The following is a 116,826-nucleotide window of genomic DNA, read 5'->3' on the forward strand; positions in this document are numbered from 1 at the left end:
AAAGAGAGCACTGGTGAGCTCAGTAATCACAAATAGTCCTGTTTGAATTGAACTAATAGTACAGCCCATGCCAATCAATGCAGTCACTGGCATACTGGCCACTTCACAATGCATGTAAAAATTTTAAAAAAATGTTGCAGCCCAAGCAGCACACTTTTTTCTTCTCAGGGTGCTTTTGCCCACAGGCTGACAGTGCCCCGTCTATGCCAGTCTGTCCTCCTTTCCCTGCTGCTGCAGCTTTTCATTGTCATTTCATTATGCATTTTTCCTGAATAGACACATTGCATTTGGTTTGATTTACTGTATTTCTATCAAGCCATATTGTTTAAAGTGAATTGATGGCAAAGGTAACTGAACCATAGTAATGCAAAATATTTCCACAATATTTTCCTTGCACAATGTTGGGGATTTACATATTGCTCTGTCAAAGAAAAGTAATGGGGTCAGGCAAAGATCCTGACAGACTCTGACCAAGGAAAAGAGAATCAGAAGTTACAGGATTATGGAGTACTGTGCCACAGACAATAAAAAGTAAACAGAATAAGCACCCAGTTGTCCAGTTATATCACATTTATTAGGGCTGCTCTGGGAGCATTTCCCCTGTACCAAATGGCCAGAATGCACCACCTATGACAATATACAGCCTCTTCACATGGAGCCTATTACGGTAATATCATCAGACAAGAGAACTTGACATCCAAGAGTACTGGTGGAAATGTACCACTAGATGTCAGTACTGAACATGTTTTCAGTAGTAACTGTCTTCCAGCTGAAGCAAATTAGCTCCTCCCTATTTCAGTGCTTGCGACTTCTGCACCCATCGGATGCACTGATGAAGGTCTAAATAAGACTGAAACTCATTTCATACTACAAACTATTTCAGTCAGCTGAATTGCAACCTGGAAGTCTCAGATAGTTTAGTTCTGTATGTAACCCATTTATGACCTCTGAATAATCCTGGGTGACCTTGAACCTAGAACCTTGAAACCTGAACTGCATTTCACCATGGAGCAGTATTGAAAGAAGATGAAGCGTTTTACTCTAATTCCAGAATACAACTTCATTTGTCATCAGAACCTGTGAAAAACAAGAGAAGTGTTATGGCTTGTCAGCAAAAACTATTAAAACATACATACAAGATATGTTATAAGAATGACAAGGGGCTTTGAAGTAAATTGTGCCTTTATTAATATTAAGAGATGCAAAACATGATGACAGTAAAAAGAGCATACCCATATCTCACCAATTTTTGTTGTAGTAATATACAATATGTGATTACATACATAGCGCCTTATTTTTCATTTTAAAGTAATTACATTCAAGTTTCATTACTCACATATACCCTCATTCATTTTCAGCTACTACTGTCCAAAATATACCTACCCATTGGCTGATGTTACATTGCATTATATTTGGCAGTCACTTTTATCCAAAGTGACATAAAATAATTGCATACCGAAGGTCATTGGACAACTACAAAATACAGGTCCGATGAGGTACAGTACTCATTATATAACAATTATCCATAGCCATGAACATCAAGCCCAGTTCACACAGTAAGCCTGGGCTAGGTCAGAAAGTCATGACAAGTCAAACTAGAATGAGGCATGACAACAAGGTATGACAGAGCTACAACATCAAGATAATGATACAAGTGCAATATAAGTGCTGAATGAAGATACAAGTGTAACATGAAAATGCTAGAAGATAAAGATAGAAGGATAGCCTATACATGTGATAAGAGCGATCCTAGATTGAGAGTACCCTGTAGAGTAGTGATAGAGTTAATTCAGGTGCGTCTTCAGACCACAGTGGAAAATGGACAGGGACTAAGTGGTTTGTAGAGGATGTAGAGATCTCTGGAACTCTGTCCCAATAGCTGTCCCGTAAACAAAACACTGTGTGGTTAGATGTAGCCAATATGGGAATACCTAGACTGCACTGCATAATTCAAAACTAAGCCACAATTTTAAAAACAGCAACTTTCTTAGCCTATTTTGAACACACCGGCTTGACCAGGGCTCCCAAACCATCTAACTGCAATGCCTTGCTGATAAGTGAGATCTACTGAGATCCCCTCCTTATTAAAATGCAGCCTAGCATACATTATAATAACTGTAAACATTTCTCAGTAATATCAGTATCTATAAACTGACCAGCGCAGTGTTTCGGTTTATTAGTGTGAACTTCCATGGAAAGGGAATAATCGTACAGCACATGGCATACATTACGCCGTCTCACATTATTTGGGAACCACTGGACTTGATGGTCACTTCTCCAGACAGAATGGCTTGGATAAGGTTGCATTTTTGGACAGCCATCCTCTATGTTATGCAGCCAGTAGTCACAGTGACTGAGAGAGCAGGCCAACACAGCCTTGCATGCGCATACAAATACAAAACTGCCAAGCATCAATCAATCACCATTTCTGGAGAGCTCTGTGGTGGCGTATCCAGCTAAAGCACCGATTCTCAGTTCAGGAAGTGCCTAACAGGCTGTAATTGAACCATGACCCTGCCGGTGCCAGCTGTTACTAAGAGTTTGCTACATTCGTCACAACAGTATTGCCTAGGAAGGGGGGATTTCAGACAACAGGGCTTTCTCTACCCCATTCCACAAAAATAAATCTTATAGTCAGTCGAGTGCCTGCAGCCTGCCTGTTGCAGGTATGTAGGTTGTGCAGGTATCTGGTGCAAATGGCCTTACTTTTTTGTAGATGTAATATCATATTGAACTGAAACAATTTTTAAAATGCTTTCACCAATGTCTGGTTGGGACTGAACAGTGCTTGGAGCAGAGGCTTGGTTCTCGACAAAAAAACGGTCATAGATTTCTGGCAAGATTAGGCTGCGATCAGGAATGTTAATGATAGTATAATGACATCGGTGCTACTGGACATTTGTGGCACATTCTTGTCCTGCTGTCGCTTCCTGCTTGCTCTTGTTAACATACATGTCAACATATATGTTTAAAGCTTATTCAATCCCCCCCCCCCCCCCACACACACACACACATACACACACACATGCGCACAGAGGAATAGACACATACTGTGTAGGCACAGGCACACACAAACAAGACTTTGGTCTTCCACACTCCACTGCTCACCCCTAGCTACTCCTCTCACCCCACCCCATGATCTATGACTGCTCAGACCCACCTTTCACCCCAGAATTTATTAAATAAAATACACTTCTACAGTACTTTTTTTTTTTTTTTTTACAGTAGGCTCGTTTTTTTTTTTGGAGGGGGGTGACTGTCTGAATTTATATACAGTCCATAAGAATCACAAAATAAAATAGAGTGTGTCAATCATCTCACTACCTTTCATTTGTTTATATTTGAGTGTAATAAAAAATACCATGACAAATGGACCCTCACAAATAGTGAATATACAGTAGGGTACAGTATACAACTCTGGAATTACTCTCCCTCCCCCCTTCTCTGGGACACTTATTCTGCTGAGTGTTAGAATAGAGGTGTGTCCAACTGTTGATTAAGGCACAGCCTTTAATGCAGTCTGCCAATTATTTCGTATTCTGCAGGATCTGGTCCATGGTGGGATTGATGAAGGAGAAGCCAGCGAAGGCTTTCGGGTCCATTGAATCAATGAAGAGCTTATCGTTGTAAGAGAGGCGGGGCTTCTCACTCAGGAACTCCCGGTCAAAGTTGCTGCAGTCATTGGGAGATTTCTGTGAGGAGACAGTTCATGGTAGAACAGCCAGTCAGGAGACAGACAGAAGACAGGGGCAAAGGTGACAGTAGGAAATTGTATCATTAGAAAGGCCCTGGAACTCACACTCTTGCAAGTACATCGATTTCAGTGTTCTTCAGGGGGGAAGATAGATACAGAACTATGCATATCTATCACTATTTCTACAGCCACATTGTAGAGAAAGATTATGTGTTATGGAGTGTGCCAGAGCTCACTGTTCAGCCCTGTTAGACATGACTAAACAGAAACTGTACTATCAACAGCTCTCTTGTGTTCAAGTGACGCCTGAACATGTAGGACTGGTCCACTGATCATACCACTTTAGGCTTGAAGGGGGGTTTTATCTCCCTTCTTTCAAGGGCTGGCCAGTTGATGCTCTTGAAGAAGGGGTGTATGCGGATGTTTCCGACAACACCAAGCCTCTGGTTCGGTTCCCTCACGAACAGCTGGGGGGAGGGGGTTTAAAAGGAGATGGGGACATAGACATTGAGTAACAGAGTTTACAGTGGCAGTAAAACAAAATGGACAAACTGGTGAACAGACTCATCCAACTCCTTCTGCAGGTTAAATATTATAATACAAAAAAGCAATAATACTACCTAAAATCATTATAACATTTCATTCTGATAGCACACATAGGTAGATAGCTCCCACATAAAGGAGAGAGGGAGATATTGTCAGATTAGCCGAACATGTCATCACATAAGTTGAACATGCTTGTAGTATAAAGTTAGTTTACTTTGTTAAACAGTTAAAATGAACAATTCTGTTTAGACTGTAACTGACTCTGAATGTTTTCTATTGTATTGTAGTTCATATTTAACTTATTTGAATATTTATGTAAACTACACAAATACTGCATGAATGTGTTTAACTGCTTAATGAATGTAATTTAATGTAATGTCAGGACACTCAGACCTTCTCTAGCAGGTCCTTGGACTCCCTGGTGAGCCAGATGGGGTAGCGTGGGGTGTCCGTGCGAATGGACCGAAAAAGCTCATCTTCATCATCTCCATGGAAGGGCGACTGGCCAACCAGCATCTCGAAAACCAGAACCCCAAATGACCACCAGTCCACTGAAAAGGTGTATGGTTTGCCCAGGAGGATCTGAGGGCAGAAAGAGATGTATAACTAATTACATCAGCACATTGAGGCACAAAGTGCAGGCTAATTATATCAACATCAAAGAGGGACACAATGTCCAAGGCACCGACATGCTGATTGATTCAATGACATTATCACAGAACAAGCACACCCTGCTCATTGCTAGACTGTGGATAGTTACCTCTGGCGCAATGTAGTCAGGAGTTCCACAGAATGTTGTTGCAAAATTCTGGCCAATATTTTCCTTGCACATCCCAAAATCAGCAATCTTAATGTGTCCCTCACTGTCCAGCATCACATTGTCCAGTTTCAGGTCCCTTTGCAACAGAGAAGAGCATAAGAGGACAGGTTTGCTTTGTAGTTTTCTGGGTAAGCTGTAGTACCAGAGTCCATGAAGTGCACATTCTCATCTGTACCAATGAGATTGCAATTGTATTCCTTAATAATAAAAACAGTTAAAGAAACTGACTGTGCATCTGTTAAGTAAAGTTTCTTTGTGTCCTATCTGCAAATACATTGTCCAGTTTGACATCAATGCTTTTATTTGTATATGTAGATATTTCAAGAGAATCATATAAATCCACTGCAACATCACAGCTTTATGAATCAAAACCCGATGATGTAACTAGCACCCTGCAGCCTTTTACCTGTAGACTATTCCTTTGGAGTGCAGAAACTGGAGCCCACAGATTATTTCAGCAGCGTAGAACCTGTGAGGGAAGGTGGAGAAGGGAGAGTTTTTAAGCCAGAAAGGGAAAAAAAGAAAGTACAATGCACTGGCGACTGTTTGGCCATGTATCAATTTCTTTTGCATGGAAAAGGCTAAATTCTTTGTGCCGGTAAGTAGACTGAGACCCATGCCAGGTTAATGACAACTTAATGCACACAGGAGACAGGTATCACCTCAGACAGGCACATTTCAGGAAGCAGGTCAGTGTGTACAGTCATCCTTCATCCTTCCAGACTTTATGATCTCACAAATAGCTTTAACTGAGTCTTTAACTTTAACTTCCCCCATCCATTGCTCTTCCAGACCCTGAAACAATAGGGACGCTGATACTAACGTGGATCTTGGCACGTCAAAGCGCTCCTTGTTCTGTATGTGGAACATCAGGTCCCCTCCATTCAGGTATTCCATAACAAAGAACAGGTGTTCCTGAGGAAAGAAATGCACACAGAGTACTGAGTACTGTCACTCCTCACTGGATTATATACCTGTGGGGGTTAACCTGAGCTGAAAGTTGGAGGAAAGATGGAGAGGGAGTGGAGGCTGCTACTTTAGTCTGAAAGGTACACTGCAGGTGGGTAAGGAAATGAGATGTCATTTCTTAGCCAGTGGAGTACAGGTGTGTGAGAAAGGGAGAGGGGTGGAAGGTGCTGTACAGTTCAGTTGTGTGATGAATGTGGAGGGGAGTTACCTTTGTCTGGAACGTAGAGTATAGGTTTGTTAGGAAGGGGTATTCCCAGGCCAGTGACAGCACTCTCTTCTCCACCATGGTACACTCCACATCATCATCCATCAGTACCACATCCTTTTTCAAAGCCTTTACTGCAAAGAACTGACCATGCCCTTTCAATTCTGCCAGTAGAACCTGAGAGGAGGGGAGGAGAGAAAAGTAAGGGAAAAGACAAGGGCAAGAGTAGAGGACAGGTATAGGAGTTCAAGAGTGTTCTCATAGCACGGGGATTTATGAAGACCGTGTACGTCTTGATGTGTGGACAGTTAATGAGTGAAGCAGACCCTACCTTCCCGAAGCTCCCCTTTCCAAGCACCTTGTGGAACACAAAGTTCTCTATCCCCAAGTGGGTCTTCTGCAGGGTGTGGCTCGGGGTAGGTGTGGGGGCAGGCCCAGGACTGATGCTAGGGCTGATACCCTCCCACAGCTTCCCATATGGAGGGCTATCTGCTGAAACCACACACACACACACACACACACATGCGGTCAGATAGACACAAGTGCACACACAGTTAATAGTTTAAAAATGTGTTTATTCTAATTATAGCTATGTGGTTGTGAGTTTGTGGTTGAGAGAGCCATTTGGTGACAAGGTTAAAATGTAGCAAGTGTAGTGGATAGATCTGTTTATGTTTAGATCAGCTTCAGACTGTTTTGTAATGCTGCTGGATGATACTTAAATTTCTCGTCATGGGGATTAATAAAGTACCTCTATCTTCATCCATCTAAATCATTAATCAATATACTAGGATATAGATAAGATTTACAAGAGATGGGAGATGGGAAGGGGGCCCACAGAGAGAGAATTTGTGGAATTTCATGCTAAACCCCTGTCTAGCTGCAATGACATCTCACCAGGGCCGTCACCCTCTTGACTCATGCTGAAGTCCTGATAGATCCCAGAGGAAAATGGGTCGGGGTCAGGCTTCTGGCTGGATTTCTAAAGGAATAGTTAGGAGAAAATCAATTATGGAACAAAAGATTAAATGAGTGAGGCAAGAAGCTTTATGAGAAGCAAGCTAAATTCCATCAAATCAGACTGATATTTCTCATGAGACTTCAATGACGAGTTAAGAAAATGTGTATGATTTTCATTGATTTTGTGTATGCCCAAAAACGTACTACAGAATTTACCTCCATTAAAGAGGACAGATATACTTTTTGAGATAACTTTTAAAAGCTAGATAAGTGGCAACTAGCTAACAAACTGAAATATGACAAGAATTTTTCTTTAACTGTATTTCTAGATGAATTCAAATTTTAAATTTGATATTGGACACTCAACCTCTTTCACTGGCTCCTCCATCACAGAGCACATACTAAACAACAGGTTTGGTGATCAGTTTGCCAGCTTACCGACCAGTCCCATGCACAAAGTACTGCAGGCCAGCGCTGACATGAATGATATATCTGGGATGTCTATATGCCTGTGTGCGGATGGGCTGCCTTTTGCTCACCTTGCCAACTTGATTAAGTGCCTCAGCAAGGAGCTTCTGGTTAATCCCACACATGTTGGCCACTTTGGACTGGCACTTCTGATGGACGTTCATTGCGCACTCTGTGGAGGGGTCAGAGTGAGAACAGAGTCCGTGAATGAAGAGCAGGGCATCAGAGAGAGGTCAGACTCTCTGTGTGAGGCGAGCACTGCCCACTGCAGTTTTTTCTGCCCCTCTAGTGCACCATGCTAACTGAAATACAACACTATGACCATTTATTTTAAATGTAAGGCTTTGTGTACAGAGGAGGCTGCCTCTCAGCTGACAGTGAGTGCAGAAGGGAGCAGCGACACAGACTAGGCCTGCCGACCTTCACACTTGAGGCCTTGCTTGACCAGGCCCCACAGCAGGCTGCCACAGTGGTCGCAGAAGGTGGGGCTCATGTAGTTGTTAATCTTGAAGCGGTGGGGCATATCGATCTTGAAGCGCTCCTTCTGGAACTGCGGACACACACACAAGGCTTGTCACCCCTGATTTGAATCAGTCAGTAGTGACTCAGTCAGATAATCAGAGCTCTGTACCATGCCCCACTGGAGTTTAATACACCCCATCAGCACCTCCCACATCTCAGATCACAGACACAACAGTGATTAACAGGAAAGCTCTTACCATGGTGTCCCGACTGTCGGTTGCTGTTCCTGTGCATCTTCCTATTATTTTGTCAATGCACTTCTTGTGTATGGCAGCATTGCATTCTGGGGTAAAGACAATCTGAGTCAGGGCAAGCTGACTTTGGAATGGTGTGCGATTTTTAAAATTTTAATTTTATTGTCATTTATTTTTATGAATGTCTGTAAAACTAAATGTCAATTAGAATGAGATGTATGTGTTTTACAAATAGAGTGCAAACACTTGAAATAAGGATTTTTCTTTAGCTCTCTGCTTTAAATGAGTTAAATGAATCAATGGGAGGGATTTATATGTTAAAACGTCCACTTACGTCTACACTTGTAGCCTTGTTTATTGAGTCCCCTGCAGTGGCAGAAGAAGGCAGATATCAGAGGTCTCCTTTACTGGATTTCGCTTGATTTGGTTTTTGTAATACTTGGATAAGACAATCCATAACTGTATCTGAAGTAACTGTAAGCTTTGGGATGTGCTGTACCAACATGAGCTTTCAAACTGCTCAGCAAAACATAAGATTAGATTCAGTTGCAAGACCTCACCAAACTGACCAGTCATACTCATGTCCAGCCACTAGGAGGCAACATCGCATTTTGAAGTCGATGCTCGCATGCTTACTAAACCAGGGGTCCGAAACCCTGATCCTGAAGTTTTGGTTTTCATCAGCATCCGATTCAGAAGTGACCAGGTGAAGTGAGTTATCTGCGCAGAATAACAACCAAAACCTGCAGCTCCAGCTGCTCTCCAGGATCAGGATTGCAGACCGCTTGTTCTAAACACATCCTCTCATGCCACTTAGCTCCACACAACTCTCAATGGTTATTTCTGTTATGCACTGCAAGTTCCAAAGCACAGCAAGTCACAAGTCTTCCAAATAAATAAATATAGAAATAAAACGCTAATACGTTTCCCTACTGGACCATCTCACACTGAGCTCAAACTAATTCAGATGTTACGTCTGCCATCTACCATTTAGCAGTAATAATAACAGCAAGGGCCCTTATAGGACCACCCCTGAGCTATACAGAAATCTCTGAGGGTAGCTCACCAGACAAACTCCCGGCACACAGAGCAGAAGGTAAACTGCTTGAAGAAGGTTATGATGAACTCGTGCTTCTTGATGTAGTGGATCTTGGCCTGCTTGATGGCACCTCGTCGCCGGTTCAGTGTTGCTATGTCCACAGCCCCCTCCATCCCTGGCTGCTTTATAGACCCTGAGGACACATCAGATGGTATTCTTACATTCACCATTCCTAGCAATTTCACAGTGGTTTGCAAAATATCATTACACATGTTCTGCAAACCCCTTGATACAGTGGAAGTGTCACCAGAGTGGTTATGTTCCATAGCTTCTTATGCCCCCAGTGGCCATGTTAATTAGACGCCAGTGTCTAATAATAACAGTACGCAGGGACATATGGTAAATGGTAAATGGACTGCATTTATATAGCGCTTTTATCCAAAGCGCTTTACAACATCAACTCATTGCAGTAAATTCCCCCCCCCAAAAAAGCCTTTACAACATTGCCGGTCTGTCTCAGGGCTATGGTGGTGAGTACACTTAGCAGAAGCAAAAAACCTAAAACTGTAGGTCATATTTGCCAAGGTACACAGTGAGAATGGCCTACTGGGAGATTTGAGGAAAGCTGGGCGATTAAGGGTGGCTAGGATAAAGGCCACAAATGAAACATGGGAGAAGACAGAAGCAGGTTGGGTTTTGAGGGGCACAGGACTGTAGGAAAGATGCTTAACACAACACACATGACTGGGACTGACAGGGAGGAAGGATCTCATTTGGTGTCCTTGTGCTAATGGACTGATTTAAAAGCCCTGATAAAGCAAGCACTGCCAAATAAAAAAAATCTGAGGTATAAGAGTCTCAACCACAGAGGGTTTGTTCAAACATGTTTTCCTAAAAATATTTCCGTACCTCCCTCTTAGAGATAGGCATCAACCAGGGGCACACCCACAGACAAGCCCCAAAGACAACGCTTGCCAACAGGGTGTAAAGACAGAATGTATGACAGCAAGCACAGACAGGTAGTAGAGACAAGGTATAGAAACAGGGATTAGAGACAAGGTCCACAGCCCGCACACAAACCTAGATCTTGATACAATTCTGAATTCACACTGTAAAGTGGGTGGATCTGGTGAATTTAGATGACAAACCACAGTCACAGAGACACATGTATTTAGCTATGGATTCTTGTGACATAAGTTCACTTCAGTGCGATTTCAATATGCCTGCAGCACAAAGTAAACTTTCATTACCTTATAATTAAAATAAGAATACAAACATGAAACAATATAATAGACAAAGAGTAAATATAAAGAGTTAGTAGATTTAGAAGATTAGAAGATTTATTTGTTCTGAAAAAAAAAATGAATTAGAATGTATTTTGGTCCTGAGACATTTAAGATGCCTTTTGTGTGTATGGGCATTTGAGCAAGTATGTGTGCTTTGTGTGCGTGTGTCATTCTCCAGTGAATACTCTTATCAGATGCTAAATTCTTCACTGTGCAACAGGATGTTTGGTTCTGCAAGTCTCCATCATGCAAATATGTGGCTGGGATCTATTATTTTCATTTTCTTTGATCAAAGAGAAAGAGAATCTGAAGGGAGTTAAGGAATTAACTAATGGGAGTAAGGATATGAGATCAGAAAAATGGTAACAAGAGAGCGACAGACAGACCAGAGAGAGAGAGAGAGAGAGAGAGAGAGAAAGAGAGAGAGAGAGAGAGAGAGAGAGAGAGATTCAAGAAATTCAAACAGTATGGAGAAATGCATTTTTGTAAAGCCATACTAGGATCTTTTTAAGAACTGGTGTTTTAGGAACACACCAAACATGGATAAGCCCTGTAAATAAGGCATACACAACAGGTAAATATAACAAAATGTCAAACCACAGGAATCAAAAACTGTTGAACCACAGGTGGTCACTAATCTCTCTCACACACATACACCCGCACACGCACACACACATACATTTGCACGACACCTGCATTTGAAATATTCTCTTCTGAGGCAGAGAGGCTGCCCATTCCTCTTGGGAGGGTGGAAGAGACGTATGTGTGTTTGTGTCCGTGTGTGTATGAGTGGTGTGCTGTGTGTGAGAGAGCCAGAAAGAGAGAGAGCGAGAGAGAAAGGGTATAAAAGTCATTTCCGTCAGGAGCTCAGAGGCCTGAGAAAAACAGACAACTGTTTGAATGTTGCATGAAGAGAACTGGATTGTCTTTAAATTTCAAAATATATTTTTTTCAGGTATGCCAACTAAGAACTCAATCCTCTTTTGCGGCAGAATGGGGAATCAAAGTGGGTGGGAATGTAAGGGATCGTGGGAACCGATATAGGGAGTGATTACAGTAGGTGGCCAAAAGTAGAGGACCTTTTTTGTGGGAATTTGGCCAGGACACCATGGTAAACACTCCTACAGGACCTCTGTTTAACAACTCATCAGAAGGGTGGCACCATCTACTGCACAGTGCCCCCTTTACTAACTAGTTTATCCTATCTTATATTATCTATGGGTGATTTACACATCAAGGCAATATTTTGGCAGCTTGCCTAATTTTATACCCAAGGTACATTTCAACATTCAGCGTGTGTGTGAGTGTGTGTGTTTGAGATTGTTTCTCAAACTAACCAGCATCAGAATCCTCCATGAAGAACTGAACTGCCATCATCACCTTCCCTGTGGGCTGCATGTCCACCTGCACACAGGAAAAAATAAAGCATTTCACACAAATACATACAAGTTACAAACAACATATCAGGCCAGGCTACATATCAAGTTAAAACCCATGAGCTACAGGACAAACATGCACACATACAGTATACAAACACATATGCACGCCCTCACAAACAAACACACCTACACACACACACACACTCACCCAGAACTCAGCATGGCCATTGTCCTTTTTGCAGCGCTCCACAAGCACAGACACACCCACAGTGACCTCTGACAGTGACTCCTCAGCCGTCTTCATCAGCAGCACCTGAAGGACACGCCCCTCATGGATGTGGGCGTCAAATGTGGACCTCCAAGGTGGGTACATGGTGGGTTTCTTCTGCACTAGGGTCTTCCCTCGCTCTGCAGAGAGAGAGAGAGAGAGAGAGAGAGAGAGAGACAGAGAGAAATTCAGGAAATTCAGGAAACTAAAGAAATCCATTTTTTTGGAGAATGACCTATGCAGACCTATGGCACAATGACCATCAGTTTCATAGAGTGACTGTGATAGCCTCTGTGTAATATGTATGGGTGTGTATATGTGTATTTCAGAATGGGCATATGTATGTGTGTTTGTGTATCAGAAGGTATAGTTATGTGTGTCTGTATATAGGTCAGAAAGTATGTGAGTGAAATAATGTGTCAGAATATGTGTGTGTGGGTGTGTGTGTGCGCGTGCGTGTCTGTGTATATGTGTATGTGTATGTGTGTGTGTGTGTGTGTGTGTGTATATGTGTGCGAGAGAGTGTTTGACAGACCTGTGTTCAGGGACTCTTTCATCTTTATGGCACAGAAGGGCTGTTCAGGTGGTGGGGGCAGGGCACCCAGGTCAAAGGCGTTGAAGGCAATCCTTAAGAAGGGAGCCATGGTGATCTGTCATCCACCCACCTGAACACACAGAAACATTGTATTGTCCAATCTTATACATGTCTTTCACAATACATTTGCAGAAAATATGTATAAACATGCGCAATATTGCAGCTGATCAATAATGAGTTCAACTGAACCCACAGCCACAACTCACTCATAAATCACAACTCACACAAATAAACACAGACTGTACATAAAACGCATTGCACAAACCCAGCGTACATTTCCAAGAGCATATATATATTCACAACACAGGAATATCTGTAGCCATAGCAGACCAGGATTAAAAGAACGGTACAGCAGCACATGGGTGCCATTGTGTTTGGTACTTGCGTAGCTGTAGTGGTTATGGTTGGAGAGAAGGGAGGGAAACTGAGAGAGAAATATCCACTGATTAAATTCACATGGCAGTAGTCCCACAGAGGACCGTCTAAATCTAGCTCCTGTGACTAAAAGTGTCTCCTCTACTGGATGGGTTTGTTTTTCTGTGCCATTTAAAAGAGGGGGAAGGCCAGCCTACGCAGGACCACAGAGACACCAGCCAGAGTCTCAAGCAGATCACTGGCACACTGATGCTAAACTGTGGCTTCCCACGGGGTGACTGAGTAACCAAAAGTCTCACGTGGACAATCCATTGCAATCAACCAGTGGACCACGGGGCATTTAACCAGCAACTGTACCAAAATGCCATTGATACCATAAACCTTATCACTGGATATTATGCATTACAGCCATGTATGAAAGCAATACATACAGATTAAGTACTGAGAAATATAGGACACTTGTGCAATTTGTGTATTAACTCATACAAAGCAGAAGATGGAAACATAACATTAATGAACTACTATCTTATGAAGACTCAGTAAAGGATATATGCTCTCATTCACAAATCCAGCTCCCAGTGGGAAACAGGACACCTTCCTTCTAGTTAGGCATCATAAGTGCCACAGCTACTATTATCAGTTGTTCTGCTTTATTTCTTTTTTCAGTTTTTGTTCCCTTCCAGGAATCGACAGCTGTGCCTCTCTAGCTCTTGCTGTGCCACATAGATACTGCACATGGAGCACTGCAGCTGAAGCCCATGCAGTCCTCTAAAGCAGGAGCTCATGTGCAGAAACTACTTCATACTCTGCAGGCCTCATAATAGAGGATGCTACAAACAATGCTGTCATCTTCAATAACATCAGAGCACTACTGTACATACTGCAGCAATACACAGCACTGCATGAAACTGAAACTACATTTCTACATATTAGGATTAAGCAAAAACCTGATACGTTGATGGTATGCTGGTAAATAAATATTATCAGGTAATCCCGAGGAGGCAGCAGCCACTTTTACCCAGATCCCCCTGCTGTAGATCTGATACACAGTGTTTTTAAAAATCTTTAATGAAATCTTAATTCATTAAAGACTTATTTGCAAGATCCTTGGGTGCTTTTACTCCAATCTCTCATGTTTCTCTCCACATTTCTGTATCCACTGGGATTAACAAAGCAATGAACAAATTCAGAAGACAAACCACCACCACTCATCAACTCCACAAGAATGAGAAGGAGGGGGCTGGGTAGGGGTTTGGTGTAGTGACAACCAATTTGTCAAGCACAGTAGTTAAGGTTGCCATGTGACATCTCGGCTTAGCCAGATATTTTTTATACATATTTTTAATTCACCACGTTCCTTTCAAATCAGGATATCTCAGGCCTTTTCTGGCACCTACAAGGAAATGGTTAATCCTTCAAACAAAGGGGTAACAGTTTTATCTGTTTATCTGTAAAATATAACATCACAACATGAAAGCCTTAAAAATGTGGGGCAAGCAGACTACGATCTATGCTGGGACAAGACTGTGCTCTGAAATGAAACTCACTAACAGCTGGGGTGACAGACAGTAGACCGATATCCCAGCAAGCCCTGAGGGTGGCTGGTAGTGAGCACGGTTCTGAGTGCTTTCTTCTTCACACAGTTGCTCATCAGCCACTTTATGTGGGGCACCCAAACTACCAGGAGACTTCCAGCTCTGTGAAGGTGACTTCCAGCCCCTAAAGAGAACTGGTTTTCCAGGGTGTGCAATACTTACGGTGTTCACCTGGAATGACGCCCTTATACCCCTGCAGTGACTTATATTTTTTCTTCGCAATTTCATTCAAAAATGTTTTAGCAGGAAATCTGGATTTAAGACACATATTTCAGTTGATTAATCAGATTAAGCATTTAAAAATAACACATTCATTGACATACTTATTGTACTCAATTTAGATTTAGGCTGATTTTCTTTAGCATTCCCATAATATAGGCTATAAATTCCAGTGTGTTGTGATGGAAATTTGTTTAAAAAAAAAAACAAGCTATATTCTACAAGATCCAAATGTTAATTTACTAAACTATTTGCAGTAAGACTGGCAGCGGCACCATTTACTACTAATACTTGAATTGATACTATTACGGTCTCTACTGCTACAATGATTTTTTGCATGTGTGACTATATATAGATCTTTAAAAAAATACTGATACCATGACAGGCATAAGATGCAGAGGAATGTAAACCCTGAGATAAAAGATGCAGACATTTTGTTACTGGAAAAGCAATTAGAGAGGAAAAATGCAGTAAATCCAGGTGCTGTCCGGGCATTAATCTAAACACACACACACACACACACACATGCACGCACGCACGCACGTACACACACACGCAAACGCACCCACACACACACACACACACATACAAACACACACAAAAACCAGAAGCAGGAATACTATAAAGACTTACATTCCATCAGGGCTGATAAAATGAAACTTGGCATCTAAGGTTTGAGACACAAAACAATTAAGATGGTGATCTTTTACTGGACAAGCTAAACAAAAAGGAATTCTTTGATCAAGATGATTGAAGTCATTGAACTTTAGCCTGATTTCTAATGACAAATTTCCAAGACTCCAAAAGAACATGAAGACCAAACAGGCTTAACCTTCAGACACCATTTGCTGTAAATGGAGTTGATTTTAACTACCTCTCTTCTGATTCCTCTCTATCAGGGCCTGGTGCTCATCTGCAAGCCATGGTTCATTTAACAGTACAGCTGGCCCACTGGCCCACTGCCCCTGGAGATACCCCCAAACCCTCAGCATGTATAGCCATCTGCAACTACATTAGCATACAAAAGGACAGATGTATTTAAGAGCTCCATCATATAAACCACTCCCAACATTGCTGTCCATAACTGGGGACCATGTGTGGAAGCACTTGGTGGATACTGGATAAAGCATACTAACTTATGCCATCAAGGAAATGCTCTAGGCCAATTAAGACTCAACAGGATAAAGTGCAGTCACGGGATCTTGAGCAATAAAATCGCCAGGTGCTATATTTCTGAGAATGGGCAGTATGCAATGTTTTGCTTTTGGGTAGTGGGGGATTTGGGTCATCTGGTTCTGTTGGTTGTGTGTATGTCCAGAAAACAGTACTGAGAACAGGAAAGGAGAGAGAGAGCTAAAACCCCCTTCAGGAGAGAATTCTTCATACATACAATTTTGCATGTGCAGTACTGAGAACTTGGAATGCATTCAGGCAGGTAAAACCAAATGCGGTGCTTAGTCTGCAAAGCACTCAGAATGGTATCAATTTCTGCACTGTCAACAGAATACACAGGCCTGTGAACCTGAGCTGCCACCACAAAAGTCATGGATACCGCAAGTGAGAGAAGGACGATCAGGGTCAGCAGTAGAGAGAGTTAGAAACAATGACCGGGCATTCCCATTTACCGTGTTAATCCATAACCAAATTAATCTCCCACTGGAATTATCCTGGTTATGGATTAACAAGGTATACCCAGCAGTGTTAATGAAATGCTCCATGTTACTGTGATTGAAGAAACCCGAGTGGCTTCTGTGGGTGTGCATAAGAACTAATACTTTAAAAGAAGCTTACCGTACCAGTGCTCCTGATGGAAAGTACAGTACACACAGGGTTTGGTTCCAGTGAAACATTCCTGGTATGCTTACGTCTGTGTTTGCTTGTATAGTACATACGTGTATGCTTGCTGGTGCAACATCCACACACCAACCCCACACACTCATGTATACTATGAGTGTGTGCTTGTACAACACTTCAGTCTACTCCAAATATGTAACAGTGGCAAGATTCTGGTTCAGGACACAGCACAAACACAATTCAACATTAAACCTGGGGACGATGGCACCACAGCTGCAACACTACAGTTAACTTCACTGTATAGCAGTCACTGCAATTCTTTTAGAGTTGACTAGCAACCGGATCAAGTTATGTCTTACAGTTTGACAGCAAATTTGGTCTTACCAAAGGCAGACTCAAATGTCCAAAACTGTTCAAACAATCAACTCTGAGCAAGTTTATATTTTTTACTTTTGGATAAACATAATTCAAAGGCGAACTACCAGCAGGAAACTCAGCTGTCAAAGGGATTTAACTCAGGTTTACTGGTCCACTTTGCTGATATGATTTAAGAGAACCTTAAATGAAGTTGCCTACCGCCACCACCTTCAACCCTACTATTAACATGCAACATCATTCAGCTGACTGACATGGTCTCTCTCTTTCTCTTTCTCTTTCTCTCTCTCTCTCTCTCTGTCACACACACACACACACACTAAAACATATGCATAATGCATAATGGACACAACACTCTTATAATTCTGTAATAAATATACCTATTCACATTAACAAGTACATAGCGAGGATCTGATCTCGTAACTAAGCGAAATGTTTGTTAATAAAGGGGGCGAAATGCAGCTTTAACACTTAATAAAAATTAAGGACATACACCAACAACTACAGTGTATAATCAGACTTGTATAGAATTCAGCCCCCAATACTGACCACAGTTATTCTAAACTTTTCGAATATTTTGTCGGATTTGTTAAAATGACCACACAGCACTGTCAACGCTATCACACTTTTAAAAACTGTTCCACCAATTTTAATGTAGACATAGCAAAGCACTTGCATGACAGCTTTCTTCTGCAAAAACAAGGTTCATTAACACTAAAGCTTTACAAACACATTCCAGAAACTTGCTTCAGGATTGAACATGTTTTAAAGGACTAATTCCCTGTACATAAATGGAAGCAAAATAAGAAATCACTGCCAAACCTACACACCCACTGCCACAGTGCATGATTGTGACTTGCGGTTTCATAACTGCAATGAAACCCCAGGCACCAGCATGACATAAGATGACGTGTGGGAATTTCCTGGAATTAACTTTCGTAGAGCACTTTTGTCTGTTTTCTCAGTAAGGTGGAATTCTGACATGTATTCTGTCACCACACCAACCCCTGGACACCAGAGTGTACCAAGAAGAGACATTTGAGACATTTCTTTAGTACATTTTCAAATCAGAAAGAAGTCTTCCTTTCTTTTAAAAAATTTTTCAACAAAAAAAAATCCATGCAGAATGAGAAAGGGCACCAAAAAACAAACAAACAAACAAACAAACAAACAAAAAAAAAAAAACAATGCTCCCGAGTCCCATATAACACCTTTACTAATTACATTGTGCAGTCGCATGATAGAGAGGTAGACAACGAACAGGAATGAACAGCGCCACTTTACAGAGCACTCAAGGCAAACTGTCAGGTGGCTGAAAGATGGCCTATATGCATATACTGATTGGACATTTATGGAAACAAGACTGAATTATCCATCCTGAGCACTATCCAAAGGAGAGAACATGAACTAAGAGGACTCTGTGGTTGATGCTGTAGTCTTATTCTGATGCTTGCCTCCTCTCTCTTCTATCTGTTCATGTTTTGGATTTAATTTATGTATTAATTGTTTCAAGGAACAACACAATTCAGACTCTGTGGATTTTGTCTACTAATATGACACAAGCTGGATGTCCAGTCCGTTTTAGACAGAAAAGTTTTTACAGTAAGTACTATCTCCGGAATTACCACTCTTACAGATTATCAGTGTGGCACAGTGGAGAACTAAACCCTACAACCAGCAGGTTTTCAGTTTCATGTAGTGTTTCTGCAGTTGCACTACCGTTACACAAGGTGCATTTTTACTTGCATCAGTTTTTCTAAATTGCTTGAAAGCATTTTCTGAGAAAACGTTAGTGAAAATGTGAAATGACAGACACAAAACACTAGCACATAGGTAATTGTAATTACTCCATTCTGGTAAGGACATGTTGCGCTAAATGAACACTGTCTGTAACTAGAAAGAAGAAAACGTGTTAATCATGATGAGTGTCACAGTTTAGAGGAGCTGAATCTATTAATTAGGTCTTTACACAGTTAAACGTTTATGTTCAAATGGAAACATCGCACAGAACGGAGCGCAAAGGACATTAAATTTAGTCGAATGCGTGCCAACGTTCAAGCCGCAAGAATCCCACATGCACACGCAGCGCGTGATTAAATCTATTTCAAGATTGCTGGACAGTAGCCTATCTGATATTCACACGAATAACCATGACTTGGAACATGTGGCAAGAAGGACTTTCTAAATATCCATCCGAGTTAAACCCGCGAAAGTGAGAAATAATATTCTTCTAATTACTTAAACTGTATTTGCCAAACTTGCACTTGAACTGTACCTACCATACCGCTGTAATTTCAATTTTTGGCAACAAAAACGGTGCGTAAAGTTACATCTCCTAAAATAATATGAAGAAAATCTATTAGTTTTAAACTTTACATTACATTACTTGGAAAGCAAGAACATATTCCACTAACCACCTGATTGAAAAAAAAACCCTCAGATTTTGATTACGAATCAAAGGAACGCATGGTTTTACGTGGTTTCTATACAACCATGTAAAACATGGTTTCACTTAGCCTAGCTGGCGCTATTAATGTAATGACTGTGAACTCACCTCTCATGAAACCGCCTCTCTAAAACATCCAAGAAAATTGTCACAATTGATTGTTTTTGTATGTTGATTGTTTTTGTATGTTTCTTCAAAACTGCTCAAAACAATGAGTCTAGTTGCCGAGGCTATACAAACAAGCCAAGTCAGTTTTAACACATCTTCTAATTGCACTAGAACAAGCTCACGCCGGGGATAGGCGGGTAACAGCATATTTCTGCTGTTAGGCTACGGATGATGTTTACAATAATTTATTTGGCAGAGTAAATTGTGCTCACTTTGCATTTCCGTGGCAAATATAAACAAAAATATTTAAAAAAAAGAAAAGAAAACTTACCTCCTCGTAGCTTGTTTATATATTTTCTCTGTTTATCGTCTTCAACCCCTTCGCTGTAGTAGTTGTTGAAGGAAGTGCTGACAGCAGCCTTTGCGTCTTGTCAGTAAAGAAAAGAGGAGTGGTGACGTACCCGTCAATCAGGTGTAGCTCCACACACACACACACACACACACACACATTACGAGACAAATGGTTTTCATACTCGTGTCCTAGATCTGTAACATATTTTTATCTTACTGTTTTGGGGTTGGGGACTCTTGGTCCTTCTCGGTCCATAATGTACAGCAATGGCATCAATCTTCAGCTATATTTTTCATCTAAATTATCAGTTATATTTTGTGAAAACCAACTCAGCCTGATAAACTGGATTTTTGTCATCACGGTGTTCTGGTTTAGCACTGTCATTGTTAGTAACACGTATCCCTTATCTGCATTCTTGTGCAAGGGTGACGATGACGTCTTAACCTGGCTGTAATTGCGGTTGAGTGTCATCCAAATGTCACTGGTTTGGTTGAGAAATATTTCCCCCCAACCCTAAAAGCCCTCAGTGTAACTGTACATACATATGTATATTAATTTATTTATTAGCATAGCCGGACAGTTGTGATACAAAGCAAACACAACTGTACACATTTACAAAGCATCATTTGTGATTCGAAAACCTGCACTAACACCCACACCAACTTTCTCCAGGATCCCCCCACTGACTTACACCAGCTTAAGTTAGAGGTGTCCAGGCCAGGTGACTTTCATTAGATGCATGGCTGAGATTTGTAAGACATTGTTGTCCCAGAGAACAGCTAATTCCCAGAAACATGTAGTGAAACCAGTCTGGTTTGTTCCCAGTTTCATGGTACTCATGGTAGCATAGAATAGCACAGAAGCTTCCTGTCTTTACCGGAGATTCCCATAATCAGATATACAGAATGGGGCCGGTCTACTCCGGCAGCTAGTCTGCCATCAAAGTGCTTATACTATATTTCAGAATGGTAAATTTCAACACAATACAAACATAATTACACAGAACTAAGAGGTCTTCAGGGAGATGGAAATCATCAAAGGAGTGTTGACTGATCCTCTGGGATTGTGAGGTCATTGAAAAGATGTGTGTGTTTCCCTGTTAGGTAATTAATGAGGCAAAATGTAAATTAATTTGCATGTTTTGAGTTCTCTTATAAAAACAAGGTTGCTTGATTCCTCCCTTCTAAAACATATTACCTTCACTGGCTGACATACCACTATAAACACACTGTGCATGTGCATACATACATATCAAGATACAATGGGAAAATGTTGGGTATTTCATGTATTCTACTTGTCTCATTGTCTTTCTACATTGCCATTTCTCTTATCTCCCTCACAATGTTTAAAATAACTTTGAATGTTTTATGTCTGAAAAGAATGGGTGAAATGAAGAATTAGGACCAGTATTCTAAGCAAAGGGTTCTTCTGCTCAGCTCCACAATGGGCAGTTCTGGTCAGTTCTCAACTCTACATCCCAGCATGGCATTACATTGCTATACCCCCTCACTTTTAGCCTTTTCCATTTAGAGCAAACAAACCATAAAGAAGCAGAATACTGACCATTAGTTATCCTATAGATTTCCAAATTAAATGTGTTTGTGTCTTTCAGACTAAATATTAGCAGAGCTGGAAACTATGATGACAGTCAGATGGTGCACTAAATCCCCACAGGACACTACCTGCCAGGTGAAACGCTCCCTCTGATCTGAAAAGAGCTACCCTGAATCCTGCCGGAAGTGAAGGAGCAGGCCATGGATGTCATGTGACTCTGACTTTGGGTTGGTCCTGCCTCTTGATCAGGCTCTCTTGAAAAAAGTTAGGATCTAAATGAGAGGGCATTTCCAGTGACTTGTAATCATACATTGAACAAAATCTTTAATATGCATTCTGGTCCTAGACAGAAGTTTTTTCTCCTGCTTTCCATCCTCATTTTGTGTACATGGTGCACATGCTAATATAATGGCTATAAGGAAAACTGGTGTTCAGGATAGAAGATAAAGCGGGAACAAGTCCATGGTGTAATATATTTTCAAGGATTTCCCGATTGCTGCAGAGGATGACTGGTGACATTCGGTTTGACCTTCACTGTGGTGTCAGGGTAAATTGGGTAAACTGGGACACAGCCCACTGGAGTACGGGCCTGAATTCTGTTCCTCTCCTTCTACCCGCCTCTTGTTCTCCATCTATATATTTTTCTCTTATCTTTACTGGCTCATTCTCTTTCTCTCCTTCCCTGCCCTTCTGTCCTTTCTACTCTTTCAAGAAGCTTCATTGCCAAAACTGACTGATTTTTTACAGTGCAAGACATAGTCACACAATTCACATACAATGCAAATAATCTCATAAAGAATTATAGTCAATAATCATTATAGTACAAGGTTTAGCCCAAAATAAGTAAAAATAAATCCTTCTACTATATATTAATGATAATCTTTCTCTCCCAGGTTTACTTATATTGTCTTTTGTGACAATATCTTTGTCTATTATTGTGACTTAATTCATTTAGTTCATGTGGCCATTCATGTATTTCTGTACGGCCTTCCATACTTGGAAAGGATGCAAGGAAAGAAAGCAAGGACAGATAAAATAAGTGATTGGAATGAGCTCCAGGACTGCAGCTTCTCTGTGAAAATAATGACATCATAAACCTGCAACCTCGAAAGACTGCTGTAATGTTAGAAGAAGAAGCTCCCTAAAAATCCTATAACTCCAATGGAGGTTTTCCATATGGAAAGTGGGTAACTATCATTCACATTACATACTATATCAAGTTATTTTGAGAATATGAGGAATAATTTTATACATCAAAATGTCCAGGATGATTTGTGAATCGTGATGATTTTGCGTTCTGACCTCGATGCTGCAATTTAACTAATTGTACAATGCAGCTGCTACAAGGAGTACATCTTTTGTATCACAAATTGGAGACTTGGAGCCTATGAAATCTTGTGTGCTCCCAGCACCCATTGCACGAGAGGCCGATCAGTGATACAATCAGCTCTTTGACACGGTGTAAACTTTAAAAGTAAGTCTTACATTTGTTTCATGCTTCTCTGTCCAAAAGTAAAGTGAAAAGTCTCCAGAGTCATTGGTTAGAGAAGACATTCAACCTCTGACCCTGAGATGAAGTATTTCCTGTATGCGCAGCTGGCAGGGCCTCAGGGAAGCAGTGTGACCTTGTCACAGTGAAAACTCTTCAGACTGAAAGAGAGGCCACTAAAGAGATGCTGTGTAATTAAAGACTGACTCAATTAACTGTAACCTTCCTCTTCTTTCTCAGCCTCTCCCAAACCTGGGTCCATGCTGATTATTCTGTTCACTGAACAAGTCTTTTTTAAATCAATCTGCCTGCTGTGATAACTCTCAATAATTAAAAAAATGTAAACTCAAATCATCAACAGTCTACCTGTTCACTGAAGCCAGAATGTATTCCACTGCGAATGATATTTGGTGCTTCAGAATTTCGGCCAAAGCCTTTCCTATTTTCCTAGTGGTGCAGTAACTGACGATACCACTGAAAGTGTGCTCTGTGACCCTGTGGTTCTGTGGGTGTGGGAAGATATTTTAATTATTTCCCTGTTGCAGTATTTATGCCATAGCAGGAAAGAGACCAATATCCCCATGACAACTTATCCAGTGCAAATTGGAATAAGGTGTCATCAACTTTCAGGTAATTCAGACAACCACTTGTTCCTCCTTTCAATCATCTTCCTTCCCTTGCTCTCCCTTCAATACTGGGTCAGAGAAACTCCAGGGACAATGAAAAATAGAACACCCCTCACCCTTTGCTATCTCTCACCCTCTCTCTTTATTTTTATTCTTTTTTCCTGTTGCTCTGTTTGCATGTGTATGTGTCTGTGAGTGGATTCTTGTGATAATGTGGTAGACATATATAATAAGTCCCATCTCATTTGATGTATTTTTGTCCTGAGCAATAAACCCACATGTCAAAAGTCAAAAGACTCACCCTTCACTCAAATATAGAGGTATACTGCAAAATAACAAATTTCACTCTACTATTTCTATACTTCTGGAGGGAATTGTGTAACAGATTCTGAGCATCTTTGCAAAGTGGTGTGTTTTTTAAAATCTTTATCAACCCACTGGTTACTTCAGCAAATAATTTCATTTGTGCTGAAAATGCCACGAGAGCATCACATTGCCTAAGGTGATGAAGGGTCTGATGCAATTTGTTTTTATTTTCTTCATCCTTTATTTCTCCGGTTACTTCAGATGTTTTGACCGGTACTTTTAGTTTTTACATCAGAATATTGTTATGAATCACTGTACTGAATAAATTCTCACATTGTTTGACAAATTAACATCAACATTAACATCAACATTAACATTTGGGTCTGCTGAAGAACAGGCCAGTGGAACGAATTGAAAGAGTAGTAGTAGTAGTAGTAGTAGTAGTAGTAGTAATAATAATAATAATAATAATAATAATAATAATAATAATCATCATCATCATCATCATCATAATAATGATCATAATACATTCCCTCTATGTGTTTTTTTCAGTGCAAACAAAGCATACGTTATATACACTCAGTGGCCACTTCATTTTCTTTATTAAAGCAAATCGACTCCTCTGGCTCCTCTGAACAGTGAATCAATTCCATCCAACACCTTTCAGATCAATTGGAAAGCCAACTGCGAGCCAGGCCTAATTGCCCAATCGGTGCCCAACCTCACTAATGCTCTTCTGCCTGAATGGAAGCAAATCCCTGCAGCAATGCTTCAACATCTAGAATAAAGCCTTCACAGAAGAGGAGGTTGGTATAGCAGCAAAGAATGGACCAACTCCACATTCATGGCCGTAATTTTAAATGAGATGTTGATGTCAGGTGCCCATATACTTTTGGCCATGTAGTGTACATACATAAACACACACAAATGCCAGGTGTACAATAGTTAACAATGAAAGGCATCTATAGAAAAACAGTTTTACTCTCCATGACTGGAATCTGTGCTTTTTAACGTAATCGGTCACTCTTAAATAATCGTCTCTGGTTAAGTGAATGATATCTCAAAAAATATCCCCGGGCAGTTTCCACGTTGGGTTAAGCAAAGCTGCTGTCTGGAAATACTAGCTTGAACAAAGACTTGAGAGTGTGATTAAACAAGCCAAGCATGAAAAAGTCATGCACTTGCTCACAGTTCCCCTTTAAACATAACAAAATATTTTCATGAGTACTATAGGAATTTTCCCAGTCTAAATGATCTTTATGCTATATTTCTCAATGGCTGAGAAAATCCATGTCTTCAATAATATTAGATCAAATAAATAAACCAAAATAAATAAATAAAAATAAACAAACAAGGTTTTTGTGAGGTGAAATCTTTTTCTTTCACTAAAATCTTCCATTAAAACCATCTCCAAAGATGGCAAAAACGGAGTATCCCTATGTTCTGAAACCATAGTTTTAACATCAATTTACAAATCCTAAGATATAACAAAAAAGTAAGCTGTGCAGTGGCACAAAAGAAATAGCAATGGTCTGACTGATCACATGATCCCCGTGTCAGCTGAGCTTTACTGACTGATTGTGGCTCTCACGCTCATACCGATTGATCAAATTACATGCACATTCCCATCTTTCAACTCCAGCTGACCTTCCAGTTGCGTCACCAGGGATTTTGGGCAACAACAAAAAAATCTCACATTGGGCCCCCCCCCCCCCACTCCAGGCCATCCCTGTACAAACCCCCTCCCCCCCCCCCCTCAACACTAAGGATTTATATGTAAAACCTAGAGTCTGTGTGGATGCTGATGTAGGTGGAGCTATCATATGCTTTCAGTGGCTCCCTGATGTGAATGAAATCATAGCATTGTGCCACAGAGAGCTTAAGATTTTAACTGGTTCATACAGGTGAATGACAGGCAGCAAATGGGAGCAATATCTATCATGAGATTCACAGAACCTGACTCTCCCATAACAAGTGATATGGGTGAATGACACTAGAGTTGGGAAATAAAATAAAATAACAGAAGCAAAACACTTGGCTTTGAATCAAATAAATTTATACTGAGAGTGAAACATGTACATTCATCCTTGACTGGCAGTGCATTGACCACAGTTAGTATAATTTTTCATTGTTTTCTGACTCCACACAATGGCATGCAGTATACATAGCATCAGTTGGTGAAGAGCATGATGACAGTGCTGACTGCACTGGGAATTTCAGCAGGGTAAAAGAGGCAAAGGGGAGTGTCTCTGCTATTCTGTGGGGAACCAAGTAAACAGAGAAGTGAGGAGCCACTCTGAAACAGGGGAAGATTTTAGCAGATCAGCTGCCATGACTAAGAAAGGAGAAACGTATAGTCTGCCAAGACATTCAGAAGGTAAAGAAACTTGGCAAAGACACAGTCTGAGCCATATAGCCAAGAATTCACAGCCGAGCCTGGGCTATGCAATTAGCTGACTGTTATAAGAGTTTGCATTGTCTTCATTTACTAGGGGTAGAGTGGGTTGAGTTAGCCAGGCTTCCTCAAGTTATTGCCACATTTGCTTCTACAAATACACCAATTGTCATTAGTAAGAGTTACCCTTCTCCTACAATTAGCAGTAGCTCTTGTGTTGTTCTGCGGAAAATAGGCACTGTCTTGCAGATGAGTGCAGTGGAAGAGCCCATGTGTGCAGCTGGCAGAGAATATTCAAGAGGCACAATTGGTAATTTCAAATTTAGGGGAAAAAACGGTAAGCAAAAAAAAAACAAAAAACAAAACAAAAAAACAGAAAAATGTGGCTGTGTTACCTTTGTAAGTGCTGAGTGTGTGAATGCCAAAGGCTGATCCTCACAGCAGGAGGCTCTCTGACTCACAAAAAGGCAAGGACAGCATCCAAACTAATATGTGCAACACTGTCCTCTGTTGGACATTTCTCATAATTACGCACAACAAAAACAATATGCCACTCGACCACATTCATTTCTATAGATACACATTACAGTAATAAATATCTATGATGCTCTGATTTCTGGAGTTCAGCAGTTCCATCCATAGCCTAGTATAATTATACACAATTATTTTAAAGAATAGTCTTCACTGTTATTTTGTACTGGCCACAAGTAATACAGAGGTGGACCAATGTAATGGCTATGGGATGCACCTTGTCCACAAAGTGAAAGACAAACTAAAGCCCAAAAAGTTGTGACTAAGCTGCACTGGCATAGATGTTCCCATTTATAAATGGGAATTCCTTGTGACAATGTGTTTTCAAGTAGAAATAAAATTTGTGTTCTAGCCCCTTCCAACAGCGTAGATAACTAGACACACACTCGGTACTGGGACAGAGTGAGTACAGAGCATTACACACAGCTAAATGGCTCACTAGCATGCCTATTATGAATTGTATTCCTTTCTGGAAGAGCTGAGAATCACCTGTTGAATTAGTCTGATGATACACAGGGTTTGTTTGACATCAGCATTGGCAATGATTGCTGTAAACACAGAAGATATCCCACTTCAGAATTGTGTGATCCAGCCTAAAGAAAGATGCCTTCACAAAATAACAAAGTGTATGGTTTCCTCTGCCTCCCAATGAAGCCTCTTTTACTCTGAAATCTTTCACTGGTCATTGACACCCAGCTTCCAGCACAGAGTACAAGGGTATTGTTTTTTTTACATTCAGCCATTCTGATGGAAAAGGATATGTAACAGAGGGCAGCAGCCAGTCGGCCAGTGCTCAGTGATAAAGGATAGGTTCAGGTGCATTCGCCATGCAGTGTAGATGCTATAAAACAGTGGCCTCTTCTATGGCGTTGACCCACCTGTGAAACAAAAACACATTTCCCCATGTAAGAAAATTCCACTTCAGATAGGAAACTGTTTAAATGTGTCATTCTGCCACTTGTTATGAGGATGTAAGCTTTGAAGGGAGACAGCAGTAAACATATTTCAGTTGATATTTTAAAAAGAAAGGGAACGCTGTCAGAGTTAGTTTTCCTACAGACATAAAAGACTTTTGGTCCTAAAGGACCTCAGAATACATTTATTGTTCCCATAGACACAGGGTTCTGTGTCTGGCTGACCTGAGTGCAGTGCTTGTGTCCTCGGCTCGAAAGGTATAAAAAAGGGTCTTCTTATGGTAAAGCTGGAAGATATTGGCAGTCTCCTCTCCTTCCACCTTCTCTGGCAGTTTCACAGTGAAGCCAAGCAGAGGCAAGCTCTCAGACGCTACTTTATCCTGAGGGAGGAAGAGGTAGAGAGAGAAAGTGAGAGAGAATAACTCATTCCAAATGCACAAAACAGCTCAGAATGAACAAAACAGGCCATCACAAAGAGAAGTGAAACAATAAACTCACCACTCTACAGAAACACACATATCGGTAATCAAAACACCACTCCAAGAGCAGACAAAGCAACGTCCTGGGCACACCACTTCACAGTTGACAATAGACAACTAACATAATGCTAAACAAAGCACACAGCACACCTACCACATAAGTAACACTGGACCAAACATATAGATACAAACACGTCCCACACAGAGTAAAAACTACTAATATTACAGAACATCAATGGAATATAACACAAGACACTCATGGAGTCAATGTGAGTGAGAGAAAGAGAGCACAGTAATTCTCCTGCAAGGAAGACCTGCCAGACTAGCTGAGCTTCTATTCAGTGTAGTATAATGGCTAAGGAGTTGGTCTTGTAACCTAAAGGTTGCAGGTTTGATTCCCCGGTAGGACACTACTGTTGTACCCTTGAGCATGGTACTTAACCTGTATTGCTTCAGTATATATCCAGCTGTATAAATGGATATAATGTAAAATGCCATGTAAAAAAATGAATAAAAATGCTGTGTAAAAGGTTGTGTAAGTCGTTCTGGACAAGAGCGTCTGCTAAATGCCTGTAATGTAATGTAATGTAATAAAGGTGAGGGAAGTGTGAAAATTTTGAGAGAAAATAGGGGGTATATATAAGATAGCAGGATTCCCTGTATATAGAGGAGTTCTTCATGTGGGATGGGGGGTGGTGTCTGATAAGACAGAGGTTCTCTGTGTCAGAATGGGATTACATTTTAGGACAGCAGGGGCACTGAATGTAGGATGTGGGTTTGTGTACGGGATTTAGTTAACATTGAAACTATAACGGGGGTCCATGGTATGCAAAGATTTTACAATGTTAGGGATGGGGAGGCCACAGTATTAGGAATCATATGGTGGTACAATCTTTAAGATATATACAGTGTCTATGACAGAGGTACAGTGTTCAGGATAGATACAGTGTCTGGGACAGGAGGTACAGTGTTTAGGATAGATAGTGTCTGGGACAGGGTACAGTGTTTAGGATAGATACAGTGTCTGGGACAGGATACAGTGTTTATGATAGATACAGTGTCTGGGACAGGAGGTACAGTGTTTAGAATAGTTACAGTGTCTGGGACAGGAGGTACAGTGTTTATGATAGATACAGTGTCTGGGACAGGAGGTACAGTGTTTAGAATAGTTACAGTGTCTGGGACAGGAGGTATAGTGTTTAGGATAGATACAGTGTCTGGGACAGGAGGTACAGTGTTTAGAATAGATACAGTGTCTGAGACAGGATGTACAGTGTTTAGGATAGATACAGTGTCTGGGGCAGGGTATAGTGTTTAGGATTGTTACAGTGTCTGGGACAGGAGGTACAGTGTTTAGAATAGTTACAGTGTCTGGGACAGAGGTACAGTGTTTAGGATAGATAGAGTGTCTGGGACAGGAGGTACAGTGTTTAGAATAGATACAGTGTCTGGGACAGGAGGTACAGTGTTTAGGATAGATACAGTGTCTGGGACAGGAGGTACAGTGTTTAGGATAGATACAGTGTCTGGGACAGGGTATAGTGTTTAGGATAGATACAGCGTCTGGGACAGGAGGTACAGTGTTTAGGATAGATACAGTGTCTGGGACAGGAGGTACAGTGTTTAGGATAGATACAGTGTCTGGGACAGGAGGTACAGTGTTTAGGATAGATACAGTGTCTGGGACAGGAGGTACAGTGTTTAGGATAGATACAGTGTCTGGGACAGGAGGTACAGTGTTTAGGATAGATACAGTGTCTGGGACAGGGTATAGTGTTTAGGATAGATACAGCGTCTGGGACAGGAAGTACAGTGTTTAGGATAGATACAGTGTCTGGGACAGGGTATAGTGTTTAGGATAGATACAGCGTCTGGGACAGGAAGTACAGTGTTTAGGATAGATACAGCGTCTGGGACAGGAAGTACAGTGTTTAGGATAGATACAGTGTCTGGGACAGGGTATAGTGTTTAGGATAGATACAGCGTCTGGGACAGGAGGTACAGTGTTTAGGATAGATACAGCGTCTGGGACAGGGAGAGTCTGTGCCCTCTCACCTCGCGTGTTGTGAAGGTGTAAAGCACCTTGTCTTTGATGAGGAACCACAGTTTCTTCCAGTTTTTCTTGCTCCTCTTGCAGCGATGCAGGCTGCCACTCATGGTGCAACCCTCAGCCGACGCCGGCACCTGCGCCAAGCAGAAACAACAAAAACACACAGGGGAGCTGTCACCTGACTGAGGCAGGACACGGGCGAGAGGAGGAGCAGCACGCGGGCGAGAGGAGGAGCAGCACGCGGGCGAGAGGAGCAGCAGCACGCGGGCGAGAGGAGGAGCAGCACGCGGGCGAGAGGAGGAGCAGCACGCGGGCGAGAGGAGGAGCAGCACGCGGGCGAGAGGAGGAGCAGCGCGCGGGCGAGAGGAGGAGCAGCGCGCGGGCGAGAGGAGGAGCAGCCCCGCGGGCGAAGAGGAGGGCAGCACCGGGCGAGAGAGGAGCAGGCCAGAAGACAGCACGCGGGCGAGAGGAGGCAGCAGCGGGCGAGAGGAGGAGCAGCGCGCGGGCGAGAGGAGGAGCAGCACGCGGGCGTGGCTGCGGTACCTGGCTCAGAGCGGAGGTGCTCTTCCGGTGCTTCCACAGGCTGGGCGGGTGGATGCTCTGGAAGACAGCAGAAAGCGGTCGACTGGACCGGTTGGGTCGAGGACTGCCGTCACCGGCCACCCCAGTGACGGCTCCCCCTGCAAAAACAGGAACAGAAGAACACTGATGTGCAGTATAAGTGGGTTCTGATGGTTAAGAAACCCAGCTTTGCTGTGTTAATAAAACTGTCCTCCATGCCCATGTAAATATGAGGCAGGGTTCCATAGAGGACAGGAGGCTTGTTTTGGGATGGGGCTGTACCTCTCTTCTTCAGCTCAGCGTAGCAGCGGTCACACACCTTGGCCACCCTGTCTTTCAGGTACTTGAGAGGGTACTTGTTCCTGGAGCAGCTTCGGCAGACGATCTGCAGAGGAGGCAGCATTATGGGAGAGGAACAGGACACATTGAGAGGGGGTGCCATGCAGAGGGGGGGTGGTGCATGGGAGGGGGGACACATGTGGCTCCACCCACCTTCCCACAGGCGTGGCAGTGGTGGCGCCGGAGGGTGAGAGAGAAGTCGGAGGTGCAGTTCATGCACATCATCACATGAGAAACGGGCACCAGGGTGGGAGCTTTCTCCCCCAGACACATCCACAGCTTCTCCCGGGCCTGACAGTGGGAGAAACACATTACCAAGATAACACTGATGCAGGATACCCTGTGACACAACATCAACACATATCAATGTGTGACATCACAGGGGCGTGACATAAGACAGTGGAAATACGGCTTTAACACAGGGAAGAAAGCCAGCTAAAGACTGGTTCTTCTGGTAGAGACGAGTCAAGCAACTTTAGCAAAATAACACGCGCTAAAAAGAAAAGATGGATTTAATGTAGAAAATGCGTTCAGCTCCCCCAGAAGAGGCGAGCAAAGCGAAACGGAACCCTCACCTCACTGCTGTAGCTGCTGAAAGACCCAGGTGGTCTTGCGTGGTCCGCCACGGTCCGAATGAGCGTGTGAAACCAGTCCTCTCTCTCCCCGTATGAGCTGCAGGGCCAAGGGGTAGGGGGGGAATCAGGGGAGGGGGGGTAACTTCACACAAATATTCCATCAAAACTACCAAATCAGCACAAGGCATATTGCCTTATGCTAGGGTCTTTGACATGTTGATTGGCTCCACAAGAGTAACGGGTTTGTTCCACAGTGGTAGCGGCCTTTGGTAACAGAGATGCCAGGACAGACACGCACCTGGCAGAGAGCGTGATGGAGATATCATTCACCTCGATCTTCAGAGCGTTCTGCACATTCTCTACAGAGGGCTTGCTGACCTGAGAGAAGGGACGGCAGAGCATCAGCAGAACAGTGGACGCAACACAGTATGGCCAATCTGCACAGTTCACTCAGCTATTTCAGTGTTTGATGAAATTAAATTATATTTCTTATCGATTGTTCTAATTCATTTGTCATTCTGTTATTCTATTTTAATGAATACATATTTAATTTGCATTATTTGAAACAGTTTAATCCAATGAACTGGATGGTAAATTTTTATTGTGAAACAAACACTTATGACTGCTTTGCTTCATGGACACTCATGTTATCGTTTTGCTCCACACCATACTGTACACCCTATCCCAAGCATGCATATGCAGTATATTTATGGAATGGCAGAGTAACTCCTTGTAGTTTGCACATGCTTTTGATTGACTCTTACTAGCTGAACCTGGAACAGCAGGAGCATTATTCTACTGTTATCGAGAAAATGCAGCACCACTCCATTACATATGAATAATAAGGAACAGTGACAAGGGAGAAGGTAAGAGAGAGGATGAGAATTAGAGGGGGAGTGAGATAGGAAAGGAAGGAGGGAAAGAGAGAGATGGTGAGTCCCACCTTCATTCCAGTCAGAGAGAGGGTGTTCTTCAGCCTGTATTTGCCGTCCTGCTGTGGAAACGTGTACAGCATCACGTCATTCATCTACGAGAGGAAACCAAACAGAGCAGCTCTTCAGTGCCTGACCCCTTTCCCCAGCCTGGTGTCCAACATGCCGTGGACACACTGCACTTATGACTTATTACATATGCTGCTTCCTTCCATAAAGGCAGCTGAGAACAGGGTTTCAGTCCATCTCCCAAAGCCTTTCAGGGTCCTTTAGAAGGAAGAGAGGAAGGAAGAGTTCTGCTCCCACTGACTTGAAATGAATGCAAATAAATAAGCAGTATGAAATTTGTCCACAAGAGGGCAATGTGAGAATGAAAATACCTCTCCCTCAGAGGTGTTTCCACACATTTGTTTTACTTTATTCTTCCTTTCATCTTGGCACATTTTGGTATTTCTTTGAAGACATGGTTCATTTACGAGTAAAACCAAGCTTTATTTACAAAAATAAAAATAAACAAAAACTATTGCATTGCGTCACTTGTTGCACCAGTGATTGATTTAAAATAAGCAGTGCTCTGCTTTTTAGAACAGTAGAACACATGGCAGCTCCACACACAATGGAGTACACGAATCCTCACTTTCCCAGCACAGATACAACATGTTAGTACTTAAGTAGCTTACCAAATTAATGTTGGTCTCATACACAGTGTACAAAATGTAAAACAACGCGCATTTACAGTGTAAAAAGTACATAACAGGTAATTAAAATTGTGTGGCCCTGTGGCGGAGCTCACTAGCATGAGCAAGCACCTTAACACCCTCATCAGCAGGTGGGAAACCCCCTACAGCTAGAATATGAGTGTGATTAGCTTTCCTCACAAGTCAGCCAAATATTTAGCTGAGCCAAAAAAAAAAAAAAACATACCTTAACTGTACCGTGTCAGCAATGAGGTTCATATATCTAAGCCTGCACAATTGTGGTGGCAGCAAAACACTGGTGTGCTTGGTTTTAAGAAACATGCAGTTTAGTCCTGGTTAAATTACTCTTTAAATATCACTGTGTCTCATTGGGAAAATAGTGAGTCTTTCCCAAATGAATCTATTAAACTTCACACACATTGAAGATTACACCCAGTGAAAAACACAGAACAAAAACACTTATTTTCCTGGCAACTTATTCCTTTTATGCTGTTTCCTCCTTTTTTTTTTACCGCGTTCAAAGTTAAGAATCAGCACTTTCTGACAGACCGAAATAGATTTCCATGAGAATTTTCTTGTGCTAAGCTTCTTTTATTTTTTGCTTACAGGGCGAACTTATCGTAAGTCAAGTACATGCTTCAGACTATTTTGTCCCAATGACTGGATTCAGAGTCAAACAAAAGGGAGTGACATCATCCCACACAAATGCATACACCAAACATCCGCCGCTCCGACCGCAGCATCCAGGAATTCTCCTGCACAATTCAGCTGCTCTCGGGAATTCCTTGGTGGAGGCAGTGAACATGCAACACAGGACAGTCACACACAAACAACACACTCTCCTGCCATCTGATTCACAACACCTCTCTCCCTTTTACTCTGTCCCCACCTAAAGTTAAAATTCTAATTGCCATCAGCTTTATTACATTACAAATGCTAAGTGTTTTTATCAATAAGGAGAATTACAGTTATCACTGTTATCACCCGTTTTTATTTTCTTCTCATCTTCCCAAATTCACCCCTTGCTCCCTCATTTGCAGTACCCTGTATCTTTCTACCTTTCATCTTCTCTTTCACAGTACTTCTTCCAGCTTGCTTGACTTCTCATGGGAAACTCATCTTCCCCTCTCACCCTCTCAGTCTCTCTGCTCTGCTCCTTTACTCACCACAGTTCTGTCTCTCCTCCTCCCTCACTCCTGAGTGGGATTCATTTACCTGCTGGTAACTCCTTCAGTGGGAAATTTCCTGGCTTGTTAAAGCGGCCTGTAGGAAGGACCCACCTAAGCCTCCATAAGGCACGATGGTCCTCTGGTGTGTTTTCTCATTTATTCACTGATCGCTCCATAAATGAGAGCTTCCCACCGGATAGATTACTCCAAGCAGAGCCACTGTCAGACTCTGAGCAGAGCCAGACTCACAGCCTGCATTAGGATTTCAGTCCCCAATGCTTCAGTGGCATCTCCCTGGATGGGTGCATCCATCACACAAACCAATCATAGCAAAGACCCTTTCCCCTCACCTCCAGGGGTGAGAACAGTAGGTGCTCCAGCAGGTTCTCCTAGATCTGTGCATACAGTCTCCACAGTCATTGAAACAAACACTGTTTGGATTGTGGGAAGGGATGGCTGGTGAAACTGAGAGAGTAGGTAGGGGGTAGTTGGCTCCGAGATGCCATAAAATCGCTGTACCAAAAATATAGCATCTGTCAATATTCAGGACAGATTTCAAACTCCAGTTTTGGGAATGCATTTAAGTTGCTCAACCTAAATTGTTTAGCTTGCACCAGTTGGTCCAACAGAATGGGTATAATGAATCTGACACACATGGTGTGCATAAGATGCATTGGGGAAATTCAAGCTAATTGAAGCTGCTTATAATATTAATCACTATTTCTGGTTGTGTAACATTAATTAACTCATGCACTGCTGAAATGGTTCAATCCATGACACAAGGCCACCGCCCACATAGCAGCAGGTTTTAAAGCAAGGCTTTCCTGCTCTTCCTGGCATTCTACAGAACGTCCTTTTGCAGTCCCTGTAAATAGAGGCCCTGGACGGGAAGCTGCCCTGGCCACAAACTGACCCCAAACATCCTGTGGGGACTCTGGGCTTCAGTAGCAGTGCGGGCTGGAGAAGGCTGGACTTGGATTGGACAGCCTCGTGTCCTTGCTTCCCTGAAAACATGATAAAGACACAAAACCCCTCCCTGTTGTTCCATTCCTGCCTATGTACAGGAAGAGCATCCTTGTTGTCTACTGGTCATTTTGCTGTCTACTGTTCATTTTGCATTTTGCAACCCTGCAAAAGCCTACTGTAACACATTGTCCTGGAGGCTCTGATACGATGATTCCTTTCCATGTTTTTCTTTGTTGAAGTTTCTCTCAGCAAAGTGAAAAGGTTAATAAAAAGGGATGACTCCAGAGAGAAGGTGAAGCCAGGTATGGGGGTGCACACACACCATTTAGTTTAAAAATAAAACTGCTAGGACCAAATGACAGCAACAGCAGAGCTATTAACTACTAGAGGAGCTGCCATTATGCATCTTTATGCTTGCTCTGTTCCACTCAAGATGAGCACATGTATACCATTTATGGACCCCAGAGGAGAGAAAGCCAATGCTCTGAGATTAAATGTAATATAACAACATAATTTACTATGGAAGAACAATTCAAAAACTAATACACAGAGGAAGCGGTTTAAAGGGAAAAACATAAGCATATTAAAGTCTTAGGTCTTTAAGGTCTTTATGATAGCAACACAAACAAAAACTTATAATAAATAAATAAATATCGAACTCATAAACGTGTAAATGTCAAAAGCAGTCAGAAATAAAGAGTTACCAGAAATAGGTGGCGTGGCTGTCTGCTTTTCCTGGAAACTTTCATCAAAGTGCCCTCTTTAACAAATACCTGCAAGAACACACAAGGAAATAAAAAAAATAAAATAAATAAAATATATATATATGTGTATATATATATATATATATATATATATATATATATACAGAGAGAGAGATATGAAAGATGTACAGTACTTTCTAAGTAAGACTTTCCTTGTTGATTCATAATTCAATATCGATGCAAGATTAAATTTCCAATAACGCGCTCCTAATAATATAAGGCCTGTCTGCACTCCTTTCTAAATTACTTTATGAATGTAAATATAGTTTACAAACACTGAGACAATAAATAAAAAACAGACCATTATTATCTAAATGTAGAAATGACAGCGATCGCAGTAAGCGCAGTGAAGAGGGCAGTTACTGGCTGATTTCTACCCTCTGTCTCTCTCAGTTCAATTGAATATAATCAAATTCCTACATTGCTGGCAGAAAAAAACAAAGCACAGCAGCCAAAGTAGTCATTCATGATGAGTGTTACTATAAATAAAACAATAGCTTAAATAGAATGTAGGCATACATGTGCATGGATATGTATAATCACAGTAACTTTCAGTCAGTGGTTCTCACTAACACCCACAATTTTAGGTGCAAGGTTATGGAGTCACAGAGAGATTTTTTCTTCTTCTTCATGTTCATTACAGAATCCATTTCACCAGCCATCAACCACGACATTTCCACAGCTGGCTTTGAGAAATGAAGCGTAAATGAAAACTGCCTGTCAGCGATTCCCCATTACTGCATATGACAGAAGACACAGAGCTAAGCAGAGCAGGACAGTGTCCTGATCAATGGCATGCTTTAATTCTCCACACGAGAGCCCTTGAAAAAGATTCTGTGAGGGGACTGAGGGCCAGAGGAGTCCCGGAAATTGCATGGGAAAGTACAGTGTTTACGGTCCAAATTTCAGCAAAAACAATGCCCTTATCAGTTGGAACATAGCTTACCCTTCCTGGTTGGAGCACGTCTCTCTGACCCCTTATGCTGTATTCAATATGGACTAAGCGCAGCAAATTCTCCTGAGGGACAGTGAGAGAAAGAGAGAGGGGGGGAGAGAGGGAGAGAGAGACAGAGAGACAGAGAGACAGAGAGAGAGAGAGAGAGAGAACAAATACATCTGTAAAACAAATACGAAAATGAAAACCCACAGCCAGTCAAAGTAAAAATTGCAGTGACCAGTGATACCCCAAAAACGCATTCCACTTCCAATTCCAACATCACTTGACTTTTCAAGTTAATCACTTAATTTTATACCACTTCATTTGTTTATTATATTTAATTTTTAGTTTTTATAAATACAGTGAATTATTACTATTATAATTATTTTATTTAACTTTTATTTAACCAGTAAAACCCCATTGAGTAATATATTTTATTATTATTGTTGTTATTATTGTTACTGCATCATTTTCAGGCCAATAAAGTAACAACACTAAGACAGGGAGGACTAATAGGAGAGGGAGGGAGAGGGAAGAGGAAGAGACAGATAAGATAGAGGGTGCCTGTGTTGGAGGGGGATAGAGTGAGAGCTTGGGGATTCACTAGGGGGAAGGGGGAGAGAGCAATAGGCTAGAATGGGGGATTCACTAGGGGGAAGGGGGAGAGAGCGATAGTATAGAAAGGGGGATTCACTAGGGGGAAGGGGGAGACAGCGATAAGCTAGCATGGGAGATTCGCTAGGGGGAAGGGAGCCCCCTGACACTGCACTCTTTGTTATTAAAACACCTGGAGATTTTTAATGAAACCACTCCCACGTGCTGGTGTGCTTATCTACAGATCGCACAGGCAAGGCAGGGCTCAGTGTGAAGCTCAGCACTCACCCTGCCACCACTGCTGGCAGGGACAAGGACAAGCAGCCCAGAATGGAAGACAGAGTGTGTCATTTCAAAAATGATAATACACATACATGTATCAATACATGTAAAATAAAAATACATAAGTCATTAAATCAGCACACACACCCACTTATTAAGTATGCTATTTTACTAGTTTACGAAACTTGCTAGTTTTGTATATATGAAAATAAGATATATTATATAATAACATCAATAGTATTGTGGGTGTACTAGAGTGGATCATAACCCTATGACACGAATAATCATCTTCAAACACAAGCAGACAGGAGACTTGTTCGTCGATGTCCACAAACGCCCACAGAGAAGACACTCACCCCTTGTTTCAGGTTGTCATTAGCCTGGTCTGAAACATCTGAGACGATCACCAAGGCAGCTAGAAACAAGAAAAAAATAAAAAATCACAGAAAACTCAAACAACTCCACGTGTAGTGTACCAGTACACCTATACTTTGCTGAAGATCACAGACAGGACAGACATGAAGAGCATTAGACTATGTAGACATACAGAAAAGAGTACGAGGAGTAACGAATGAACACGAACGCAGAGAAACCGAGACTGACAGACTGACAAACTAACAGACAGACAGACTGTGAGACAGCCCCACTCCATGAGGCCAATCATGCCTATATGCCTCTATGCTATAACAAAGGACCGATATGTCAGAAGAGCATCTCGCTGCTGTCTTCATTTCTGTGTTCCTGCGAGAGTTCAGTCTGTGTTTGCCTGACTGACAGCACAATGCTGGTGGGATGAACACTGGAGACATAATGCTTTGATTCAAGGGGAAGATAGGAGCACACAGTGGTTCCACACTGTGTCCAATGTAGAATGAGCAGTACCTTGCGTATCTTCATATTCTGCTGAATCTGGGGAGAGGTTGTTCAGGTAATCTGAGAGCGGAAAAAAAGAAACACAGACTGAAGCTAACACTTCAGGAATGTCCAAAGCGGATAAAAAACAAAGTGATATAAGCCTTTCCCCATCAGTAAAGTTCAGATTCATATTTAGTCTGATACTAAGTTTATGTGGCACACATTATATCAGCTGATCCTCAGAATTCCCCTATGCCCTGCCCAAAGCCATGCCCACGGCCATACCCTCACCCCAGGTGATTGTACCTGTAAGCAGCATGCGGTACTGGAGCACACGGACAACAACCTGCAGCAGCTGGTGTTTCAGGGGGACATTTACACCTGCCAGCTTCTCCTGCAGCACAGGTCAAATGGAGAAAAAAAAATCAATATGTCTGAAGGAATCTCATATTGTAATACATTATTCTCCTCCCTCCATTCAATAAGGCGCTCTCCTTAATTCCTTCATCCACTCTGAGAAACCACCTCAAGCAGTAACCTTCTCTGATCAACGCTGCTGCCTTTTCAAGGCCAGAGAGGTCAACAGCAGGAGCTGCAACGTACAGTAAACCTGCTCAGAAAGCAGACCCACCCACCCAAAACCCACTCACAACCACAAGCAGCCCCAATCCAGATCCTAGATAGAGAGACAGAAAGTAGGAAAATCAAGGAATGAAGAAATAAGGATGGGAGAAAAATCAATCAATCAGGCCCTAACAGAATCAGACGCGTTTTCATTTATGGCGAAGTGCACAGATCCGTGGTCCCGAGCGCTGAGATAATTGCATCAGCGCTAAGGGCCTATCTGACCATAATCTCTCTAATCTGATAGAATGGCGCTTCATATTCATCTTCATAGACAGTTATGTAGCACAGAATCGCTCCCTGCAGTGCAGATCCACTCAGCCGTTTGCATCAGGTTCTTCTGGAGCATCCCGTGGGCTTTGAAGATAATTATGATCTGGTATATGAAAGAGGGACCCCAGTGTCCCATCAGTCACCAATGGCCTTGAGGCTGCTGAATTAAAACCAATCACAAATAATCACTGACCACTGACTCTGCGCTTTGTAAACGATGATGCTGAAGTGAAAAAAAGAGCATAAGGCCATGAATTATAATAGAGGGCTTTGCTAGGCAATCTGAGACAGAGAACTCATATCTGTGTTAACAAATTGCTTTCTTATTGTGGTCTCCATTTTCAAAAATATTGGAATCTACAAATTATAATGAAATTTAAAGGTCAACTGATGGTTATACATATATATACTGGTAGTATTATTTCATTCAGTTTCAACTGGTTCTCTGTGATAGGCAGGAATCCTTCATAGCATATGATCAAAAAGAGTAAAAACGTTTTATGATGAGCCAAGGTCATGATGTTGGAAGAGTGTTGAGCACATAGCAGCTTAGGAGAGGGAAATATCTGTAACTCAACATAAAAGAACGGCTCCACAAAACAATGGCACACCATGCAAAAATTCCTTGGCATACCAGGCTCTTTGCGATTACTGAGCACACCAGAATCAAGACTAGATACTGAAAGCTCTCTTACACCTGCACCAAAGGAGCAATTGAACACACCTGACTAATCAGAAACACCTGTGAAGCCATTTGTCCCAAACATTATGGCAGCTTGAAATTGGGGGGCTATGTATAAAAATTGTTGTTATTTCTGCAATATTAAACCAAAATGTATTGAAATACACTTCAATAAAAGCTGAGAATCTGCACTTAAACCATATTTGAATTGTTTGATTACATATCTAAAATTATGGAGTGCAGAGCCAAATTAGGAAAAACATAGCTTTCACCAAACATTATGGAACTCACTGTATTTCTCTCTCTTTCTCCCTTTCTGTCACACACCCTCCCCTCAACACACACACACAGTGTTGGTGGTGGGACAACACATGTATAATGTGTGGGTTAAACACAACAGTGGTTGTGGGCTTGAATCGTATCAGGCTTCTGCAGTGACACAGTATCAACCCCAGTGGACTGTTCATCACTGTCATCACCATCTCTACAATGGAGTTACATTCCTGAGAGATAGCAACAGAATAAGTGACTGCCTCATGCCATGCCAGGAAAGGTCAACTTAAAATGGATATATGCAACATCCACTGCCAATATTCAATATTATATTTTTAAATTCCAAATTTTACACTCTGTTCTTTACAAAATTATGGCAGTAAAATATGTAAACGCTGACATAATAATTCATATTATGAATAAAAAAATGCTTGTGAACAAATTTTTCTTCAGCCAAGTGACCTTATGTGTTATGTTACATCTGATGATAGTATTTCACATTATGTGCATTGTCATGCTTTATAAAGAGCAGAATTTTGAGTGATTTAAAGATGTTATGGCATGGAAGGCTCTGTGCACAAATGCCTTTTTAATTAACATTGCTCAAGTTCAATACATACATTTTATACTGGGGGCTGTCCGTAAGGTGCAGAGAAGAGAATCACTACTGAAACACAATAGAAGACAGCTATGCAATATGGTGATCCTCATGGGAACTGCTCTCCAAACTCTGATATTTATTTATTATGAACTGAACAATACTACTACTACTACTGTTACTACTGCTACTACTACTACTACTACTACTAATAATAATAATAATGTAAGCATCATCATCATCATCATCATCCAGCAATATTGTTTTAGTGGTTAAATGTCAATGTTTACAGAAGCAGAGGGAAACAGCAACCCATTCAGGAGTCAGCAATACACCCCAAGCTTGATTTTTAAACCACAGAAAAAGTCCTGTTACCTTCCTTGTTTGAAATGTAATATTCATATATATTTCTTAAAACTATTATTGAATATTGTCTTCTAAAATTACATCAGGTATTATGGACTCTTTCCATGAAGGTTTTATTTTGCCATTCTCTGATATCCCAGAATGCACAACCAAGGGATTCTCTTCTCTGGAGATGCAGCCATCACACTGACCTTTCCAAGGCACACCCCCTCCACCTACCACCCGGTTTTCCTCACAACTCTATACACTGGAGCAGAAATTATATACTGCTGACAATATAATATCCACAATGCATTGCAGTCACATTCATTGCACAGATATGGATCTTGTGATCTTTTCACAATCAAATGCCAAATCTTCACTGTTTGTCTGACGATGTTACTGCAGTACTGTACAGCTGTAAGAATATTTAATCCATCAGTCCATTTTACTCAAAAGTGGTTCTCCAACCTTTTAAAACTGAGGATAAATAAATAAATCAACCAGGGAAATCATGTGCACCACTATAAATCATGTTGGCCATCATAACATTCATCAAATGTGCCCAAAGTTTACTGTGAGAGTGTGAGAGATTATACATATAGATCCAATACACACCTCAAACTGCTTGACAACAGTGGCAAAGGTGGGTGAGTTTTGGCAGGATTCATCCAGCAAGGCCATGCTCCGGTCATACTCTGAGATGTAGGTGGTGAAAATAGTGAACTCTGTTCGTCGTGACAAGATCACGTCTGCTATCTTCTGGCTCTCTTCCCTGCCAGATGACAGAAAATTGGGAACAGTTTGGTTCATTGGTGAAATAGCTCCCTGATGGATCAGACAAACAAATGAATTGCTTTTGGAATAGACACTTGATGTACAAGACACATTAGAACAGTGCAGTCTGTCTGTGCGATGATTTATCATAGAAAAATTGGGACAGCGTGGTTCGTTTGATAATAGATGACAATCCCCCACCCCTCGGCTCAGACATGCCAAGTGCACATTCTACAAGTCAATAATCACTCAAAGGGAATGACACTTTCCAATACAAATGCTCCTATTCTGCTGCCGGCATTTGACATTCAGATGAGTTTAACAGATGCATTTTATAAGAGTAGGAGAAACCTATGAATTATTGAATCTGCAGCTGATGATTAAACCAAATCATAAACTTACAGGCCTGGAACTTGGAAAATTAATACCAATATCAGAAACTGCAGTAGATGTATCTGCAGGTTACATGCAATGAATGTGTACTGGCGACGTTGGTCCACATGTGCATGAGCTTGTGTGTGTTTATGTGTGTACATGCATATAATAGCATCAGTGCATGTATGTGTGTGCGTGTATGTTCACATTCTGTGATAACACATTAAGCTGTATATATCTGTGCATGATTATGTACATACAGTTGTCTTACTGCATGTGTGTGCACACGTGTGTGCACGTAAGCATTTTTGCATGTCTGAGTCTGTGCATGTGAGTGTGTGTGTGCTGTATGTGTGTGTGGGTGCGTTGCGCGTGTGTGTGTTCATTTGTGTGAATGTTGTGTGTGCATCTGTGTGTGTGTGCCCATGTGTGCGTGTGTGTTGTGTGTGCATGCATTCACCGCACGCGTGACTCACCACTGTCTCAGGCGGGTCTCCAGGTCTGTCAGGATGTGGCAGTGCAGCTTATACACCTCCGGCAGGTGGCTGAAGATCTCTTCCAGCCTGCCCGGCTCCAGAACAGGACCCCCCTCCTCCCCCACAGCTGCCCCCACCGCAGCCCTAAAATCCTGCAGGGGAGAGAGGAGGGTCAGGGCTGCTCATGAGGTGTACCCAGGAGTTTAACACAGCAAGCAGCCTTTGAATGGGGTACCCCACATCCCCACATGCATGCAGTTTTTGACACCTGTTCAAACTGTGCATTAGCATATTTTACTGAATAAATGTACGTGGGGCCTCGGAAACAAAAGTGGCTTGAGACACCATATGTTTGTGAGCCGCTGCTCTAAGGACGGGATTGTGGACACACCTTTATTAATCTAATTTACATATCTGCAACACCACCTGATGCATGCACATGGAGTAGAAGACTGGCTGGGCACTGCAGGATAAGCTTCAGCAAAGTACCATAGCTCCAGTGTTCCAGTAACAAATCTGCATGTCTGAAGTACCAACAGGTAAAACTGAAATGCCCTCAACATAAGACATAAACATAAACGATCATAAATTACAGTTGTAGAGCAACTCTTCAAACAAATGCTGACATGATGTGATAGGATTGTGACACTGCACAATAGAATATCACTTTTATTGTATTCTGCTGGCTTTCTCTAAGTTACCATATTTTACTCTCTTGTGAATTATTTTATCAACTCACATAGTATAATAAACTTTTATATATAATATATTCTTACTGGGCTTATATGTTTGGGTGATGTCATTATACACTTCACAATAAACCCCAGAAATCTGAAAAGATTGCTCTGACTGCCTCTGAGACAAAAAATTTAGCGATGACTTTCGTTGTTTCTTGGAAAATACTATTATTCTTGAGAAATTCTGAGCATGGCTGAGGCATATGTTTGCTGATAGACTGAGCTGATATACTGTTTTCTGGGCTAAGTTACTTAGAACTGGGGAGCGACAGCATTCATTCTGTCTCTGTCTGTATCAACTGAACACAGATAAGATTTCATCGTCCAAAAGAGTTACTGCTCAAAATATTTTGTTTTTTGTACGTTATTTTTGAAATTGAATGTCTTTAATTGGGTTAATTAAGTCGACTTTACATTGGCAGCAACCACACTTCACAATTTCTGCAGGAATTGTCTAGTTTAGAATAATATCTCAACAGGATTTCAGGTTGAAGAACTTGTATACAACCCTCCTAATACATGGCTTTGTTGAATGCTCAATTCTGATCGGTAACTTCAGGCGTTCTACAGTCGGATACTTCTGAATGACCACTGCTATGGGTAACAAACTACTTTAACTTAGCATGCTTTTAATACCACACCGTAGAAAGAATTGTGGTTAATTTTCAAATTTGTGACACCTGGTTTCAAAAAGACGCTATTCCGCCATTAATGTGCCACATATCTTGCTCCAATACCCCTGCATAGGCCTATATTATCTATGAGAACACAATGGAAAATTTGTTTCATATGAATTTCAATTTATTTTGACTAATAAAATCACCTTAAAGAAATAATTTGTGTCAAATTATTGATTGATTTCTTCTGTAAGGTAATTAACCTTGTCATAAGTGGGACAATCCACTTCAAGGTGTTCTGCTACTGACAACTAATGGCCTCTTCACCATGGTCATTACTTTTCAATAACAGACCACCTCATTGTGAATTATCCTGTACATATTCTGTGTTTCATATACAATTTCATGCTATTATTTTATTTGCAACTGAAAGAAGCAGTGCTAGACATACTGACTAAGTTTCTCCCCCTGCAGTGATACAAACCGACCAAAAAATGACTGCACCCCTGAACAGAACCTCTGAAATTGTTCTCTGAAGTTGAAACCATTCAACCCCCAACAAACACCCTGAAAGCAGCTGCCTTTAACTGACCAATTGTCAAGCAATTTACTCAGTGATGGCAAATCAGACGACCGCGGCACTCCGTGTCAAATCTACTTTTTTGAGAAAAACCGACTGAAAAGTGCAGTTTCATTTTCCATTCGGGATTGAGTCTGGAAAGTCTCAGCATTTTGTTATTGCTCATTAAACAATAGAACAATGGCTGGTGTGTTTTTCCCTGAACCTCTCCCAGTGGTGGGCTCTCACAGCTGCAGACACTGCAGAGCGAATGAGTGTTCAACCTGGAATCTGCACATCAGCCCTGACCGAGACAACTCATCCTCAGTGACCTTGCTCAGCTTCTCTGACATTGACTGCATTATCTGTTCAAGGTGGACCACTGCTGTTGTGCCCTCATTGAAACTACAATACCTTCACTATCACTATTTTTCATGAAAAATGTTACTGAATGATTGGAGAAAAAATCAATATGTAAGCTGTCTAAACTGTAAGTGCCGGATAAGGGGAAATACAGCAAAGATGTACTGTCCTGAATACTGCTCAACACTTCTGCCCTCAACACAACTCCACACTGTTCAACACTTCACACTGCTGCCTTGATCACTATCTCACTTTGTTGCAGTAAATACTCGTGCACTATTTTCTTGTATTTAGCACTTCCTTTTAGTTTATGTGGCACCCATTAAGTCAATGAAAGACATGAGTCCATTGCATTGCTCCTGTGGGTAAAGCCCATCTTTCACAGTGTACTCTCAAACCGAGTGCCTGGTTTTGACAGTCAGCTAATGAAAAAGAATGAGCTCCTTTGTGATGCAGGGCATCCATAAGACCTGGGCCTCTCTTCACAAATCTCCTCACCATCTCACTTCAACGCTTCACACACAGCTGAGACCCTGCCTGAACTCCCTGATTTATGATGCTCTCTTACGCTATGTCGAAACGGTCCAAAAACACATGTTTGGAATCGGGACTTAAAAGGGCCAGACATTAGCAGTGGCTGTGAGAGACGGGAAAAGCCTGAGGCATTGTCCAAGTTTTGGTATGATTATACACCTGGACCCCAGCATCAAGTTATAATTCTGGGCTGTCAGGGGTTCACAATGCGGTTTACTCCTCATGGGCCCAAGAAGCCTTCCTAAACCTGCAGGAGTTGATCTCTTCCGTTCCTCCCACACCCCTCATCTATCTCTAGCTATAACTGGCCAGCTGCCCACCATGAACAAACAATGCACAGCCTTGTGCTCTGTGATGTTTGCACAAGCAAAGGGTATTTCCATATAACACTCCCTCAAAGACACATGCCATTGAGATATGGCTAGAGGAAGACCAGGAGCAGGATGGTTTATTTCAAAGACACCAGGAACGGCTCTCTGAAAATGAGCAAATTACACCAAGAGAAGGGTTTTAATAATAGCCATAAAATTTTAAATGAACAATCAAAATATATTTTATAAACCAATATACACGGCTACACCAAGGAATACAAATTATATAATTAAGGGCGAAGACAAGTAGATGACAAAAGCAGGCATGAATCAATTTTCAAAAATTAAATAGAAGACAAATAAAGGATACAAAATTTACAATACAATAAAGCAACATGATGTAAAAATGATCCATACATGACAGCAGAGATTATGTTGGAAGTATCAAGCTTTCTTAAATTACCTATGTGAGGCCCATATAACTGAAGACTGCAAAGGGTTAAGTGCTCACTATACTAATACAAATTCATAAATGATTTGACATTAAACCATACATGATATTGTGGCAGATGAATGTATGCGTCATATCATGTTAGACCAACTGCGCTGGGCTTTGCTTGACCTTTCATGCACTTTGTCCCGTGGCACCCTCCTGACCGTGGGCATCAGACTGGCCTTACAAGGGCCACGCAGACAAACGTATGCCGAAGTAAAGGTTACTGAAACAAAGGGCTGCGGAGTACATTTGCCGTCACCGTCTCACAAACGCTTTCAAATCAGCTTCATCATGGTGGGGAAGGCCACAGCGCTGGAACAACACTGATAAACCGGGCAGGGCCTCTTGCCCACAAAGAGAAAAAAACTAAAACAGAGCCATGGGGCTGCCAAGGAGACATGGCTTATTACTGGCACACAGGAAGTGATGTCATGAGTGATATTAGTGTACTCACAAACTATTATTGGAGTACAAACTATTTTAGCTCCATTCAATAGATGAAGTGTGCATGTGTGTGTGTAAGAGTGGGGGGACGAGGGGTGGTAAATCACCTGGAGGTCAGATCCTAAGTCAGATGCTAATTTTAATAAGATTTTTTAAAATAAATAAATTGATATACAAAAGGCTTTATTCAAAAATAGGTGTGTTTGTATCACCAGGTCAGTACAATGTTCCCATCTCTCAGAGTTCCCATCTGCTGAGATTGTACTAAGAGCACCAAACTTTTCTTCACAGTCATCCACTCTCTATATCAGTCTGTATTATAACCAAGACCCTGGTACAGCCCCCAACCACCCTCCTCCACAGCATTCCCTGCCCTCCCTGATGCAAACAGAGCAAAGAGTACAAATAGATTGTAAAACAAAGATTGTAAAACAGCTGGCTTTATCAGAGTTACAGAAGAGGGGTTGGCTTGTCTGAGTGGATAGGGTTGGTTTCTGGAGCATGGCTACTCCAAATACATCTGAGGCCTGCATGCAAAGAGACTTCTCTCTACTGCACTGGTAGCTCGGTTCCACGATGCTCGTCTTATGGATACCATTTACAGAGGGCCACTGGGTGTCAGGGAATTATGGCATTATGGGAAAATACCAGCTTTAAAACAGCTAAAAGCAGTAAATTAACCAGCCTGACAAAAGGTCACAAACAAGGCTTATTTAGCAAAAAGAAAAAAAAAAACCTTTTTGCCTCCTTCCACATACTAGGAATAGCACTGGATGAGAAGAGCTTGATATACAAAGCAATACAATATTTTCTGTATTAATGAGCTTGTGTTCCCTACCTCATGTAGCATCTTGAGACCTTTTACATGCCTGTAAAAAAAGACCCCAGTCAAAACATATATGTATATATTTTTTAACATATTATTAGGTGGAAGAATAAGGCATTATAACTGCAGAAAGCGAAATATAAAATTCACATCAAATGCAGGTATATACTGTATAGCACTTCAAGATACATATGTGTTGCATATATTTGAGTGGCATAGATGACTTTTGTTTTTGCAAAATCTGAAGAAAGAGCTGTAGGAGCAATAATTGGCTTTTTCTGTGTGATCTGAATGAAAACATATGTCACTAGGGCTACTTACTGTTTCTCTGAATCCATCAGACCTTTGGCAATGTAGAATGCTCTGGATCGCCCATCGATCTAAGTGGAAAATTAAAAAAAAAATAATAGTCATAGAGCATAAGGTTTAATTAATACTAAATATACGAATGTGATGTTTTTGATTGGTTAATTTGGAGAGCTCAAAAAAATAAAAATAAAAATCAATCTGCCCTCAGTGTTGATTGCACCAATGCTGATCACACATTTGGATTTTATAAACCTGATATTTCGTAAATCAAGGGTGGATTTCTTTGAGTATTTATTTCATATTTGTATTAGTTTTTTTAATCTTTAATGGGTATGGAGCTCTCATATAATAATAGTGTTCATATTTACCTCTTACAAAAATGAAAAACATATTACATTGGTATACTGTTTGTAGAACCCATACGTGCATTTTTATTTTAGTGTGATTTAGAGGTTAAAGGAACTTTCCTTTCTGTTTTCACCTTCTTATATTGACAAAATAAAACAAAACACATAATGTGTTCCCTATTGCCTCGAGTAAAGGTATTCTTCCCTTGTTTAATAAAAACACACAAAAAAAGTAAAAAAAAAAAAAAACTAGGTCACATGACCAACACTGGAATGTTTTTTCTGAGTTGGAGAATGGACAGGTTCTTCCCCCACCTTGTGATTCTTCAAAAAAACTCATCAACGTGAAAAACATGCATGACAATCCACTCCTTTAGGTCACTTGGGATCAAGGGCCAGAGAATGACTTGCTGTCAATGTTTCTCTGCATTTAAGGCTCTCAGTTGTAGAAAAAAGTATCTGCTCAGTTGGTCCTGTGTAAAGCAACAGGTTGTGTGCTCACTCAGGGCCAGATTAACTAAAAGATTGCAACTGCTTTTCCGATGCAAAAGCACTTGCTACAAGGTTTCAATATCTACTCTGAATTTACTGAACGGACGCAACAGGTAAAAATCGCTATCAGACCTGTGTCTTTTGCCATCGTTCTTTTTGTATGCCTAACAAACAGGCATTACTCACCTGTTTGTCATAATTGTATTCTGCACAGCCATCTTCTTCCTCCGAGGTCCGGCCTTGGTCTTCCTCACCTACTGACTCACCCGCAGCCTCGCCCGAGGGCCTGGGTGCCACAGGACACGCCCTGTAGGGCTCCGTATAGGTACTGCAGAGACCAGCACAGAGGACAGGACCAACACAATCAGTACCAGAGAAACAGTGGGGACATATCCATACAAAAACAGAGTCATCTTTTACTTTTACATATGATGCATTCATGTAGCTATAGATACAGGAGGGAAATTCAGGTCATAGCCATTCAACCCTTTGATCAAAAGCCAGCGCTCTGCTCTTCTATCTGATGGAGTGGTCAATGCAACTAGATTTCACACACGTATGAACGTAAACAAGCATGTAAGCGAGTACACACATACACACACACATGCTAATCCATACACACATGTCCTATGCATGCTTATGACATGACAGGGATTGAGACTCTAGACTTCTACTGTGCCCTGTCCCCAACTTTCTTCTTCTCATCCCTTTCCCCTCACCTACAGCTTCTCTCCATTCTGTTCTCTCCTCTCCTTTCCTCATGATGTTTTAAACGGATGACTGGGCCCAGATTGTGGAGATGTTAACAGTATGAATGGAGGCTATCGTCTTGATGACTTTACCAGGTCCCTCCACCCACAGGGTGGGGTGGGAGGGGGGTAGGCGGGCTCCCCTGCATCCTCAAAAGGTTAAAAGTGTTCCCAGCCGATTGTCATGTCATCAAAGACACAAACACAATCTTCTCTCAAGTGTACCCGCTGCAGCATCTCCAACGCGGATTCCATTATGAAGGGCTCGAGGGGGACCACTGCCTCATTACTCTGCTTGGAAGTATTTCAACATGGTGACACACTGCCATTCCCTGCTAGATTTCATTTCACATGTCCCTAGTGGTGCCCTGTGGCAGAATGGCCCTTTGACCCCTCTTGCCCCGGTGGCTGATGTGTGGGATATTTCAAAATGTACCACGACTGGTTTTTGTCAGTCATATAACCTCAACTGTCACTTCATCCCTGAGAAAGAGTGAGAGTTGGGGAGTGTTGCATTCCATATATCAGGGGTGTAGTGTACCCAAGACTTTTGAATGGGCACAGAATCAAACAAACAAAACGAGTATGGTTTATGTCCACAATACAAATATTTTTTTCTTCAATCATTTATTTCCCCTCTTTTATTACTAAGAGTGACAGCACTACACTTCCAACAGTAACAACACACAACCTAAAATGCACTAAATATTCCAACAGCAAATTGTGCTAGATGGTGGTATGTACTGTGTGTGTGTGTGAGTGAAAAAGAGAGAGAGAACCAAAGGTGGTTTAAGGGAAGTAGGTGCCTACTTTAACTCTGCATGCCACCAAAAGGCATCCCCTCCATTCTCTCTCAGTTCACTGACCTGTCTGCCTTAATTAGAATGACCATAAGGTCAGAAATTAGCCGCACGTTGTGATATTGTGTATCACAGGTATTGTAATTCCTATATGATGTCTACTCCAAAGATTCTGTCACATGGTAGAACTGCATAATCTAGATACAATGGCGTAGCAGGCACAAACCACACAGTAGAAGCATAGGCTAATACATAAATAAAGAGTGACATTTTCAAGGGGAATTATTACACAACCCTGTATCCAATGGGCATCCACCCAGACCTATAAAATGAGGTTTTAACTGCGTGGCTTGGGACAGTTAAATGACTTCAACCATAGAAATCTAATAAAAGGTGGGACCCTGTAACATGAGATCTAAATCTAATCTTTGTCTCTTCTTTCTTTCCCACCAGCTCTCTATCCCTCTCAGTTTTACATAAGCTTAGTGGATTATTGGGTCCACAGTTAAACTCTGTGTAAAACAGAAGGTGACCTTTCAAAGGAGTCGAGTGATTTTTCACTTGCAAAACGGTTGGGGTTCCCAAAGATAAATGTCTACAACTTAAGATCTCTTGGGAATTAAATACTGTAATTTGGAAGAGAAATGAGTTGTAAACTGATTTTGAAACATCAGGCCAAACACTGTTATTACATGTGCAATGTAAAAAATAGTGTTCACTTTCCCTCATTCTACAGTATTTGCATAGTGTATGCTTTGTTTTCTCAGGATGTATTGAAATGTAAAAGTTTTTGGAATGTAGAATAATGCATAGATAAGTCCACAATAATTCACCTCCAATCACACCAAGGTTTTTCAGGAATGATACCCAGTATATCTCACATTCACATTTCTTTCATTGCCTACATTTGCATTAAACTTCCACAGTATACATAATTTCTCTACCAGTGATAGTAATTCACATAACAAAGTTGAAACATTTCCCATTAACACAATGCAATTACCATATAGCACCCCATTTTATTGCACCCCTGAGCTAAATTTGCTGTTGCAAATTACAAAGAAAATTAGAGGATTTTTTGCAAACTTACTTGTTTCTATTTTTACAGACTTTGGAAAGCTTTTATTTCACAATTCCATTAAGACAAACACTGAGCATTAAAACACCTATTACTGAGCAAATTTCCTTAATAACTGCATGGAGGCACCCAACAATAGAAACAGTAGAAATTACTCATTAACAAAATAAAAATAAAAAGTTTTATCACAAAATAAAAAATAAAAAAAAATCTCAGCAAGCGCAGGTTCAAATTATAAATCAAAATTGGATGTGCTAACTTGGCCAACAGTCCAGTGGTTATGAACATGGTTCTGGTGGCTATAGGCCTTATTGTCACAAAACCTTAATTAAAAGTGCACATATCATTTTTATTTAATTTTGCTTTTTCAGCCAATGTGCAAAATTTATATATGCAATAGCAGGCAAGTTAGCTGCTTCAGACCTGTTTTCTTTTTTCTTCCTCAATTTATTGCTTCTTCTGGACAGCAAATCCAGAAGGAAATTTCCTTTTAGCCATTTGGCTAGCCTAGGTAGGGAGTGATGGAAATGGCAGGTAGAGTGGAGAGAGATTGGGGGGGAACTGAATGTGCTGTGGCCACTGCAGGTGGCTCTAAGAGACTGGGTGAAGCAATCCCTACTGTTTACCCACCCTGTTCCTGTACAGGATGTCCCACTGTACCTCACCCTGTCCAGCCCACCTCTGGGTATGTTTCCAGAATATGTATGTGTGTCTGTGTGGTATAATGTTATGGAACTGGTCTTGTAATTCACTAAAGGATGTGGGTTTGATTTACAGCTGGGGTACTGCTGTTGTACTCTTGTGCAATTTATTTAACTTGAATTTCTAAAATTAAATCCATATGTATAAACTGACTATGTTTATAGGACTACAGTACCCACGTACATGGTTGATGTTATATCTCAGTGATAATGATCGATGTGTTTTACAAAAAATTAAAAACATTTTATAAAAACTTTCCACAATATTAGAAGTCATGTTATTCATATTAATATTATTTGTAATGATCATTTAGGTGCTTTTTAAAAGGTTAAGGTGGAGATCAGAAATGACTGGGATGGAAGCTGAGGAGGCTTGGCTTCTGGTGACTGGGTCACTCAGAAGACAAGAGGACCCTGGGCTGAGAATGATAATAGCAATGTTTGGTGTTTTTTTTTTAGATCGGACAGGACAATGCTTTCTGGGCCAAGGGAATTGGGGGGGTTGCCACACTGCAGAGGAGTGTGGGGAAATTCACATTCTGCACACCCTCAGTGCCCTGCCCATACACCCCCCTTTTGGAGTTGCCCTCTTGTCTAGCATTTCCTGTAAACAGTAAAGTGGAAGCTCATAGGCAGGACACTTCCTCCCTGGGGATAACCTGGCAATGACCTCAGTGTGGCTGCCGCTCTGCCTACCCTACGCCCAGGTCCACTGGCGGCCAACACCTCCAGCCCTCACCACTACAGCCTGGTACTACCACATTTATCGCTCACAACACTACAGCTTGCTACTGTTTACCGCTCACTACTACAGCCTGCTACTGTTTACTGCTCACTACTACAGCCTGGTACTGTTTACTGCTCACTATTACAGCCTGCTATTGTTTACCGCTCACTACTACAGCCTGGTACTGTTTAGTGCTCAATACTACAGCCTGCTACTGTTTAACACTCACTACTACAGCCTGGTACTGTTTACCACTCACTACTACAGCCTGCTACTGTTTACCGCTCACTACTACAGCCTGCTACTGTTTACCGCTCACTACTACAGCCTGCTACTGTTTGCCGCTCACTACTACAGCCTGGTACTGTTTACCACTCACTACTACAGCTTGGTACTGTTTATCGCTCACTACTACAGCCTGCTACTGTTTACCGCTCACTACTACAGCCTGCTACTGTTTGCCGCTCACTACTACAGCCTGGTACTGTTTACCGCTCACTACTACAGCCTGCTACTGTTTACCGCTCACTACTACAGCCTGCTACTGTTTGCCGCTCACTACTACAGCCTGGTACTGTTTGCCGCTCACTACTACAGCCTGGTATTGTTTAGCACTCAATACTACAGCCTGGTACCGTTTACTGCTCACTACTACAGCCTGGTACTGTTTACCGCTCACTACTACAGCCTGGTACTGTTTAATTCACTAGTACAGCCCAACACTGAGCATGTGGCGGGCGTTCTGTGTATTCCAGAACACTTAGGCAAGGTCTCCCTCCACCCCCTGCCTCATCAACAAACAGGATAAGTTTGTGGAGCCCCCTCCCCTGCCTAACTTCCTGTCTGAAAGAGTGTGAACACACCTCACATTGCTCTCTGCTGCCATGATCATTCCTAATCCCACATATGCAATTCACAAGAAGGCTGGAGGCTGTGGAAATGTGAGAGGAACTACTTAAAGTAGTAAGTAAGTGCATACAATACATATTACGAGTTTAGTACATTAAACAGAAGCAATTGACATTATATTCTTTCATCAACAACCAGCACAATGAAAACATATCTGGAAAAATTCCTCCATTCAGAAAGTACCAAGACATTTCCTGAACAAAATACAATTACACCAAGAAATAAAAACTGCAATGGGACAGTGGAACAAAATACCCTTATCTTCACTGTATAAGAAATGATACACTGCAACAAACACAAATCTTAAACCCTCATTACAGTGCAAATGATAATAACACAGAACATTTGTAATATCTCAAACCAGAGGGGTAACTATAAAATGGCTCATATAATGAGAACAACGGCTCCAGTATCTACAACAGTCTGTTTCTTGAGAGTAATAATGGAACATGAATATGTCAAATGTAGTAGAGAGTTGTGTGTACACAGCACAATGTTGACAGCATTTTATAACAATATGTAAAAATCATATGGAGTTTTACCATAAACTGAAATCTGTCCTAATGTAGTCAACACCCCAAAAATGTATTTTGTGCATATCTAAGGATATTTATATATTATTTTGTCAAAATGGCCATTGGTCCACTTTTCTATACTGACAGACAATGCCAAGCTCAAATTATTGAATTTACATTATTGTGGTGCATTGGATAGACATCACATTAACAACATACTGTAATGGCAGTGATAGAACCTTACAGGACCACCTTACAGTACCATTGTAGAACTTTGTCACTTTTTCACCATGAAACATACCAGATCAGGATTATACAGAATACATGCTGTAGGATGTATGTATTGTAGATAGTCTGTGCTTGCTGTATTGCTGAAAATCCAGGATCCAGCACTAATTGGTTCTTATAAACAAAGCCGTGAACTCAGCAGTCCTATCTGACAGCATGCTAAAATCAAGGGGAATAATATATTGTGCCTCCCCCTTGTTTTCAGATACCAATTAACAAGCCACATTGAATTAAACAGCTAATTAAGTGCACCATTGCCACTCCAGTACAAGGACAGCAATTAAGGGCTTGCATTAAAAATACTGAGCAAAGCAAAACTGATGATCCTCAAAGGAAGAGAAGCAAAAAACTTTACAAAGATGAGCATGCCCAGCACTATAGTGATGGGACTGAGATTTCATAAGGCCGTAAGAATTCAGAGCAAAGCATCCCCATTGCTGTAGCTGGTATACATCTCATCATCCATATCCGATTTTCCAACTCTCCAGGACCTATAGATTAAGTACTACAGATATACATTACGTAGACTACGTTCAGACTGCGGACATCAATGCTAATTTTCAAGAATTTCAATTTTTACTCAGATCCTTTTTTATGCTGACTGTTCACATTCATTTTTGAAAGTGACCGCACAGAACTGCCAATGCAGAATTCTGATGACACTGTAGCACAGAGAGTGATGTAAAAATCACGGCAGTGGTTTACCTAAATTTGGGCAGGGAATACCCTTCTGTACCAGTCTTGTCTTTGATTAAGGGCATACTCCACCCAACTGGGATACATAAATGTTCTAACTGCATGCATGGACACAACAATTCCAATTTTAACATCTACACAGCAGTCTCATGCAAGTCATACATCTGATTAATTTTCACATACAGATGGAACTGAAAAGATGCAACTCCATGTGGTTTGTTACTATTCACACTGTTCTGGAAATATCCAAACTGTGTCACATATGAGGGAATTGGGCCAAGTTTAGCTCCAGCCTGAATGTAGCCGTAGATGCTCGGCTGATTATGGGGTTTTGCTCTCGCATCACTTTCACAAAGCGCTGACTGGGACTGTGGACTGCACAGTGAAATATTCCGTGTTAAATCAACCCCTTTAGAGTACATATGGTCCCAAATGGACTCATACTGTATATACTCTTAGGCTTGAACACTGAACATTTTACTGTGTTTCTGTCCAGTTCTGGAAAAGCTGACAAAGCCACAATGTTGAAAAGGTCTGTCTTAATTTGTACTTAAAGCACAACATCAAGAGGGAGATAACAAGCTTGCCCTTTAAAGCAAAACAAATACATGTCTGGTCAAAGCCTGTTTGTGAACTGGTAATTATAGGGCTGAAAAGGAGGGTACAGTTTCAACAAATGTTTAAGTTTATTTAAAAAAATGATATGTATATACTGTGGTATGCTAAACTGATCACTCAGCTAAACACCCAGACCTAAACAACCAGGTAAGAAGACCCTTTAAATTTTTTTTTTTGCACTGTTCAGACAAGGAAGACATAAAAAATGATAATTACATTAGCATAATTCACATACATAAAACATCTGATAAGGACTATGGGCAAGGGATTATAGGTTATTGGTTGATTAGATTATGACTGCAGGGATGAATCTTTTTGCTGAAATTAACTCTACTGCACCTCTGGGTTCTATAACAGTGCTGTAACAGTAGCCGAAATGCTCCTCTCTGGACTCTATGCTCTATGGCTAAAATCTACGGCTCACAAGCCTACTTGAACGCAGTACGACTGCAAACAGAATCTCTTTTCCAGCAGACATAAAAGACTTTGCAGGCCATTCCTCAGCCTTACTGCAAAGCCCTCCAAGTTCAAGACCGAGCCTCCAAATGCACATGCTCTGCTCTCACTGACTGGAGGGAAGAGCAATGACTCCTAAAAGTGCTGACAATGAATCACTCCCGCGGTTGCTGGGTAGCTGCTGAGAACAGGGCCAATGTAAACCCTGTACTGAAAAAAAAAACCAACCCCATCTACAGCAGCAACATTTGCAGCCCAAGAAAGAACATTTTTTAGCTAGCCGATAAAGGCAATGGCTTCAGAACAGTGAGGACCATGGGTATGAAATGATAGCCACCACAAGCTTATTGCCACAAAGCTAATGGACAATGTAGCTGAACGCCCACAGAACAAGCGTGCAACAGTAGCTATAAACTGTATGTAATTTTCCTGCAGGACATGGACCTCAGTCAGTGTTTCCACAATATTATCAAACAATCACTATGAACCTACAGTAATAAACTCTTCTGAAGGACATTATTGCCACAATAACGTGAAAAGCAAAGGAATGAAAACATATTCCAAAGGTTTTCAGACAGAAAGGACATCTATTTCCTTACCTGCTTAACTACCACACTTCCTCCTAGCATTCTGCAAGATTGAGCTGTCACAAACAATCATCCTTTACATCTTAGAATGTTTGAACATTCTCAGGGGCACGTTCAATCTGGGGTTTTTATTATTATTCTGCTGAAAACAGCTGCTCCCTCTACAGGGACAGGAGTGTGTGTATGTCACAAACAGACACACATACAAATATGCATACCTTCCTACAAACACATGCACACACATACACATATTTGTCAACACGCACTCTCACTCAGTAGCACACTAAATATGAGTGCTCGGAATACACTTGGAACTTTGACACCAGACAATCAGTTACACAGGTAAAAAGCCATTATTAATGGAAGTATTCCCTTAGTGTACAAAAAAGAAAGAAGCATCAATTATCTGTGTAAAACACTGTCCTTATTGAAAATCTGATTATACAGGATGCTCAGCATTGATTACAACCGGGTCACACAAAAGTCAATTAAACTAAGAGAAGCAACCTCCACACAATAATTTGGAGCAACAGTGGTTCTCTTTAAGTAAGACTGTAAAGGAGTGAATTAGACAGAACGTAATAGACATTCTGTTAACAAAGCAAAAACATTTACATAATCAGCATCTGTGGGACTAAAAACAAATCATTTTCATTTTAACGTTGCTAATTCAGCAACTTCTGTAAGAACAATATTTCAGCTGAGGACACAATGGCACTAGCATACAGAAGTTCCTATTACTACATATCAGTGGAAAAAGTTTAGGAATCTGCAGATATCTAAGCAACTTTTAAGAAAATTAGGTTCAGACAAGTTTCATGCATTTTAACTTTGTGAATTCACTTGTGAATTGTGCTAAAAGGACTTTCGTTATGATCGATCTATTCACACGGTCATTCCACAGAGAATGAATGTGGTCTGAATGCTTGTGTTCTAGTATCAAACACCAACTGTAGTTTGGCATTTTGGAATCAGGTAACATTGGTCTCCTGAATGACACATTGGAATTATTAACATGCATTATTCTTGAACTAAACATGAACAATGCATTTGTATTTACATAATCATTATTGACAGCTTATTAAGCACTTATAAGTGAACTAAACTCTGAAGTGTTAAAAAAAGATTCTATTTGGCATACAGTATAAGGCCGCAGTAAATATGAAATAAACCAAGACTCACTGAATATACAGAACAGCTTTGACAAAGATGTCTAGTAGATCCTAATAAATTGATAGCAGACACCTTTGTTAGCTTACAACTCCAACTTATGAAACCAACTATGCAGGCAGTACCATTCTAATTAACTGCCATGTCCCTTTACGATGGAACATATGACATAAAAAAAGTAGATTTCCCCCGGACGCCAATTCTCTACGTGTAGCAAAAGGCACTGCTAAATGTGCATGCTCCTAAAGTAGACAAGAATGTTTCCAAGAACATTTCAGCATTAGTCATTTTTTTTCTTATCTGTATTTGTTCATGGCTCTTTCCTTATGAAAATCACATGAACAGGACTGCACATAGAATTTACAAACAGCCAGCATTCATCATCTCATACTCCTGGGGTATGTACAAAAACAAAGGTCTGCACATGTCATGAGTTTCGTATTGTTTTTTTTTTTTGTATGAACAAAGAACAAAAGTAAGAATAATTTCAGAAAAGTTTTGTGAATGAGGCCCATTGACTCTTAATTTTATAAAATAATTATGTACATGAGATCATCACACCAATATTGATATCACTGCTGTGACTACACTTGTACACATATACTATGCATATGTAACCCTTAGTGCCTACAGCACTTAAATATATTCACACATATGAACACAATCTTTCCACTGTAATACACAGAACTCCAAGGCATTTTTAACTGGGGTAGCAGTGCACCATAATGGTTAGGGAACTGGACTTACAACTGCAGGCTTATTTGTTCTGTTCCCAGGTGGTGCACTGCTGCTGTAGCCGTGAGTTTCAATAAATATCCAGCTGTTATAAGTGGATTGTATATAAAAATAAAACCAGCTATGTAGGTCACTCTAGATAAGGTTGCCTGCTAAATGCCTTAAAATGTCAATCTCAACATTCAGGAGCATTCTCCATGATGCTTTAGAAAAATGAAAATTATGTATTCAAAACGTTGTTTGTTATTATAATCTGTAATTGTAATTTGGCAGTGTGGTCTGATAAGTGTGACAAGTTCATGCTTCAGCAGAGAACACATGCATGCCTGTGCCCTCACAAGTTGATAGTGGAGGTTGCACACACACACATACACACACAAAGGATAAAAGGGGGAAAAGCATTTGATTAACATATCTATCTCTGAATTAATTTGGCGCAATAAAAAACTAAAATAACATACTCTACATTAATTAAGTCAGAATGAAAGGCTTTGCCTTATCACCCGTCTCGCTAATGGTTTGCTCATTTTTTCCCAATAATGTGGCACAAATGACATTCAGATAAGAGTTATTAAGTATTCAAATTTATCTAGAAAGGTTTAAACATTTAGTTTGAATCACTAATGCAGAAGATTACTGATTAAGATCATATTACAAGAGAAACTGTAGTGAATCACACATTGCTAAAATGACTAGACAACAAAGAGTAATTAAAAATTCCTGTCCTTACCCATGGTGCTTCTTTTATGTGATATACTCCTCAACATTCAGCTTTTACATATGAACATAGCACATTTAATATTAAAAACACTACCTTGGCTCTCACCAGAATGTAGAAACTCAAGCTTAGACCCCCATTACTCGGGCAATTAAGGGGCATAAAAATGATCAATAATCGACTAAATCTGGTACTTAACTGATATTGGAGAATTAAGTAGAGAAAGGTTCTCACACATTCTACCAATACTGAACATTTAAGTCCAAGGCATTACTGAAATCCTGTTAGTTATGTCATATCATAACCTGCCAAGTGCTACAAGTTAAGTTCTTAGATTTTCTCTCTATTGTTCACTATTATATTTTTTTAAATAATTTATTTTATGACAGCAATTAAAAAAGACCTAAGCAAGACATGTATAAAATACATTACATTTTATAGCTTTTATAACAGGTACATAAGCATACAATGACAGGCATTTTCTTTCTGCTATCATCTCTTTTTCTCTCTCTCTCTCTCTCTCTCTCTCTCTCTAAATGTAATTGAACAGCACTTATTTTGGGTTAGATCTCTCTCTAGATCAATGTAAATCTACTTCCACTGGAGATCCAACCCACCATACACATTTATCTTCAGTGGGCAACCACTTCCGATACAGGGGTTGTTGGGTAATTCCAATGAAAAACAAATAAGATAAGCTCTCCTACAAGAATTTCTCTATATTCCTGTTACCAACTATCCACAGCACTTCGATCTTATCATCTTTCATAAAGAAAATCCCTATACTAGAAAATACTATTAAACAATACAAGTGGATTGTGCCCACTCTACCAATTAGAACCATGCTATTTCTCAGCTGGAAATGGCTACAGCATAATAAAGCCAATGTGGCCTTCAACAAAAGGCCCTACGAAGTAATAATGAGAACTAATAATGGATTCTGACAATACATCATAAACTATTTTTTTTTGCCACTGTTGCTTTTCAGTGTAGTTAACATCTTCTCTAGATTCACATCTCCTGATGAGTTTATTTCAATGTTCACATAAGGCAATGATAATCATCTCAGAATTAATATTCAGTAAAAAATTATCAGTAGGAATGGAATAAAAAAAATTGTTTATTTTATTCATGTACATACTGTACATTAAATGGGAAAGGTAATACTTCCTCTGACTCTAAGGTTTTGCAAGTTTTTTTGGTTGCTTTTTGAGTTTTTTATTACAGGGTATTTCACTACATTTTCAGAGGAAGTGCTTTCAACATCATTCTGCATCAATACCAATAGTTACTATGAAAAAAACAGTACTGTCTATGCTATTTTGTAGCTACACAATGTTAAGCAATTTACATAAAACCTCACAGAAAAAATGGAACTTGAGGAATTAACAAGCAGCCATTTTGAGAGGAAGGACTTGGTTTTATTTAGGGAACACAGTCTTGAAACAATTATGTGCATTCTGTTTTCAAAAGCGTACATGAAACAGACAGGATTGAACTTAAAGGACAATATGAAGATAGGAAGAAATTTTGTCACTATACTCAGTATATTGTTTATGCAAAAAAGTGTCAACTATTTTGTACTCATTAACATCATATGCATGAAAGATGTAATTTTTGTGATCATAACAAATCTTTGACTCACAAAATCCTCTGGTGCTTATATACATAGAGTTAACAATTCACAAACCAAATATAAATTTGAAAAAGCATAAAGCTTTTTTAAAAAAAGAAAACAAAAACCTTTCAAAATATAATTTGAAACATTTATAAACAGAAAACATAGACATCTAAGAATAATATACTATGTAACTATGTAACAGTTCAATATTATATATATAATTCTTCTCAAATATATATTTTAGTGAATATGTCTGATAGAATTTTAGCTTATTAACATCAAAAAGTGATGAATACAAACTACAGCATTCACATTGTGATGCTTGTCTTCAATACAAAATGGAACTTATTATTTTTTTTCTTGGATTATGTTGAAAGCACTTCCTCTGACAGTCATAATAAAGCTTAATGATTTTATGAATAGCCAAACAGTTCTGCAGTCTCTCCCTTTCGGGAATGAATTAAGTTTAACACATTTTACACAGGAGTTTACAGTACCTTTCAGACTCTTGATCGGGTGTTTGAGGTTTGCTTTCAAACCCTGTGAAGCTGCTCATGTCCACGTAGCCATCAGTGTCATTAGCAGAGGAGAGTGCCCGGTTGGGGTCGTCAAAGTATTCCCCAAAGGTTCCAGCACGAGCCGGCCTCTGAGGTTGAATCTGGATGTTCTCATAGTCAGAGCTCATGGCAGGAATGTTCTCATAGTCTGATGTGTCTGCATTTGGAAAGGAGATAGACCGTGGCTTGGTCAGTGGTAGTGGCATCAAGGGTGGACGGGACCTGTCCTCGAAAGACTCCACTCTCAATACACTCCTGTTACCAAAGACCTTGGGGTCAACTTTTCTCCTTGGCCCATCCTTATACAACAGAAAGGTGGAAGGCACATCAGATGATCGATGTGGCATCCCCGATCGAGACTGCAGCTGTGGGGAGCTGTTCATGCTCCTTCGGTCAATATCCAGGACACGCAGGGGCCCATGGTGACTTGACTCTGAGGATGAGCGAGAAGAGGGGATGCTGACATCCACATGGGCCTTGCTCTCTGTCTTCCTCTTGAACTTGAGAGCCAAGAAGCGCTTGAAGGAGGACTTCTTCTTCTTCTGCTTCTCTGGAGAGTCACTCTCGATCAGGAGAGATGGGGAGCTCTTGGTGATGGGCTTCTTGGTGATATAGGCCAGCTCAAAAGGGGGTGGGATCTCTACTGCTGACGTTGGGGTGGACAGCCCGCTGGAGGGGTGAAAGCCTCTCTGAGAAAAACTTCCAGAGGAGGCAATGACGCAAGGTAGAGAGAGGTTGTCATCCTTCCTCTTCATTCTGGCCTCCCCTGCCAGGGAGCCCTCGGCATAAACTGACATTGGAACGTCCCGTCCCTCGACCGAATAGGACCGAGGGTACAAAACAAAACGCCTTGGCTTTGAAGAGGGAAACATCTGGTTTGCCTCTGGCTTTTCACTGTCACTAGGTGGATCGCCACTCTTATCTAAAGCCACTGTGCAGTAGTCATGGGTTTGATACTCTGAGCCTGTCTCCTCAGGTACTGTTTCGGGGACATAACCAGGCATTTTGCATGAGAGAGACCGTGACCGTGTCACCATGCACTTTCTCTCTAAAGAAAGGAAATTTTCTCCTTCGGAGTCCAGCCCAGCCTCTTCATAGACATGCTCATCACTGATATTGTCTCTTTCTGTATCACTGCCCTCGTAGTAAGGCACAATATGGCCGTCAAAGTCAATTTCTTCCTGAAAAGCGTCTGTGGTGTCAGCAAGCACCAGCCTGTTGGTAAGCTCGGATGCTCTGCCTAAGTCCAGGTTAGCTGGCACAGTAATGGAGCACAGTCTGAAGTGGGGGTGGCTATTGAGCTGATTGAGTAAGGTATGGCCTTGTTTGCTTGCAGATTCACAGTCCTTACCTTTTCTTTTCTGGTCCCTTAGTTGTTGATTGGTCTCTTCATCCTCATCGTCACCTATTTCGACATAGTCCTCAGATGAAGCACACTCGAGACTCTGTAGATCCTCTGAATCCTTACAGAATGAGTCATCAATATCTGCGTAGTCATCAACCTCCTCTTTGTCCTTGCTAATCTGGGGCTTTTCACGGGGACCCAGTTGGGAATGTTGTATATCAGGAGATTTGTGATTTATTTCCTTCTTTACATGTGCCTGGTTATCCTCCACACCAGCCACATCATTTGACGAGACATAATACAGTTCCGAGTTTGCGGCAGCCTGGTCCTCCAACATGTTTACTGTGTTATAACCATTTTCCTCATCACAGTTTGCCACAATGTCTGGGACACTGGCTGTGTATGCGCCAGGCACTGTGTCTATGACCGAGTAAGGTTGGAAAAAATCCCCCGGCCTCTTGGGAACGTGGGAATCACACGGAGGGCCAATTACATCATAAGGACACTCCACATGTGGTAGAACGGGGATGCAGCTGTTAACATACTCTGTTTCATTAGGAGCCCCCTCAAACGTTGAGCATTCTGTACCAGAGGTCTCATCCTCCTCATCAGATTGGCTTCTGAAGTCGCTAACGCATAGGACCCTAAAGCAAGTCTCCTCCTCCTCATGGTGGAGCTGTTCCACTGCCACACCTCTGTCACTGGGTGGCTCTTCAGCTGTGTTTTCATCCTCTTCTGTCAGGCATGACTCCTCTCCTGTCTCACACAGACAATCTGGCGATCCCTCATTGTTGGAAACTACATCACACTCTGAGAGTCCATCAGTGTCTGCCAGCGCCTCACCAGCATCACAGTCTTCTGCAATGATGTCATCCCCACACTCAATATCACTGATTTCAACACCGTCAGTCGAGTCTGCAACAGAGTCCACATCACTGATATCGACGGCATCCACAGAATCTGTGCTGTCCGTGTCAGCTGAATCCATCAATTCCACTTCCCCTTCCGCCATCCCCTCCAGTTTTGCTTCATTATTATTGGAGCAGAGAACGTTAACATCAGACGGAAACTCCACTGTTTGCTCTACCTCCCCCTCCTCGCAGGACTCTGTACAGTCTGTGAGGTGGTTGGTGGAGAACAGAAAGTACCGCTTGTCTGCCGCCAGGAGGTCCTCAAATTCATTGTCCTGGTCTATCTCTTCCTCAGAGCAGGGCAGGTCTCCATTGGTGCTGGTCATGATGCTACTGTTGGCATTAGGGCAGTTTGTCTCCTCCAGGTCATCCTGCAGTCTGGGTTTTGGTGCCACAGGAGGTTTGGGACCCCGAGCTGAGGAGCAGGGTCTTGACATCAGGGATGAAGGCAGCTTGATAGACAGGTGATTGAGAATCTTTGGCTTAGGAGATAAAGGTGGCTTCTGATAATCTGAAACCAAAGAAAATGAAGACATGGAGAGGAAAACGATTAAGTTTTTTGTCAAGCAATATAACATTTCACCACCTAAAGGACTTATTTTCCAAATTTATCAGGCATAATGCACAATTTTAACAAATGTCACCAAATCATGTACTGTGGCATAAGTCATATAGTCATTTAGACAAAAGTCTGTACATATATAGCACATGGGCTTTAGCACTTTTCAGAGTTTCCCACAGAAATAACTGTAATGACTCACAGACTCTCACTTCATATTAACTTATACAACCTCTGACTTAATTGAAACACAATGATTTCAGATACAACTTCGCACAGTCACCAAAATGTGGGCTTCTTCCTTAATTTTTCATTTTCTTGCCTCAAGAGACACAATTATTACTTCTCCTCATATATTGGACAATATCTGCTAGAACTAATGACAACATCTGCTCACAGTAGCCAATTAGAGGACACAGATGAAGCGTATGGCCACTATTATGGCTTCCTGTACAACAAAAACTCAAAATTGCATGCTTTTTTCAATTTCCCTTACATACAAAATAAATACAACACACGGTAAGGAATAGAATCACAAGTTGTGATCTCCATAAAGATTACCTGCTGTTAGACAACCAAAATGTATATGTTTACATTTATTTGTATGTTTATATGTGTGGCAGTCTGGCTAATGTATGGCTGCACCAGTCAGACATATTGGATAGTCAGATAATGAGCTAACAGCAGCAGCACACAGCAAAGGACCTGTGTGCCCTCTTTGTGTGCCTTTGCTCTGGACTTCCATAAAATGAATGCTTCTTATGATTATATTTCAGATTCCATATTCAGGTTGCAGAATTATACAGAATTATAATTTGCGATCAATGTCACCTTACAGTAAGACAAATCAAGAAATCATTCATTAATTTAATATACCAGTTCAACTGACATTTAGCCATGCTTTGACCTGGAATCCAAACCATATATCATTAATTGCTTAAAAAATCTTGGTAAATAGCATTAAATAATCCAATAATGATTCACAGCAACCATTATGTGTCAGAAATGTGAATACTATAACGTATATAGTTATATTGTGCAATGAAAGACCAAGTCATTTTTCTACAATTACAAAGATTGCAGAAAGTCTTGAAAGTATGCACAGCCATTCCCTGAAAAGAAATGAGCAGGTATACTTTTTAAGTATGAAGAGTTCAATTCTCTGCAACGACCTCTGATGCAACACAAACAGAGAGAAAATTTATGAAAAAAGTATTAATTTTATAGTTTGGTAACCTCTCTGGAAAAAGAATATCTCTCGAATGGCCAGCAGGTGATTTCCTCCAGTTGAATACTGACTCACTGTGATTTTTTTCATATTTTGCTTACTGCAGACTGTATGGGGCTCCCTGATGTCACATCAAAATTCCCTAAATGGCCGCCTCAATCTAACCATCTAATCATACATATAAATTAACCCCTATCCCTCCAGCTCAACAATGGTGCGGTGAGAATTTTGACAATGGATGTTGCTGAGCATAATTATTATTTCACGTAATCACTTATATACATATGAGGTAGAACTAGATGTTGGATGCTCAATCAAAACAACTAAAAAACAATTTTCTTCTAAATTGAGTGCATCTTACCCAGTCAACTGCATACTCAGAAATCAGGTTTTGCAAAACAAGACAGTTTATGCATTCGTAATTGCTTCTAAACACCATTTGACTTCTTTGGTAAGACAAAGGTTGCTTTTTTGTTTTGAGCTAGTGGACATTGTAGCATAAATTGGGTGTTTCGGAATGATTGAATGTAAACAAGCACACAATCCATTGAAACACGAAGGGCAACACCCGATAGGGGAACATGGGGGGAACCAAGCAATAATGCATTTTAAACAGCCTTATTTAAAGGCTTCTCTGTTGCATAAACCCGATTAACGTCTTAATGTCTGACTTACACACTTGAAAAACAATTTCTCTGAATAAAATGTTTATTATTAGTCATATATTTTTCCCCCACACAATATTACATTTTCATGTTTTTAGAGAGGAGCCCTCCAATCAAATTAGCCTACACACCCAGAGTCTTTTCCTGTTATTCTGTACCTGCTATGACACACACCCTTTACAGACTGTGCAGACTTAGCCCTTTCTGCTAAGATGTTGTTTTCCACATCATCACCAATGATCCTGTCGAGCAGACTTGCTATGAAAGACTCCACACAGGAAGCCCACAAGGGGAAGGACATTAACAGTGCACCCTGGTTTCTCTGTGAACCACTTGGAGCACAATATAGGCGACACCAATGGACTTCCTTCTTGTCACACTTCCTGTGATTCACACAAATGATCCCTTTCAGAGGCATCTGTATGCTTTTTTTGTTTTTGTTTTTAGAGATAGAATGGCCCTTCAGTGTGTCAAAGAACAATAAAAACAAACAACAGCAACCCAGTATTTAAAAAATCCCAGTGAACAACAGGATATGCATGGGCAGTGCAGCATAAACAGGTAGAGAGGGTAAATTGAATTATACTAAAAGCAAATGAATGACAGCGGCAAAAAAGAGAAGCACTCTCAGGAGCCAAACTACTATTGAAACACTGAACTTGTGCTTCTTCTCCAGTTTCATTTATCGATATTTTCCCCATCCTTGTAGCTCTGCACTGTTTTACAGTAGTTGCACTGCAATGTGGTGAGCTATATAAGGACAAAATGTACAGCAAAAAAAAAGCAAAAGCAAACATTTTTGCTATACTGAAAACAAGCAGAGCGGTGTCAGCTGGAAATAACAATATTATATTGCTGTTCTGAGTCTGAAAAATTATGACCACACTTTTCAGGCGCTCTGTAGTATGCATATTTATTCAACACAGACAGGAGCTGTGGCATCTTTCATAAAATGATGCAAATACACTGGAATACAGAAAATAACCTTCAGAGCAACAGCACAGGGTGCACATGTGTCTCTGTTTCAGTACAATATGCATATTTTTCATTAAAAAAACAGCAGTTGTCATGACTGAGGAACTTCTATTAAATAAATTCTGATTTAATTATTTGTCCCTCTATGAAGATGTTAAACTAGTTTCACAAGTTTGTAAAATTATCACACTTTTGGATTCATCTGTGTTCAATCATACCACCACCACCAATACCAGTACTAACAGCAATAATAATAATAATAATAATAATAATAATATTATTATTATTAATAATAATAACACACGTTTTAAGACATTTAAAATGTTTTAAAGTAACGTGTGTGTGTGTATATATATATATATATATATATATATATATATATATATATATATATATAATTTTTATTTATTTATTTCTACAAGATTTTGTTCATTTACTTGTATAGCGCGCAAAATCTTACCGGCGTTCATTTCGGGACATCATCCACAATGGGACCTAAAGCGTCTCCACTTCATTCTCCGTCACAGTAGCGCGCGCTCTACATACATCCAAACGTGGCGACAACTTATTCCGAAAGAAAACTCCGACAGCAAAAAGCAACAAAGAGCAGGCGAAAAGTCAACGAAATATCATGTTTAAACCACGTCGTAAACCACGAAAGTCTTTTTCTCCTTCACTGCGGAGGTCCTAAGCTTTCAGAGTGCACATCCCATTTGACGAGGCGCGACTAGTGCGCAATCGTTTGGATCTTTAGCTGGATGCGGAAGGTATTTCCTTTGGCTTACTGAGGAGGAAGCTCTTTTGCCCAGTCAGGGATTGTTGACCAAATCTCACAGCAAATGCCACAATTTACACATGAAACATATTATTGATGCCAAATTGAAGATAGGACTTTTTCAGTATGTCAGTGGGTCAGAGTTAATGTTGTTTATCAGGTTCGTAAGTAGAGCCTGCAGCAACAGAGCGGTATTTTCGCATAATCATTTTATTAACCTAAATAAAAATAGCATGATAAAACACAGTAGTGGGGTGTTTTACAGAAGTTCGATGTTGCAGTTCAGTGTGACTGTTTCACCACAATGATTTAACGTACGTCAAGTTCGGTGCCAAATCGGGATATTGCATGCAATAACTTTTTGAAGAAAGAAATGTGAAGATAGGTACCGTTAAGGTAAAGTTTGTGAAGTGACAATATAGGATTGTTTTCTTCGGTCTATTAGTATATTGTTTATGGTTTGTCTTTTAATTGCACCTTTTCCAGTATTATTAAAATAATAATAATAATAATAATAATAATAATAATAATAATAATAATAATAATAAATTATAATTTGTATTCTTATTTATTTATTGCAAATGACTTATTAAACCTTTATAATGAAAGCTGCAATGAACATCACTGGATCATAAATGTAATCGACGTACAAGAAATGAATGAAATGAACAATGAAATAGAGTTAATTAATGTACACTATACATAATATAAGATTATCACACCCAGTATTTCCTTATGTGTAAACATTTTGCAAATGAACTGGAGGGCTGGACATGAATATTTCTGTAAATATGTGACTGGTGGTATAAGTGCTATTATATACAGAGCCACAAATAACAATTTAGCTTGTAAACATTTTGCAAATGAACTGGAGGGCTGGACATGAATATTTCTGTAAATATGTGACTGGTGGTATAAGTGCTATTATATACAGAGCCACAAATAACAATTTAGCTTGGTAAATTTAAGGATGAAATATATAACAATTATTTCACAATAAGCAGTACAGTTTGTGCTGCATGTTTTATTTCCCACATAAGAACTGTCTGAATTTTCTTAGTGATGAGTTCCATGAGCATCTGGTGTTCTTTGAACATCCACAAAAATGTATTTGATATATTTTTGTCACTTAATGTCAATTTGCTATACATTAAGAAGTGGCTGTTTTCCACCCTAGCCTTTCCTGAATCCTGGGAGTTCTACTAGGATTCACTAAAAACTGTTTCTAAAAACAGTTTTTCTAAGATATCAATGGCCTTTGCCATTGCCTTGTTTCCTGGCCATGCATCTGTCGCCTGATTGGAGGGAAACAGCCCTTTAAAAACCTCTGCATAACAGGAAACTGCTCTCCCTGTTTCCTGCACAACAGGCACTGCTTCCTTAGCAACAGATGGACAGAGCTGGCACTATTAACACTTTAGGGTTTCATAATATACACAAATTAGTATTATGAGCTAATGTTTTGTGACTCTTTGTGTCAAATGCGGAAACAAATTAAATTTCACCCTAATCAGAGCTTCTGTTTAACAGCTGACACTTGTTATTTGGCCTCACCTTGTTGGAGTTCATAGGTTGCGAAAGATATCAGAGGATTACAGCAGAAATCATTTTGTAGAAACCATAATAAAACAAAAAAAATCATCTCTTGGGTCTAACATCTAAAAATCTTACTCTTGTAACAACTGCAGAATGTGACGTGTTATTTACTTTCCCTAGATCCCCTGGAGATAGCTCTCCTTAAAAATAAACATGGGGACCTGATAATGGAAACATTTTCACCTGCATGACGCTCATCATCTGTACTCCATACCGTGGCCTCCAGGCATGTGTGTGAGAGGGTGGGATCTGATAGCCCTGAGGGATGCATTCTGATGAATCAGCCTGATGAAGCCTGCGTTCCACTGCATCTTCAAACCACAAATCATTTCCATGAACTCTTTTCTAGCCTTCCCTCTATGTTTTTTCTCATACAGTAAGAGTCTTGCAACAAATCAATACCAGAAGATACCCATGCAATATGACACATGAATGCCAGTCAAAATAATTTAAGCATTAAAAACATGAAAAAGATAAAAAGAAATGTATTTTTGGCATTTTAAATTAAATTTTGTAATGTGGCAGTTACTGATACTCCTTCAGAGCGCATTGCCTTTGTTCTTTTAATGACATGTCTGAGCTAAAGATAGCACACAACGGTGCTGCTGAAACCAATTGTGTTCCTGGCAGAAAAACATTCAGTGTTACTGTGACCTTTGGTGTAGGCCTTACAAATATGTTTTTTTCAGTCCCTTCTGGGAGAGATATGAATATGGTGACTGGCCAGCGCATTGTGTAGTGAGAGAAAAATAATGGGATTCTGGGTAAATAGCACTCCAGATGTGGTGCGGATGATGAAAACATGTTTTTGGACCGAGGACGTGTTTCCTTGAGTGCAAGTGGCAGTCCTCTCTGCTGTCAGTCCACCTGGTACCTTACCTCATCAAAACAGAGCAGGGACGAAGGGAAAACATGTTGTCAGACCAAAATTAACCCCTGCATTCCTGACTTCTTTTCCAAACAGAAAGTTGTTCTGACAGGGGGTCAGGGGACTGAATCCCTGATCTCAAGCCAGTGACAGCAATTTCAGGACAGAGAGATTACCACTAATTGCAGCTCAGTTGAGCTTTTGGCATAAGGATGACACAAGAGCTTTCAATTTCATCTAAAGGTAAAATAATAAAATAAAACAGAAACAAGATGGGAAAGCACTAGTCCCCATTGTAGCGGTCCAAACTGCGCCAGTGCTAACTGTAGTAGCAGCCCTGCAGTACGGTGTACTGTATCACTGTATCATCAGCTGTGGAGTGAGGGATTCAGTCAGCAGGGTGGTCCTGGTCTATTTGTGCATGAATGACTGACTCCTTTAGTTGACCTGGGTCATGCAAACTGTTTGCACGGACCAGCTGTGCATGAAGTACACTCGTCTGACACAGTGGCTGACCAGCTCATCTAGGGGATTTTAGAGTGAAAACAAGTAGGGATTGGTGTTGTGTTAATTTTCTACCTGTTTCCTGTCTTAAACAGTCTTCTGAACAAAAAGCATTAAAAAGATTTTTTAATTAATAAAAATTTAAAATTTTTAAATTTTAGTTATGCCACATTTAGTTTAATCATACAAATGGGATAAAACATATTACATGTATTTTCGTTGACAAAATGACTGTGTGTTTTAGTCACATTAGTCATAATTTAATTTCATATCCCAGTGTACACATTTGCATTAATATAATTGAACAAGTATTGGAATTTAACAGCTTGTAATTTACACAAATGATTGCACAGAAACAGAGCACAGTGTCTGACTTATTTTTTGGCACTTCTGGACATTTCCTGAATAGTTGAGTAATGAATTAACATTTTAGAGCCGGATCTTATTTGGATAACTAATGTGATCTAATCAAACTACACTATGCTACATAAACATAATGCTAATGCAACTTATAATCATATCATGGCCTGGCATTAATAGATAAAAAATATATACATTTTGAAGTGTTGTATTCTAGTGAAGTTACCCTAGCATTGACAATTAGCCTGGCTAGTTAGCTAGCAAAAACAGCTTTGTTCGAAATGCCCCACTCACCACTGTAAAGCCAGCAAGATGGTGAAGCCTCAGGTGCAGGTTTCCCACAGAGAATGTCTGAGAAAATAAATGTAGGTAAGATCATTGTCACCTTAAAATATAAGTATCTGCCCAGACCTAAGCAGGGACATAATTCCAAAAAGAGTAAGATTCCTAATGGGAAATTCTTAATCGGGAGAGCAAGAAAAACATTTAGGGAAAAGTAAAATAAATAAATAAATAAAATTTTTAAAAAAAAAGGTTCAGGTATAAGCAGGTATTTTTCATCAGCTATTCTCAGATGAAATGTCAGAATGCCTGCGAGAATTTATCTCCAATCCCATCCAAATTTGGAATGTTCAATTTGCTAAATATGCACCCCCTGCTGCTGGCTCAGTGGAGTGAAGTCAACCCATGCTTCTCTGAAACATGAGGTGCCAGCCAGCCACGCTGCCTCAAGCTGTGCACGCACAGAGCCAGGTACTTCTTTTCACACCACAATGAGGAAACACAATCATACGTGTGCACAGAGAGCAAGCCGCAGGCGCCTGGATGGCCAACAGGGGTCGCTCAAGCAATGAACACTCTGAATCACTGAAGACCAATCGTGCTGCCAGCCGTGCTGCTATTGGGCTGCCAGCCACAGGCACGGGTTGTACTCGATCAGAGAATCCGTGGTGGTCACTCATGTGCCGCTACCCAGCAGCAAAGTTACCATAAACTTAGATTCACCTCAGTGCAAAGGGATAGTAAGAGGCTATGACTTTATTTTTGGCATTGAGTCAGATTGGAGAGAGAATATTAAAGAAACGTGTGGTGTCAGTGTTTTTGTCCCAGCTTTTATGAGTGCAAGACTTTAGATCGCTCTACTTCACACCTTTTCCAGGCACTGGAGCCAGAATAAATCACCACAGTAAACAGGTAGTGCTGAGAGTCAGCATTTTGACAAAAACAGCAAATAAAGGCTTGATTCCCCCTGGAGCTCAGTCCCTACAGCCAATCAATATAGCTGGCCTTTATTAAAATGCTGGTGTGGCTGGTTGCATTGTTCCCTACCCTGAGCCCCTGCCATCACAACATCTACAGTAAATACTGCCCCTTAGGCTTTCCTTTACACAGGGCTTCAAAGACTTGAAAACTCTCGCTCAATTTTTTCTGTTACAAATACACAGAATAGATATTTACTGTCACTTCTACCCCACCCCTCAAATGGACGATGAGGTAATATTTATGTGTGTCAGTTATGGCATATAAAACAGTATGACTTGTTTACCATCCTGCTGTATAAACTAGACTTATAAATTTATTGTAGGCCTCAGAAGTGTTCTTTGTTATCATTTTTAATATCTCCATCTGGTAACATAAGTAGAAGGTCAGGTTTTGATTAAGAGCACCTGTCTTTTTGTGCTACATATATTGCAGGTGAATTCAGAAAGTAGACCAGGAAAACCGCTGTAACAACATTGATCTAAAAGCTTAAAATAAAGCTCTCATGAAGTGTCATAAAAAGACCTGTCTGGCCTTTCTTATACACTGTCTCACAATGGTAGTCAAAACACAATTAATAAGCTCACGGCCTTTGGATTTCCAGATTAGCGAGTCCTGGAAAAGTCCACATTCCTCTGAGACACTGAGACAATACTCTGAAAGACTTTGCTGATTTTTTTTTTTTTTTTTTTTTGTGGCAATGAGCTGTTGTGCTCTGCTTTTTTATTTTTATTTTTTTACAGCAGTTAATGTGTGGAACTTTGAAAATGTCATGACTGTACATACAGTAATGCTGGAAAGTGAACTCACTGATGCACAGAGAATTTCTGTGTTCACAAGGGCCTTGTGGGGCCAAGGAGCCTGCCTCTCTTTCCCCTGCCAGCCGGCCCAGAAGGAAACAATAGGTCCACGGCTTAAAAAAAGAACTCCCTTATGATTTTCTTTTTCCTGTGACTGTTTTCCAGTCTCTCTGTCTGAAGGAGCACGAAAAAGGGAAGGGGAGGGGGGATTCCAAGCTTATAAATATCCCCTGTACTCCCCCTCCCCCCAGTGACAATATCGAAGAGAGTACGCCCGACCACCCTTTTTCATGTGACCACGCCTTACGACAGATGGGGAAGAGGAGAGCCTGCAGGGCTCTAAATTAAACTATTTTATCATTTAACAGAGGAAAGAAAAGTGGGATTCCTTGACACATTTCATTAAAAAAGTGTGACAGCCAGCTGAGAAGAGATCAGATGTTGAACTGCTCCCACTGTTCCACTGATTGCTGCAATTAATTGAGTGAAATGACTCGCCATCCACACGCTGGGTTGCACTCAGCTTCCCTAAGACCGATCGCAGTGTGAGGGCCTGTGTTCACGCTGATGTTAAGGCAGCTTGAGTTGTTAACACATGTAATGCTATATGCGTTGAGCATATATAATGCACATTCTGTGTCATGAGTAGGAATAGTGTTGAGCAGAATGGTTGGAACCATTCACTGCATGACTCTTGTTCTCATAGGACAGTTTGCAGTGGAAATTCCTCCAATTGCGTCATATACAGCTGGCCCTAGCTAAGGCAAGTTAGCCATTACAGCACATTGCAGAGATAGAGAGATTATCCATGTAGCACCAGCAGAGCTTGGTGGGGGAAATGTGATAGCCCCCACCAAGCTGACAATAAGTATTGTTTATTGTAACTTGGCCTCATTTTAATACCAATACTTTAACCAACAGACCAAGATTTAGCAAGTTTTACTGAATGACTTATAGACAATGCTTTGTATGAATGAGTAACTTTGTATTTTTGTATGTTGAAAATATTTTTTGTTGAGATACATACAGCATATAAAGTAATATGTTAACACAAGAGATCTGACTGGACTTGGTAGTAACTTCAAGGCACTGATATGCACAGTCAAAACTGGGAAGACAAATTAAGGACACCTGTTCAGGAACATGTTTTAGTGACTGTCACCATACCTCGCGTTCTTAAAAAGGTGTGAGAGGCGCTGGACTGTAATGGCTACAAATACAAACTTGTAAGGTAAACGATTTTTGGTTTGGAGCCATACTAGCCAATATCCTTGAATTCCATTTATAAATGGCTACTTATAAATGGATAATAGCTTTAGCTATATATGTCAACCAAGATAAGTGGGTTGGTTAAACAAATGGATGATTATTAACTTTTCAGAGGGGGGGAAAGAAGAAAGGTAGAAAGAAACTGAATGAATGGAAATGTCAGAATGAGTTATCATCTTGCAGCCCCGTGATCAGCTGCAGCCACATCCCATTCAATGCGTACTGCAGTGCGCTACACACGTAACCTGGATTATGAGAGATTTGGTGAGGTTCAGCCTGGCTGCTGTGTCAACTAAGGGACAGAAATTTCCATTGCAGCGGTCACACCTCAAGTGCTGGAGAATCTTGACCGCACTGGAACAAAGGAGTCACAGGCTTCTCCTTAATGCCATTGTGAATCCTGCCTGTTTTCACCCATTCCCTCCGTGTGCTGTGTGCTCTGAAATCCATCCCTCTTTTCAGCACCCTTTCTTTACTGTAAAATTCAGTCCCACACCAGCCCTCCACCCCTACCCGAGCCCTCTCATTACCACCCTAACAGAGGTGATAAAGCTGGACGGAGGTATATTGGCTCATTTGTCTCCCGGTTATGTCTCCCCCCATGGATGTGTTTTTGTAATAAACAAAAGATTTATTTCTTAAAATGTAAACAAAACAAATATATATATCGCCCCCACCCAACAAACACACACGCCTCCCCAGTTGGTCATAAACAGGCTTATCTCATGAAAATTGTACACTTTATGTACCATCGTATGCTTTTTGACCAGTGTTTTATTTCCTATAATGAGGTTAAGTGAGCCACGTGGACACAGAGGAGAGCTGAGCACCCAGCTGGGCCTGTGATGAAAGCATTGCAAGGGGACAGCCACGCTCAGGCAATCTCATCACTGCCAATACTCCACTCCATTTTATGTCACCTTATCCAATCAGCTGTATCCCTTGGACAGCTTTTGGACATTTGTAAATGTCCGTAATTCAACTAAAATGCATTTGCATGCCTGTACCTTGTTAAATGAATCTAATTTATTATACACACAAAGAAACAGTGGTTGATTAGATAACAGTGATTTACACCAGTGAAATCTCACAGCATAAACAACCCAGCTGGGCCACAGGGATTAATGGTCTTCACAGCAGCTATTCTCCTTCCAGAATGTTCTGTGGATTCTACTTGAATCTATAAGTGTCATGCTATTAGTCTTTATAAAGCCCCGTTGTATTAACCTGAATTGACCTTTCATTACTTACGTGGGGTCTCAGCGCCGGCGGTGGCCTTTGCACCTGCATGGGGTGGCGGTGAGATGATGGATGTCCACATCAGGGTCGCCATTGGCGACAGTCAATGCACCGCCCACTGCATGCCTTCATTATGGTACCAGAAAACAGACCAAAATTACAGACTGATGGGATTGGTCCCAGAACGTGCACAGTATGGGCTCTCCAGTGCTGACAGGCTAATGAATACAAATACTCTTTACAGATGCGCACACACGGGAGGGTGCTGATCTTTCTGCTCCGCTGGTGCAATACGCAATCTAAGTGTGAATTCTGTTCACTGGCGTTGGTCATTCTGTTCAATCAGATGAAGAAAGATTATACTTAACTTGCGGCAGCTCGTATAGAGTTCCCCGCCCCGTTGTCTTAAATTCAATCATTCATAGCTGTCCTCGTTAAAAGCAAAACCATTAGTGAAGATGACAATATCAATTACTTTGAACCAACAGAAATATATTTGCCTTTTGGATATAGAGTTCAGAGAGGAATTTCACACTGTAGTGGATTCACAGATTGAATAAATTTCCTCCATTGCTGCCATTCTGGAAGTGCCCATGCATCCTCAGCCCCTTGTTTCATTTGCAGTTATTTACTTAACTGGATCAATAAATTAATGATACTAGATGAGGACACTTGACTGCCCATGGCAGGGAAAACTATTGATCATAAAAGCAATACTTCTCTATGAATTATATCCACACGCAGCACAGAACTCATCTTCAAATTGTCCTTCATTCAATATATCTAGATGATGATTAATGACTGACAAAGAAAATGCATGGATGGTTATTCAAATCAAATTCAGCGTAACTGATGTTTCAATTAACATACTAAAGAAAACACTCACATGAACGCACTGGAAAAACTCAGCGGATCCTTCTTTTGCTGAAAACAAATGTGAAAAAGAGAAATTAGTGGACTGTAATGCTGCGCACACAGAATGAAGAGAAACAAGAGAGGGGTCCAAAGAGACAGCAAAAGACACAAATAGAGAAGAGGAAGAAAGGAAGATGCTGAGAGACAGAGAGAGAGGCTACATGACTGCATCTTTAGACTCTTTATTCAGTTGTTTCATGCAGGTATCATGAATCACAATTTGAAGGACGGGTATTAAATGCAAACAGTACTAAAGCTGCTTAAGGACTCTAAGAATCAATAGCTTTCATGTTTGTTTTGCTCAGAGAGGCATGACATAAATTGCTGCCAGAAGCTAAACTCCAAAAGTCCTGTGCTCTCCTTATCTCCTCAATCCTCAGTGGACAGCACTGGAGCGCTTGAATACAGCATGAAAATATAAGGATAACAACCAATAAATGCTATGACGTAACAAACTAGCATAAAAAGTGCAATCATTTTTGGATCATTCAGAATGTGCTATCCAACTTCAGCACGCTTTTTATGATCCTACATAATTTATAAGTCTGAATTTCAAAAACAAAGCTATTGAAGCACATACAAGAAAACCCAAGCTTTCCCTTTCAATGTATGTGTGTTTTAAATCAGAGCCATGGCCCCATGGGAACACAGTTGCATAAACAGCTGGTATACATTACAGGAGGTATTCTGGTGGTTGTTAACAGTAAGAGTTTTTACACTTTAGATTTTTCACACTTTTTCAAAGTGTCAGCAAGGAATTTATTTCACCAGTTTTAACAGCCTACTGCCAACAAGTTTCGGTCATCAAGCTAGTCTTCGAAATCCTATGAGAATGAAAGGTAGCCGTTTCAGGGCTGTTTAATCATAGCAATAAATGTAGGTTGCTACATATATCCTTGCTAAATTTAATATAATCCTGCCTCCAAATAAACAAGCTAATTAAGCTAAAAAAGCAGTGACCTAGGTACATCAAAAGTTTAACACACCTTCAGAGCACCTTAGAAAGTTGTTTCAGCACAGTGTGAGCTCCTTCATAAGAAATATGGCCATTAAAAAGAAATGGGAGTGTTGAGCCTACAAAAAAGCTGACAGGTTTTTACCAGTGGACTCTTTGTACTACTGTAGAATTTTATGAGTCCATTACACCTGCAAGTGCACTGATGACACTCACATTCCTTCAACTTTCCCACATCCAGCATCAAGAGGAATGAGCCTGTAAAATCGGATGCACTGTCCTGAAGGCAAAATATTGAATTTCTGTCTCACTGAAAATGTGTGCTTGGTGATTTAAAACCATTCTTCCAGTCGCAAGTCTCATCGTATAGAAATGTCCCCTCCCAACGAAGCACAATTATTTAAACTGAGGAAACAGTCATTACTGGGGCTTTTGTAAGCAGTCACATTTTTATCATTCTTTAATATTGAGGTTATGAGGTGAAGGGGGGACTGAGAAGGGAATACCAGGTTCCACTGTGTGCCACTGACTGGATGAGCAGGGCTATGTGACAATACATTTTTTTACATTCATAAAAATTCAGACAATCTAATCAGAGAGGGGAAATGAAAGCTTCAGGGATAGCCCAGAGGGAGATGTGCGACTGAGATACTGAAGCTTCATTAAGCCATCAGTGTTGTGTCCACAGAAACCACAGCAACTAGTAATGGATCCCGGCTGTTTCCATGCAGGAGGCACAGCTGCAGAAAGGGCAGAGGTTTATCTCGCCTGCAGATTCATTAACGTTACAGGCCGGGATTTATTAACTGGCATCGCGTTATTAAACAGCACAACACAAACAACAGGTGGAGAATATCAGGCAGGGAAAGGGTGAGCCCTTGATGGAGATGAAGATCTCATTGCATTAATGCTGTGACGAAACAGGCATAAGAATGTTCTTCCTCCACTACCATTAGTGATAGATTGTACATAAAAAGATAAGGACATTCAATAAGACAGAATTGGTATTGTCCTACTATGGATAATATGGCTTAAAGCTGGGCAGGGTTCTTCAGGTTATGGAAGCATTTTGTGTTTCCCAAAATACCCCAGGCATCCCGAAGTTGCTGCAGTTATCAGTGAGAGATATACCTCTCGGCCAGTTGGCAGTAGTTCTCTTCTACTGCATCATGTGGACTATAAGGTATAAAATAGTAACTGGCTTGCAGGTGAGTGCACTGGAGGAGTGCAGCTATCCTGATGTATGGGTGTGGTATTGAGCCCCCATGGCAGGGAACCTCACTTTACCACTGAAGAGTACATAAAAGCATGATATAAACTGACACATTATCTTGCTGGCAGAAATATTTTTGTTTCATATACAATATCATCTGTTGACTTCAGCTATCATTTTTAGAGAAGCAGAAAAATAGCACTGTCTTACATTTGTTACTAATACAAGACAAAGCAGGCTATTATTTTATTGATCGCGGGTGCTGGTTCTACCTCTCTGCTGCAAAACTCCCGTGAATCCCACGTCAAACATGGCCATCATCCGTGTTCTGGCAGTGAAGATGGAAGGAGGGAGGGCTGGAAGGGGGGGATGAAAACAGCATTTACAAACTCAGCAGGGACTGAAGCAATCTGGTGAGATTATATATGCATGCTTTTACGTTAATTTGATAATGAGCTCATTAGGACACTGTTTGCTGCAGTGTAGCTACACACAGGCAGTTTGTCTGATGGAACTCTCATGTTGCTGACATTCCTTAAATGTTATGGAAAACACATTAGCTAGAAAAAGACACACAGTGGAAGCATGCTGTTGCATGAACCATGAAACCAGGTCACTATTTTAACATTTTATGCACATGTTTTTGCACATAAACTGGTGAATTTAACTAATTATCTTAAGGCTGTATATCACAGCACTGCCAGCCCTGTGATACTGTTCAGTCAGGCTAGTACAAAAGCGAGTAAACAATGCTGTAAGTGCCACATACATTGCAACATTATTACCTAGAAGGCAAAAACATGTGCATTCCCTCAGTACTTTCATACCAATGCTTAGCTATAAAACAAACTAACAAGTCCCAAAGGGCTTTTTTGTGCAACAAAAGTAAATAAATAAAAAAATAAATAATAAATGTGTTTTAAAAATTCCACTGCAGCTTTAAATGGCTGTTTATTGCATTCAAGGTAGTTTACTGTCAAACAGAGGATAGCTACCTTAACAACCCTACCCTACCACCCCCAACTCTGCACTACTAATATTTAGGACAGAAACCCATGGGTGCAGAATACACAGTATATCAGTGACCATCTTGGCATTGTGTCTGCAGAATATTACGTCATATTTCAACTGACAATGATTGTAAATGTCAGTCAACAACAATGATGAATTCACAATTATTAATGAATGAGACCATAGTACATAATACATATAAATTGTTAAATGCCGTGGCTTGCCAGAGAGTTCATTCACACCCAGCTTCCCATGGATAGAGAGACCATCAATGAAAGGTAACATGCAGAACACGAGTAGGAATTTATGGCATTTTCATTATGGCATTACAGCATTTTCAGGTCTCCCATGACTGGGTCTTTCCCCACTTAAATAATTGCAGATACAAAATCCTGCTTTGGTTAGCTCGCTCGCTCACTCGCTCGCTCGCACTCTCTCTCTTCTATCTATCTATCTATCTATCTATCTATCTATCTCTCAGATATTTAAAGCAACTTCCAGTTGTGTGTTTTTCCCTGTCATGAGGCCACTCAGCCTTGATCAATTTCTAGTAAACTTCATTACCTGCTGAAAGAACTCTTCATGGCTGGTGGATTGGTTTGGACAGGGTTCAGCAAAACCAATAACCATGTACTCTACACAGAGGCTGTATGTGCACTCAGCCTGGAGGAGACCTACAGCACAGAGAAGATAGCATTAGGTGTCCAATATTGTAACATGCTACTCCCTCCACTAGCAACAAACAAACTACTGTTCTAGCTTGCCTTCTATAAAAAGAAAACCCAGTTTTAGCAGGAAAATGGTCCCTGCTGTGAACGTAAAAAGATGACCTCGGTCACATCCAGCCACATTTCATTTAGCATCCACCGACTGCGAAAGCAGACCGCACTGCAAAATGAACAGATAATGCGATACCTCAGTGCCCCCCTCCCCCTCACATAAGACCTCCAACACCATGGCCTCAGTGAAGAATGGTGGATATCGCACCCCACCCCACCACCACCAGCACCCATAACATCAGCTGGAAGTTTTTGCATGTGTCCTAATGAGCTGGTTCAGGATGCCCCTGTCCATTTCCCAGACAGAGGCTCCCTGGGAAGGATTTCAGGGAACAGGTGGAGATGCAGAGCCCCATCTTTGCTGGCGAGGGGGGCGTGGCAGGGTGTGGGTCCCAGGCAACACTAGGGTCATCCTGTTTGACCATGACTTGCAGGAAAGGTCCGAGTCTGAGGGAACGTCACGTGACCATGAGTGTGGGCAGCACAACACCAAGTCTCAGGACTGTCAAACAAGTGAGAACTGAAAGAGGCCTCTGTTCTCCCATTCCCATCGAATTAATGAGTTTCAGGCACTCCAGAACACTCTACAGAGAGTGTACAGAGAGCAGGGGAAATGACGGAGGAAGAGATGTGCGGTGGGAAAGAGAGTGAAGAGAAAGGTTGATTGGGGCGGTCAAAGAGTGAATAACATTAATATTATATTCAACATGACAAGAGAGTCAAAAATGTAAATGTAATGTGTTATGACCTGTGTCAAGTGCTTCCATGCATGCTTGAACACTTAATTATTTCCTGAATCCATCCCACCCCCTCTAGACAATGATGTAAGTCAGTACTGTACTACCAGCTGGAGGCTGTTTTAACAGTGAATAGAGAAAACACTTTCTTGAGAAAAAATTTTGTTCACATTGCTTTCTAACAGTCAGCAAACAAGAATAAAAAATTGATAAGCAAATGTCTCGGAGTGCATGCTGCTGAACATACTGCTCCTCCCCCAGCTGTAGTGTTGGGCTCTTAAGCAGCACAGCTCTATGAGGCTAACTTTCAAAGTCACAGCGATGGGGGTAAATACCTTCACACGTCGCACAAATGTATCATTTTCAGGTGTCCCTGGAACCTCAGATCAGTTTAGGATGATTAACAATGTGATTTGTCACCCGTAGCCTGTGTGAATGATGCAGTTGAGGAAGCAAGGTGATTTATCTGCTTTGCACTTTGTAACTGCACATTTGTATTCGTGTCTTCTGTGAAAATATCTGATAGGGAAATCTGTCAGATGACAGAACCACAGGAAACAAGGACAAAGCTCCAGACTGTTATGGTGTGGTGCAGGTTTAGAAATTTGATGGGAAGCATACAGATTGGATCAACGTAGTGCCTTCCCTCCAACCATGAGCAAGGACACACCATACCTTTATCAAGATGCTGCTGATATATGAAGCGCATTTGTACATTCTGCAGTTGTGCAGAAGCCAAAATGTATGAGCCAGTAAACATTTTACTTCACTTATTTGAAAACTGGGAGGATGTATTATGTAATGAAGGAAGAAGTCCACTTGAAAACTATGGTTGGTATTAAAATATTTAAAAGGTCGGCACTACAATATACAATAATATTATTGTATATTGTAGGGCCAATGTTATAATATTATTATCGGCTGCCAATTAAGGCCTTGAGAACAAGGTGTATTGATTCTTTAGACAATCAAGTCATTGGGCTATTTTGTTAATGGCTCCTCTTATCAATATAGCATCAGAACCTAACCTACTCTTTAACGATTAGTCTGGAAAGCACAGATGTGATGACAAGGTTAGTGTGACCTTCTCTACGAGTTTCTCTGGAGATCTATAATTCTCCTGTGCTCCTTTGATACATTTGACAGTTGTGGGCTTGCAGAGCTGAGACAAATTTGTCTTGGGGCTGATAGTTCTGTTTCAGGTATGAGAGAAAAACGTATTCGTCATTTCCACTCATGGGCTTTGATTTGGCCCAAAGGATTTCCACTCATTACTGCATACCGAAGTCATGTGACCAACCAACAGAAGTTTATGGGTTGAGTCACACTACCCTGGCCACAGGGGGGAGCACTTCCTGGTCTGTGTTCACTTGGCCTAGCATCACAAAAGGCTGACTTAAACATAATCCCAGACATAGAGGCTTTCGAGTACATTCACAAGCATGGAAGCATTCATATAATGTAAGAAACCAGAGACAGCAACAGAACAATGACTGACATTGCTGCTAGATTTCTGTTGATTAAGTTATTCCAACATTCAAAAGAATATGAGACTCTCTTGTTGCCATCTCCACTGAGTGTCTTTGTCTGTGACCTCTATAGCTCTTCCCTTACTCCCTCTCCAACTGATGAGGCACCTGCCCCGTGTCCTGAGGCACTCCTGAGCCTACCGCTGTTTCAGCAGAGGTAGAAAATCCAGCTTCAGAAAGCAAAAGTCCTCCCCAGTATTTTGTTCCAATCACCTGGATTTGCTAATTAGTGCAATTCTTCAGCCAGGAGGTAGAACTAATTAGTGAAATCAGCTGGCTGAGTTAATTGTTGGAAGAAACGCATGGCAGGAGATTTAATTTCTGACCCCTGGGCTTTTCATATCTGTGTTTCAGCAGGGCTACACTGTGAAGGATATTGTAACAAAGTCTTTGTAAAATGCACTGAATAAATGCAATTTAATTTGATGATTTGACTTGAATGAGGGTAGCAGGACTTAAGGCATGCCTGACTATGCAGCATCCCGCAACGAAACACCACTCCCTGCCTGACCCAACAGACCTCTCAGCAGTGTTCTCAAACAGAGCATCTGCTTTGTGAGTAGTTTCATTGTCCCTTTGGTCCAGGACAATTGACAGTCATCTTCTTTTTTTTTGCCCTGCACAGCAGAGCGTGTTATTTACTGGCAGTGTCTACTCGCCGAGAGCCTCCACAGGCACCACCAATAATGACCAGACTGTGTCATTATGTGGCTGCTGCATTAGTGTCAGAAGGAGAATGCACATAAAATCATCTGAAAGTGCAGGGCATTATGGCCAAAGTGTCACCGCTCTGCCCAGACAGCAGAGGGTTTACGGATGTGTGATGACCATTCTCAAAATTGTGTACCTATTCTAACTCACTTGGTTCAAGCGCACATTAAGCTTACTCAGAATTTCACTAATGATATTACACTCAATAAATCAAGAACAATCTTTTTTTGTTCCAAAATCTCATTCATGGCATCACAAACACACATATATATATATATCTTCAATCATTTGGAAAAATCTAGCATCTGCTACTGAAAAAAAATGTTACTGTTTTCAATTTAAATGAAAAATTCCACAGACATAAGATAAGAACATACCCTGTTTAATGAGCACACCACCCTGCGGCAGCCAGAGACCAGGGCAAGGTGACCGGTGGGCTGCAATCGCTTATACTGCAGTGCACGGAACAACGTGCTGTGGCTGCAAATGAAACAGAGGGATACAATGCAGAATTTACTGTGGCATTTTTACCAGACAGGGCCTGGACATTCTGCTGTGTTGGGCTGAAATACAACTATGACCATTTTTGTTGTTGTTTCATTTCCGTGAGGTAAACTGTAAAACAAACTGATCTCTCAATTGTCAGGCCGATTTTTAAATAAAGCCAAAAAAAACTCAATTGAAAATACGATCTGTCATTACACCTGTGTAGGACTAAGGTTTGAGCACGAGGTAATGGCTAGACATTACTCTTCCTAATGTTGGTGTTGACAGACAGGTTGTTGAATCAACAGATTTTCAAAGAAGTGAGAATACATGTGCAGACAAGGATGTGAGAGAAATGTCACCTTTGTCCAGATCTTTCAGAGGTTGAAAACAGCCATTTTAACTGCACAGTGATGCTCAAGCAATGTTCCACACGCAGTAAAACTATGCCATTAAGCAGTAGGGAGCCTGTATTCATTCTGATTGAACAAATAAATATTTATAATGAAACCTATTTACAAACTCTACCTAAGTCACATCACTGGCTGCAAACTGATAAGCATTATTTCATCATCTGTTCAGGTAAAAAAAAAAAAAAAGCACATTAACTGGCATCCCATCTTTTTTATACCAAGTTTAAATGGTAAAAGGTACCCACTGTCTGTTAAATGGTCAGCATATGATTGCTGTCTTTATAGTGAGTTTAATGTCTTATAATAGTTTAAAGTCTGAGCAGTGACATTATAAAACCGATGAAGAGATGAAACAGGAAATTCACTGACCTGAAAAGGACAGCCTTCCCTCACCTCCATCCACTGCTCTTTGTGCATTTATGCAGTGCTCAGTGTGCTCTTTTATCACTGCTGGCTACTTCCATAGATGGACAAAGTGATCCAGAACTCTTGGGTGATCCTTTATTAGAACCAAAACCCCAGGGCAGCCAACGTCTCTTCTTTCATTCTGTCTGTTTAACGGAGAACCGCAACACTGGGGGAGCAGACAGATTAGAAACCCATTAGCCTAATCATACGTAATGGCTTTCAACGAGTCTGTAAATGGGGTGTAACAAGCGTTCACTTTGCATCGTGGCTCATCGTAAAGGAGCTCGTTAAGATCAGTCCGTGGAGAGACACCTAAAAGTTGCCTCTTGCTCAAGGGGAACCATTGCAGTATGAGCCTTGGTATCAGTGGCAGCCACTGTTAGGTTACACCCCTTTGATGCCCAAGCAAATCAGTGTTGCAATATCAGGAGTGACAAAAGCCAGGCGTATAAACCCAATGAACTATAAACACAAGATGACCATTATCTCCCCTAGTGATAATGGCCCTTAACCTGTTGTATCACCAATGGCAGATAATTCCTCTTCACTAAATAATGTCTTCTTTGGCTGCACAATTTTTTGCTGCTCATGTATTAATTTATGCTGGTTACAACAAAAAGACAGCAGAGCCCCCATGTTTTTCCTAATATGTATCATTATTCTTGTGAAGAGCACAAAGGGTCACATTAAATGCAAGTACACTGGTATGATCTGTTAATGGAAAGGGCCATTAATCATACAAAATGCTATATAGCTGTTATCAAACAGAAGCTTTTAGGTGACAGAGGGTTTGGTGAGTAAGGCAGCTGTCGAAAGGTTGCGGGTAGATTCCCAATTTCAGAAATGCTGTTGTATCTTTGAGTAGGTACTTTAATATCTAACTGCAAGAACGGATGCTATACATCAGTACGTATGTATCACCCAGTTCATCATCATCAGTCATCATGGCCCACAGCAGAAACAATCAATATGTGAGAGTCATTTAATTACTTTTATCTGAAAAAGTGAAAATTAAAAAAAGCCATTCCCAATCTGTGGAACACACACAGACCCACACACAAACTAATAATCATGAGATGCTGATTGAGTCCCACACTCTTCGTTACCTCGCCTAGCCCTCTCGTTTTCCTGGTCTATCTTGCACTGGCGCCGTCAGCAGGTGCGCGTCAGCACTGGCAATCACTCAGAGCAATGTGCAGTGACAGTGACACACTGCAACGCCATTAACACAGCCAAGAGTCTCCCACCTGCTTCATTTCATTTAGGTCAGGCCAGCAGAGAGCAGGGACTGCAGGGAAACAGGGGAAGCCGCTGAAACTGAATTTCTCCTGCACCATCCAACAAGATGTTGATTGGTCCCAAAAAAGTCATAAATGCAGCTTTATTTTTTTTTACTTGATTTTAAAATAAGGAAGTGCCGGTGCAGGGATTGCTTTCTTAATTCAGACTCCCTCCCCACCTGGGCTATAATGATTACACTGTGAAATATGGAGAACCACCTTGTGTGTAATTTCTGCACTTAAGAGCTTGGCTCAAATCTACTGAAGGACTACATGCTCAGTCTCCTCAGGCAGAATAAACAGAAAGCAGCCATGAGCCGGGGACATATGAACTGATATCAGCAATAACAATGGCGTCACACCGCTCTGAGCTCCCACCATCCGAGCCGTAACGGAAGCACTTTCTGCACCCTTCTCTCACTAAAGGGATCACCGGGCACGTGATGCTGCCCTAACTGTGCCGTGATGGCTTTAATTCTGACTCCTACTGTGACTGTTCAGCTAAGAGGTTGCTGAAGGTGTGGTTATTTGTATGCCCCACAGACTAATGCAATTGCTGTGAATGTGCATTATGACTATGAAACACTGGATCCAGAGCACAGTTAAATACAGGTCCAAACATAAAGAAGAAATGTCAAATCTAGAGTAGCTAGAAGTTCAAGTGAAAACGGGTCAGGTTCAACAAGGCATATGAGATTCTTTTCAAATCAGTACATACTATGATAATTTCACAAAATTATAGTTATACCCATTTGGCTCTAAAGTGATGCATTATAAAATGTGCAATTTTCAGATAGATTACTATATTCTCAGATGTACTCTGTTTGTACTTATCTTTTTTCATTTAAATTCATTCATATATTAGTTGAAAGCAGATTTTTTAAAATATAAATTAAGTAAGGTACAACACCTTACTACTTGTTTACCTGTCTTCTCTTTTACGTCTCCTTAATAACATACCTACTTTATAGGCTCACTGTTATAAAAACACCAGCCCATTATATCTACAATATTGTTCATTGCATCAATTATTCATCATAGAAAAATGCCACATAACATAGACTAGATCAATGACTATTTATCGATAAAACAAATCTCACTTGAAGAGATGCTGAGAAGTGGACAGTATGTGGAAAAACATAAGTGCATTTTACCCGTAGGACAACTATGGGTTCTTGACAAGCCACCATCCCCAAACACCCTAAAGGAGCATCCATAGAGGTAGGATTTACCCACTTACATTACATTACATTACATTACAGGCATTTAGCAGACGCTCTTATCCAGAGCGACTTACACAACTTTTACATAGCATTTTACATTGCATTCATTTATACAGCTGGATATATACTGAAGCAATTTCGGTTAAGTATCTTGCTCAAGCATACAACGGAAGTGTCCTACCTGGGAATCGAACCTGTGACCTTTCGATTACAAGCCCAGTTCCTTACCCACTGTGGGTACACTCCGTCACTTATGAGCTGTGCCTGAGATCCCCATAGTGTTCGGTGTAGAGGAGGAGAATGTCAACTTTGTTATAAGATGCAGAAAGATTCAGAAGGATTACAACAGAAGAGAGGGAAGACACTAGCTAGGTGAAGCGCTCCACCTTAATGGAGAGCACGGCAATCTCCGTGGAATGGCCAACCCTGAAGCAAGAAGGTTATTCTGTGAAGGGAAGTGGCAGAGTTGGTTAGATAAAGCATGCTCCAGAGTTTTAGAAAGGGGGGAGTAGTGAGGCCAGACATCAGTTCAGGACAGTAGAGCAGGCTTGTGAAGCTCAACATTATATCAATGTAACATGAAATTCAGCTAGATGATTACTTTTTAACACTTTTAGTATTGACTATCCTGCAGTCCTTCATAAACATAAAAAGCTTACTGTCAGCCGGTTATGAATCGATCAATTCCACAATTCCATTTTATTTCAGCAATAATCACATAATTTTGTTTAAACAATTCTAACAAAAGTGCATGCAATTGACATAAGAGATGACCTGATAAAAAAGCGTACGGATTTACAGAATAGAGGGATATACTAAACAATAGTCTTCAGAAATGTAATGAGGAAAATCTTTAATATTTTACTTTACTAGATGGAATCCATTTTACTAAGTTCAAAGCACAAACTTAATAAAGCTGACTTGAGAGAAGTAAAACAGGAGCAATTTAGTACATGTATCAAAGAGTCCAAATGACTTATTTTCATTCCACAAGTGACAAACACAGGGGCTCAGGAAACTCAGGTACCCATTTGTAGATATAGCAGAGGATGCTGAAAATTCTCAGGAAGTGTGAGGAGAGTTCAATGAGGACATAGTGAGGCTAAATGGACAGGACGGCCTGTACCTCCCAGGAGGAGCAGTGGTGTGAAAAACGATCCATGAGATGGAAGCACTCTTAGGAAGACAGGAAACAGGAAGTGTAATCTGAGGAGTGAGTGGTCAACTAATCAGAGAGGAAAATTCCATTCTTTAACACAGTGAAGAGAGTGGGAGGAGTCTTCTGCTACAGCCAATAGGAGCAATTCTGCTCTGTCCTTGAAAGTGACATTATCTTCTCTCTGACCTGGCTTTTTGGAGGTGAAACTGTAAAATTACATTACACACACGTATACCAACACAAGTATGTGCATTACATCGCATACACACATGCACAGACACATGCTCACAAACAAATACACATGCACACACATGGACATATGGATACACACATACAAACATGTATGCGCACACAGATCCATGTGCACAATCATGCCGATATGTAAATATATATGTATATATATGTGTGTGTATATATATATATATATATACACACACACACACAGTAACCGCTTCATTACATCTTTAGTACACCTGCTTGTTGACATAAACAGCCTGCTCCACCAAACACAGGGTGTCTGCAGGTATCAGGAAGTTAAATTTAAGACTTTTTAAGACATTTTAAGGACCCGCGGACACCCTGCAAACAGCAAACAGCGAATCTCAATAAATAAAGCATACAGACATGAGGAAAAGGTTTAGTCTATGTTTTAAAAGGACTTTGACTCATACAAAGATCAGCTGATATGGCTGTAAAACATACATAAAATTAAAGCAGACAGTCTGCACTTTAACCTTATATTCAATTGTTGTATTTTAAATCCAATGTGCTGGAATACAGAGCCAAAACAACAATAATTGTGTCACTGTCCCAATACTTTTGCACTTCACTGTACACACGCACGCACACACCAAGAGCCATTCCTCAAGCACAGCCCACACAGCTGTGTTCCCTGCCCTGCAAATGCCACAGAACAAAAAGAGGTTTAGGTTCAGGTCACCTGAAGAGGGGAAAAAACATGTGACAGGGTCACCATACAAGCCCTCTGCCCCTTCAGGAAGTACACTAAGGCCCCGCCCTTCATCGCCACCAATGACCCACCCTCCCTGCAGCAGGAAGAACACAGCACATATGCATGGACAAACATGATCTACTTTGGATGCAGCATTCCCAGTAGTGGCTTTTTCACAGATGGGTTCATGATAATCAGTCTTGAAATATTGAAGCTAATTTGAGCTCATTGTTCTATCAACATCTGACGCCACCATGACGTTCATACACAACTACCTGTTACATGATGTACATGTGCAGGAACCCCAGACTTTTCACCAAGCACCAATACTGCCTTAAAGCCATTGTAGCAGCAACTGCTGCCTGCACGGAGCATTCTCTCTCAAATCTAGTTTAAGAGCAAATAGCCGAAAGGATTTATGCTTTCCAAAGCAGCAAGCTTCTCCTTATGAATGGTTACACCTCCAGCAATGATGCTTTCACAAGGATGTCGAGCCTTCTTCAAAATCGATCTCATGCACGAAAGACCTCTCCGTTTAGTAACAGTTGGCCAAACAACGCTGGCCATAATGCTACAATGTTTATAAGATTATCAGAACTGTCCCCTTAGCGCCCTGACTCTCTCTGCACCTTTGTCTTCAAAGCCACAGGCCTCCCTGAACAGAAACTCACCTCCACTTAACCCCACGTAATAAAATAAGCCCAATGAGACAGAGCTGGAACCCCCAGACCTGGGCTGCCACACAAAAGCCATTTTCACACAAATATGAAGTTATACTGTCATCTGTGCCTCAGTGAGGTGACTGCAGGCAGTCTCCACTTAGACACATCCACAGTAAACATATCCATCAAATGTTAAATGCAATACACAAATAATGGCTAGTGCACTCCAAAAGACTAGGAGCTCACATGTACCTGTGCCTATGGACTTCTCTATAGACTCTCACACATTTAGGCACAGCAAAGAGGATGGGAAGGAGGAAGAGAACGGTCGACGAGGGCCAGCTGAGCGTGAAGGTTAAACGAGGTGGGATAGCATGAATATTAGTCATCAGTTATCATCAGCTGTCACAGGAGACCAAATTCTCATTAAGCAGCCGAAAATGTGTTTCTTATTCCCTGTCCCAGCACACACACAGGAGCGCACACACACACACTCACACACAGACACACACACAGGAGCGCACACGCACATATGCTGATATACCAAAAATTAAAATTCTTTAATTCTATCAGCATGTAATTAGTTGGCAGATTATTCCTAGGGTTTCTGTAATTGCATCCATTTATTCAGCTTCTGGTGACCTTAGACCTTTGAGGACTTGGATAGCTGCAAATTGCAATTAATATGGGTGGGGGTGGACAAAGGAATTAATGACACAACTGTGCTCACATTCATGTCTATTAAGGTACCTGATCTACAGCACATTTCCCCCCAAAATGATGAAGCATATCATTCTGACTCATTAAAAAAGCACTGAGAGGGTTAAAGGGCATTCAGGGATGAAAATGATTGGTAATTTAGCTTGTAACAAATTAATATTTTTTTAATAATGACATTTTCAAGTTAAAATCAACGATGACTTTAAAATTAGCCAAAGGGAAGAGTTCAGCTAGACATTGAGCACAAGACAGAAAAATGACTCCATTGCTTTTCAGATGGCACAGGCAAGGGCACTAGGAAATGGGTTTAAAATGCATCATGGTTCTATGGATCATCCCATCAACCTGCAATTCAGAAACACTCAAACAAGAGCAACACAAAAGACACAGATAAACACGAAGGCTCACATGCACACATTTTCATCTGTTTAGACATACAAGCACACACAGTCACACTTAACAGCACATACATGCGTGACTGCACCCTCATACGTACTTAAGACGCACATACGCACTCACGCATTCACGCAAACACCAGCACACAGGACAGGGGGGGGAAACAGAAGAGTAACAATGGAGTTTCACTGCGGTTAAAAACTAAGGAAAGCACAGCCAGGCTCCGCATAAGACTTGGCTGTACACGCCTACTTTTCGCCTTCATTATGCAGTAATGCTAAAGTTTTCATTAATGCCTGGGGCACCTTCACCTTGTCCCACAACACGCATCCAAGCAACCATTTTAAATCTACATAAACAACCAGAACAAAGGCAGTACGCCACAGTGTAATGTCACGCTTCAGCTTTTTTGAAGAGCAGAACAGCAAATGTCATTCCACTCAAGGAGAAACATCAAGATCAATTCCAATTTGGCAGAAATGTCTGGTGAATAGAAAGACGTGTCTTTTGGGTCATTTTCCCCATCTCTGCAGAGGAACTCTTAACTGCTTTTATATCTAATTGCACATCTTTTAGTGCTGTTTCCTGTGAGGTACTGGGCCATTATCAGTAGAGCCACATTCACCATCTCCTCATTATTAAACCACTATCACACACAGGGGCTGTAATCTCATCAAAACGTAGTCACCCGACCACTCATAATTACAGGGGGAATGATGAACCAAATGAGAAAATGGCTCTTTCTTTAGTAAAATTAAAATGAAGGAGGGACATGAAACATCAACTTGACAATCAGTGGCTGCTTTAGAAAACATTAGAGGACAAGGATTTCTTGGCTTTCTTTTATATACTGCAATTACATCTCAGATACATACAGATGGGGTTCAGGGCATTCTTGAAAGAGACATCAACTGGAGACAGTTCACTCAGTGTTATGAGCGTTCACTCTGCCCTCTACAGGAAAATCTGTGTAAGCACAGTTATTGAAATTTTGCAATGAACAGTCTCGCGTGAAAAACAGAGCCCCTAATTTCAATCAAAGGGAAAATGAAGTACACAGCAGAGCATGGAATGCACTGTATGTATGCACAAAGCTTTCTGGGTTCATTAACCACTTCATCTGTTGCAAAAATGCAGGCCAAATGCAATATCCAGTGTGTTACTCAAGCTAATCTTTATGCTCGTGTGAAGGGATGCAAAGCAACAACAACACAATGAAAGCAAAGCAAACAGGAGCTTCAATAATCAAATTCTCACCAATGAGAATTCAACAAAAGCCATTATTGTCAAAATGAAATTTAATACACAACACAGACCTTCTGAAAACACCAACAGGTCAGGAATCAGGAAATTCCTTTCTTTCAAAAAGATGGTTTTGTAAATCTTTCCTGAGTATGAAATGAATTGAAACACTACATCACACACTCCTGGCCTAGTGTCCCATACTGGCCCACACCATTACTAATATTCTGGGCCCTGGAAAATGCCTTACTGGCTTCAGAGGTCAGGTGCCTGATAACATAGGGACTGTGTCTGTCTGTCCCAGGGCATCTTTGTTACTGTGTAGGAGGCAGACTGACTCCCTATGCCTTCTCAGAAAATATCCCACAATTCTCTGGGAAGTGTGACAGTCAGGTGGTGTGTTTGTAGAAAGACAGCAGGTCGTCCAGGCTGTGTGGCTGGGGAGCGGCCTGAGGCTGGTCTGACTGCTGACTCTGTGCTGGCTGCTGGGACTGCTCTGAGCCGGTCCGCCAGGATGTAGCCCCGCCCTCCCGGGCCTGCGCCCCCGACCAGCGGAAGGCGAGTTTGTGTTTGCCCCCCTCCGTCCCCTGACTGTGACTCGGCCTCCTGTCATCGGAGAAGTATGCAGAAGGAGGGGCAAACTCCGCCTCCCGCTCATCCCGTCGCTTGCTGGTCCAATTGCCGAGAAGGAACTCTGAAACAGGAAGCAATGCTGTAGTCAGAACACAGCACTGCATTGGCACAATTCTACTTGGGTGAAAAGAGATCCCATAGATTTTCTTGTGAACACATAAGATCTAAAACAATGCCGCTACAGACTGTAGAACCACTGCCCCTTAGATTCCCTCTAGTGATAAAATATGCAAGTCATAGAATCCAAAACCAGTTTATTCTGGTGAAGGCAATGAACAAACGGAATAGTGAATTTAGAGGAAAATAAAATGCACAGAGAATGAGAAAAGCTGTTCTGAGAGGCGAGACATCTGGCATTGCCCATGTCTCTGGAAATTACCTTTGCCCCTGTCCCACTCTCGGACATGTGGTACGCCCGGCCTTGTGTCCCTCCTTTCCTGGACCTCCACCACCACCTTCTTCAGAGCGGGAGCTGCAGGAGGTTCTTCTGCCGCTGGCAAGGGCCCGACCATGTCCTCCTCCTCTTCCTCCCCTGTCACGGAACAACAGAAATCAAGAACTGTCTCTGATCTGAACACAACACCCTCACACACCCATGCTGGATTTCCATGTGTTTATGCGAGTTTTAACCCTTCCTTTAGTTCTTAACACACTTTGAGTTAATGAGGAGAGAAAGACCAAATGTGCCCACAGTACAGGTGGCTGGATAGCATGGACTGCAACCACCTCTAACAATCATTTTTGCCACTGCAGCCCTTGTCTGAATAGCAGAATGTGGGTGCTTCTAAAAGCCAGGCTCACCTTGGTTCCCCTCAGCTGCCAGCTCTTCCTCTGTCCCATCCAACTTGGCGCCCTTCATCTTCCTCTGCCGCACCTTGTTCAGCCTGGCCTGCAGGAGGGCCTTCCTCTTCTCCTTCAGCTTGTCTCTTTTGCTGCGCTGGTCGGTTGTCTGTAAGGAGCCATCACAACAGTGTGTTGAGCACCTGGACCTTACCTCTCACCTGCACAGGGCACCACCCCACCCACGTCCCGCACGCGAGCACGCCCTCTCTCCGGCTGAGCGAGCGACTCACCTGGTCTCTGAGCATGTCCAGCGTGTCCCGCTGCTTCTTACGCAGCGCTTCATCTTGAGCGAAGGCAAAGTAGCCCACGCCCAGGTCCCGAGCCTCTGAAACCCACACAGAGAGGCCCATTCAGAGCACCGACACAACAGCCACCTGAGACACACTGAGGCACATTCACAACTCCATAAGACACCTGAGACACACTGAGGCACATTCACAACTCCATAAGACACCTGAGACACACTGAGGCACATTCACAACTCCATAAGACACCTGAGACACACTGAGGCACATTCACAACTCCATAAGACACCTGAGACACACTGAGGCACATTCACAACTCCATATCACACCTGAGACACACTGAGGCACATTCACAACTCCATAAGACACCTGAGACACACTGAGGCACATTCACAACTCCATATGACACCTGAGACACACTGAGGCACATTCACAACTCCATAAGACACCTGAGACACATTCACAACTCCATAAGACACCTGAGACACACTGAGGCACATTCACAACTCCATAAGACACAACTGAGACACACTGAGGCACATTCACAACTCCATACGACACCTGAGACACACTGAGGCCCATTCACAACTCCATAAGACACCTGAGACACATTCACAACTCCATACGACACCTGAGACACATTGAGGCACATTCACAACTCCATAAGACACCTAAGACACACTGAGGCACATTCACAACTCCATAAGACACCTAAGACACACTGAGGCACATTCACAACTCCATAAGACACCTAAGACACACTGAGGCACATTCACAACTCCATAAGACACCTAAGACACCTGAGACACACTGAGGCACATTCACAACTCCATAAGACACCTGAGACACACTGAGGCACATTCACAACTCCATAAGACACCTGAGACACACTGAGGCACATTCACAACTCCATAAGACACCTAAGACACACTGAGGCACATTCACAACTCCATAAGACACCTGAGACACACTGAGGCACATTCACAACTCCATAAGACACAACTGAGACACACTGAGGCACATTCACAACTTCATAAGACACCTAAGACACACTGAGGCACATTCACAACTCCATAAGACACCTGAGACACACTGAGGCACATTCACAACTCCATAAGACACAACTGAGACACACTGAGGCACATTCACAACTTCATAAGACTCCTGAGACACACTGAGGCACATTCACAACTCCATAAGTCAAAACTGAGGCACACATGTTGAGATCATCATAAGCCGCGGAGGCTATTCAGCACATCAAGGCTCGTCGCTGCCGATTCCTGAACACCCCAAGGTCTCAGCCTCTGCCAACTAACCTTGCAAGCTATTCAATAAATTAACAACTCTTAGTGTGGAAAACATACTATCATATACCAGTAAGAAACTTACCGTCATTTTTTTCATTTTACTCTTTTTTCCCCATTTTGAGCTATGCGCCCTTGTTCAGCTGATAGAACTCAAAAACACCAGCTTTGTACATCACCGTGTTTAAAGGCTACCAGACTAGAAAATGAACTTTGTGCAACAATGTGACAGCATAAACCATCCTACCTTGATCATAATACACAATTCAGGCCAATGAACATCCGACATTACAACTTCTGCCTCCCTCCTCCTCTCACCTTTGTCTCGGATGTCCTCATAGTGCAGTGGCCCCACTGGCCTCTTCATCGCCTCCTCTTCCTCCCTCTCCCACTCCTGCCGCTGCAGTTCTCTGCGCATGTCCTCCGACAGCAGAGTTTTCCCACCGGGTTCACTCCTGTATAGAAAGCAGGCATAACACATTCATCCCAGATAATGACTAGTATCATTCAACTCCATAAGCTGACTGCTGACTTTACTGCAGTAAGCTGTTCTAATTTGCTAGGACTGTGTCAGGGAGGGTCAATAAAATGGTATATCCCAGGGTTTTGTTTTCTCCCCTGCTGTGTTTTGCTTTGGGTGCTGCTGTGTTTGTTTCAGTCTCCCCTACAGCTGTCGATGAGGAAGTCACGGCCCCGTTGGGATATGCGCTGACGTGGAGATGCACACCATTGCCTGGCAACCCTTTTCAGGAGATGCATGCAGTAGTGGAAGCCATTGACCATCTCCTAGAAACCGGACTGATATCAGGCAACCGAAGATACCCGTAACTGGGCATGCTGAGGACCGTCACAGAGTTTGTAACAAAACACAGCATCATCAAACTAGCCATGGATCAGGCCTTGCTTATTTAGCCAGGCAGCCTCATACATGGCTGACAACATGACACATAAATAACTGCTGTTTTTCATTACCTTCTCTTCCTGCACCAGAACCAAGCTAATAGTGTGTGAAGTATAATGACTGGAGACATGTGGATGGAGTATCCTCTGCAATTTGGCCAGCTTTCTCTCATCACCTCTTGCCATGAAGGTCCAGGTCCATCTTCTGAAACTGTGGCAGATCCTTCTTCATGCACCTACGCGAGCGTCCCAGGGCATCCACGTAATCCACCCTGAGGGGACACAAGCGAAACGTCAAGAGAGAGTGAGAGAGCCTGCAGGCTAGAAGGCAACAGGGTGACATTCAAATAAACTCTTGTTGCGCAAATACACACACCATTCCTCATCAGGGTTCTGGGGGGGAGGGATGGGTGTCAGCTCTTCAGAACCCTCCCCACCCTCCCTTGCTACTCCTGGTCTCTCACTCTGGGCCTGCAGCTCCCTCTTCTGGTCTATGATCTTCTGTGTGAAATCCACCAGGTACAGGCTGTCTGATTCCTCATCTGACAAAAACAATAGAAATCAAATACATCAAACTATTATGAAAGAAAAAAACAAATACCCCCAAAAGCATTAAGACAGAGATTCCTCCACCATTGAAACCCCATTGTTTAGGCTACTTAAAAATCAGGAGGTTGAGGTAAAGTGTATAATTTTCTTTGGGAGGAATTGTTATAAAACCTCCCCTCCCATAAACACTTACAGTAACTGGACTAGATGTGTGTCACTCACAAAAAACGAAATTACAGAAGGTCTGAAAGGGCTGAAAATATAGCAACTACATGACAACAGATTAAGTTGCAAATCTCATTATACTTTCTCTCTAATTTGAGTGGACACTCTAAACATGATATTTTCACGTCAACATAACACTATTACCAGACAGCGAACATGATACCTGGGAAATCTCCTTTAGTCATCTGCTCATACAGCTTGGCTTTCTCTTCAAGCTTACGTCTGCAACGAAAAAGTCAACATGCAAACCCAAAATGAAAAAAATTAATAAAATAATAGTCATGGTCATACCGATGGCACACAGCTCAACACCCAGTTTGCACTATGGATGGTTTGGCAGCTTAATAGTAATGGGTCGTAATTTCTACACAATCTCCGAATCCGAGTTAACTGGCAGACATCTGGCCAACACCACGTTAATGGTCAATATGTAACTACACACCTCGAGTTGTCAAGGGTATTTTCCTCTTCTTTTGCCTCTTCTACATCCTTCTGTGACCGGGCCGACACGCCCTCATTCTGCTTCTCCCATACGTTCGGCTTCTGTAGGGCTCAACCATAGACCACCAGCACACCACCATGAAGCAAGCCTGCCCACTCGCAGGCCGAACACGGAATTGTAGCCGGCTAACTAGTACGCTAGCTAATTGTTGTACTATTCAAATGACAGATAAGTTAGGTGAAATAATCAACGTTACGCAACGTTCACTAGTCACTGGGATATGTTACGTACCTTGAATTTAGACTTTGGTTTCGCAGGAACCCCAGCGTCAGAAGCTAATTTTTCTTGCTTGAACTGCTCTTGCTTTCTGTAGAGTTCAGCTTTGAGATCAACCAGCTTTGGATCAAAACAAGATTATATTAGCTAGAAACAAGTTACATTCGCTAGCTAGCATAGTTAGGCAAATAGCATGCTTAACAGGCTCATAAAATGCTTTATTTATTGATCCATTAAATAAGCTATGTAGCAATAAAGTTAGAATAAAAAACTCACGGATGCAGCTGTTACATCATATTGCTTTTTCCTTTTATCCATTTTGAAGATGTGTGAGAAACATACAACAGTAATTTCCAGCTAAAACATTTCTGCCATTTTTCTTCTTCTTCTTCGATGGCGTTAATTTGGGTCTTCGTACATGCGTGAAGGTGCATTACCGCCACCTACTGTTGTGGAGTGTGGAGCAAATGAGACCAGCATAGAAACTGTACCCCTGTAAACCCCACTTAAATACGCCGCCTCCCCTCTTCAATTGTCCTTTCATTAACACATTTCCACACACACCACTATTGCATATAACACTTTGAAATGTTGCCAGGAAAACAGTTTCTGGTATCAGGTTTGATTCCTGAGGACACTGCGTTAAGCAAGGTACTTAAACTGCATTGCTTCAGTATACATATCTAGTTGTACAAACGTATGCAATTTAAATATGTAAAAAGTTGCGTAAGTTGCTCTAGATAAGAGTGTCTGCTAAATGAATGTAATGTAAAGAAAAAGCATCTATTGAGCAGTCAATAAAAATAAACATCAGCAGTTTTTTTAAACAGAATTGAAAATTCAAGTGGAATTGAATATTATGGTCAGATGAGACCAAAACTGAGCTTTTAGGTTCCTTGAAAAGAACATCATACCTATGGTGTAATACGGCGGAGGACCTTTGATGTCCTGGGGCCCTCGTTAAGGTCAATGAAATTATGAACTCCAGCAAGTACCAAGCTATTTTGGCCTAAAAGATGGTTACCTCACAGGTTAACAAACCAAAAAACTACTGTTTTGCAATTATCATGTCTTAAGACTTGAACCCAGTTTAAAATTTGTTTCAAGTAAACAGGTCAGTTTGCAAGTGCAGACAAAAGGATTGGAAGGATCTTGAAAGATAGAGAAATGGGCAAATATTTACTACTTAAAAAATAACTAACTGGCAGGCATAAACATGGCTTGAGAACTAGCCTATTTCATGAATGTATCTCACCACAGAAATAACAATAATTTCTCCATGTTCCATCAGCCAGCAGACTTAAAAGCCATGTGCAGGACATTGCATACACAGCTACAGGCCTTGTAAAATCAGTCTGACACAATCCAGACCCCTTCAGAGCAAGGAGCCACTTTTACAATTACATTCGTTCAAACCAAATTTGGTTATTCAAGAATGATCTTAAACCCTGGCTGTCCATAGGCTATTGTCATGTAGGATAATTTACTGATGACTTTGTTTACAAGATTTAAAATCCATTATTCTCCCTCTTACATTTATTTGAATTAAATCAAAATGATCCATTAGGTCCTGGAAATTGACTGCAGAGCCTAATCTTTTTCAAATATAAAAGGAACATGCCAAGATCACTCGGTCTCTGTGTTACGTCAGCCACATTTTACTCATCTTCTTTCTCTCATGTTGAATTAAGTTATGGAGATTCAGGTACTGGTTGAGAATAGGCAATATTATTTCACACAGTAAAGGATATCCTTCAGTTGAACAGATGAATACTGATGAACATGAGGAGAAACTGATCTATTAGCAAGTCAATCTCTATATGTTGTGATGCGGTACATGCCTGCAGAATGTAGAGACTACATACACAAGTTGGTATGAAGCACTAGTTGAGATATATATTAATCTAGGTTTGAAGCAGAAAGAACAGAACAGATGATTATGTGTCATGTACATGCTTCCTGTGTACATGCTTAAAGGAGCCCATGCAACTGCCCCAATTAATAACTTCTATTTACATTATATAATTATATAACAACATTATTAAAGTGCACATTCTCAGCTTTTATTTAAGAGTATTTTACATACAGTTTGGATTCAACATGTAGAAATTACAGCACTTTTTATAAACAGCCCCCCCATTTCAGTGTCATAAAGTTTGGGACAAATGCCTGGTGTTTCACATTGCATCCATAGTATAGGCATAAGTGAGCTTTCAGTATCTAGTTTTGATTCAGGCCTTCTGATTGCCTTTGGGGTCTGTTAATGCCATTTGTCAACATGAAGACCAGAGTTGTGCCAATGAAAGTCAAGGAACCTATGAGGCTCAGAAATAAGGGAATAAAAAAACAATCAGAGACATAGACCGAACCTTAGGCTAACCACAACCAACTGTTTGGAACATCACTAAGAAAGTGAGCACTGGTGTGCTCAAAAATCCCAGAGGCCACACCAAAGTTGGACAAAAAGCTGAGTTTTGATGTTCTTGATTCATAAACATGTCAAAAAGTCATGGCCAAACACAAAAATAGCCATAACTTACCAACTACCTGGCCAATCCTCATGAAACCTTTGCTTATTTGTCCATGTTGTCAGTGTTCCATGTTTTCTATTTTTCTGATGTTGATGTATTTTAATGCTATATGTATTTATTCATCTTCTTTAAAAATGAAGAATATATTCTCTACAGGTCTCTTTTTATTTACATATGTACAACACTTATGTGCATTACCTACTACTGCACTCATTTAAGAAAGAATATTGAGGGTAATTACCCAATGAACACAGGGAGCAGCATAGCTTTCATTTTACATGAGGTTGGGCAACTTGATTTCTGTCATCCAACAGCTTTGCTGTTCAAAGTGGATCGTGTATGTGTGTGTAGGGGGGGTTCCTTCAAAAGGTCAGGGGCCATGCTCCCACACACCATACATTTTACAGCAGTCATTGGCTTATTAACAACCCAGTTGACTTAATATCCATTGATTGTCTGCACAAGATCTGGAAAGAACTTGCAAATTTGAAGGCAATAGCAAGGGGAATAGCGAGTTAGCAAGGTTCCCACTCAAAGCAGATGTATATTTTCCACGACTATGAGGTTTTAAGAGTGAATGGATGATTTTACAATTACTTTTTAGCTGCAAACATCAAGCCTACTTTGCAAGATAGATACACATTATCAGCCAATTACTTTACATTATTACAAACTTCATTCTCTAGTGACTGATGTTTGGTAGCAGAATTAATGTACAAGCCAATGAAGGTGGATACATGTCATGCTCTGTATATTTTTATATCTGAGCAATGCTCCCATTTTTAAGAGCAGTATTTTAGCACTTTCCATTGCTTTTCCATAACTTGCTATGATTAACATATTTTCAAGGACAGTGAGAACCCTGAGAAGAGGCAGCTAACCTTATTGCCAAAAATGCTCCATACATGGACAAAGTGTAAATATAAACAATGCTATTTCACATTAAAATAATCTGTGGCTGGCTAAATAATAAATGGTTTCATTTCAAATATGTTATTCATTGTTATGTTATTCAAAAAAGAAGCAAGACCTGTTTTTAACCTCCTGGAAAAAGAGAAATCTACTCTTCAGCTTTTGTAATGCCGTTTCATGTTTTCCATCACACCTCTGTCGTAGTAGCCACTTCTTTCTGAGCAGCTGGCCTTAGGTGTCCTTAAGCTTTGGATCAGCAGCAGTTTGTTTTACACAGCTGGATCTTGAGTGTTGATAGAAATCTGTATATGGATATCTTCCGTGTTTTGGTCCAGATTTAAGTCTGCTGTGCTTCCCTCTCCTCCCGAAGCCGCTGCTCCACCTTGCGCGTGAGCCGCCTCAAATCCTTTAGCACGCTGGGGTGGTCCTCCAGGTCATCATGGAGACACCGGGCGATCTCCAGCTTCCTGTAGTCCGCTGGATTCACAAGGCGTCGCACCACTTGTAACGCCCGTTCCTTCAGGCTGAACACTAAGATGCACAGGGAGCAGAGGAGCCACTCACTCAAAACTCATCTTACATTTGGCAAGAATTATAATGCCAGTTTACATGGATAGGAGACTTTAAGGCACAACAAGTAATAATAGAGAAAATGTATTTAGATAACACCTTTGTAGTACCCATGGAAGCTATACACAAGCATGACAATAAAAGTCATACATTCATTGATGCAAAACAGTGAATTTTCTTTCTGGTGCCAACTGGGGTGGTTTGATGTAAAGTACAGGGCAAAACTTCAAGGTGACAACTTACAGAGATGCTGACGAGAGTCTTATGCCATTAAAATATGGACAATTATAGACTTCGCCCAAAATACGCACAGGCGTTCCCACAATGTTTTTCCACTAAAACTCACTTATCGGCAATGGGTACCTCATGGAAACTATACGTTTTATCAACGTATTGTTGCATCGACAATTAGTTATTTAATATAAGACCTTAAACAGTACTTGATGGCACATCCTATTTACTGAGCCTTTCCTCCGGTTCGGATCAAATTCGTGTTTCAAGAGAGCTGGTATACAGGCTCCCCTATTGGAACTGAGTATCAACGTGGTCACATTTTTCGTGAACGAATCTGCATCGCATCTGCCCAGACCGTTAAGTAATCTGGACAGCATCCTGTTCACTGCACCGGATCCATTTGACGTGTTCGATGTAAATCTCACTTTGTAGTAAAACGCAATAATGGGGATAGCAAGCTGAAGAGGATCAACAACGTTACCTGGCAACGTGATGTTCACCAGCACAACTTGGGCATTTTCCATGGCTTTCGGAAGAAATACTTCCTTGCCATTCACCAACATAGGTTCGTCCATCTCTGCGTCTCGGAACAACCACGGGTGACCTTCAATAGAACAGGAGATGAATCAGGGCTTCGTGGTTTCGTAAAGCATGTTGACGAGCAAGCATTTCGTCATGAACATCTTGGCTACACTTACCCACGAAAGTCGCCATTCTTCGCCAAGCGCCTGGCTGTAACGTGCCATAAGACTGCGGCTCCCCTTTAAAATTAATCCAAATCAGATTAATTTCTCGGGGGCTTCTGTTGCAAAATACAACATGCGACGGTATCCTGCTGATCAGCGATCTAATCAGAGGTAGAAGCTGACCAGCTTGATCCGGGGCGTCCTGGGGCATGGCGTCTGAACTCTCTGTAAACTAAGTTAAACCGCGGATAAATAAAACGTACTGTGGATTTAAAAGTACCGTTTATAGAAATTGCAGCTAACGTTACGTGTTCACTAAAGCTGAATACTTAGACATATGGCTTTTTTCTTGAAATTACAACGCAAGACATTCTGGTCCAAACACTTGATTCTTGTTTGTTTATCGCTCGACAAATTTCCCTTGGAACCATGGGCTGTGACTGTTTCCGGTTTCGGCTATTTATTATTGCGTCATTTTCTTTTTTATCTCCAGATCCCGCCTAGCCATATCAAAATGTCATTTTATTGGATAGCTTCACTGAACTGTATTGGCTAGCTTGCTTGCATGTCTCATTCTTTCTCGCTATTTTAAGAATAAAAACTAAATGTCCCAGAATCCCCTCTGTTAACATCAGTTGACTAGGGAAATGTTAAGACATTTGCTATGTCGCTGTCCAGCTAAAGACAGAATCAAACCATTTTATTACAGGTTTGTACATTGTAATTGTAGCACTCACAGCCTTGTTGCAAATATGTAATAATGCTAGCGAGATGAAGTGTGATTATTTATAGTAAACTAGAAACTTTTTACTGCCATCCAGTTACGGTCGTTTGGAGCATGACACGTTTTGCACGATGGTACTAGCTACTGAAATCGCGAATAAACCTGTAAGAGAAAACTATTGGAAAGATAATCAGATGTCCGATTAGCTAACCTGTCAGGTTTACTGGAAATGCAACTAGCAGAAAACCAGTTGTCTCGACACATTTCCACGTGTCGTCTTGATATTTGGTGATTTTGTGTTGCAGTTATGTTTATTGTGAGATATGATGCACTTCCCTACACTGTCTGGTTTTATTGCAAGCTAATCCAAATGTTCGGGAGCAGTATGTCTAACTGTGTTCTCCCCACCAGATGTGGGGACGCATATTTGTGAACCCACGGGTGACTGGCAGAATTAATCTCCTTTGGAACTGCAGTTTCGTTACCATGCAGCTGAAAACGAAAGAGTTTCAGTCTTTGTTCACCGATGGGCTGAATAGCATAGCAGGTATGGATGTTTTCCTTAAATGAAGCCAGCATGCCAAATCAACGTGAAACGTTGTCATCCACACTTTACACACCCAAAATAAAACCCAATACCCACAATAAAAAATGTTGCTGAAAAGGCTTTAAAAATGCCTTTAAAAGTGACATTTTGAAAAAACTACTTAATAACGGAGCACAGATATGACTTGTACATTTCGTGCGTCGAAGTTGAAGCAAACAGAGGGGTTATGTTTTGTGATTTTAGGATGCTTTACAATTTTAGGACAGAGTTTTGTTAGAATGGCATAGCTAACTAAAGGACTACACGTTATTGCAATTCCCATGATACTGAACCTAGTCCTAGCTACTGTGACTGTATCAGGAAGCACTTTTGGAAGATGCATAATTGGCTACAGCTAGGAGGCCTTCAGCCAGCAAGATATTCCTCAGCCCATCCTACTCTAGTGGTTCCTGTGATCAGTTGAACCTGAAGTGCTGCATTGATCCATTAAGGGTTTAATAAAGCACTTCAGGTTTTTTTAAGTATGAGTGAGGGAAATCTTGAATGTACACACAAAATTCTTTCTCACACAGGGATGGAAGTGGCACTTGGTACATAGCAGTTTGAGCTATTCTAGGTCTTACTTAAAGCAGGTTGGTTTAACTGCAGGGGAAGTCCTACAATGTGCTGACCTGAATGGCTCAAACTCTTGCATTGAGAGTGGCGTTTCCATCTGTGCAGCCCTGAACACCTTAAACGGTTTCACACCAGCTCTGTGTCTTTGTTGTGACTGATGTGTCTGATAACACAGAGCTTTTTGAGAAGAACCATTTTGAGCTGCGAATAGCAGGGGGCGCCGTGCGGGACCTCCTGTCAGGGAAGCGGCCGGATGACGTGGATTTCGCCACAACGGCCACACCCGATGAGATGAAGCGTATGTTCCAGGCAGCGGGGGTCCGGATGATCAATAACAAAGGAGAGACGCATGGGACCATCACTGCTCGGGTGAGGAGCTGTCTTCAAAATGAGTGTGCCTTTATTGGCTACCATCAGAACTTTTCACAATGTTACTGTGACTTTAGACAAATTTTATGTAGCTATTGCTGCTGCTTGGCAATAGGTGTTTTCCCTTTATCAGATTTAAAGTGGCTATTGCTTGTCTTACATTTTTCCCTCTAAAAGATCATCAAAGCTGTGGATTTTTCTGTATGTTTCATGTTTCAGTTGTATCCGTATCAGTACATCTATTTGTCAATGTAGATACACAATGAGAACTTTGAGGTGACTACACTGCGAGTGGACGTACAGACAGACGGACGGCACGCTGAGGTGGAGTTCACCACAGACTGGAAGCAAGACGCAGAGCGCAGGGACCTCACCATCAACTCCATGTTTTTTGGTATTCTACCTGTTCATAATGCCTAACGTATAAATCTTTTTTTGTACTAGTAGGTTTAATTTGTATGGCACTTTTCAGTATCTCAAAGCACTTTTTTTATAGTGAAAAGGCTCGATTTACCTGACACTAAATTGGGTAATTTAACATATGTACCGATTTATTTAATTATACAAATAATACATATTAATAAGTATATTGCATTATTTACAAGTTCAAATATTTAACAATTGTCAGTCATCGACATTCATTTGAATTATTTCCAATGTGCAGTGGTAAATGAGAGCTTTTTGTGTTTGACTGAGCTTTTGTGTTGCCTTACTAGGTTTAGATGGGACCCTGTATGACTACTTTAATGGCTATGAAGACCTTAAGAATTGCAAGGTCCGGTTTGTTGGCAGCGCGGAACAGAGGATTCAGGAGGACTACTTGAGGATTCTAAGATACTTCAGGTAAGTAGGAATTGGTTCATTTAATTGCTGAATTCTGGACTGTGTAGATTTCTGTATAAGCTGAAAAACATCTCAAATATGATCACTTTGCATTCCAGATTAAAAGGAAAACACAGGTAAAATGCTGAGGTAACTTCTTGATTATAACAGGGAGATTATGGTACTGTTTAATTACCAGGATGTTTTTTGGACCAAATATGTGAGCTAACAATGGTTTCTTTATGTGTGCAGTGGAGTTGCTGCAATATTTATTGTCCCAGGTCTTTCACACATGCACACATATGCACACATGCATGCACACGCTTACTTCATGTATTCTTGCACTGTTTATTACATTCTGTTTTTACTTTAATCCTAATTTTAAAAGCCCAGTCACATTGATGGGGCCTTCCCATCACCAGTCTTTTCTGCAAATTGAGGAGACTCTAGTGTACGCCCCCACTGAACTGTGTACAGCTGCTGCTTTCCAAACTGCAGTCCACTACTGAGCTCCACCAGGATCTTGCTGACACAAATCTCTTGTTCCTGTCATTCCACAGGTTTTACGGAAGGGTGGCAGCAGAAGCCGGGGAACACGAGCCTGAGACGCTGCAGGCCATCCGGGAGAACGCCCAGGGGCTAGCCGCCATCTCTGGAGAGCGCATCTGGGTGGAGCTGAAGAAGACGCTGGCGGGAAACCACGCGGCGCATCTGGTGGAGATCATGTACAAGCTGGGCCTGGCTCAGTATATGGGTGAGCAGGACAAGAACGAGGGCGTCGAGGCGTTCACTGTCCTCCACTCTGCCTCTTCTCAGATTTTCAGCTTAAAAAAAAGTATAATCGCATAAAATCACTTTCATCTGTATCTGGCTGTTTATTAATTTAATCAGAGCCAATGTCATCTTTGGACTACAGAACCAGTAGCATTAATCACAGCCACGATCACAGTTTTGCCCTGTTTGATAAAATTGAATCCCGCCCTGTAGTATTTAGAATGTGATTTCATCTTAGAGATGTATCCTTAATATTTCATGGTGAATAGCGCTAAGAATAAAAAATGAAGAAAAATGCATGCTTGGCTTAATCTATATGGTATGCATGTATAATGTATGCAGCCTGTCCTTGACACTCTCCCACCCACCACCTGCTTGTGGTAAAATGGCTCAAACTGCTATGTAGCCAGTGTATAAGTCCCATGTTGGGCATGCCTTTCAGGATTACCTGTGGAGGGGAATGTGGCAGAGCTGACGCGGGTGTGGCAGCAGTCACGCGGTTGGTCACCTAAGCCCATGACGCTCCTGTCGGCACTGTTCCGGTGCTCGGCGGAAGTGGACAAGTTGGACCTGCGGCTGAAGATCTCCAGGGAGGAGAAGAACCTGGGGCTCTTCCTGGTGAAGCACAGACGGGAGCTTGTCAAGTCCGCGGACGAGCCCGACAGCCTCAAGCCCTTCACAGATTTCATCATTGATGTAAGCAGCATCGTGTTTCATTCTTTTTTTACATTTTATTTCAAAGCCAGTTGCTGTTAACCCGTCCTATGCCTGCTAGCCAGCCACCTCCCAAATGGGATTTCCTGCTCTTAGAAATGAGGGGGAAGATGCTTGCATCTTAGGATGAGGTGACTTTCACAGTAGTCATTACTGAGCTTATATAATATATCAAAATGAGCAGGGGGCTTAAATGTATTAAAAAGGAATTAGTAGTTATTTCTTTCATCATCGGTCTGCTTCTTCTTATTATTGTTATTATTAACAGCGGTAATACTTTATCTGTCATCACAGTCAAGGGAGCCCGATGTCCAGAGTAAAATGTGTGAGCTGCTGAAGTACCAGGGTGAGGTGCGGCTGCTTGCGCAGTTGCAGAGGTGGGCCATCCCCCGCTTTCCTGTCAGTGGGCATGACCTGAGGAAGATGGGCATCTCCTCCGGCAAGGAGATTGGCGTCATTCTGCAGAACCTGAGGGACGTCTGGAAGAAGAGCCACTACCAAATGGGCAAAGACGAGCTACTGAATAGTGTGACCAGGTCATAGCTGGGGACCCAGAGGGGGTCATAGTCCCTATGTCTGAAAGCGATCAGAAACCTGGGCCCACCTCTGTGCCCTATGACTGCCTTCACCCAGTTTTTTTTTCCACCTTTGGGAACCCTGAGGGGTGTATATGGAGGATTATTTATTGTCCCTAACAGTATTCATTACACCAGATTGCAGCCATTGTTCACACAGCTGTCCAAGCTGAGGCAAGAAGCAAATGTTGTCTCTCTAGGTTCTTGTAGCTTCAATGAACTTTTTTCAATTCCAATCAAATTACATTTTAGGGGTGGTGAACAAAACAGTGTTGTGGGTTTTGAAGCATACAGCAAGTCTGGCATCTAGTGTAGAGACAATGGGGTGGTTTGAAAAGGAAGAGACAGTCCTACACCAAACATATTTGATTCAGGGGGATGTGGGTGTATGTGAGATTTCACAACAACAAGTCTTCAGAATGTTTTCTTTTTTATGTTATCATAATGCACTTGTTCAAAAATGTACAGTGTACTGGTTTGCCACACTCACACTTGTGGGAAAACTTCAGGAATAAAAATATGGAATGCTTCTGCTGTATCCTCTAATTTTATACACTTGGTGTTAATCATAATATACACTGTAATAACATTTTGATCATGACAAGTTATTTACTTGGTTCAGTGGTTTGAAGTTAAAACATACTATGTTAAAGCATTTTTATAAGGGCTGCTCCACAAGTCTTTACCTATATCAGAAATCAAACCAGAATGACAGCACACAACTCCTGTCTTCATCAGTTACCTGTTCATTTTAGAATTGATATTAAAATTCTCTTAAAAATGTCTCTTCATTGCCTAGCCCCCTACCTATCTCACTTGCTTTAAGGTGCCCCAACACGGCACTCAGACCCTGTGACAATAATCTCTTGTTTACATCAAGATACAAGACAGAAATCTTTGGCAGGGCATCATTTAGTGTCTAGGGCCCCGGCCTTAGTTTGCTAGAGTGTCTGAGGGCTGCTCAGTCCTTGGATGGCTTTAAGAAGGAACTCAAGACATACCTTTTTATCATTGCTTTTACTTGAGTTCTTACTGGTCTAGTTTTACTGATATTATTTATTGTATTACTTCTCTTTTTGTACTTCTTGCCTTAAAAAAATACATTTTAATGCTTTTAATTTTTTTTTTGTTATCTGTATTATCCATGACTCACGTTGTGCTGTATTACAGTCTATGAAATGTGCTATATAAAACAAAGGTAGATTGATCGTATGATAAGCTCTGCCCAACCTTTGGAAATGTAAGACGGCTGATGACAGTAAGAACTTGCGCATGAAGTAGTATTCAGTGTGTGGTGCTGAAGGATAGCTCCTCCCTGCTCCAGTGTTGCTGAAATATAAACCAGCATGCAATAGCTGCCCGATGTCTAGAGAAGAACCTTTCTCTCGAGCACAGCCTGCTTCTGTAGAGGTCGGATACACAAATCTGTAAATTCTGCTGGTCTTTTTTGCATAATTCTGGCGCGCGCGCGCACACACGTACACGGAAAGTTAAGTTAAAAGTCATGCTGCTGTCATGAAATACATCTGTACAGCTCATCTAACGTTTTTCTCCAAAGGATAAACAACCTGTTTACATTTAAAAGGAAAAAAAAGAACGGGGAAAGCTGCTACAACTTGGGAGAAATGACTTCATTCAATCCAAATATCAGTAACGTAACTCCAGAGATTGACGATGACCAGCCTCGAGATCACAACCTGGTGAAAGTTGAAATAGCCCTTCTAGGCATTATTTTCTTTAGTGCTGGCATCCTTAACTCCGCGCTTTTGTTTGTACTGTGGAAGAGAAGGAAACAGCTTTCCAGAATGCGCGTCTTCGTCTTTCACCTCTGCTTGGCGGATTTGGTGGTTGCGTTTTTCCAAGTGTGTCCGCAGCTCATGTGGGACATCACGGACCGGTTCATAGGACCCGACCTGTTGTGCCGGTTTGTGAAGTATATGCAAATAGTTGGCATGTTCTCGTCTACCTACATGATCGTGGTGATGACTATTGACCGCTATCAGGCCATCTGCAACCCCATGGTCACGTTCCAGAGAGGCCGAGCGCGCTTGAATATCCCTGTTTGCGTGGCTTGGGCTATATCGCTCGTCGGGGGCATTCCTCAGATCTTCATCTTTTCCCGGGTTCAAGTCGCTCCTGGTGTGTTTGACTGCTGGGCTGAATTCATAAAGCCTTGGGGACTAAAAACCTACGTGACATGGACGACACTAGTCATTTTTGTACTACCCGTTTTCACTTTGATTGTGTGCCAGGTGCGCATCTGCAGAGCCATACAGATAAACCTGTACACCAAGACACACCAGGAAGTCGAATCCGCGGTAACCAACGCACCTGCTTCCAGGGCCAGTAGCGTGGTGGGGGTGTCCAAAGCAAGAATAAAGACCGTGAAGATGACCGTGGTGATTGTGCTGGCGTACATAATCTGCTGGGCTCCGTTCTTCACGGTTCAGCTCTGGTCCGTATGGGACGCGAATGCACCCACTGAAAGTAAGATATTTTACCTGTTATTGTGCACCGAAAAAAGCTTCAAGCGCCAAGAGAAACTAAACATGTAAAGATATGATTTATGTTTTTATTTCATATGCTATGATCCTAACTTAAATTTAACGGACAATTCATGAAGTAGGCTATTCGACCAATTTAAGTGACATTTTATTAAAAAGGAACTATCGGCAAATATGTAGGCCATTTTTTAAATGACATTATTACTTTATTATTAGGTTACTATTAGTAGATGGTCTTTGTATTAGGTATAAGCTAATTAAAATATTAGGGACAAACTGTGAAACTTTGATTAAATTGCTTAACTGATCGTTTAATTTGTATTTAGACGCGACTTTCACCATCCTGATGCTTTTGGCCAGTCTGAACAGTTGCGCCAACCCCTGCATCTACCTGCTATTCAGCGGGCAACTGCCGAAGAGACTGGTGATGTTACTGTGCAGGAATCAGTCCAAGCTAAAACATTCCATTCCCGACGAAGGCACAATGGTCAGCTCTCTCTACACGAGCTTCAAGATCGCGTCGGAATCGAGATAAATTGTGCTGTGAGACACGCTCTTTTTGCAAGCTCGCTCCTTCCATAAAGAGCTGCGGGAGTATGGTTTGAAACAGCACCACGACACTACTGTTAATCACAAGCAGGCACGTTCTCTATTTCCATTCATGAGTTGTACATCGAGGACCATGCGCAGGCGTAATGCTGTATGACGAATTATTATTATTATTATTATTATTATTATTATTATTATTGTTGTTGTTGTTGTTGTTGTTGTTATTGTTGTTGTTGGCCACAAAGGACAGCATCGTTATCTGTGTAATTAATGTCGATCACGTTGCAAATATACCGATGCGTCCTGTGCAAAAGGCATGGCGGAGACGGTGATAGCCTCAAAGCTATCGACAAGGTCCAGGGCTGGTTGCGAATTTGTAAATAGCCTGATCTTCTCCGTGCAAAACATTGCCTTTGTTTAAGGCTATGTGTATGATAATATAGTGTTGTAATAATATAATTCGACTGTGGAATAAAGTTGGCTAAAGTGCAAACATGCTTCTATTAAAAGTACGTTTATTGCCTAAGAGTGCCTGACCTTGTCTTCAATTTTTCTTCACAGACCAGTGTTTCAGAAGCAGTACAGTACAACCTTTCATTCATTTGCAAACAGATGGTTATATCCAGTGTTGGGTGGATTATTTGGAAAATGTATTCTGTTACTCATTGATTACAAATTACAAGACTAAAAAGTAATTAATTACACACTCTGTTGAATAACTCAAAAGGTGTAATTGAATCTGATTACTTTTGGATTAGACCGACCAGTTTCATTAGCCAAGTAGGCCTATATTCTCGAAAATATGTTTACAAAATACATTCACTTGTATGTTTCTGACAAGACCGATTCATTTTTTTTCTTTGAATGTGAATGTGTGTGCATGTGTAGTGTGTGGTGCTAACGTGTTCACATGATTTGCTTGTGTTTGAATGTGCATATTAGAGTGTGTACACTGTAAATCTAAAATGTAATCATGATATTTTAAAAAGATTGTGCATATTATACCTCATTTGAATACATAATCCAGATTTAATGTAATTCATTACTACCCAACACTGGCTGCATCCAAATAAAGAAATTGAATAATAAACAAATATGAGGAGACATGCAGACACCAAGAAGCTAAGCCAATGGTTTGTATTGGTTGGGTACTGTCTGACCAAGTTTTAAATGTAAAAATTCTCATGTAAGGAGGGGTCACAACTAATGCATGCTTTAGTAAACTTGGCCTAATTTACATAATCCCCACCCTGTTTTAGCATGTTTACTCCAGGTATACATTGCAAATGCATGAACACTTTAACTATTCACCACAATAAAAGTCACAGAGAGACGTAATCCCCGCAAATGCATCTCAGTAGTGATGTTGACCCTTTCGGTAAATACAACGTAGATATTGCAAACTTGTAGGAACTGCTTTTGCGTCGGAAAAGCAGTCACAAGTCTTCAGTAAATCTGGTAAATAGAGTACCGCAGAACTAAATGAAAATGAAAATAAACTATATTGCTAATGAATCATAAATATTTACTTACATACAAATCCCTGTTTTGATTCAGCACCAGTGATTTAGTCTTGGGTATGTTTCTGACCTGAAAAACGTACAAGTCAATAGGTTAGACGGCTAAATAACTGAGAGTATGAACAAATTGTGTTTAATTGGTCATGGAAGACACACTTCTGAAAATTACAAGGGGGTTGTCACCATTAGTCTATAATAAAACTCACAACTTGAATTCTTTATTACCTCTTTATCATCTAATTTTAGCAGCTTACTCCCTTTATCTGGTTCATAATCAGTCCACAGGTTCTGTAAATTGTTTAACTGTTGCATATTCTCCAGAAAAGGCTGTAGCTAACTGGTTAGCTACTAGCAAGCAAAATAGAATATAAAGGCAGCCACTCTAGCAGCCCCACTAAATCCCAACAAGGACAATGGAGTCGGCCTCTAAGCCAGGGTCCCAGTGAGTTCAACTTGGGGTTCGCGTGACATCATCAGTTTCTCTCACTCTGTGGGTATCTCTCTGTCCATTTTAGTATCCTTTCACTCTTTATCTCAGTGATCCTGTGGCCACCTGTCACACCCTGCCACTAGGTCTTTGATTGCTGCACATGCTCTTTATCCCAGCACAACCCAGCAGTATCTCAGACCTGCTCAGAAGTTTTCTCCATAGCTGGGGGCAGGATTCTTCTGACACGTCTGGGCCACATTCTAAACTTCCCAAACAAGTGACTGTAGGGGACACAGGAGACAGCAGAGGAAGCAATGCTCTATGACCACATCTGTTGAAAAACAGAAGCTGTGGGAGAATAGAGTAATTACAAATACAGACAAACAAACATATTTTTCTCGTACGACCTAGGCCAAATTTATTTAATACTTGATCTGTCCACCAGCTGGTGCAATGATTACCCTGTTTCATACAAGAAACCCAAACAAACACATGCACACGCACACACACGCACACAAACCATAAAGAGCGGTGCTGATTTGATTTCCCGTGAACACATACATACACCTCACGGGTCAATTGATTCATTGCACTGTGCTACAGGCCACAATACAGTTTCCAATGTACAATTTGGACAAAGAACACAATGAAATGAATCATAAGCAGTGTGAGGGCGTTCCAATCAATGTGCAACATTGAATTCAACTTGCTTGCAGACCTGTGTCACAGCATCCTGTCATCATTCACTATTCAATGCCAAAAGCAATGGCTTTGTGCTGTAAGACAGGAGAGCCAGGATAAAGCAGTCAATCAATACCACTATACCACATTGTAGTATTTCACTTAAAAAGCCCAGGAACAGATGAAATGGCTGGTCCTGCTCACTGCATTGACTTTGGGAAACTATGTGTTTGTCTGAAAATTCTGGAAAAATTACAAAAACAGTATCAGGCAGGCCTAGTAAGAAATTGAAAAATCAAAATCAAAAAATGTCAAAATTATATCACTTTTCATTCATATTTTTTATCAATAACAAAATGAAGTCTATGAATCCAAGGTATTGTGAATGCCAACTAAGCTAGCTTCACTATTAAATGCATGTTAGCAAAGTTGTCTCAGGTCTTCACACATCACACTGGTTAAAATGGAGCCTTAAGCTGCTTTCAGGCTATAACTCCCACCGTGCTGCTCCTTCTCTACTTCAGATTAACTTCTAATTACACTACCTTGAAATCCACACCTAAATTTTTATTACCTGTGTCCAGCTGGGAAAGAGAAATAAGGATTTTAACCAGACCCTCATTTCAGCTAACTGAAATATTTGAAATTCTGTGGACTTTCAGAAATTATTAAACAAACAATGGATTTAAAACCAAAAACCCCCTCAGAATGAGATTGACTGAAACACTCTAGTGTGTGCTTATGAAAGGCATAAAAGAAATAAAAGCTGTTACAAATAACTTCCTTTTCCACTATGTTTCAGAAAAACTGATCAATAGGCTTCTTATCCTGTGTAACATTTAAATTTGAAAAATCTGTACCACAGGGTTTATATTGCATTTCCATACCTCATTAAAGACCAGAGAACAACCGGTTCTACTGATGCATCTTAATAGCTTGACTTTGCTTTCTTGGTGAAGTTGATTTCTGTGTCCCCAACTACTAGACAGGCCTCAAATTCCCATCCCATCCAAACACACAGGATTGGGAATTAAAGAACCTGCTGGACAGACTGTAACCACTCAAGGTCTCCCTGTGGCAATTCAAATTTCTCTGAGGAGCTGGAGGGAAATACACTCAAGCCAGCCCACTCTGGAACTGCAGACAGTCAACATTAGAATTATGTTCATGTTATCCACAATTTCTTTCACTTTTGCATTTACATTACCTTGAAAAATGTCAGAATCCATGCCAGGATCAGTCTCTGTCAGTTGAATTTCCCAGGTGATACTAAACGATGGCAAAAATGACCCTGCAGAAAAACCAGCAAATGTTTTGAATGAGTAATAAAGAATCTGAGTACTTGCGGTTGCACACTTCCCAGAAAAATGAAATGTATATCTATGAAGATTCTTTATATTGATTTCATGTGTTCCTGCAAGAGAAATTATAAAAGTGCATTTGAGACCTGAATAACATTGAGACCACTAACTAGCCAGCAAAATTCTTAATTCAAAACTTGTAATAGGACGAAATTTTTTACTTCTGAAGTTTTTTCTGTGCCCTATGGCTTGACATCGGGCTATCAGCAGAGAAAGCAATAACAGTGCTGTTAAGGGCTAAAAGAAATTTCATGTACTACTGTATATCAAATTTAGTTTTCCACCGTTACAACCCAAGTATCCCCACTGGCACCGAACATCCAAATGCGGTTATTGTTTTTCATATCCTTTTCTTGAGAATGTTCCCACACTGTCAAGCAAACTGACACTGGGATAAAAATAGCATAAACAATACTCTTGTCGCTGCCTTTTTGTAGGATTCATAAAAGTGTGTGTGCAGGAGACCCATGTTGGCATCAGTTGTCACTTACAGTAACCAGGTCCAGACACTCTCACTCTCCTTGGTGAGCGCTTGGTT

General features: G+C 41.1%; 6 protein-coding genes across 7 annotated transcripts; 2 read left to right on the top strand and 4 right to left on the bottom strand.

The window, feature by feature from the left end:
• Positions 1 to 1,164: 1,164 nt before the first annotated feature.
• Positions 1,165 to 20,501, bottom strand: LOC135238003 (protein kinase C delta type-like). Of its 2 annotated transcripts, none has more exons than XM_064305614.1 (18): positions 20,189 to 20,501; positions 12,886 to 13,015; positions 12,291 to 12,490; positions 12,041 to 12,107; positions 9,445 to 9,610; positions 8,713 to 8,744; positions 8,382 to 8,467; positions 8,083 to 8,212; positions 7,734 to 7,834; positions 7,132 to 7,216; positions 6,566 to 6,726; positions 6,238 to 6,411; positions 5,884 to 5,975; positions 5,467 to 5,529; positions 5,001 to 5,136; positions 4,634 to 4,822; positions 4,033 to 4,161; positions 1,165 to 3,692 (listed from the first exon to the last, which is right to left on the bottom strand). In XM_064305614.1, exons 2-18 carry the CDS (start codon positions 12,992 to 12,994, stop codon positions 3,528 to 3,530), a joined length of 2,085 nt encoding a protein of 694 aa, XP_064161684.1. In that variant the 5' UTR covers positions 12,995 to 13,015; positions 20,189 to 20,501; the 3' UTR covers positions 1,165 to 3,527. The 2 variants fall into 2 exon arrangements, with proteins under 2 accessions (XP_064161684.1, XP_064161685.1); XM_064305615.1 differs by having other exon boundaries at positions 6,566 to 6,723; positions 20,189 to 20,499.
• Positions 20,502 to 26,223: 5,722 nt separating this feature from the next.
• fgd5a (FYVE, RhoGEF and PH domain containing 5a) lies at positions 26,224 to 69,025 on the bottom strand. Its single transcript, XM_064304529.1, has 21 exons — positions 68,752 to 69,025; positions 62,549 to 65,375; positions 49,870 to 50,011; positions 48,857 to 48,915; positions 48,548 to 48,578; positions 43,649 to 43,800; positions 42,639 to 42,795; positions 39,532 to 39,619; positions 39,253 to 39,303; positions 38,727 to 38,785; positions 37,504 to 37,575; positions 36,498 to 36,566; positions 32,972 to 33,055; positions 32,327 to 32,406; positions 32,029 to 32,125; positions 31,607 to 31,744; positions 31,397 to 31,499; positions 31,097 to 31,233; positions 30,559 to 30,687; positions 28,250 to 28,404; positions 26,224 to 27,988 (listed from the first exon to the last, which is right to left on the bottom strand). Exons 1-21 carry the CDS (start codon positions 68,759 to 68,761, stop codon positions 27,952 to 27,954), a joined length of 4,677 nt encoding a protein of 1,558 aa, XP_064160599.1. The 5' UTR covers positions 68,762 to 69,025; the 3' UTR covers positions 26,224 to 27,951.
• A 24,766-nt stretch (positions 69,026 to 93,791) lies between these two features.
• ccdc174 (coiled-coil domain containing 174) lies at positions 93,792 to 99,644 on the bottom strand. The gene is made up of 11 exons (XM_064305167.1): positions 99,447 to 99,644; positions 99,186 to 99,290; positions 98,895 to 98,995; positions 98,616 to 98,674; positions 98,055 to 98,220; positions 97,855 to 97,950; positions 97,097 to 97,233; positions 95,460 to 95,554; positions 95,188 to 95,335; positions 94,766 to 94,918; positions 93,792 to 94,447 (listed from the first exon to the last, which is right to left on the bottom strand). Exons 1-11 carry the CDS (start codon positions 99,486 to 99,488, stop codon positions 94,143 to 94,145), a joined length of 1,407 nt encoding a protein of 468 aa, XP_064161237.1. The 5' UTR covers positions 99,489 to 99,644; the 3' UTR covers positions 93,792 to 94,142.
• A 1,519-nt stretch (positions 99,645 to 101,163) lies between these two features.
• vhl (von Hippel-Lindau tumor suppressor) lies at positions 101,164 to 104,560 on the bottom strand. Its single transcript, XM_064306352.1, has 3 exons — positions 104,116 to 104,560; positions 103,899 to 104,021; positions 101,164 to 103,144 (listed from the first exon to the last, which is right to left on the bottom strand). The coding sequence occupies exons 1-3, from the start codon at positions 104,312 to 104,314 to the stop codon at positions 102,951 to 102,953; spliced, it is 516 nt and encodes a 171-aa protein (XP_064162422.1). The 5' UTR covers positions 104,315 to 104,560; the 3' UTR covers positions 101,164 to 102,950.
• A 106-nt stretch (positions 104,561 to 104,666) lies between these two features.
• trnt1 (tRNA nucleotidyl transferase, CCA-adding, 1) lies at positions 104,667 to 109,772 on the top strand. Its single transcript, XM_064306350.1, has 8 exons — positions 104,667 to 104,812; positions 105,239 to 105,374; positions 106,165 to 106,358; positions 106,614 to 106,752; positions 107,075 to 107,201; positions 107,741 to 107,934; positions 108,397 to 108,650; positions 108,963 to 109,772. The coding sequence occupies exons 2-8, from the start codon at positions 105,239 to 105,241 to the stop codon at positions 109,209 to 109,211; spliced, it is 1,293 nt and encodes a 430-aa protein (XP_064162420.1). The 5' UTR covers positions 104,667 to 104,812; the 3' UTR covers positions 109,212 to 109,772.
• Positions 109,773 to 110,777: 1,005 nt separating this feature from the next.
• LOC135238450 (vasopressin V2 receptor-like) lies at positions 110,778 to 112,800 on the top strand. Its single transcript, XM_064306351.1, has 2 exons — positions 110,778 to 111,730; positions 112,074 to 112,800. The coding sequence occupies exons 1-2, from the start codon at positions 110,869 to 110,871 to the stop codon at positions 112,280 to 112,282; spliced, it is 1,071 nt and encodes a 356-aa protein (XP_064162421.1). The 5' UTR covers positions 110,778 to 110,868; the 3' UTR covers positions 112,283 to 112,800.
• Positions 112,801 to 116,826: the final 4,026 nt, after the last annotated feature.

The sequence above is a fragment of the Anguilla rostrata genome, chromosome 13 (genome assembly GCF_018555375.3).
Source record: "Anguilla rostrata isolate EN2019 chromosome 13, ASM1855537v3, whole genome shotgun sequence".
Taxonomy (NCBI): Eukaryota; Metazoa; Chordata; class Actinopteri; order Anguilliformes; family Anguillidae; genus Anguilla; species Anguilla rostrata.

Coding starts and splice junctions, on each gene's coding strand:
- LOC135238003 (XM_064305614.1), bottom strand. CDS start 12,994: ATGGCTCCCTTCTTAAGGATTGCCTTCAACGCCTTTGACCTGGGTGCC. Junction 8,468..8,712: donor ACAAGGCTACAAGTGTAGAC/GTAAGTGGACGT, acceptor TCTTTACCCCAG/AATGCAATGCTGCCATACAC. Junction 5,530..5,883: donor TTTGACGTGCCAAGATCCAC/GTTAGTATCAGC, acceptor CTTCCCTCACAG/GTTCTACGCTGCTGAAATAA.
- fgd5a (XM_064304529.1), bottom strand. Junction 42,796..43,648: donor GAGACCCGCCTGAGACAGTG/GTGAGTCACGCG, acceptor GTCATCTGGCAG/GGAAGAGAGCCAGAAGATAG. Junction 39,620..42,638: donor CTGTTGTCAAGCAGTTTGAG/GTGTGTATTGGA, acceptor CCTGTGCTGCAG/GAGAAGCTGGCAGGTGTAAA.
- ccdc174 (XM_064305167.1), bottom strand. CDS start 99,488: ATGGATAAAAGGAAAAAGCAATATGATGTAACAGCTGCATCC. Junction 98,996..99,185: donor AACCAAAGTCTAAATTCAAG/GTACGTAACATA, acceptor TGAGCCCTACAG/AAGCCGAACGTATGGGAGAA. Junction 97,234..97,854: donor CTGGACCTTCATGGCAAGAG/GTGATGAGAGAA, acceptor CTTTCTATACAG/GAGTGAACCCGGTGGGAAAA.
- vhl (XM_064306352.1), bottom strand. CDS start 104,314: ATGCCCCAGGACGCCCCGGATCAAGCTGGTCAGCTTCTACCTCTGATT. Junction 104,022..104,115: donor AAGAATGGCGACTTTCGTGG/GTAAGTGTAGCC, acceptor GTTCTATTGAAG/GTCACCCGTGGTTGTTCCGA. Junction 103,145..103,898: donor GGTGAACATCACGTTGCCAG/GTAACGTTGTTG, acceptor TGTGCATCTTAG/TGTTCAGCCTGAAGGAACGG.
- trnt1 (XM_064306350.1), top strand. CDS start 105,239: ATGTGGGGACGCATATTTGTGAACCCACGGGTGACTGGCAGAATTAAT. Junction 106,753..107,074: donor CATCAACTCCATGTTTTTTG/GTATTCTACCTG, acceptor TTGCCTTACTAG/GTTTAGATGGGACCCTGTAT. Junction 107,935..108,396: donor GGGCCTGGCTCAGTATATGG/GTGAGCAGGACA, acceptor CATGCCTTTCAG/GATTACCTGTGGAGGGGAAT.
- LOC135238450 (XM_064306351.1), top strand. CDS start 110,869: ATGACTTCATTCAATCCAAATATCAGTAACGTAACTCCAGAGATTGAC. Junction 111,731..112,073: donor CGCGAATGCACCCACTGAAA/GTAAGATATTTT, acceptor ATTTGTATTTAG/ACGCGACTTTCACCATCCTG.